General features: G+C 42.7%; 1 protein-coding gene across 1 annotated transcript; it reads right to left on the bottom strand.

The window, feature by feature from the left end:
• Positions 1 to 54,191: 54,191 nt before the first annotated feature.
• On the bottom strand, positions 54,192 to 129,461 carry RAB32 (RAB32, member RAS oncogene family). Its single transcript, XM_073627817.1, has 3 exons — positions 129,002 to 129,461; positions 70,409 to 70,689; positions 54,192 to 55,140 (listed from the first exon to the last, which is right to left on the bottom strand). The coding sequence occupies exons 1-3, from the start codon at positions 129,243 to 129,245 to the stop codon at positions 54,991 to 54,993; spliced, it is 675 nt and encodes a 224-aa protein (XP_073483918.1). The 5' UTR covers positions 129,246 to 129,461; the 3' UTR covers positions 54,192 to 54,990.
• Positions 129,462 to 144,179: the final 14,718 nt, after the last annotated feature.

Genomic DNA, 144,179 nt, shown 5'->3' with positions numbered 1-144,179 from the left:
GCCTCCATGGCTGCCACAAAACTGCAGGACATGCAGGAGGGCCAACACCTCATGTGTGAGGAAATAATTTATAAAACATTAAATAAGGGGTTGAGGGGCGAAATCACACCCAATACCCACCTGTGTGAGTTGCATCATCCTCCTCCTCCTCCTGCCACAACTCCTGCCACCACTTTTGTCTGGTCTGACAAAAGATGCAGGCTGTTGTATGACCACAGCCTGGGGACATACATGTCATCTGCTGCTGTTCATGATCTCTTGGACTTCTGGACCAGATTGTACTCCCTTAGATAAGGACTCCTCAGGCCACCAATTTTGCCTGAAAATAGTTGATGTGTGCCCTGGGGGCCAAAGGCTTCGCCAATTTCTGCTGTTTCTCCAGCGTTGCCTCCCTCTTTATTTGGTTAGGACCCCTTAATAAAGGTTTTTTTTGGGAACTACTTGCCTATCTGTGTTTTCCTTCCTTCCTGTTTGTGAGGAGGCAGGTACATTTCCAAAATACAATGTGAAAATAACAAGGGACACCAACACCAACCAATCTCCTTGAGATTAAAAAAGACAAGATAATAATGGTGATGTGATAACTTGACACACAAAATACACCCAAAACTATTCCAAAGATCACCAAAAAACAAAAAAAAAAAAAAAAACACGAGATCTGTATTTTAAAAAAATACAACAAATAATACCAAAAAATAACATTTTTCGGTAGATGTGACAAATCAAAATACTATATTCATGAAATCACGAGAAATAATAAAGAAAGAAGTTTGTGAGAACTCTTTGTGAATATGAGCAGCAAAACGACTTCATTCTTCTAGCATTATAAAGAAGAAGAGAGTGCGCTGCATTAAACAATTTAAAACATTGCAGCGTGACGAAACTGCTATATCCATTACGGACGCTAATTTTACCAGCTTGAGCAGTTCCTTCTCGGAATTTATTCTGAGCATGCGTGGCACTTTGTGCGTCGGAATTGGCCACACCCGGTCGGAATTTACGTGAACGGATTTTGTTGTCGGCAAATTTTATAGCCTGCTCTCAAACTTTGTGTGTTGGAAATTCCGATGGAAAAAGTCCGATGGAGCCCACACACGGTCGGAATTTCCAACAACAAGCTCCAATCACACATATTCCGTCGGTAAGTCCGACCGTGTGTACACGGCATTAGGGTTACATACGTGGACTTGGTTGGTATTAATGAAGGGTATGTCAAATAATAATCAGCTCTTTGCATACATGGTCAAAATGGTATAAATATATTCTGAAGGATAAACAATTTAGCACTTTCCTCTTTGTGGTTAAAGTACCACATATGTATGCACAGTAAACTTAGATTATATTTTCACTGCACAAGACAGTGGTTTATATTTTTCTACAACACTAATGTCCTGCTCTTTCAGTCCAGTAGGTGATAATCTGAAGCAGAGCTGCGTCCTTCAATGAATGAAAAATAAATAATGGTTATTACTACATTATAGATGTACAGGCAGTGAAGTTGTTGTGGTTCCAAAGTTCCTCTTTGTGGTTAAAGTACCACATATGTATGCACAGTAAACTTAGATTATATTTTCACTGCACAAGACAGTGGTTTATATTTTTCTACAAAAAAGAAAAGAAAGGAGGGCGCACCGACCTAGTGCATTACCACTGGTAACATTTATTAAAAAAGTAAAACAGCAAATGGATACTCACAAACTTCACAAACGAGCTTAAAATATCAGGCATAGACAGTAGCTGCAGGTGAGCAGAATCAAACATCAAAAAGCCCTGGACCGGACATCAGGTAGATGAGACAATGGCTGATGCGTTTCTGGGGAGAACCCCTTTCTTCAGAGCCTAGACGGGTAACCCGTCTAGGCTCTGAAGAAAGGGGTTCTCCCCAGAAACGCGTCAGCCATTGTCTCATCTACCTGATGTCCGGTCCAGGGCTTTTTGATGTTTGATTCTGCTCACCTGCAGCTACTGTCTATGCCTGATATTTTAAGCTCGTTTGTGAGTATCCATTTGCTGTTTTACTTTTTTAATAAATGTTACCAGTGGTAATGCACTAGGTCGGTGCGCCCTCCTTTCTTTTCTTTTTTGTAGTCTATGAATACCCAATATTCTGAGGAGAGCTGCAAGACGGCAATTACCACTGAGGCATTCAGTCATACCACACATTGAGGAACTCATTACCTGAGTGCAGGAGAGATTTTTGGTTATATTTTTCTACAACACTAGTGACCTGCTCTTGCAGTCCAGTAGGTGATAATCTAAAGCAGAGCTGCGTCCTTCAATGAATGAAAAATAAATAATGGTTATTACTACATTATAGATGTACAGGCAGTGAAATTGTTGTGGTTCCAAAGTTCTATTCAGGCCAGCAGTATATTTTGTACACAGGGCCAATGTGTTTCTGCAGCCTGCAGCATTACCATTGAAAGCAAACAAATACAGTTATATGGGTAGATGGAGAGACCACCTATAACAGATGGTCAAGACACGCTTTTTTTTTAAATCGTATTTTTATTGAAAAAAGATTCAAATGAACATACATACAGTATTTTGAACTGTCAATGAGGACAATAGGCAAATGAGAAAATAAAAATATAAAAACAGTGGTATTACACATATTGTAAACAAAAATAATAGGAAATAATATCAAAACTGACATATAAGAATCAGTATATGTTGATCATCGAACTGGAAGCGCTACTGTATAATGAGAGACTGTGATCATCTTTAGGAGGGTGAGAGATGTATAGGCGACAGGAGGTGGGGTCAAAGTGATCCAGTTAATCAAAAGCAGATCTAGGATGTCAAGAGTATTCTCATTGAGAAGTGCTGTTTATAGAGCGGTCCCAAGGACCCCATATCCTGTCAAAACTCTCAACAGTATCCTCCACCATGGCTGTCATATGCTCCATTCTGCGGATATCATTAATAGCTTGTATAAGCTGGGCCTGAATTGGAGGGGAGGTGGACAGCCAGCATGCAGGAATAGCTCTTTTTGCTGCTAATAAGACATATGAGGCCAATTTATTCAAAGCTTTTCCCAATCCAGGGATTGGGAGACCCAATAGGAGATGTACCGGATCTAGCGGGATGGGGGAATCAGAAATCTGCTGAAGCACAGACACGACCATGGACCAGAAGGGAGCTATCAATTCACATTGCCAGAAAATATGATGATGAGTACCTTTGAGTTTTTCACATCTCCAACAGAGAGGAGGGAGGGAAGAGTCATAACGGTGTAAAACCTCAGGGGTCCTGTACCAAAAAAACAACACTTTATATGCTGTCTCTCTATGCGCCACACATCGGAATATTTTGGAAGTTGAGGTCCAGATTTTAGCCCTTTGGAGGGGGAGATTTGTTGCTGTGTAAGAAGTGACCATTTACTCATGTATGAGTGGAGAACCAAGGATAATGGGAGATTCTCTTGCAGGAGTCGGTATATGTCAGATATCAATAGTGTTTGGTATGGTCCCTGAGAACATATAACTTCGAACTGTGTAGGCTTGGTTAAAGTAAGTGAGGGTGAGAGGGATGCTAAATAGTGGGTTATTTGGAGATATGAGAATAGCAAATGACTTGGGATTTGGCTCGTAGTTTGAAGGTCCTGAAAGGAAGGAAGTTTGCGGATAACAGGGTGCACAAAATGTTGAAGTTGGAACAGACCCGCCTTAGCCCAGGGAAACATCTGGGGGTGGGAAAGGCTATCAGGGAGCAAAGGATTAAAGAGTACATTAGAAGGGGGGGGGGGGCATGTGGATGCCAAGGAGAATTTGGTGTAACAAGAACGCCAAACCCTAAGTGAGAACAGCATAGGGCCCAAGCAGAGGTCATGGAGCTTGGGGTCCGTAATTAGTGCAGGAGACCAAACCAGGGAGCAAGGATGAGTCGGGAACAGTGAACCCATCTCTATCTCCATCCATCGATTTGGGGGTCGCATACTGGACCAAGATAGCACCGCACGGAGGTGGGAAGCCAGGTAATACTTGTGAATGTCCGGAGCACCCATACCTCTCTGACCTCTGGGGGAAAAGATAACCGAGCTGGCCACTATATGTGCCCCGTCTTTCCATATAAAATTAAGGAACCACCTTTTGAGGAGTTTCAATTGGGCCATCGGGATAGGGACAGGTAGCGTTTCGAAAAAATACAATAATTTTGGCATAACAGACATCTTCAACACATTAATCCTGCCTATCCAGGATATCGGGAGGGGATTCCATCTATTTAACATAGTTGGTTAAGTAAAGGGTGGTATATGACGGTGTAATTTGAACTCTTAAATATTTAAGAGAAGAGGTGCACCAACGGTAGGGATACAAGTTCTTAAGCGAGAGATCTGCAGGAGGGAGGTATAAGGGCAGTGCCTCTGTTTTGGACGTGTTAATTTTTGTACCCTGATAGGGAGCTAAACTGGGATAATAGAGCATGTAGAGATGGAAGAGAGACATGGAGATTAGTGAGAGTCAAAAGCAAATAGAGACAGTTTGAATTCCCTTTGTCCCATGGGGACCCCTCGTATATCTGGGTGAGATCTGATAGCCTCAGCTAAAGGCTCCAGGCAGAGGATGAAAAGGAGAGGAGAAAGGGGACATCCTTGTCTGGTACCATTTGACATGGGGAACAGCAGGATGTAAAGGAGGCCAGTTGGACCTGAGAGGGGGGGTTAGAATAGAGAGAGTGTAGAGCCGTAAGAAAAGGACCCCTTAGTCCAGATTTAGTGAGGGTCGCAAACATATAAGGCCAGCTTAATCTATCGAATGCTTTTTGGGCATTGAGGCTAAGGATCAGGGCAGGGCGGCGGACTCTGTCAGTATGTCAATGAGATCGATGGTTCGTCTGGTTTTGTCCCCTGAGTGCCTAGAAGGGACAAAACCTACTTGATCTCTATCTATCAGTTTCGTCAGAAATTGGGCGATTAGCCAGAATTTTAGTAAAAAGCTTATAGTCTGAATTTAAAAGTGCAATCGGCCTATAGCTGTTTGGAAGCGATGGGTCCTTATCTGGTTTGGGTATTACCGTAATATAGAAATGTAGAAATTGTTGGTGGGGGTGCTCACCCTGAAGAAGGGAATTATATAGGGATACCAAGTGTGTTGAGAGAGTCGGAAGAAAGGTCTTATAATAAGAGTATGGGAGGCCATCCGGACCTGGGGCTTTATGGGTTGGAAGGGATTTGACAGTGTGAGTAAGCTCCTCTTCAGTAACGGGGGGTGTTTAAAGTCTGCACATCAGCCTCAGTGAGCTTGGGGAGACGGAGATCGGCCATAAACGTCTCAAAAGCTGCCTGATCGAACAAAGGATGTTGGTCAGGGGAAAGGCAATTATAAAGTTTATCATAAAATTCCCCAAAGACTTGGGTCATTGTCTGCGGGCAGTAGGTGGGAGTCCCATCTATGCATTTTAAGTGATTCGGGTGGGCCTGGGATTAAGCCTGGAGACAAACATCCCATGGGGTTTATTTTAAAATTCGTAGAACTTTTGTTTAACCCAGAGTAGGGATTTGTCTATTTTTGACAGATCTAGGGACTTATGCAGTTACGTAGGGAGGTTACTGTGTGCAGCCCGCACATCGTGGGGGCATGTAGCAAAGAACGTTCGGCAGCCGCTAGTTCAGAAATTAAAGAGGACCTCAGAACGACTGAGTCCCTCTTTCTCTGAGATCCCACAGAGATACACTGTCCTCTAAAAAAAGCCTTATGAGCCTCCCAAAGGACAGATGGGCTGGACACAGAACCTGTATTTAATTGAAAGTATTCAGTTAGGGCAGTGCGAAGTTTATCCTTAGTTTCGGGGTGTTTTAGTAAAGATTCATTTAGCCTCCAGTGGCACCTCCTGGGAAATGCAGCTGAGAGGCAAAGATCCAGGGACAGAGGGGCATGGTCCGACCAGGTAATAGGGCCTAAGTCGGAGGCCACCATATGGGAAAGCAGTGGAGCCGATACCAGGAAGTAATCCAGTCTTGAAAACATCTTATGGGGGGAGAGTAAAATGAGTACTGCCTACCGATGGGGTGCTTAATCTGCCATGCATCAAACACAGGACACGCTTTCAATGTGATCAATGCTGGGGCATCATGAGATCTCCACGGAACCTTCCATATGCATATCTCTCAAAAAGGCATTCACCGAAAATCATAAATGGGTAGAAGAAACTCTCATAATGTAGTATGTATACCAATTTATTTCTAATGTGCATCTTGATACAAACATCCTATTCCTTTCTTTTGCCGTGCTGCAGCCCACTTCTGGGTCCGGGTCTGTGTGTGCGCACCACCAACAATGGCCCTACTGATGCGTTTCATCACAGTGGACATCATCAGGGGGAGTGTCCATGAGCCAGGGGTCCTAGCAGATGACAGACTCAGGGTCCTAGCAGATGACAGACAGACTTTGCTGCAAGCAAAGCCAACAGAAAATTGGAATGCATTAAAAAGGGGATTCACTCCATACATAAAACGATACTTCCCCCCATTACAAGACTCTGGCCTGGCCGCATTTTGATTATGCCATCCAGTTCTGGGCACCAGTCCTCAGGAAGGATGTGCTGGAACTGGAGAGAGTCCAGAGAAGGGCAACAAAGCTAATAAAGGGACTAGAGGATCTCAGCTGTGGGGAAACAAGCATTGAACTTATTCTCTCTGGAGAGGGGATGCTTGAGAGGGGATAGGATAGCGATGTACAAATACCGTACCGGTGACCCTAGCATAGGGAAAAAAACTTTTCAGTGAAAGGGAATTTAACTGGTTCCCGACCAGCCACCGTAGTTATACTGCGGCAGGTTAACTCCCCTGGGCAAGCTGTCGTAGCTGTAAATCAGTCGCTTTAAGAGCACAAGAGGGTGCGCCCAGCGATTGAGCCAATGCGCTGCCCAGCGGTCTCGATGTAAGCTGGGCACCCACGATCACTCCTGAGAGAGACAGAATGGAGGTCTGTCAATGTAATTAGACAGATCTCTGTTATGCCAGGGATGAGGAGACTGATCAGTTGTTCCTAATGCTTAGGAACAATAATAGGCCTCCTCCCCCCACAGTTAGAAACACTCCCTAGGTAACACATTAAACCCCTTGATCGCCCCCTAGTGTTAACCCCTTCCCTGCCAGTGACATTTATACAGTAATCAGTGGCTATTTTTAGCTCTGACCTCTGTATAAATGTCAATGGTCCCAAAAAAGTGTCCAAACTGTCCACCGCAGTGTCGCAGTCCCGATAAAAAATCGCAGATCGCCGCAATTACAAGTAAAAATGAAAATGCCATAAATATATCCCCTAATTTGTAGACGCTATAACTTTTGCGCAACCACTTATTGCGATTTTCTTTTACCAAAAATATGTAGAAGAATAAATATCGGCCTAAACTGAGGAAGAAAAAGCAAAAAGTTAAAAATATTGTGTTTTGTTCAAAATTGACGCTTTTTTTTGTTTATAGCACAAAAAATAAAAACCACAGAGGTGATCAAATACCACCAAAAGAAAGCTATTTGTAGGGAAAAAAGGACGTCAATTTTGTTTGGGTACAGCGTTGCACAATCACGCAATTGTCAGTTAAAGCAACGTAGTGCCGTATAGCAAAAAATGGCCTGGTCATTAAGGGTGCAAATCTTCGGGGGCTTAAGTGGTTAAAAAGGCACGCTGCCATTCACTGAAATTGGAAGAGAAGCGGTTTAACCTTAAACTGCATAGAGGGTTCTTTACTGTCAGAGCGGTGAGGATGTGGAATTCTCTTCCACAAACAGTTGTATCAGCAGGGAGCATCAATAGTTTAAAAAAACTGTTAGATGAGCACCTCAATGATCACAACATACAGGGATATACAATGTACTATTGACATAAACACAAGTGCACTCACACACCACAGGTTGAACTGGATGGACTGGTGTCTTTTTTCAACCTTACCAACTATGTAACTATGAGCCGGCGTCATGCACTGAGCTTTAAATAGTCACCGGGAATGAGGGAATATCCGTGCGCATGTTACCAATTACAGGTGGCATGGCAACACACCAGCATCAGCTACAGCTGATCCATAATAAGAGTACGCAAGAGAAAAACGGCAGAGCATTAACATCACCATGTTGTGTTTGGAAATGAAAAATAAATATAAAAGGCGGTGAGATATTATCAACGTTCAAAAATACGAATTACACTTTAAAAACGCAGTATAGGGAAAGAGGCAGCACGAGAAAAGAGACCAGTGTAAAAAGCGATACAAAAACTAAAAATATAGAGAAAAATGAAATTAAAGAAATAAAAAATTAAAGAAACAATAAAAATATATGAAAAATAAAAACAATGAAAAAAATATTATTGTCTCATTAAAAAATATAAAAGAGAAAAACATTTAAATTAAGACAGAAAATCAACCATTATTAATAAAACAGTTGACATCCCAGTCAATGTTTAAACCATGCAGTCTATAATGAGACAATAAATCCAACGTGTCTCAAGATTTAATATTTCCCTCCTATTGGAACTCCCTCCTTAATGTGTCAAGTACCTGTCAATAGCCATAAACAAGGTCCCCTCAGGATTTCTATAATGGCATTTAGCATAATGTCTTGACAGGTAATGGCCAGGGAATCCACGTCTAATATATGCCACATGCTCATTGAGGCGCACTTGTAACGCACATGCTTGTTGAGTGCGCCCCACGTATTGCATGCCACACGGACGCCATATGAGGTAGACAACATTTTTTGTGGAGCACGATAAAAAATGTGTGATACCAGGGTAAAAGCTCACAAGAGATCCAAAAAAAGAAGTGGGTCTCACTGGAGAGTCCAAGACAATAGGTGCAATCTTATCTCGTAAGGTGGGTAACCCCTTATAAATAACACTTAGACAATCGGGAAGCACTGTACTCAAAATTGGGTCATTCTTAAGTATGGACCAAAGTTTCCAGATAATATTCTCAACTGCATAATGCTGTATAGAATAATTGATCACCAAAGACCAGTTTGACTTCTCCCCTCCAACCATTTTGGGTCTTGTACCTAACCTTATCAGGGCCATAACCCCTTTCTAAAAATCGTCTTCTCAAAACTTGTACTTGTAGGAAATAGTCGTTAACCAGTTCCTGCCTGGCCTATGGGCAAATGACGCCTGGGCTGGCCTTTTGTCCATAGGGGAGGACGTCACCACAGCCAATGACTGATCACTGTACCGGCCCAATGCCGGTACCACATGAGCATTGTAACCAATCACAGCAGGTCACATGACAGTTGTAAACAATGAATGGCTTCCTTTTGTGTACATTTGTGTTGCTATCTGTGATTGGTCACAGTGATCACATGGTACAGACTGACTGGGCCAATCACGGCCTATGTGTGCCATGTGATCAGCTGTGGCCAATCACAGCTAATCACAACAAAACAAACCGAATGAATCAATTTCATTCAGTAAAATGCTTGCATATATCAATGAAATTCATTGCTATAAGCAAACATAATATGTAAAAGGAAAAAAATGATCATGTCCCCAAAGTAGTACAATGTTACTATGGTAACCTTATATTGCCCTGGTCAAAGTGTGTTAAAAAAAAGTCTTAAAAAAAAATTCTTCTTTTTTTTTTTTTTTTTTGGACTGTCACCAGTCAGTCAGTGTCCCTAATCACTGCCACACACATTGAATTGAGGACACTGTACTGCACTGGTGACAGTATTAAAATATATATATATATTTCTTCATTTTCCAAAATATTATGACAAAAAATTACAACTTCAAAAATCTCACCATGCCTCTTACTAATTACCTTGGACTGTCTACATTCCAAAAAGGGGTCATTTAGGGGATATCTGTACTGTCCTGATGTTTTTGGGCTTCAAAAAATGAGATAGGCTGTCAGTACATCAGGATTGATCAATTTTCAGATATATGCCATAGTGTGTGGACTGTATAACCTTCCTATAGATTAAGTAATATCCAATGATTTTTACATTATTTTCACCAAAGAAATGTAGCAGAATACATTTTGGCCTAAATTCATGAAAAAAATATTATTTGAAAAATTTTATAACAGAAACAAAGAAAAGTGTGTTTTTTCCACAATGAAAACCCCAGTGGTGATTAAATACCACCAAAAAAAAGCTCTGTGTAAATAAAATTGTGTAAACAAAATGACAAAAATTCAGTTTGGGCACAGTGTTGCATGACCGCGCCATTCAAAATGTGACAGTGCTGAAAGCTGAAAATTGGCCTGGGCAGGAAGGGGGGAAAATTATCCGATATTGAAGTGGTTAAGGTTATTAAAATTTCTTATTATTGATCAGCTGTGGCTGATGCTGGTGTTTTTTGACATGTTGCCACGGATATACCTTTGTGGCCTGTGACTATTTAAAGTGTTACTAAACCCAGTAATATGAAAATAGTTCATCTGCCCCCCGCAGTGCCCACAGCTTATGAAATCTTCTTTTTACATTAAAATACTGCCACTATATACCCTTTTGGCTGATCCATATACCACGGTTACATGATAAACTGCATGGTCCGCCCGAGTGCTGAGATTTCCACTACAGCCTGTGTCCTCATGCTGTTATGAGATCATCCAACAATCAAGATGTGACATCTGACACACTGTGTTCTTTTTTAGTTACTGGGCATGGAGAAGGAGAGAGGGACTAGGCTGTCATTTAGGATCTGTATACAAACCCAAATGTGTGATGTCAATGCCATGGTGTTGATTTACTAAAGGTAAGTCCACTCTGTACTACAAGTGCACTTGGAAGTGCAGTCGCTGTAGATCTGAGGTGAAGATCTGAAATTAGGGGGAACTCTGCTGATTTTATCATCCAATCAAGTGCAAGCAAAAATGCTGTTTTTTATTTTCCTTGCATGTCCCCCTCAGATCCACAGCGACTGCATTTCCAAGTGCACTTCCATGTGCACTTGCAGTGCACATGGAGGTGCACAGTGGATTTGCCTTTAGGAAATAACCCCTATGTCACCTGACTAGCTCAGCTCAACAAGGAAATATTCTCTACAGCAATAGAGACCAAACTGAGCATGTGCAGAGGGACCACTCTGACTGTGTCTTATCTGGCCTTGCTCAGAGAGACCTTACAAGAGGGGGGAGGATCTGTGCATACAGAATCAAAGAGCCTTTTTACACAATACAGAGGATTAACCCCTTAAGTTCCACAGTGAGTATAACAAGCATGCTATTCTGCATATACAGACAGATTTTACTGTTGTGGGTTTAGTAACACTTTAAGGCTCAGTGCATGAGGCCGCCTTGTGGCCATTCCCCCTAATGACGCCCTCTGTGATGAAAGGTGTCGGGCGGGGCCAAAGAAGGTGATGCGAACACGCAGCCTGGGATCCAGAAGTGGGCTGTAGCACAGCACGAGGAAGGAATTGAATGTATGTACCAAGATGCAAATTAGATTATACTGATTTTACCTTGTCATTTTGTGAGTATTTATAATCCTTTTAAATAGATTGGTATACATACTAACGACACCATGAGAGTTTCTTCTACCCATTTATGATCTTTGGTGGATGCCTTTTTAAATAATATGCATATGTAAGGGTCCGTGGAGATCTCATGATGCCCCAGCATTGACCACATTAAAAGCACGTCTTGACCATCCGCTATATGTGGTCTCTCCAACTGGTAAGGAGGATTTACATGCAATAAGTGTTTTTTGGGTGGAATGTTGCTTGTATTTCTTGGTGAATGGAAGAATCATTTAAAAGGACTTATCACGTTACTGGATTATTATCGTTATACACATTTGTTGTGATGAACTGTTTCATACACCCTTTTCCTGGAATCTTTTATATGTTCTTTTTCAGTTATGTTTTAACATGTATACGTTATTGTTTTTTTTTTAGCACAACACATATTTATGAAATTGCGATTTTTGTTCAGTTTTAAGACCTGTGGTGGTAGCTGCTAAATTGTCATATATTGTTTCACATATTATTTTTTTTATAGCGTTCACCTAAGCACAGAGTTTCTCCCCTTATATAAATGATATGGGTAGCGTGTGTCCGCAGTGCCCCTGCCTGCCACTTCACAGAACAACCGGGCTGTCACTGACAATGTCACACATGCTGCAGCTGCTCACACACAGTTAGTGCTGCAGCTATTCTCCCTTTCTTTGCCTGCCAGTGTGGAAAGGAGTAAAAGGGAGGACACGGGAGAATTGTAAGGTTGTGCTGCAGGGCTGTGTGCAGCCAGAGGTAAACCCCATCCACCACCCAGAAAAAAAAAAAAGGAAGCAGTAACACTGTAATGCCCCGTACACACGGTCGGATTTTCCGATGGAAAATGTCCGAACGGAGCGTGTTGTCGGAAATTCCGACCGTGTGTGGGCTCCATCGGACATTTTCCATCGGATTTTCCAACACACAAAGTTGGAGAGCAGGAGATAAAATTTTCCGACAACAAAATCCGTTGTTGGAAATTCCGATCGTGTGTACACAAATCCGACGGACAAAGTGCCACGCATGCTCAGAATAAATAAAGAGATGAAAGCTATTGGCCACTGCCCCGTTTATAGTCCCGACGTACATGTTTTACTTCACCGCGTTTAAAACGATCGGATTTTCCGACAACTTTGTGTGACCGTGTGTATGCAAGACAAGTTTGAGCCAACATCCGTCGGAAAAAATCCTAGGATTTTGTTGTCGGAATGTCCGAACAAAATCCGACCGTGTGTACAGGGCATTACTGTGCAGCCTAGGAAAGGACATGGCATGCTGTGAGGAACAAGGACTTTTGGAAGATGTAGTCTCCAGAGAGACTGTACCTGGTACTGCAGAGTCTTTTGGAACTACAAGTCCCAGCAGGAACAAGGATTTGCAGAGAAGGAAAAGACAGAGTTCCTGGGCTTTCAGCAGTCATTGGGAGAACTTGGTGGAACACACGGTGCAGTAGGCTGCAGATGGGACAATTTTCTGCAGAGTTGGGGATGCAGGTAAATCAGTGTCTGTGGGAACATCATTATCAAGCCTGGTGTTGCCATACAGTCTTGGGAAGGATACCATTGCAGCTGGCATCTCTGAGCCACAGATGGACAGCAGGAGGAGACAAGTCGTCATCCTGCGTGTCATGAGAGGCCGCTGGTCATACCCTTCTGCACCTTATTTGAAGGAACAGTGCTGTTCACTAGGGACACTGCTTGGTACCTATACCCAGGTTCAGTGGGACTTACGTTTGAGCACTCCAAGGGCCCAAATGCAATGGCCTGTTGAGGAGGGTTTGCCAGAGACTGTTGGACGATTATCCTCCCATAGTACAGGAACTAGGGATCAATAATTGGGCCACTTTTTATTTAAATATTATTTTATAACTGTTTCTGTATACTTGCTAAAATGTTTGCTATTGCTTTTCCATCTTTTGGCTGTTGATTGTGTGTTGTTACCATAAATATTCATCCTTCAGGCTTGGTGTGTCAGAGGATGTGGCAATGCCTGGGAGGTTCAATTAATGTATCATAAATTTGTGCCACAGATATGGGATTTAATTAGTTTGGATCAGCATCAGGTACCATATCACAATATATGTGAAAATACATGTCAATTTAATAAAGACAGCGCTGAAAAAAGCTCAATATGTGCAAAAAGTGTAAACAATGATTATGGAACCTTCAAATGTAAATAAAGTGACAATGCTGCCCAGAATCAATAAAATAAAATGAAATAAAATGAGTGATTATTTTAAAATGTGTGCAAAAAAATATATAACCCATAACATACATATCTGCTGCAATAACAAATGCTGAATGGACCTTCAATCATGAATAAAGTGTAAAATACAAAGTTCAAATAATGTCCAAATTTCAGTAAGTGCAATCCCCACAAGATGCAAATGTACAATTAAATAAAAAAAATTCCTTTTCTCACCTCCCAAAAAAACAGATACTAAGAAGTGGCTCAAAACATGTGCAGGCAAAGATTGTTGGAACCTCCTTTCCCTGGAATCTTTCAGCTGAAAAGTGCACACCTCCTCTCTTCAAATTAACATTGATAGAAATGTACCAAAATCTTCTTCATTTTAGATGATTCAGATGTGTATATAGGGAACACAAGCAATATAGTGTAAAAGCAAACTCAATTGTTTATTAAAAGGATTTGTATACACTTACATTGTTGTGTGTCATGCCTGATACAAGGGGGAAGCAGCATGGGTAAAGTACAGCGAACACCGCCAACTCCAGCAACATCCAAAGACTGCAAGCCTCCATGGGCTGATATGAATTGACGTCACTTCAAAAGATCCACCTTACGTTTTGACGTATAGCCATCATCAGAAGCCGTATCCAAAAAAATCTTCCCTGCTGCAGGGGTGTTGTAGCTGTAGTAATTTTGGTTAGCAAGGGGTTTCAGCTAAAGTTTACTTTTTTTTTTTTTTTTTTTAATTCAGCACAAGGGACTGTACAATCATTGAATGAGAAATGTTTATTGTGCTGGGGCCTGCTCTCTTCACTTCACTTCTACAGGCACAGTTTCAGATTAATGAGGGAGCGACTCCAAGTGGGTAAATGGTTGCCACATCGCAGTGGCTCTGCAGCTGGTGATGTACAGTCAGTGGCAGAACCACCCATCTGACATTGCCCTTGGAGTCCTGTCTGGCTGGTGAACGAAGCAAGCAAAGTGATGACCATGGCCTACATACCTTGGTTATACACTGCATAATGGTAATACATTTTCTGAGCTGCCTGCAACTGGACCATTTGATGTTTATTGGAATCCCTAAACTTACTTTACAATGGTGGGACAAATTGTTTTAACCTGTTTCCAAATGCAATCTGTAGCCGAACATTTTCAGGTATGGTCCCCAGAGGCAAGAGAATGCTCCTCTACATTTCTTTTTCAAACTAGTTCTGGTGGTCTCCCACTAACCAACATGAAGCACTCAGCTAGGTTCCTGATCATTTGTGATAACAGTGATTTACAGTGAATACATTGGGTTTGTTTACAAACAAACCTGCAGTTGTCGCTGTGGATTTTAATGTGTAAAAATCCTGAAAATGTATAAAAAAATATTGAGTGCAAAATAATCAAAAATACATTTTCTGCGTTACGGTATTGTCAAGTTAAAGCAGAAAAAAAGGGCTAACACAAGCAAAGTTTAAAGCTTTGCCTCCCCACTGCTGATAAACATACTGCAGACTGTTTGCAATAGTTAGCAGTGTAAATAGTTTTTTTCCCCACTTCTTTAGAGCGGTCACTTGATCACACAGCTCTGTCTGCTATGTGTCAGTGAGAGGCTTGCTGAGGCCGGTAGGAGGGAAGGCACTCTTCGACATTGACAACAGACATCATACTGGAAGCCAGCGGGTGACATCATGACTCAGCCCCATTGTTGAGCCTCTCACTGACACAGAGCAGACAGAGCTGTGCAATTAGGTAATTGCTCAGAGGAAGTGAAAAAAGGGGTTTACACTATGATTTATTCAAACAGTATGCAGCATGTTTATTAGCAGATAGAAGGCAAGTCTTCAAACTTTGTTTATTTTAGCATACTGATGCTGTTAAATTTGGTGGAGGCCTCTATGCTTCAACGACCTCTGGCACATTTCTTATTATCTTATGTCTGAAAATATTTCCCCTGTTAGTATGCCATATTCACGAGACAATACTAAACATTTTAACCCCATCACTATTTCCTTGTGACGTTTGTCTAAATCAATGTCTTTTAGAAATATTTCTATCAGTATTCATTTAGTCTATTTAGTGTCATAATCCGAGTTTTCCCCATCTCCTCTTCAGGTTTCAAACCTGTCCTGAATGTCAGGTCACCAGGGATCTCTTGTGTATACAGATGGTCCAGTTGCTGCATAATGCAAATCAAGGAGTGTCTAAAGCCATTTTTCTGGATCACCATTATCAAGATAGAAAGTGATGAAAAAATCCTGATATTCCCGATTTCACAAAACAGGGAGTTTATTTACTAAAGGCTGACAGACATTGCACTTTTGCAAGTGCAGTTGCTCCAGATCTTTGTAAATGAGGAAGCTAAATGAGCTAAATGGGAACTAGAGAGTAGGGATGAGCTTCGAGTTCGACTCGATCATCAAATTTTATGGGGCGTTTGCAGTAAATTCAAGCACCCCATAATGCACTGCAAGACCGCAGTGCATTGCTGTATGATGATTGGCCAAAGCATACACCTGACCTGCATGCTTTGTCCAATCACAGCACGCTCCTCAGCGAGAGCCATAATTGGCCAAAGGCAGCGCCCGTACAGCGCCCGTATAGCGTGAGATAGATGGAGATAGAGAGATTGAGCTAGATTAGGCAGGCAGGTTAGTTAGTTAGTGGCAGTGTAAAAAAAAAAAAAAAAAAAAGATATATCTATATATATATATATATATATATATATATATATATATATATATATATATATATATATACACATCATGTATACGATCGTGGTCACGGAGCTCCTGGCGGGCGCATGCGCACGAGCCGCCTCTTAAAGGGCAACGTACAGGTACGTTAATCTGCCTGTACTTGCCCTTCTGCCACAGTATATCTGCGTGAGGCGGTTGGGAAGCGGTCAAAGGAGTATTTCATTTTTATTGTTTTACTTTAAGCATTCTTAAAAATCACTGCTCCTGAAAAAACGGCGGCAGTATCTGGGTCCCCAAACACTTTTTATGGCAATAACTTGCATATAAGTCTTTAAAATTAGCACTTTTGATTTCCGTTTGTGTCCCGTAGACTAACGTTGCTCGCACAAATTTTTGGTCTGTATGCAAGTTCATAGAGCGAACTGAAGTGCAGGGGGGGGGGGTGTCTGGCTCATCCCTAATAGAGAGCAGGAGGTCTTGGGAGGAACGAGAAGGATGATTTGGTTGGTATTTTCAGATTAAGTTAGTGATGTAGGGAGCCAAGTTATGGATGGCTTTTTAAGTTATTGTTAGTATCTTGAATTGAATTTGTTGGGTGAGCGGAAGCCAGTGGAGGGATTGGCAAATTGGCAAGGAGGGGTAACAGACGCTGAGAGTTTTGTAAGGTGGATGAGCCTGGCAGTAGCATTCATGACAGGGCTGAAAGGGGTATAGCCTATTTAAAGGTAAGCCAATGAGGAGGAGGTTGCAGGAGTTGAGGCGAGAGATGACCAGCGAGTGAATTACAGTCAGGTCCATAAATATTGGGACATCGACACAATTCTAATCTTTTTGGCTCTATACACCACCACAATGGATGTGTAATGAAACGAACAAGATGTGCTTTAACTGCAGACTTTCAGCTTTAATTTGAGGGTATTTACATCCAAATCAGGTGAACGGTATAGGAATTATAACAGTTTGTATATGTGCCTCCCACTTTTTAAGGGACCAAAAGTAATGGGACAATTGGCTGCCCAGCTGTTCCATGGCCAGGTGTGTGTTATTCCCTCATTATCCCATTTACAAGGAGCAGATAAAAGGTCCAGAGTTCATTTCAAGTGTGTTATTTGCATTTAGAATCTGTTGCTGTCAACTCTTAATATAAGATCCAAAGAGCTGTCACTATCAGTGAAGCAAGCCATCATTAGGCTGAAAAAAAAAAAAAAAAACATCAGAGAGGTAGCAAAAACATTAGGTGTGGCCAAATAAACTGTTTGGAACATCCTTAAAAAGAAAGAATGCACCAGTGAGCTCAGCAACACCAAAAGACCTGGAAGACCATGGAAAACAACTGTGGTGGATGACCGAAGAATTCTTTCCCTGGAGAAGAAAACACCCTTCACAACAGTTGGCCAGATCAAGAACACTCTCCAGGAGGTAGGTGTATGTGTGTCAAAGTCAACAATCAAGAGAAGACTTCACCAGAGTGAATACAGAGGGTTCACCACAAGATGTAAACCATTGGTAAGCCTTAAAAACAGGAAGGCCAGATTAGAGTTTGCCAAACAACATCTAAAAAAGCCTTCACAGTTCTGGAACAACATCCTATGGACAGATGAGACCAAGATCAACTTGTGAAAGGAACTGCATATGATCTAAAGCATACCGCCTCATCAGTGAAGCATGGTGGTGGTAGTGTCATGGCGTGGGCATGTATGGCTGCCAATAGAACTGGTTTTCTTGTATTTATTGATGATGTGACTGCTGACAAAAGCAGCAGGATGAATTCTGAAGTGTTTCGGGCAATATTATCTGCTCATGTTCAGCAAAATGCAGTTAGTTGAGATAGTTGAGCCGTTGATTTTGACAGAGAAATCATGGGAAGAGGCACATGGGGGAGGAAATATTGGTTTTGGATAGATTGAGTTTGAGGAAGTGGTGTGACATCCATGTTGATATGTCTGTTGGTAAGTTGGTAATACTTGAGGAGACTGATGGAGTGAGCTGAGGGGTAGAGAGATAGATTTGGGTTTCATCGGCATAGAAGTGGTATTGAGCGCCATGGGAGGCAATCAATTGACTTAGAGAAGAGATGCAGATTGAGAATAGGAGAGGTCCAAGAACAAAACCTTGGGGGACCCCGACAGAGAAAACAAGAGAAGAGGAGGAAGTAGAATTGTAAGTGACACTGAAGGTGCGGTGGGATAGGTAGGATGAGAACCAGCTAGGAGTACAGGCACAGAGACCAAAGGAGTGGAGTTTTTTTTTTTGAGGAGGGGGTGGTCCACTGTGTCAAAGGTAGCAGAGAGGTCCAGGAGGAGTAGTACAGAATAGTGTCTGTAGTTTTTAGCCATTAGTAGGTCGTTTGTGGGTTTAAGGAGAGCAGTTTCCAAGGAGTGTTGAGGGCGAAATCTGGACTGAAGGAAATAAAAAAGTTTGTTCTCAGTCAGATGATTACTGAGTCGAATGTAGACCAGACGTTCAAGGAGTTTGGATGAAAAGGGGAGTAAGGAGATAGGGTGTAGGTTGTTAAGATTGGTGGGGTCCAGTGAGGGCTTTTTAACCACCCTGGCGATATGATTATGTCAGATTTTTGCGTCTCAAAGCGGTACATTGTTTTGCATAGAAATTTGGCGTTTTATATTGTACGCCTGTAATTCTTAGTAATAACACACCTAAATCTGTCCAAACAAGAGTCTAGTAGACATCCCGGGTATGATAAAGTTTGAAACACGAAATCATAAATTATAATATAATAACTATAAATAATTATAAAAAATAATTGATTGAAAATGGTAATCATTGTTGGATATTCCTTATTGCCTAGTCAGTGAACAGATCCCAACTTCTGGTTCATAATGACAACACCGTCATGTCGTCACCGAAAATAGCTAGATGTTGAAAACATGGCTTTGATGTTAGTTGCGGCGCTGAGTAGTACAACTCAATGAATCATAGTTCAGGATATAAGCATTAGAGTAGAATTCGTCAATTGTAAACTGCATAGGTTTTATCCATACATTACCACCCGATGTATGGGGGGGGGGCTGGTCCAGGTCCTTTCTTATTTAGCTGGCGGCGTAACCAAGATATGTCTGGTGGCAGTGAAGTCTCACAGCCAATTGTAGTAACGGCGTTGCATCACCATGGCCAGTATGTCTGACTCGTTGCTGAGATGATCCACCGCCGGCCTTGCAAATCTCGTAGATAGCTGTGGCTGTTTTCAGCACGCTATTGCAAGCGTCCTGTTTCTCCCATCTGTTCAGCACCCGTGGCGTCGTGGAGCGTGACAGCGCCGTTGATGACGTCAACACGTTTCGCTGGAGCTAGTAGCGTAGCTTCATCTTGGACGTCAAAGACTTCACTTTCCTTACCCGATATTCTTTATATCGAGTACTCCCCTTTTCCTTTCAAACTGTGGGTTCCCCACAATGGGGAACAATAGGGAGTCTATTGATGATAATTTGCCTCTAGCAATAAGCCCAAAACACACCCGTAAGATAGGTCCTATCAATGAGTATATCTTAATAATAGATGGGAGATCGCTAAAGCACCAAGGGGCTCATTGTAGTAGGGCACTACTCTGAGCCTGCTCTAGACCTGGCCATATTTTCACGTCCCATGTCGGCTCCAATCAGGCGGCTCAAAGGGGCCGCCTGATAGTATTTGCATAGATAAGGTACCGCCAATCCACCATATTGTTTAGGTAGGGACAACAAAGATCTTCTGATCCTTGGATGCCTGTGTGTCCATATAAATCCAGTAAGGAAATAATGTATCTGTTTAAAATAATATTTGGGTATAGCTATAGGTAGTGCCTGGAATAAGTACAAAAACTTTGGTAGAACATTCATTTTATTAAGATTGCACCTCCCAAACATAGCGGAGCAGAGCAAAAAAAAATCCCAAGAAATTCTTTAAGTATGTAAACAGTAAAAAAGGGAGGACACACAATATTGGCCCCATAAAGAATAAGGAAGGACATCTGGTTACAAAGGATGGGGAGATGGCGAAGGTATTGAATTTATTCTTCTCCTCAGTCTTCATGAGGGAATCGAGGGGCTTTAGTAACCAAAACTGCAGTGTTTATCCTCATGACACATCACAGGAAGCACCTCCATGGTTAACATAGGACAGAATTAAAATTAGACTTGGGAAACTTAACATTAATAAATCACCGGGACCAGATGGCTTGCACCTGAGGGTACTTAGGGAACTCAGTGAAGTAATTGCCAGACCATTGTTCCTAATTTTTACTGACAGTCTACTGACTGGAATGGTACCAGCTGATTGGAGAAAGGCCAATGTAGCACCAATATTTAAAAAGGGCCCAAAATACATCCCTGGGAATTACAGACCAGTTAGCCTAACGTCAATAGTATGTAAACTCTTGGAGGGGATGATAAGGGACTATATACAAGATTTTAGTAATGAAAACGGTATCATTAGCAGTAATCAGCACGGATTTGTGAAGAATCGTTCTTGCCAAACCAATCTATTAACCTTATATGAGGAGTTGAGTTGCCACCTAGATAAAGGAAGGCCCGTAGACGTGGCGTATCTGGATTTTGCAAAGGCATTTGACACAGTTCCCCATAAACGTTTACTGTACAAAATAAGGTCCATTGGCATGGACCATAGGGTGAGTACATGGATTGAAAACTGGCAACAAGTGAGGGTTCAGAGGGTGGTGATAAATGGGGAGTACTCGGAATAGTCAGGGGTGGGTAGTGGGTCCCCCAGGGTTCTGTGCTGGGACCAATCCTGTTTAATTTGTTCATAAACATCCTGGAGGATGGGGTAAACAGTTCAATCTCTGTATTTTGAGAACGATACTAAACTAAGCAGGGCAATAACTTCTCTGCAGGATGTGGAAACCTTAATTCCAGAGATAAAACGATAATGCTCCCGCTCTACAAGACTCTGGTCCGGCTGCACCTAGAGTATGCTGTCCAGTTCTGGGCACCAGTCCCCAGGAAGGATGTACTGGAAATGGAGCGAGTACAAAGAAGGGCAACAAAGCTACTAAAGGGTCTGGAGGATATTAGTTATAAGGAAAGGTTACAAGCACTGAACTTATTCTCTCTGGAGAAGAGATGCTTGAGAGGGGATATGATTTCAATATACAAATACCAAGCTGCTGCTAACAAAGCAAACAGAATATTGACATGCATTAAAAAGGGGATTAATTCCAGAGATAAAACGATAATTCTCCCGCTCCACAAGACTCTGGTCCGGCCGCACCTAGAGTATGCTGTCCAGTTCTGGGCACCAGTCCTCGGGAAGGATGTACTGGAAATGGAGTGAGTACAAAGAAGGGCAACAAAGCTAATAAAGGGTCTGGAGGATATTAGTTATGAGGAAAGGTTACGAGCACTAAACTTATTCTCTCTGGAGAAGAGACGCTTGAGAGGGGATATGATTTCAATATACAAATACCATACTGGTGACCCCACAATAGGGATAAAACTTTTTTCCGGAAGGGAATTTAACAAGACTTGTGGCCATTCATTAAAATTAGAAGAAAAGAGGTTTAACCTTAAACTATGTAGAGGGTTCTTTACTCTAACAGCGGCAAGGATGTGGAATTCCCTTCCACAGGCAGTGGTCTCAGCGGGGGGGGGCATCGATAGTTTCAAGAAACTATTAGATAAGCACCTGAACGACCGCAACATATAGGGATTTACAATGTAATACTGACATATAATCACACACATAGGTTGGACTTGTGTCTTTTTTCGACCTCACCTACTATGTAACTATGTAATGAAACCCCCTCTGCCATCTCTCCAAGAGAATCCGTGCTTTATCGAAAAATGGTGGGAAATTAAGCTTATATGTGTGTGAGATATCTGCCGGAATAAGAGTTCCCAAATACTTCAAAGCTTGGTCTGACCATTTAAACTTATAGTCTTCAGTGATCTCAATATGTCACTAGAAATTGAAACTCCCATAGCTTCCGATTTTGATAAATAAGCCATATGTCTCTATTTCTTGGAGCAAATTAGGAAGAGATATTATTGGGTATATCATCTGCATAAGCCTAGAGCTTATACTGCATTCCTACAACTGACAACCCCGCAACATTTTGGTTTGATCAAATTCTACAAAGTAAAGGTTCCAAAGACAAGGCAAATATGATTAGTGACAATGGGCAGCCCTGCCTAGTCCCATTGGTAATCTTAAAAAGAGGGGATAAAACTCCATTTACCTTGACCTGAGCGGTTGGCTGTGTATAAATACTTGAGAGCCATCGGAGCATGTCATTTCCCACCCCCGCATATCGTAAAACCGAAAACATAAATTGCCAATTAACCCGGTCAATTGATGAACTAGCAACATGAATTAAGTTCAAGGACCTTATCGTATTATCCTGTGCTTCTCGCATCTGAACAAACCCCACCTAATCCCGATTGATCGGGGAGTGTAATTGTTGTTGGAGGCGCATCGCAAGAATCTTAGAAAAAAGTTTCAGGTCTGTGATTAAAAGAGGAATCGATGTATAACTCCCACATTGTGATGGATCTTTACCTTCCTTAAGTAATACCGTAATTTGGGCTTTAAATGATTCTGTGTGAAAAGAGCTTGATTTGCGAAGTCCATTATACATCTATACAAGATAGGGTCCTAGAATAGGGAAAAGGAGTTTATAATATTGAGCAGTAATGCCGTCTGGGCCAGGTGCCTTACCCACTTTTGCCGAATTTACGCTTCCTGAACTTCATCTAGTGTAATCGGCATTTCCAATTCTTGCAGTATAGTAGAGGTAAGATCAGGCATTCCAGAGCATGCCAAATAATTATCCACTGCAGTCTGGTTCTGTTGATTTAAATGTAAATTATACAGAGATGAGTAAAAAACATGAAATCTCTGGGCTATTTCTTTGGGTAACATAAATTTTTTGCCTTCGGTTCCCATAATCATTGGGACATATGTCCTTGGTTGCTGTTCCCTCAGAGAGCTAGCTAGTTTGCCACATTTGTTTCTATATTCATAACTCTGTTCTCTTCCTACCTATATTTCCCTTTAAGCTTTATACAAAAGTAAGTCTGTGACCTGTCTATGGCAGTCAAAAGATCCCATTCCATAACTGGGGTGAGAGCCTGTTTATGCAAGGTCTCTAATCTCTGAATATCTGTTAATAAAGATATTAACTTTGCTTCTCTCTCTCTCGTTTAAGCCTAGCCCCATGTTTAGGACTCCCCGTATCACTGCTTTGTGGGCTTCCTAGATCACACCTGGATTACAGTCAGGTGTGTCATTTGCTTGGAAGTACCATGTCACCTCTCTAAGAGCATCTTCCAAGACAGCTGGGTCCTGTAGGAGGCTTTCATTGAGTTTCCACCTCACGGGTCCGGGGAGTCGGGTATCTAAAAGATTATATTTCAAGAAGATTGGCGCATGATCTGACCAGGTGATCATCCCGATAGTAGTTTTCTCTACTGAATGTAATTGGCTATGTGGGATAAAGAAATAATCAATACGAGAGTATGTCTTATGTGGGTGTGATTGAAAAGAGTAGCCTCTCTCCACAGAATGAAACAGATGCCATACATCCACCAATCTTGCTCCATGAAGCGACCAAGAGATCCATTTCCGGGTGCCTGGGGGTACAGCCGAAACCTCCGAAGAGGTATCTTCCTGGGGGATCAAGGGGATATTCAAATCCCCCCCCCCCCACCCCCGGATCAACAAACCCTCCAGGAATCCCGAAAGCTTATCCAAAAATTTCCTGCAAAAAACATCCTGCTTTGTATTAGGGGCGTAAAAAGAGGCCAAGGTTACCCCTACCCCCCAATCTTACCCTTCAGAAGTAGATATTGCCCCCGGGTGTCCAAAAGGAGATTCTGAACATGATCATGGAATCTTACTAGAAATCAGAATAGACACTCCCCTCATCTTAGCAACAGGGTTAGTAGCATGTTAAACCATTGGGAAGGTTCTATTCTCCCTGAAATGTGTTTCCAGAATAAATGCTATATCAACCCCTAACCGTTTCAGGTCTTGAAAGAGTATACGTTCCTTTTCGTGGGTATTTAATCCCTTAACTTTAAGGGACATTATTGAGAGGGAATACATTTCCTGTATCCCACTCTCTACACACAGGCAGTCAAGAAGAGGAGTAAATCTAGAGGTAGGGGAGGAGAGGACGATTAATAAAAAAAATCCCCAACTATTCAACTAACACCTCTTAGAGAGGATGCGATTCTGCAATCTCCCCAAGGGTAACAAAAGCAAATTAGCTTTAGGCACTCAACCTACTACCTCTGTCCTTATATGAGTGCAGGCCTAATGGTGGGAAGTAGTTGAGCATGATCCAGGAGAGAGAGCTCCCAGTTCTCTTCACCAGCTCCTCTAAACCATAAAGAAAATATAAAGCTAGAAGGCTTTCCTATACTGCCACTTAATGAATGAAAACAAAATCAGCACATGGTTATAACATGATTGCTATCTCAATAATAATACATATATATATATAGCTATAATTCATATTCAATCTCCTTGATCTCATTTTAGATATATTTATTCAAGATCAAGGCGATTGAATATGAATTATAGCTATAGATATATATTATTATTGAGATAGCAATCATGTTATAACCAAGTGCTGAGAGAAGAGAGAGCCATCATGTCAAATTAATCTTATTTATTTAATTAATATACTTTATACTGTCACATTTGTTTGTTCTCTTTTTTTTATTCTTTATTTAATCAAAATTTATTATACACAAAAAAGTAAAACATTTTCCCTACACAATAGGGATATTACATTAACAAATTTTGTTTTCAATCCTTTATCTACCCTTACCCTTCTCTCCCCCCCCCCATTCTCAGACCCTTCTTTCTCCTCTTCTCTAGTTATTCTTAATCTCACTGTATTTCTTTGTTAATTTAAACTTTTTCCACTTTTCCCCTCTCTTAATGAATCCCTCTCTACTATCCTCATGGCTCTGTCTTAGAAATTCCATGTTATATATCTCTTCTATTTTATCAAACCACTCTCTGATTTTTGGACTCTCTACTTCCTTCCATTTCCTCAGTATCAAGCTTTTTGCAGCGTTCATCATATGTTCAATCATTGAGTTTCTATATTCTTTTGTCAGGATATCTACCCCATGAAATAGACATGTCCATGGTTCCTCAGGTATAACTATATCAGAAATTTCCTTGATATAACTCAGTATTTCCTTCCAGTACGTTCTAATTTTAGGGCACCCCCACCATATATGAGCCATGGTTCCCATTTGTTTACAGCCCCGCCAACACTCCGTTGTTTGTCCTATTTGATATTTCCCTAGTATTTCTGGGGTTCTATACCATCGGGTTACGCACTTATAAGGCCATTCCACCACATGTGTTAACCACTTCAGCCCCGGAAGGATTTACCCCCTTCCTGACCAGAGCACTTTTTACAATTTGGCACTGCGTCGCTTTAACTGCTAATTGCGCGGTCATGCAATGGTGTACCCAAACGAAATTTGCGTCCTTTTCTTCCCACAAATAGAGCTTTCTTTTGATGGTATTTGATCACCTCTGCCATTTTTATTTTTTGCGCTATAAACGGAAAAAGACCGAAAATTTTGAAAAAAAATGATATTTTCTACTTTTTGTTATAAAAAAAATCCAATAAACTCAATTTTAGTCATACATTTAGGCCAAAATGTATTCGGCCACATGTCTTTGGTAAAAAAAAAGTCAATAAGCGTATATTTATTGGTTTGCGCAAAAGTTATAGCGCCTACAAACTAGGGTACATTTTCTGGAATTTACACAGCTTTTAGTTTATGACTGCCTATGTCATTTCTTGAGGTGCTAAAATGGCAGGGCAGTACAAAACCCCCCCAAATGACCCCATTTTGGAAAGTAGACACCCCAAGGAAATTGCTGAGAGGCATGTTGAACCCATTGAATATTTATTTTTTTTGTCCCAGGTGATTGAATAATGACAAAAAAAAAAAAAAAAAAAAATTTACAAAAAGTTGTCACTAAATGATATATTGCTCACACAGGCCATGGGCATATGTGGAATTGCACCCCAAAATACATTCAGCTGCTTCTCCTGAGTACGGGGATACCACATGTGTGGGACTTTTTGGGAGCCTAGCCGCGTATGGGGCCCCGAAAACCAAGCACCGCCTTCAGGATTTCTAAGGGCATAGATTTTTGATTACACTCCTCACTACCTATCACAGTTTTGAAGGCCATAAAATGCCAAGATGGCACAAAACACCCCCAAATGACCCCATTTTGGAAAGTAGACACCCCAAGCTATTTGCTGAGAGGTATGTTGAGTCCATGGAATATTTTATTTTTTGACACAAGTTGTGGGAATGTGACAATTTTTTTTTTTTTTTTGCACAAAGTTGTCACTAAATGATATATTGCTCACACAGGCCATGGGCATATGTGGAATTGCACCCCAAAATACATTTAGCTGCTTCTCCTGAGTACGGGGATACCACATGTGTGGGACTTTTTGGGAGCCTAGCTGCGTACGGGGCCCCGAAAACCCAGCACCGCCTTCAGGATTTCTAAGGGTGTAAAGTTGTAATTTCACTCCCCACTACCTATCACATTTTTGAAGGCCATAAAATGCCCAGATGGCACAAACCCCCCCCAATTGACCCCATTTTGGAAAGTAGACACCCCAAGCTATTTGCTGAGAGGCATGTTGAGTCCATGGAATATTTTATATTTTGACACAAGTTGCGGGAAAGTGACAATTTTTTTTTTTTTTTTTGCACAAAGTTGTCACTAAATGATATATTGTTCAAACATGCCATGGGCATATGTGGAATTACACCCCAAAATATATTCTGCTGCTTCTCCTGAGTACGGGGATACCACATGTGTGGGACTTTTTGGGAGCCTAGCCGCGTACGGGGCCCCGAAAACCAAGCACCGCCTTCAGGATTTCTAAGGGCATACATTTTTGATTTTACTCCTCACTACCTATCACACTTTTGAAGGCCATAAAATGCCAAGATGGCACAAAACCCCCCCAAATGACCCCATTTTGGAAAGTAGACACCCCAAGCTATTTGCTGAGAGGCATGGTGAGTATTTTGCAGCTCTCATTTGTTTTTGAAAATGAAGAAAGGCAAGAAAAACGTATTTTTTTTTTCTTTTTTCAATTTTCAAAACTTTGTGACAAAAAGTGAGGTCTGCAAAATACTCACTATACCTCTCAGCAAATAGCTTTGGGTGTCTATTTTCCAAAATGGGGTCATTTGGGGGGGGGGGTTGTGCCATCTGGGCATTCCATGGCCTCCGAAACTGTGATAGGCAGTGAAGAGTGAAATCAAAAATTTACGCCCTTAGAAAGCCTGAAGGCGGGGCTTGGTTTTCGGGGTCCCGTACGCGGCTAGGCTGCCAAAAAGTCTCACACATGTGGTATCCCCGTACTCAGGAGAAGCAACAGAATGTATTTTGGGGTGTAATTTCACATATTCCCATGGCATGTTTGAGCAATATATCATTTAGTGACAACTTTGTGCAAAAAAAAAAAAAAAAAAAAAAAAAATTAGTCTTTTTCCTGCAACTTGTGTCACAATATAAAATATTCAATGGACTCGACATGCCTCTCAGCAAATAGCTTGGGGTGTCTACTTTCCAAAATGGGGTCATTTGGGGGGGTTTTGAACTGTCCTGGCATTTTATGCACAACATTTAGAAGCTTATGTCACAAATCACCCACTCTTCTAACCACCTGAAGACAAAGCCCTTTCTGACACTTATTGTTTACATGAAAAAATTATTTTTTTTTGCAAAAAAATTACTTTGAACCCCCAGACATTATATATTTTTTTAAAGCAAATGCCCTACAGATTAAAATGGTGGGTGTTTCATTTTTTTTTTTCACACAGTATTTGCGCAGCGATTTTTCAAACGCATTTTTTGGGGAAAAAACACACTTTTTAAAATTTTAATACACTAAAACACACTATTTTGTCAAAATGTTTGATGAAATAAAAAAGATGATCTTAGGCCGAGTACATGGATACCAAACATGACATGCTTTAAAATTGCGCACAAACGTGCAGTGGCGACAAACTAAATACATTTTTAAAAGCCTTTAAAAGCCTTTACAGGTTACCACTTTAGATTTACAGAGGAGGTCTACTGCTAAAATTACTGCCCTCGATCTGACCTTTGCGGTGATACCTCACATGCATGGTGCAATTGCTGTTTACATTTGACGCCAGACCGACGCTTGCGTTCGCCTTTGTGCGAGAGCAGGGGGGGGGGGCAGGGGTGCTTTTTTTTTTTTTTTTTTTTTTATTATTTTTTTTGCTTTTTTGTCTTATTTTTAAACTGTTCCTTTCATTTTTATTTTTTTTTTATCATTTTTATTGTTATCTCAGGGAATGTAAATATCCCCCATGATAGCAATAGGTAGTGACAGGTACTCTTTTTAGAAAAAATTGGGGTCTATTAGACCCTAGATCTCTCCTCTGCCCTCAAAGCATCTGACCACACCAAGATCGGTGTGATAAAATGCTTTCCCAATTTCCCAATGGCGCTGTTTACATCCGGCGAAATCTAAGTCATGAAATGCTTGTAGCTTCCAGTTTCTTAGGCCATAGAGATGTTTGGAGCCATTCTGGTCTCTGATCAGCTCTATGGTCAGCTGGCTGAATCACCGGCTGCATTCTCAAGTTCCCTGTTGGGACAGGAGAGCCAGAGAAAAACATGGACGACGGTGTGGGGGGGGGGCATTCCCTCCCACTGCTTGTAAAAGCAGTCTAGAGGCTAATTAGCCGCTAGGATTGCTTTTACAAGAAAGCCGACCACTGGCTGAAAAGAATGATACCAAGATGATACCTAAACCTGCAGGCATCATTCTGGTATAACCACTCAAAGTCCAGCAACATACCAGTACGTTGCTGGTCCTTGTTGGGCATACATTGTAAACTTTTTTTTCATGCAGCCTGTGGGCTGAACGAAAAAAAGATATTGATCGGTGGGTATGCCCACCATTAGAATACCTCCCTTCATCCACCCACTTCTAATGATGGGCATACATGCACCGTATATATATGCCGAAGCATGGGGGCATCCTCCCGCAAAAGGCAGGAGCAAATCGCTCCTCCACCCACTGCTGCCCCCACGCTTCGGCATATATGCTGAAGTATGTAACTGTGGTGGTGAAATCACCTCCGACAGCGCTGGAGTCACGGCTTTATGTATCGTGGGAGCAAACGCTGTTGCTGTCAAGATAAATAAATCCGTGCTGCAACTGAATGGCGTACCTGCTAAGCAAATGATGGTTAACAAAAAAACAAAGTAACATTACAGTATAACAGTATTACTTACCATACCTGCAAAGCAAAATACAAAAAAAACATAGTAAAAAATAAAACATTTAACGCAACCTGTGCCTACCTAAAAATATATATATGCCGAAGCATGGGGGCATCCTCCCGCAAAAGGCAGGAGCAAATCGCTCCTCCACCCACTGCTGCCCCCACGCTTCGGCATATATGCTGAAGTATGTAACTGTGGTGGTGAAATCACCTCCGACAGCGCTGGAGTCACGGCTTTATATATCGTGGGAGCAAACGCTGTTGCTGTCAAGATAAATAAATCTGTGCTGCAACTGAATGGCGTACCTGCTAAGCAAATGATGGTTAACAAAAAAACAAAGTAACATTACAGTATAACAGTAATACTTACCATACCTGCAAAGCAAAATACAAAAAAAACATAGTAAAAAATAAAACATTTAACGCAACCTGTGCCTACCTAAAAAATATATATGCCGAAGCATGGGGGCATCCTCCCGCAAAAGGCAGGAGCAAATCGCTCCTCCACCCACTGCTGCCCCCACGCTTCGGCATATATGCTGAAGTATGTAACTGTGGTGGTGAAATCACCTCCGACAGCGCTGGAGTCGCGGCTTTTTGTATCGTGGGAGCAAACGCTGTTGCTGTCAAGATAAATAAATCCGCTCTGCAGCTGAATGGCGTACCTGAAAACACAAAGGTGGTTAACAATAAAAAAAACAAAGTATAAAAAAATTGCATACCTATAAAGCAAACATGATAAAAACATAACAATAAAACATTGCAGTATAGAATGCAGAACAATAGAGAGAGAATAGAGAGAGAACAATAAAACAACAACTATTTTTGGTTTTTTTATTTTATATTTTTTTTTGTGTTTTTTTCTTTTTTTTACTTTTTTTGTTTTTTTTACACTTTTTTTTGTAACTTTAACTTTTTTAACTGGTACCAGGTTTGGGTCTCTCAAAATGCGACAGCATCTTGGGAGACCCTGTGGAAGTGTGCCTAGTCTGTGCAGTGCTGTACCCTACGCTAATACTCCACTAGTGTGTGGTAGCGTTCAAAACATTCACCAATGCAAAGACCAGGATTGCCAGGACAGAGGGGACAACAATACCGGGTGTCACGCCTAAATCCGCGCTTGCTGCAGACACGACATCTTTTTTGGGGGGTTCGTTGGGTAGGGGTACTCGGGAGGGCATAAAGAAAATGCCTCTCATGCAGCCGGCTTACTGCATTTGGTTGGGGTTGGTGAGGTGGAGCACCGTCTGGATACAGAAGGGCTCTGACGATCTCTTCCTGGAATTTAAGGAAGGATCCAGTCCGTCCTGAAGCTCTGTATAGCACATAAGCATTCAGCAAAGCCAATTGAAATAAATAAACAGACACTTTTTTGTACCAGCGTCTGGCCTTACGGGCAATTAGGTACGGCGCCAACAACTGGTCGTTGAGGTCCACCCCTCCCATATTAAGGTTATATTCGTGGACACAGAGGGGTTTCTCCACAACACCAGTCGCCGTAGGAATTTGGACCATCGTGTCTGCATGAAGGGAGGTGAGAACGAAAACATTCTTCTTATCCCTCCACTTCATAGCGAGCAAATTATTATACTTCAAGCAGGCTCTCTCCCCCAGCCTAAGACGGGAATCTACAAGCCGCTGGGGAAAGCCCCGGCGATTAGGTCGCACGGTGCCACATGCTCCAATCTGCTGATCAAACAAGTGACTAAAAAGTGGCACGCTCGTATAATAATTGTCCACGTACAAGTGGTACCCCTTTCCGAATAAGGGTGACACCAAGTCCCACACTATCTTGCCAGCGCTTCCTATGTAGTCAGGGCAGTTTGTCGGCTCTACGTGACTATCTTTTCCCTCGTAAACCATAAATCTACATGTATAGCCTGTGGCCCTGTCACAGAGCTTATACATCTTGACCCCGTATCTGGCACGCTTGCTGGGAAGGTACTGTTTGAATGACAAGCGGCCAGAAAATTTAACCAGGGACTCATCAACGCAGACAACTTGATGGGGGGTAAACAAGTCTGCAAAACGTTGGTTGAAGTGGTTTACGAGGGGCCGAATTTTGTAGAGCCGATCGTATTCAGGGTCTCCACGAGGACGACAGAGTTCATTGTCGTTGAAGTGCATGAACCGCAAAATCTGCTCGTATCGTGCCCTGGCCATGGAAGCAGAGAACAAGGGTGAATGGTAAATTGGGTCAGTGGACCAATATGACCGCAACTCACTCTTTTTATTCAACCCCATGAGGAGGGAAAGGCCCAGAAAGATCTTAAATTCGGAGACCGTAATTGGTCTCCAATCTCTGGCAAGGGTGGACTGGGGCATAGTGGCGATGTATTGACCAGCGTATAAATTGCTTTGGTCCACAATAGATCTATAGAGATCTTCGGTGAAAAACAGCGAATAAAAATCCAGTGGCATAAAGTCAACTGTTTCCACCTGAATTCCGGGTTGGCCAGTGAAAGGGGGAAGTACGGGTGCTGCAGAAGTGGTGGGTACCCAATTCGGATTGGCCAATGCAGCAGGAAGGGCACTATGGGCACGACGGGCCTGTGTTCGTCTTCTTGGTGGCAGCGGGACACTACTAGTGCTTGCCACCTCGCCAGCTTGAACTGCACTTATGGGACTCGCCACGTCACCACGTGATACTGCAGTGCTGGATGTACGACCAGGGTGTACTAGGCCGCTGGTGCTTGCCAGTTCACCAGAAGGAGTAGCGGCACTAGTACTTCTCTGCTCCATACGAGAGCCCTGCGGTTCTTGCACTTCAAGGACAGCATAAGTTCGGGGTCTGGTACGCCTGACCTTAGCAGGGACCACAACTCCGTCGTCAGAGCTATCTGTCATGGAGCCGCTGTCCTCTACAGGATCATATTCTGAGCCTGAACTTGACAGATGAGTGACTTCCTCTTCACTATCTGCCATGCTCAGAATCCTGTAGGCCTCTTCACTAGTGTACCTTCGATTTGCCATTTTGGCCTCTAAATTTAGGGGTACACTAGTGAGACTCACAGGCAAAAAAGCTCCCGACTGTCAGCGACTGATTCAAAACGCTACCAAAAAACTGTTAGCGATCGCAGGGATCAGGCCTGACTCTGCGACCGCTGCAGTTATGTGTGCTTAGTGTTTTGTAAGTGTCAGTAATCGATCGATACTGCACTTGGGTGGGCTGGGCTGGGCTGGGCTGGGCCGAGGAGCAAAACGCAGGTGCTAGCAGGTATCTGGGCTGATCCCGCTAACACTGCGTTTCAGGGAACCCTAAACTGCTGGGGAGTATAGATCTGATCGGATCAGATATCGATCCGTTCAGATACTATAGCACTAAGGGAGGTGTATGCTGCGTGCGTGGGTTTTAGCGGTACTGGCGCTAACCTGACGCTGCCTGGGGCGACGCAGACCTTATCTGATCCTAAAAACTTAACTTCTATCACCGCCGGGCAATTAGGGGGTTAAACCTTTATAAGGTAATAAACGGCGGGTGCCCTAAAACTATAATAAACTGTAATAAACTATAATAAACTACAAAAAACAAACTATCTAACCAGCGTCACCCGTAACACTTATACGGTGATCGCTGGTGAAAGGGTTAACTAGGGGGCAATCAGGGGGTTAAAACCTTTAGCAGGTAGTATATGGGGGTCCCTGTCGCTATAAAACACTGACAGCGAACCTATATACTTACCTCCCTAAACTAGCGTCACCTGTGTCACTAATACAGCGATCAGAAAAACGATCGCTTAGCGACACTGGTGACGGGGGGTAATCAAGGGGTTAACTTTTATTAGGGGGGGTTAGGGGGTACCCTGGACCTAAGGGGGGGTACCCTAGACCTAAAGGGGGCTAACCTAACTGCCCTAACACTTATAACTGACAAACTGACACCAATGCAAAAAAAAAAAAAAACACTGCTATTGGTGTCAGAGTGACAGTGGGTACAGCGGGGTGATCGGGGGGTGACAGGGGGGTGAAAAGTGTGCCTGGCGTGTTCTACTGAGCGTGTGGTGTTGGTGCACTTACTTGGATGTCTTCTCTCCTCGGCGTCGGATCAAAAAGACCGGCTCCAGGAGAGATGACATCACTTCCTCTCCCTCTGTTTACATTACAGAGGGAGAGGAAGCATTTGATTCGTGGGAGCGATCGGGAGGGGGTGGCCATCAATGGATGGCCTCCCCCTGACCCCTAATCGCCCGCGAACAAGAGCCGACCGCTCAGGGCACCGGGGGGGGGGTCCGATCGGACCCCCCGCCCGCGGGAAGGCATCACGTACCAGGTACGTGATTTTGCCTGCCCGTGCCGACCTGCTCACGTATATATGCGTGAGGCGGTCGGCAAGTGGTTAACAAAACTGCCTCGTAATATTTTTGAAAGTCAGGTACATTTAATCCCCCCTGGCTTTTTACTTTCTTCAGAATTGCCAGATAAATTCTAGGTTTCTTATTGTGCCATATTAATTCAGTGATTAAAATTCTTAAAGTTCTAAAATATGCTGGGGGTATATATATGGGGAGCATCTGAAACTTGTACATGATCTTTGGACGTATTATCATCTTTAGGGCGTTAATCCGGCCCATCCATGATAGGGGGCATGCTGTTATCCTTTTTATCTCCTCTAATAATGGGATATAGTTTGCTTGATATATTTCCTCTAGCAATGCTGTTAATTTAATCCCAAGATATTTTATTTACATCCTCCTCCAAGTGCATGGAAACTCTTGTTGTAAACACTGTTCCTCTTTCAATTTCATATTTATATTTAATATTTCGGATTTACTCAGGTTGATCTTTAAATTAGATAGATCTCCATATTCCTTTAATGCGTTCATAAGATTGGGCATTGTAATTCGGGGGTTTGATATATAGAATAATATATCTGCAAATGCAGCCAATTTATGCTCCTCTTCTCCGACTTTGAAGCCCCCTATGTCTGCATCCCCCGCACTGTTGCCAGAAGAGGTTCCAGCGCCAGCACAAACAGGAGCGGAGACAGGGGACATCCCTATCTTATCCTGTTATTCATTCTAAAGGGGGATGACAATGTTCCATTTACTTTCACCATGGCTGTAGGACCTTTATATAATGCTTGTATCCACTGCATCATCCTTGGGCCTATCCCCGTGCTCTCTAGGGTGCTCATCATGAATCCCCCAGTCCCCAGTATATATCATGTTGGAATACTGCCCTGCGGCTCAGTCTCCAAAGGGAGGGGATCATGCTCTGCTTCAGTATGTCATAGAACATGTTGGCATTCATGGTTCCCTCAATGAACTGTAGCTCCCCAGTGCTGGTAGCACTGATGCAGCCCCAGACCATGACACTCCCACCACCATGCTTGACTGTAGGCAAGACACACTTGTCTTTGTACTCCTCACCTGGTTGCCGCCACACACGCTTGACATCATCTGAATCAAATAAGTTTATCTTGGTCTCATCATACCACAGGACATGGTTCTAGTAATCAATGTTCTTAGTCTGCTTGTCTTCAGCAAATTTATTTGCGGGCTTTCTTGTGCATCATCTAGAAGAGGCTTCCTTCTGGGACGACAGCCAATTTGATGCAGTGTGCGGCGGATGGTCTGAGCACTGACAGGCTGACCCCCCCCACCCCTTCAACCTCTGCAGCAATGCTGGCAGCACTCATACGTCTATTTCCCAAAGACAACGTCTGGATATGACGCTGGGCATGTGCACTCAACTCCTTTGGTCGACCATGGTGAGGCCTGTTCTGAGTGGAACCTATCCTGTTAAATCGCTGTATGGTCTTGGCCACCGTGCTGCAGCTCAGTTTCAATGTCTTGGCAATCTTCTTATAGCCTAGGCCAGTGATGGCGAACCTTGGCACCCCAGATGTTTTGAAACTACATTTCCCATGATGCTCAACTACACTGCAGAGTGCATGAGCATCATGGGAAATGTAGTTCCAAAACATCTGGGGTGCCAAGGTTCACCATCACTGGCCTAGGCTATCTTTATGTAGAGCAACAATTTTTTTTTTTTCAGATCCTCAGAGAGTTCTTTGCCATGAAGTGCCATGTTGAACTTCTAGTGACCAGTATGAGAGAGTGAGAGCAATAACACCAAATTTAACACACCTGCTCCCCATTCATACCTGAGACCTTGTAACACTAACGAGTCACATGATTCTGGGGATGGAAAATGGCTAATTGGGCACAATCAACCAGTGGTTTAGACATTAATGGCTGTGTGTTGAGTTATTTTGAGGGGACAGCAAATTTACACTGTTATACAAGCTGTACACTCACTACTTTACATTGTAGCAAAGTATAATTTCCTCAGTGCTGTCACATGAAAAGGTATAATAAAATATTTACAAAAATGTGAGGGATATACTCACTTTTGTTAGCTATTGTAATATCTATCTATCTAAACACAATAATTTATTTAAAGCAGAGTTCCACCCAAAAATGGAACTTCCGCTTTAAGTACTGGTGACCCCCTGACATGTCACATTTGGTATGTCATTTTTTTTTGGGGTGGAGAGGGTACCCAGTTTTAACAGGCACCCAGCTCCCACTTCCTCCCCTGGCGGGACGGCACTGGATGTTCACCCCCTCCCTCCGTGCAATCTTCTGGGACACGTCACAGGTCCCAGAAGATTGCCTGGCTAATCACAACATGTAGTGCGTGCTTGGCTTACAATGCCGGGACCGCAGAGAGAAGGGGGAGAGGAGCGAAGCTTTGTGCACCTGCATCGCTGGACCATGGGAAAGGTGAGTGTCTGTTTATTAAAATTCAGCAGCTACACTTTTTGTAGCTGCTGACTTTTAAAATGGGTGGAACTCCGCTTTAAACCATTTCTACATATGAGATATTTCTAATCAGGTTAATACATATTACCTACTAGATAATTATTGCGCCAACAGACAATATAATATGAGATATAGTCTTATATTCATACACTTTTAGACATATGCGGATATGGTATGATTCTCAGTAGAATATAATCCTAAACACAAACAAAAATTCCATCGTTCCCTTTTGGCTTCTTATGGACCATGGAGGTCGTACATCAATATTTGTGTCACTATTCCAGATATTTTAAAATAATGTCTGAGCTGTATGAAATTGTTACAAGAGAAAAAAAACTTTCTATGAGGGAGTTTTTGCTCTGTGTTTCTCAGAGACAATGGCTTGGTCATTGGATAACTAGCTTTGTTTATCCTTTCAGTCCAATGCATAAGGATATGGATATGCATAAGGCCTTGGAAAGTCAGTTACTGGGTACGGTTTATTAGGGTGTTATCACTGGTGCAACACAGGATGTTCTGTTTGAAGACTTATATGAGTGTCTTGAGTTTAACCTTTTTTTTCTGAGGCTTATTCAGTATTAAACCTCTATATGAAATTCATGAAAATATGTCTATTTCTTTATAATAGTTCTGACAGGGGTGACAAGTGCATGTTTTATAGAGTTGAGGAAGGTGCCAGAAGAGAGGGTGAGGTTGAAGATGTGTAGAAAAAAAACAGAGGGTATCAGATATTGGGCTGCATTTGAATATATGTATTGTTATGTAAATATATATACTTCTTTTCAGCGACAGCTGTATTTTGTGGCCACGTCTAGTCCATTCTTATTTTAGTAATTGGGCGTGACCTCCGGTACTTCGAGCCATCAGAGCAAACTGCCTCCGACCCACAGACTTCAGCCCCCAATGGACTGCTCGAGGAGGCCCTGCCCGCCCTGCTTTCCGCCTGCACCATGCACGACATCCGCTCCGAGTCGGAGCTCCAAATGCCCAACACGAGGCTCATCACCCTGGACCTGTCCAGGCCCTACTCCATCGGCACCTTCCGCTCCTTCATCCACAACTGGCTCTGTTTCCTGGTAAGTTAGGGCACTAGAAGGCCCAGCATTTCTCCTCACCAAGGCCTCCTTCACTACAACTGGGGACTACAGGTCCCATCATTCCTCCTTTGTGTCCTCATCAGGGCCTGCTACACTACAACTGGGGAGAGTACAAGGTTCAGTCTGCCCTACATTCTAATCAGGGCCTACTACTCTGCACCTAGGTCCCAGAATCCCTCTGTCCTCGCCAGGGCCTGCTGCACTACAACTGGGGGACTACAGGTCTCGGCATTCCTCCTCTCCTAACAAGGGCCTGCTGCACTGCAACTGGGGGGGACTACAAGGCCCAGCATTTCTGTCCTTATCAGGGCCTACTACACTGAAACTGGTTGACTACAGGTCCCCCCTGCAACTGGGGGGGGGGGACACTACCGGTCCCAGCATTCCTCTTCTGACAAGGACCTACTACACTGCAACTGGGTGGATTACGAGGCCCAGCATTCCTTTTCGATTCTTACCAGGGCCTGCCACACTGCAACTGGGGCTACAGGTCCCAGCACTCCCTCTGTCCTAACCAAGGCCTTCTACACTACAACTGGGGGGACTACAGGTCCTAGCAATTCTTTCCTAATTAGGGCCTACTACACACTGCAACTAGGGAGACTACAAGGCCCAGCATTCCTCCTCTGTCTGGACCAAGGCCTAACACACTGCAACGGTGGGGACTACACAGTCCAGCATTCACTCTGTCCTAACCAGGACCTGCTACACCACAGCTGAAGATTTGGGGGAGGGGGATGCAGCCTTTGATTCTGACTGCTTGAATTTTTTGAGGAAAACCATGAGCAGTAATCGTAATGCATCACAGAATCAAATCATTGACAGGATAATCATAAGCGAATCGTAAGACCAGTGAAGATGCGCACCTCTATTTACCATGATGTAATATTTCCTCTTCTTTTAACAACACTCTGTAAATGTCTGGGAACTAACATGACCAGTTACAGGCCTTTTTGGGAGAGGAATGTTGTACCATTCATGTCTGAGCATATGCTGCACTAAAACCTGGATATATCTTTCAGGATTGATGGTGCCTTTCCAGATGTGCAATCTGCCCATTCCAAGTGCACTAATGCACCCCTATACCATAAGAGATGCAGGCCTTTGAACTGAGCGCAGTGTCCGAATCTTCTGTAGGCAGCAGTATAACCCGACTGTTTAAAGTGCATCTTAATCCAAAAGCAAGAATGTAATATATTGCAGCTCACCAATCCTTAAATGTGGTGGCTGCATTCATTTTCTTTTCTTAACCTTTTCCCACCTGGCCCCTGAGTGTTATTTTAAACTTCCTTTAAAAGACCAGGCTGTCTAGCATAAGTGGCAGTTATATAAAATGTTTGTTTTGGGTTTAGATGCACCGTAAAATAATAATAATGCATTCAAAAGTATCTTTATGCGAAGAGAATTTTCAGAGGATGCCTGACAATTATATAGTATTCAACTAGCAGAATAGAGCCACCACCCCACTCCATTTATATGATTCAATAAATATGATCAACAGATAAAAGCATTCATATACCTTGGAGGCTGAAGCAATTACCGTAATGATCGTGCAAATTTGTTCAGAAAATTCAAGGTGAAGACAGGATTTAAAAATCCTCCATGTGTAATTCACCAACAATCCATCTTATAAACATGGTTTATAATCCTCCATTTATTTTTCAACCAGCAGCTCACTATAGCATTTGACAGCAATCATCACTAGTTGTGATTGATATACCGTATTTATCGGCATATAACACGCACCGGCATATAACACGCACCCAGATTTTAAGAGGGAAGTTTCAGAAAAAAAAAAAAAGTTTGCACAGCACACAGCATCCCCTGCACAGTACAAGCCTCCTGGGACAGCGCTGCCAGCATACCTTTAGGGGTTGAGAAGTTCCTCCTGTGTCATGCTCATTGTCGATGGGCGCTTCTGTGTGCCTCAATTGAAGCCGCTCTCTCATGGACCCGGTCATGTGACTCTCCACTGCTGTTTCATTGATGGTGACATGACCACTATCCTCCTCCAATCAAAAGCTACAATCGAGGAAGCAGAGCGGGAGGAGAGCGGTCATGTGACCATCAATGAGTAGAGGAGAGTCACATAACCGGGTACACAAGAGCTCAATTGAGGCATACAGAAGCCGCCTCCTCCAATCAAAATCTACAATCAAGGAGGTGGAGTGGGAGGAGAGCAGCCAGCCCAGAACGAGCGGCGTTGCTTAGGCTCTTGTTTACAGGTGCAGGCATTGGGGGTGATGCGGGGGGGGAGGATACGGTGTGGGATGGGGCTGGCAGTGTTTTTTTCTGAACCAGGGCCAGGATGGGCGGGGCGGCCGGCCTGACATCCTCTCAATGAGGCAGACCGCCCGATCCCCGCCCCCCCATTGGTAAAAAAATATATCGGCGTATAACACGCAGGCACGACTTACCCTCTGTTTTCAGGGTAAAAACCCTAGTTAGACTTACCGGTAACGGTATTTCTACGAGTCTTTCAGGACAACACCTGGAGTGAGCGCAGTTCCACCCACTTTTCCCAGGAAGCACTGCAGTCAGTTTTCTTTAAAGACCGGATGCTTCCACCATGGCCTCAGTTGTTCATAGAGTACCTCCAGCCATGCTGAAATTAGATAAGCAAAACATAGCAATAACACCACATTTTATAATACAATTAGGGCAGGTCATCGGCGCTGTCCTAAAAGACTCGTAGAAATACCGTTACCGGTAAGTCTAACTAGGGTTTTTCTCCCTTCGTCTTTCAGGACAGCACCTGGAGATGATAAGAGAGTACTTACTCTAGGGTGGGACCACCGCCTGCAGGACTTTCCTGTCGAACGATTGTTTTGATGCTGATAGCAAGTCCAACCTGTAGTGGCGGGTGAAAGTGGAGAAACTTGTCTACGTGGCCGCTTTACAGATCCGACCCGGAGAAGCCCCTGCTCTTTCCGCCCAGGACGTTGCTACTGCCCTTGTTGAGTGGACCACTAGCCCTGTAGGAGGATCTGCCCCTGAAGCTCTATAGGCTTCACTGATGGCCATTCTCAGCCATCTACCTATAGTGTTTTTGGAAGCACTATATCCTTTACGTGGTCCAGAGAATAGAATAAAGAGTGACTTTGACTTTCTGAACTCTCATGTGATTTGTAGATAGTGTAGTAAACACCTTCTCACGTTCAGGGTATGGAAAGACTTCTCTTTAGAGCTGGATGGTGTAGGGCAAAAGGTAGGTAGAATTATTTCTTGTGCCCTATGAAATGCTGTTGAAACTTTTGGCAGAAAACCCGGGTCAGTTTTTAGCACTACCCGGTCTGGAAATATATAACAGAAAGGTTCTATTATAGATAGAGCTTGCAACTCGCTTACCCTTCTAGCTGAGGTAACTGCTACTAAAAGAACTAGTTTGAGCGACCATAATTTGATTGTCGCTTCCTCTGGAGGTTCAAAAGGCCTTTTGATCAAACCTTGTAGAACCAATGATAAGTCCCATTTTGGAAAAAAATTAAAAGGTATTGGCCTAGCTCTGGCCAGTACCTTAAAAAATCTAATAATAAGCGGCTCCTGAGATAGCTGTCTCTCAAGAAAAACCGATAAAGCGGCCACTTGGACCTTCAGGGTACTAGCGGCCAACCCCATCTCCATTCCCTCATGGAGGAACTCTAAGGCTGAAAGCATTTCCTGTGGGGAGAATTTTTTAGTCGTGCACCAGGAATTAAACCGCTTCCACGTCTTAAAATAAATTGCTCTGGTTTTTGGCTACTTAAAAGGGTTGAGACCAGTTTATCTGAGAGGCCTTTTCTTTTAAGGATCTGCTCTTCAGTAACCACCCTGTCAGTCTGAGGTGCTCGACATTTGGATGCTGAAGGGGTCCCTGGGTTAGGAGATCTTTCCGAAGTGGAGGAACCCAGTGAGGTTCCACCGCCATCCTCTGGATAGTTGCAAACCAAGCCCTTTTGGGCAAAAAAGGGGCCACTAGAATCATACTTGTGGCCTCTTTTTGTAGTTTCTTTAATACCAAAGGGATAATTTGAAAGGGGGGAAAGGCGTAGCACAAGTGGAAATTCCATGGTTGTGCTAGTGCATCCAATCCTCTCGCTTGATCTTGCCTGTTTAGTGAAAAATAGGCCTTCACCTTTATATTTTTCTGGGATGCGAACAGATCTATTTGAGGAGCTCCCCATTTTTCTATTAAGTTCTGGAATACTTCTGTGTTCAGACTCCACTCTGCTTCTAGTATCCTTTCTCTGCTCAGAAAGTCTGCTACTAGATTCAGATCTCCCTTTAGGTGCACTGCTGTTAGGGACCTCAGGTTGTTTTCTGCCCAGGATAGAATCTGAAGGGACGAGGATAGAAAGACCTTGCTTCTCGTGCCTCCTTGTCTTGTTATATATGCCACAAAACTTGGACATGGTGACCCTGGACTAGTTTCTCGAAAGCCCATAGTCCTAGGAGAATAGCCCTTAATTCCCTCCAATTGGAGGATCTCCTGGCTTCCCTGTTTGTCCAATTCCCCTGAGCCATCTGTCCTTCCAGGTGGGCGCCCCAACCCCAAGAACTTGCATCCATTGGCAACCTCCTCTCCAAGGGAAAACACCAGAGCAGGCCCTTGTCCAGGTTTGAGTGGCTCCTCCACCACCAGAGCTTCCTCTGAACTTGAGGGGGCATTTTTAACAATCTTTCCAGGGACTCTCCATAGGACCAACGTCTCAGGATTGCCTGCTGGAGATCCCTTGCGTGGAAACGTGGCCATTGTTCTGCTGGTATTGATGCAGTGAGGAGCCCCAAGACAGACATAGCTGCCCTGATGGAAATTGGCAGGTTTGTCTGGGTCTTTTTTACCGCATTCTGAAGCTTTTCTATCTTTTCCTCAGGGAGAAAGATTCTCTCCTGTATGGAATCGATAGTATATCCCAGGAATTTTATTGTCTGCGATGGAATCATGTTTGATGTTTCCTTGTTCATTATCCAGCCGAGACTCTCCAAGTGTCTTTGTCCTTTCCAGATCCTTCCCTAATAGATCCCTTGTCTTGGCAAATATTAAAAGATCGTCTAAATATGGGACAATCAATATTCCCTCTACTCTGAGTGGGGCTAAGGCCTCTGCTAAGATCTTTGTGAATATCATCGGAGAGGATGACAGCCCGAAAAGAGCTCTGAACTGAAGATGTAGGATTGAGTCTCCCCTCTTGATCGCAAACCTTAGGTGCTTTTGGGATGCTGGTGCTATAGGCACATGGAGATACGCATCTCTCAGGTCTATGGATGCCATAAAACAGTTTGGGGTCAGGAGACCCTTTACTGAAAAGATTGTGTCCATTTTGAATTTCTTGTACCTGATAGATCTGTTGAGGATCTTCAGGTTCAGAATTAATCTGAATTTGCCTGAAGGCTTCTTTACAAGAAATATGTGCGAATAGCATCCGTTCTACTTCTTTGGGAGAAACATTTATGATCACCCTCTGTTGAAACAATTCCTGTAGGATTGATGTCATTGCTACAGATTTCTCTGGGTCTCGGGGAGCCTGGGTTACGTAAAAACGAACAGGTGGGGGTTGAGAGAATTCCAGTCTGTAACCCTCTATTATTGTTTTGAGTATAAACGGACTGTCTGTTACCATATTCCACTGTGAAAAGAAGGCTTGTAACCTTGCTCCCACAGTCAGACAGTCACTGTTTTTTTGTATTTGGGATAGGGGTGCGAAATAGTACTCCTGACTCCCTCTCTGAGACTTCCATGGTTTTTTATAACCTGTCTCTTTTGTGTCCGGGGTTTTCCGAAAAGCACGATAATTTTTATTGCCTTGAGGGAGCACGAAAATTTTTATTGCCTTGAGGGATCACCTTTTTCTTTATAGGGAAGGCCTTTTTCTTGTCAGCCGTTCTTTCAAGTATGGCTTCAAGACCCGGACCAAAAACCAAATCTCTCTCAAAGGGTAGACCGCATAGCTTGGTCTTTGAGGCTGTATCCCCGGTCCATGTCTTAACCCATAAAGCTCTACGAGTTGAGTTTATTAATGCTGAGGATTTGGCTGCCATTTTAACTGATTCAGCTGAAGCAACTGCTATGTATCCTACTGCTTTCAGTAGTACAGGCAGTATATCTAACAGATGCTTACGGGGAGTTCCTGCCTCGATATGGGCTTTCAGCTGTTCCAGCCAGTGCTCCAAGTTCCTAGCTACCACAGTTGAGGTCATGGCTGGCTTCAAATTTGCTAGGGTTGAATCCCATGGTTTCCTTAATAGGGAGTCTGCCCTTTTGTCCGTGGTATCCTTTAGGATAGCCATATCCTCAAAACGCAAGGTCAGTGTTCCTTGACACTTGAGAAAAAGCTGCGTCAAGCCTTGGTTTTTTGTTCCAGACTTAGGAGCTATCCTCTTCAAAGGGAAACCTGCGTTGGAGGGATCTAGAAAAGAAAGGGGCCCTCTCTGGGTCCTTCCATTCCCTTTTTATAGTTTCCAATAGAAACTTATGCACTGGAAATACCCTGTGCTACCTCACCCATGCCTTGAAACATTTTATCATGTAATGACAATAGGGTTTTATCCTCTGTGATGTTTAGAGTTATGTGGATAGTCTTCAAAAGGTCATCCACCTCCTCTAGGGATAATTTGTAGCGAGAAGTAGAAGAAGATTCTTTCTCTTCATCCGCTTCTTCCTCAGAGTCTGTAACAACGCTACGTTCTTCATCTTCTGATTCACTGCCCCCTCTGGATGCACAAACAGATGAATGAGAACAAGGTACTGTGCTGCTACCTGCAGCTGGGCATTTATCAAGATAAGACCTGAATGTCTCAAATGTATCCGCCAATTCTTTTCTGAAGGAGTTCAATAATTCTCCTTGCTGAGACGCAGGTGTAGTAGGAGTGGTTTCCTCCTTAAGTCTGCAATGCAGGCCCCGCATAATACTTTTGTCCAGGACTCTTAGTACATTTTTACATGATGGACATTTCCTTTTAGCAGGAGGGGAGGAATGTTTGGTCTTTTCTTTAACTTTCTGAAATATACCAAAATAACCATTTGCTTTTAACATTTATTTTAATATGGAAACACAAAACCATAGCATGCTGAAAAAAATAGAGGAGCTAACACTTTAACCCCTCTTTTTGATACCAGCCAGTGAATCCCCCCCACAGATTCACTTTACAATAAATGAACACACATACTTCCTGATATCAACATACAGGAAGAGTGTTGCAGACTCCTAAATTCTCCAGAACTTAAAAGAGGGGAAATAACACATGCCCATAGAGTAAGATACAGAGACCGTTGTCCCCACTTACCTGGGCCTGGCTGACTTGCGTGGCTCCTGCCACCGCCGTTTGTTCCTCCTCCATGCTGCCAGGATTCACAATGGCGTTTGGTGCTCTTATTTCAAATTTCCCAGTCCGCTCACCGCTGCGAGGGCCGGAAATGATGTCAGCCCAAAGAGGCCGTCCCCTTCTCCTGCGTTCCAGTTCCCGGAACCGGAAGCCACGTCGCTAGAAGTGCCGCCCCCAAGGTCGCACTCGCCCTTGGAACCCGGAAGGCTGAGGCTTTGGGGAAGAAGGAGACGCCGTTTCTCCTTAGCCTAGCCACCGGTCTAAAGGAGCGGGGACCTCCAGCAGCATGACCCTCGCCAAGTATGAAGAGAAGAGGACACTGGAGCATCCACCTCATGTAAGTGAGGAAGCTGGGCTGGCCTGCAGAAAAAATAAAACAACCGGTATGCCCCATACTCTCCCCACCGGGAGAAAGCGTAGCACACCCCTGACTCCCTGCAGCGCTTCCACCATGGCGGAGGAAACACTACAACTGAGGCCATGGTGGAAGTGTCTGGTCTTTAAAGAAAACTGACTGCAGTGTTTCCTGGGAAAAGTGGGTGGAGCTGCGCTCTCTCCAGGTGCTGTCCTGAAAGACGAAGGGAGAAAAAGTGCGTGTTATACGCCGATAAATACGGTATTCATATCATATAGGAGCTGGCTAAAAGTTCACACAGACTATCCAAGAAACATCCACTTGCTAATCTAGTTTATAACTGGAGGACAAAAAGGATTTGTACGTCCCCTGACCTGGAGAATATGGCAAGTCCATCTTAAAAGGAACAGTTCACACTGCGTCACAGACAAGGCCTTTGGGCTCCTTCTCACATCTAACAGATTAAAACATTTCTAGGCCACAGAAGGCATGAAATTCTTGCAGGATTTACAAGATATGACTTTCCCACCACTCCCCCTTTCACAAACAAAACAATTTAAACACTTTCTTGGAAAATTCTTAAGTGGCCCACCCCCATTGCTACAGCCCTCCTGCTTTGAACAAATTTGTCTTGCAGGCACTTACCTTGCATGTGGCCTATCCAAGGCATATTACATCCTTAAAAACCCTCCTAATCTCCTGGTATCCCTGTATCTCCTGAAATGAGAGAAAGACCTTACAACTGCAATGAGAATAGAGAGCAAACGATCATCCGATTTTCCTCGCTGTTTCAAAGCAAATTGAACCGGAGGATGAAATAATGTACGAAAATTCTCATACGACAAAGGCTTTTTTTTTTTGTTTGTTGTTTATGGTTTCTGATGATTACGTGCAGTCTTTCGTATCTGATTTTTCTTCAGATACGAAATGCCTCGTACAGAATTTTTTCTTCCAATTTTCTCAGTGTGTACTCAGTGTTAGACAAATATCTCACCTGCTTAGGGAGCACATATTCTCTTCTTTGCTCATAAGACCTCGTTTTCCAGTGCTACCCAGAAAACAGTATATAAGATCACCACAAGAGGGCATCATGTGCCTTTGAGGCTTCAAAAAAACGTTCCTCCCATGCTTCCTCATTTGTTGGAGATGTGGTCACCATGAAGGGACAATGCCCCACATTTTCAGGAGCTGTCCACAGCTTTAAGGCTTCTGTAACTCAGTTCAAATAATTGTTTTAACTTACTTATTTACACCTAGGAGATAACCCAGCAGCGTTTCTCCTCCATCTCTTCATCTCATGAATGTGGTCCAGTACACCTGAGTTACAGAAGCCTTAAAGCTTCTGAGTTACAGAAGCTTTAAGGCTTCTGTAACTCAGTTCAAATAATTGTTTTAACTTACTTATTTACACCTAGGAGATAACCCAGCAGCGTTTCTCCTCCATCTCTTCATCTCATGAATGTGGTCCAGTACACCAGTAAGCTGACCCACGTCCGGTTAAGTAATGGTTTACAAAGATTACCCTCTCACCAACTACAGAACGCATGTGCAGGGTCAAGAAGGGTGGGCCTACAATCACACATAGGTTGAGGTTTCTATGCTGAGAGTGCTCAGCACACCTTTATTTAAATTAGTCATTTTTCACCGGATGACTTAGTTGTGAGGTACCATATATCCAGCTATTCTGGGTCATAAAGTAAGGTCGGCTTTAACCACTTCCATACCGGGCCTATTCTGGCACTTCTCTTCTACATGTAAAAATTATCATTTTTTGCTAGAAAATTACTCAGAACCCCCAAACATTATATATGTTTTTTTAGCAGACACCCTAGGGCAGTGATGGCGAACCTTGGCACCCCATATGTTTTGGAACTACATTTCCCATGATGCTCAACTACACTGCTGAGTGCATGAGCATCATGGGAAGTGTCGTTCCAAAACATCTGGGGTGCCAAGGTTCGCCATCACTGCCCTAGGGAATAAAATGGCGGTCATTGCAACTTTTTATCTGGCACGGTATTTGCGCAATAATTTTTCAAACGCCCTTTTTTTGAAAAAAAAAAAAAAACAGTTTCATGAACTAATAAATAACAAAACAGTAGAGTTAGCTCAATTTTTTTGTATAATGTGAAAGATGATGTTACGCCGAGTAAATAGATACCTAACATGTCGCTTTAAAATTGCGCACACTCATGGAATGGCGCCAAACTTCGGTACTTAAAAAATCTCCATAGGCGACACTTTGAAAATGTTTACAGGTTACCAGTTTAGATTTACAGAGGGGGTCTAGTGCTCTAACGAACGTGGTGATACCTCACATGTGTGGTTTGAATGGCGTTAACATATGTCGGCGGGGCTTACATGTGCGTTCGCTCCTGAACGCAAGCTACCGGGGACAGGGGCGTTTTAATTTTTAAAAAAAAAATTTTATTTTTACATTTACATTTTTTTTTTATCACTTTTATTCCTATTACAAGGAATGTAAACATCTCTTGTAATAGGAATCTATTGTGACAGGTCCTTTTTATGGAGAGATGCGGGGTCAATAAGACCCCACATCTCTCCTCCAGGTTGGAAAGCATGAGATCGGAAAACAAAAAAAAAAATCACTGATCTCATGCTGACAGCCGCCGGCTTTGTTCATTTCCGGAAACCCGGGCGTGACGTCATAACGTTGCGCCCGGGCCTCTGACGGTCATAGAGATGACTGGTGACCATCTGGTCACCGGAAATCTCTATGGTCATCATCCGGCAGCAGCCGATTCTTTCTCCCTGGGCCCCCGATGGCACGGGAGAGTCTGGAGAAGCACTGGATGGCGGCGGGAGGGGGGGGCGTCCCCTACCATTGCCTATAAGAATGATTAAGCGGCGGAACTGCCACTATGATTGTACTTATCATTCTCTCCAGCCGGCGATTCTGTGCACGATATCTGGATGATGCCTGTGGCTACAGGCATCATTCAGATATCCCCTAACAAAGTAAAGGACATCATATGACGCCCTTGGTATTGAAGTGGTTAACAAAAGGTGAATTCCTCAACAGAAAGGATTTAAAAGAGATTTGAGGTGACAGGAATATGCAAACTGCCACTGCTGACCCAGCCTTCTGAAAAGGTTTTGTGGCCAATTCTTCTACTGATCCAATATCTTCAGTACTGTCCCAGAGATTGACAAAGGACAAGTATAAATAGCACGCTACATACTTGTCTGGGTCAGCAGCTTCAAGAGTATTGAAGCCAGAGACAGCAATGTTTAAAAGCAGGTCAGCAAAGGCAGAAAACAAAGGTTGCTGTGTTAATGCTAGTGTTGGACTGCAACATGTGTCATTTTGATTTTTATCTATAGGTATAGTTTCACTTTAATGCGCTAGAAGCCGCTGAAAATTTAAAGTACCAAGCTTGAGACATCTGATCCATTCTGCACGAAATGTAAAATACCATTGGGATGGTTTTTAACCACTTAAGGACCAGCCTCGTTTTGGATTTTAGGTGTTTACATGTTTAAAACAGTTTTTTTTGCTAGAAAATTACTTAGAACCCCCAAACATATATATTTTTTAGAAAAAGAATTAAAACTGCGCTATAACCAAGTGAACAATAAATAATCAAAAAGCTGCACTTCTGACAATAAACATCAATTGTAAAAAGAAATATATAAAAAAAGGGGGAAGTTGCGCTAGTGCATGTGTAATCATAAATATGTAACCAAAAAATAAACAAAGTATAATAATACGTGCAGACACAAGTGAAAACAAATAACAGTTCTCCAGGGGGGGGGCACCCTGGAAGACGTGATGATGTCACGAAACGCGTAGGGCGGAGCCAGACGACGCGCTGACGTCACCCCCAAGCAGTGTTGCTTCCTAAGAGGACGGGTTTGTCCGCGCTCCTGTGGCCAAGGAACCGGACTTTAGGCTATTTATTTCTGCACGTTTGTAAGTGTCCATTTATGTATCTTATTTTAAAATAAACCTTACAGTTTTACACTATGTGAGCTCCCCTTTTGTATTCTATGATATATCCCCGCTATGAGTTCTGCTGGTGTGGCTGGCGCTGTGACGACCTCTAGTGGATGTCGATAGGAGCTCCCTTTGTCTGTTTAAAGTTTTTCTGCTAGCTGTGATCCTCTGTGGTGGGGGGTCATGGCCATTTGGTAAGCATTAACCCCTTCCATTTTTCGGTGGTGGATCCTCCTTTGTAGTCACGGAATAAGTACCAATCATCACCTGGACTTTTTCTACACTATCTGTGGGTTATCTGGAGCCATTACCATTTACATTGAACTTTTTATTTTTATGGGACATTTTGGTGGATCACATTCAACTGTTATTTGTTTTCACTTGTGTCTGCACGTATTATTATACTTTGTTTATTTTTTGGTTACATATTTATGATTACACATGCACTAGCGCAACTTCCCCCTTTTTTTATATATATTTTTTTCCTAACACCCTAGAGAATAAAATGGCGGTCATTGCAATACTTTTTTTTGCACTGTATTTGCGCAGCGGTCTTATAAGCGCACTTTTTTGGAAAAAATTCACTTTTTTGAATAAAAAAATAAGACAACAGTAAAGTTAGCCCAATTTTTTTTTTTATATTGTGAAATATAATGTTACGCCAAGTAAATTGATACCAAACATGTCACGCTTCAAAATTGCGCCTGCTCGTGGAATGGCGTCAAACTTTTACCCTTAAAAATCTCCATAGGCGACGTTTAAAAAATTCTACAGGTTGCATGTTTTGCGTTACAGAGGAGGTCTAGGGCTAGAATTATTGCTGTCTACCGGTCGTGGTGACACCTCACATGTGTGGTTTGACCACCGTTTTCATATGCGGGCGCTACTCATGTATGCGTTCACTTCTGCGCGCAAGCTCGTCGGGACAGGGCGCTTTAAAAATTTTTTTTTTTATTTATGTTACTTTATTTTATTTATTTTTTCATGGTTTAAAAAAAAAAAAAAAAATTTGGATCACTTTTATTCCTATTACAAGGAATGTAAACATCCCTTGTAATAGAAAAAAGCATGACAGGTCCTCTTAAATATGAGATCTGGGGTCAAAAAGTCCACAGATCTCATATTTAGACTAAAATGCAGACAAAAAAATTGTGCCTTTAAGACAAATGGGCGGAGCTGACATAATGACGTCGCTTCCGCCGTCCTACGGTATGGAGACGGGTGGGGGCCATCTTAGCCTCACTCGTCTCCATACTGAGGAAGTGAAAGGACGCGATCGCCTCCGGCGGGAGGGGGGGTGGCACCTCTCCCGCTGCCGATAACGGTGATCTCGTGGCGAACCCGCCGCAGAGACCACCATTATCTTGTACAGAACCGCCGACCCTAAAGATGGATACCTCGGTTGTGGCAGCAGCTGCTGCCGTTACCGAGATATCCATCTTCAAAGTAATGACGTATATATACAGTGGCCGGTCAGTAAGTGGCTAGAATTTGATTAAAAAATAAATAAAAAACAAAACATGAGAATTGACATGGTTAAAAACAGATGCACCTCCCAAGTAGTCTACATTTCTAATGAGGCGAAACACCTCCCACTGTTAAGAACTTTGTGAATGTCCTCTTTAGGTTATCAAGAATGGTATAATAGAACAATGCTGTGGTATTTCTAATGATCCATTCAGGGCTGCCAAGGGGTATGAAACTGGAGAAATATCTGTAATACCCAGATGAAGAGTACAAGTATCCCACAGTAGTGATAAGGAAGAACATGGTGTAAAAGGAGGTTTAACCCCAAGAAGATCCATAAACGTGCTTAGTTGTCAGAGTTGGATGTGGAAATTAGGCCACTTTTTTGATCTGATGAGAGGGACTTTTAGTGTTCTATGATAATGCAAAATGGTTTTAATTCATTCTCAGCCTGCTACCATACCAAATAAAAAGATTGGTTATAAAAATCTGCAACACAATATTTGGAGAACTCTTAAGTAGGGATGAGTGGAAGAGCAGAATATGCGAACAGGCAAAAAATTTGTTCGAACACGTGAACACCGTTAAAGTCTGTGGGACACGAACGTGAAAAATCAAAAGTGCTCATTTTAAAGGCTTATATGCAAGTTATTCCCGAAAAAAAGAGTTTGGGGTACTGACCCAGGGTACATTTTTCAAAACTTTTTTGCATTGATAACTTGATTTTTTTTTTTGGGATCAGTGATTTTAATAATGCTTAAAGTGAAACAAAAATTAAATATTCCTTTAAATATCGTACCTGGGGGGTGTCCTTAGTATGCCTGTAAAGTAGCGCATCTTTCCCATGTTTATAACAGTGCCACAGCAAAATGACATTTCTAAAGGAAAAAAATATCATTTAAAACTGCTCGCGGCTGTAATGTATTGTCAGATCCTGGCAATATGGATAAAAATACCCCAAAAAATTGGCGTGGATGTCCCCCCAAAAACCATACCAGACCTGAGGTATGGACATTAAGGGGAAGCCCGCACCCAAATTTTTTTTAAAAAGGTGTGGGGGTCCCCCAGGCACTATATACTCTTAACAGCAGTATAGATACTATACAGCCTGCCCTATATACTCCGCAGAAACTTGGGCCTTAGGTGTTGGTGGTGCCACAACACTAACCCCTCACAGATACTTGTGTTGGGCACTGGAACGGGCCCTGCTGTGAAACATGACTGCCAGTTTATTGTCCTTCTGTGGCACCCCCTGCCTATCTAGGCTCACGTCATCCCCGTTCTCAACCTGGGAACCAACATCGGAGCCTTCAAATCACTGCGCATCCTACAGCAGCATATAACCGACACTGTGGTCGAATAATTCTGGGGACTCCTCCGTGCATGATGGTGGGGCTACAGAAGGAGTGACTGGACAAGGAGCTGGTGGAATAGGCCGCTTTGGCAGCTGCGTTGGAAGGCAAACTACTCTGAGCCTGGGTGACAGAGGATGAGGACAGGTTTGTTATCCACTCCACCAACTCTTCTGCATATTGTGGCTCAATAACACAGCCAGAAGCAGCAAAAAAGGACAAGCGTGCTCCACGGCCACCTGCACAGGATATACCATGTCCACAACCACCACTGTTGACTGTAGACACAGAGGCTGCTTGCCCTCTTTTAGTGGCCTGCGAGTGTCTGCCTCTCCTTGGTGGCTTTCCAGGTTTTCGTTTTGCAACACTACACTGTATTAGATACTGTGTACACCGCCTGAAGTGTATTAGAAACAGTACACCACAGAATGCCCTTTAGATATAGGCTACATTGGATACAGGATACAGAGTGTATATAATATATATATATATATACACACACACACACTCTAGTTAGTGTGTGTGTGTGTGTGTGTGTGTGTGTGTGTGTGTATATATATATATATATATATATATATATATATTCTGAGTTTAGCATAGACTATATATTCAGTGTTTACTCGATAGTCAGTGTATTAAGAAAATAAATACATATACATGTGTGTGTGTTAGATAGAGAGATCTATCTCGAACACACATTTCTATCACACACACACACATATATATGTATTTATTTTCTTAATACACTGACTATCGAGTAAACACTGAATATATAGTCTATGCTAAACACAGAATATATTATATATACACACACACTAGACTGAGTGTGTGTGTGTGTGTGTGTGTGTGTGTATATATATATATATACACACACACATATACACACACACACATCCATATACATACACACACACACCCTGTATCCAATGTAGCTTATAGCTACAGTGCATTCTGTGGTGTACTATTTCTAATACACTTCAGACAGTGTATTAATATATACAGGCTTGTGTGTATATATACTCTCTGCATTCAGTGTAGCCTATATCTAAAGTGCATTCTGTGGTGTACTGTTTCTAATACACTTCAGGCGGTGTACATAGTATCTAATGCAGTGTAGTGCTGCAAAACAAAAATCCGGAAAGCCACCAAGGAGAGGCAGATATATATATATATATATATATATATATATATATATATATATATATATATATATATATATATATATATATATATATATATATATATTTTTTTTTATTTATTTATTTTTTTCTGCGTTTAGCATAGACTATATTTTCAGTTTACTCAATAGTGTATTAAGAAAATAAATACATAAATGTGTGCGTGTATTGTTTGAAAGGCACCCTGCCCATTGGCCAATTATGGTTCTCTCAGCAGAGCGCATTGTGATTGGCCAAAGCATGCAGGTCAGGTGCATGCTTTGGCCAATCATCATACAGCAATGCACTGTGATCTCGCAGTGCATTATGGGGCGTTCCGCAGTGCTCAAATTTTCCTTGAACGCCCCATATGTTCGGTTAGTTTTAGAACAAACGAACACCCGAACTTACGTTTGACTTGAACTGTGGGCTCATTCCTACTGACTTAATAAAAAAAAAAAAAAAAGAAGTGGGGATTAATAGTCATTCAAACCATGTATATTCTTCACATCCAAGAAACTGGGGTGGAGTGTCTGACTCTTGAGCTCACCCAAGGCTCGGTTCACATTATCTTGCACAATGGCTGTCATTTTTTTTTTGGCGCTACTTTCGTAGGGCAGGCACTGACATGAATGATAAACAGGCCAAAATGAACATGTAGTTTTTGAACACTGAGCTTTGCATTTTTACGCATGGAAAAAAACTTGCATCTGCTTGCAGCATTTGGGGGGCCCATTAACAAATGGCACCACACGTGCGACATGCATTTTACAAATCCACACAAATCTGAACTTGTTCACAAAATGCTACCTGAGAAGAGGGGTAAGATGTCTGTTGTGAGTTTTTTTTATAAATTTTGAAATGGGGAGGAGGAAGGAGAGGAGGAGGAAGGAGAGGAGGAGGAAGGAGAGGAGGAGGAAGGAGAGAAGGAGGAAGGAGAGAAGGAGGAAGGAGAGGAGGAGGAAGGAGAGGAGGAGGAAGGAGAGGAGGAGGAAAGAGGGAGGAGGGAGCTGGTGAAAGCCACAAGGACATAAGGGGAAACATGGCCTGAGCTTGTGCTATAGTACTGTACACATATGTAAGGAATAGCCAAGAAGATGCCATTAAAATTTGAACTAATCAATTTAAAACATGACACTTGACAAAAGAATGACAGGTGGAGAAAATGTTTAATTCATTTTGGCACATTCTTGGACCAAAGAAAATGGAAGCACATTTTTAAAAAAAATGTGTTTAACTGCTTGAAGTTCTGTTAGTAAGCCACAATGGTAATTTAACATAAAAAGGAGGAGGATACTTTTTGGCATAAAACAGATTAGACACAACTGCATATTTCCAAAATTCTGACAAGGTGGCAATATGCTCAGTTACAGGCATGAATGGACAACTGTATACATGTGGTTCAACTGCTCACATGCTACTTGAGCTATTATGGATCTTCAAAAACCCAGCTGTTATGACAGCAGTTTCTTAAAATGTTCTACAAGTCACCAAATGGTGAAAAGACCAGAGTCAAAGAGGCGTGCCAAGACTCCACAAAAAAGTTCCAATACGTTACACAAACCTGTGAGAGCCATATAACAAGGCTTCCAAATCTAGCTGCACAAATGTAGTCCATCCAGAAGTTTAAGATCAAACAGAACCAAACAAAATGTAGTAGTACAATTAAGAGCGCAAACATGCATACATATGGTCCCTTATACCATGGAGCATGTAACAGAGTAACATGCATGTTTTTACAAACATCAATTGTTCTATTCAAGACCGTTTACTATTTACAATATATAAACACTGAAAACTGATTTTTTTTTTTTTTTTTTTTTTACAAATAGTAGGCTAATGCTGTAAACTCAGTTAACGCTGTACAGGTTGTACATGAGGTGATGTAAAGACATCTGTAGAAGCAGCTTTTTCAGCAGTCTGTTTATCTCCTTGTGGTATTTTAAGGGTTAGCAGCATAATGATTTACTTTCGGCTGTCAAAGGCTCATTTTCAAGCTGTACAGTGCTGTCGTCATCCTCCTCTACGTGGAAGTTCTTGAAATTTTGAAGAATATTTTCAACCAAGCATCGAGCAGCGTCATCAATGTTAACATTGTCCTGCAATATAGTGGATTATAAGTTTCAAAAGAAAATAAACACAAGTGGTCAAAAACAAACATTCAACACATTATTAGGCGGTCAATTAATGGTGTTAAAAACAGGGATTATATATCTATAAAAAGGCAAAAAACATTTTTTCTCATTTTGGATGAAGCAGGGAAAGGTTAAAACTGTCTTAAGTTTATTATTTATTTTTTTTTTGCCATCCGTCTTATTGGTGAGATTTTCCTTCACTTCCTGTCATGGGAATAAATGTCCCTTAGAAAACCCTTCTATTCCTGTACTGATGGCATCTAAACATTTTGGACTTACTCTCACTTCCTGCCACCACCGGGGAACAGAACATTTCCAAAAAGATGAAAAAAAAAAAAAAAAAAAAAAAAAGAAGGTGGGGATGGTTGCCTTTAGCTATATTTTAATGCTTTTACAAATACACCAACACCCTTTCCTCCAAAGGATATCCAAGTACATCCCCATACCCCCCTTCTGCAGACTACAGAACTCACCATCAATCTTTATCAGCATGACTTAACTTACTACAACAACCTTTTTTCTTGCTATAAAAATGGGAAAAAAAAAAAAATCACACACACACACACACACACACACACACACACACACACACACACACTAACTACAACTAGTATGATTGTGCTTTTTTGCAAATCAAAACCTTTAATTGAATTGCAGTTATCCCAACAATGCAATGTCATTCTACAAATCAAGTTGATTTCTTAAATTTTAGGCTCAACAACACAGAAAATCCTATCTAAATTGTATTTGTTAAAGTATATAAACCCCACAGTTAAAAAAACAAACCTCAAGTCAATTTATTAACCACTTCAGCCCCGGAGCATTTGGCTGGCCAAAGACCAGAGCACTTTTTGCGATTCGGCACTGTGTTGTTAAACTGACAATTGCGCGGTCGTGCGACTTGGGTCCCAAACAAAAACATTTTTTTCCCCCACAAATAGAGCTTTCTTTTGGTGGTATTTGATCACCTCTGCGGTTTTTATTTTTTGCGCTATAAACACAAAAAGAGCGACAATTTTGAAAAAAAAAAAAAAAAAAAAAATTTTTTTTACTTTTTGCTATAATATATATCCCCCCAAAAAATATGAAAAAAAAAAAAACATTTTTCTTCCTCAGTTTAGGCCCATACATATTTTTCTAGATTTTTTTTTTTCAAAAAATATCGCAAAAAAGTGTATATTGATTTGTTTGCGCAAGTTATAGCGTTTACAAAATAGGGGATAGATTTATGGAACTTTTAGTAATAATTTTTTTTTTTACTAGTAATGGCGGTGATCATTTTTATCGTGGTGGTGGAAAATGTAGCGCTAACTGTTGTACACAAATATTGTGATAAATGTGCTAGAAAGAATAAATGATCAAAAAAACTCAAAAGCCCATATAAAGTAATTGTCCATCAACAAAAACATTGATAAACAGAAAAAACGTATGACATAAAATGGTGAAAAAAAATGTCCCACTGTGTGAGCAAAATAATCAAACACCAGATAGTGTAAATCCAAGAGCGGTGGAAATGGGAATACAACTCTGTACGTGGAGACAACAACAAAGGGGAATCATCAACAACTGAATGACAAATAGATGCTCTTACCAGAACGGGTGGACTCAAACTTCAGCGACCTAGAGTCATCAAGGCAGTATGCCACACAGGTCCTTGGATTGGCGGTCGATTTGGAGGTCACTCCTGTTTCCCCCTGGATTCCATCCTAGAGGTTCGAACCATGATGTTGTCTCCATGGAGGGAGTTGTATTCACATTTCCACCGCTCTTGGATTTACACTATCTGGTGTTTGATTATTTTGCTCACACAGTGGGACATTCACTTTTTTCACCATTTTAGGTTATACGTTTTTTCTGTTAATCACGGTTTTTGTTGATGGACAATTACTTTATATGGACTTTTGAGTTTTTTTGATTATTCTTTCTGGCACATTTATCACAATACTTGTGTATAACAGTTAGCGCTACATTTTCCACCACCCCATTATTCCTGTGTTTGGCACATTATATGTAGCTGCTCATTTTTCACTTTTTTTGGGGTTAACGCAGTGTTTCCCTTTACATTTTCATAATTTTTATCATGACTGCGACATTATGACGGATAATGTCTCTCTCTCCGTGAGACGTTCGTGGGTATCCCCGTGGACATAGAGTCCGCGGGACCCACGGTCGGACTCACGGAGCTCGCAGCGGGTATGCGTGCGCTGGTTATCCAGGCCTCGCGAGATCACATACAATAAAGTGATTTTGTGCAGCGGAGCCAACCTGCCGCAGTAAAACTGCGGCGGCTGGTCCGCAAGCGGTTAATTTAAATTTATAATTTACATCTTTTGACTGCTCAGGAATTTCTTTGTGATGCAAACATCCTTGTGGCATTAGAACTGGTGGAAAGAACTCCGTTATATAAATAATCAATTTACGGCAGGACTTGCTGCACTTGTATACAAACCGCTACATTTCATTATTTGTCGGGTAGTTTTGTATAGCACTTTGATTACAGATGAGAAGGGTGTTGGGAGAAGTAGAGTGGAAAAATGGTTACCTACCCTCTCCCTCTATTAAATTTGTGCCCATTTGTTGAGAGGCTATAACCATAAAGGCTGTGGTCTTATTTGAGATCCTCAGTTCGGTTTATTCCGGAGGGATGATCACATGTCAGACCACTTTACTAAAACTTTTTTTTGTTTATGTTTTTTGTTGTTTTGTTGCAACTTTACTTCTTGGGTGCCAGTTGTTACGCAGATATGATTTTTATTTTATTATATTTACTAAATGCTGGATCCTAAAGTAATAACTTACAATGTCAGGGGTATATGTTCTCTCTCTAAATGCAATAGGATCTGGTGGGAATTACACATTTATAAACCCCAGTACTTATGCTTGAAGAGACATTTTATCCAGAGGTCTGTTCCCGGACTGCCAAATCATGTTATTGAAAGATGGTTTTTAAGTACTTCTATTAAATGAGACAAAGGAGTGGCAATAGCTATACATAAAATGATGTACTTTTATCCCGCTGGATCACCTTGCAGACCTGGATGATAGATATGTGATGGTTAAAAGCACACTGCATGGGTCTTTCATTAGGTTTGCCAACATATATGCCCCAACTCAGGACATGCTGTCTTTATAGATGGTGTATTGCACAAGTTAAGTAAATTTTCCTCCAGATGTTGGTAGTAGGACGTGGTTTTAATGTGCGTTTGGATCCTTTATTAGATACTACATCTGGAAAGGCAACTTTGTTGAGGGCTTCAAGGAAACCGCTTTGTAAATCTTAACAATTGATATTGGTTGATGGCCCTAAATGCTAATAAAAAAAAAAAAAATGATAATTACTTTTCAACTGTACATCAATCATAACTATGAATAGATCTTTTAGTGATTGATCAGGGTTATTTAGATATTTAAAATCCTAACTGATAACTCTCTAATCACTAGGGTCTCAGATTATGCTCCAGTAGAGCTTATTCTAATTTCTTTGATAAAAGAAAAAACAAACAAACAGTCTTGGACATGGCGTCTTACTGAATATCTTTAGGATGACCCAGCTGTCACTGAGAAAATTAGTTCTGTTCCTAACCTTTACTTTATTGAACAATTGTTACATCAAATTACCATCTTGGAACATCATCATAAAACAGGGGGCAGCATCCAAGATAGGAAAAGCTTGATGGATTTCAGGCTGCAGCTGAAACAGATGCTTGATTCACAGGTTCAGCGTAGGTTTAGATTGCTAGTCCTCTGGTTTTATAAGCAGAAAAATAAATGCAGCCACTTGCTAGCCAGAGCCCTTAACCACTTCAGCCCAGAAGATTTTACCCCCTTCCTGACCAGAGCACTTTTTGCGATTCAGCACTGCGACGCTTTAACTGACAATTGTGCGACGTTACACCAAAACAAAAATTGACATCGTTCCCCCCCACAAATAAAGCTTTCTTTTGGTGGTATTTGATCACCTCTGTGGTTTTTATTTTTTGCGCTATAAACCAAAAAAAAAAGCGTCAGTTTTGAAAAAAAAAGCTATATTTTTTACTTTTTGCTATAATAAATATCCCCAAAATATAATATATATATATATATATATATATATATATATATATATATATATATATATATATATACACACACACACACAAATTTTCTCCTCAGTTTAGGCCGATATGTATTCTTCTACACATTTTTTTTTTCCAAAAATCGCAAGCGCATATTGATTAGTTTGCACAAAAGTTATAGTGTCTACAAAATATGGGATAGATTTATGGCATTTTTTTTATTATTTTTTTTTTTTAATTAGTAATGGTGGCGATCTGTGATTTTTATCATGACTGCGACATTGCGGCGGACACATTGGACACTTTTGACACCATTATGGGCGGCACAGTGGTGTAGTGGATAGCACTTTCTCCTAGCAGTAAGAAGGGTCGCTGGTTCGAATCCCAACCACGACACTACCTGCCTGGAGTTTGCATGTTCTCCCTGTGCCTGCGTGGGTTTCCTCCGGGTACTCCGGTTTCCTCCCACACTCCAAAGACATGCTGGTAGGTTAATTGGATCCTGTCTAAATTGTCCCTAGTATGTATGAATGTGAGTTAGGGACCTTAGATTGTAAGCTCCTTGAGGGTAGGGACTGAAGTGAATCTACAATGTATATGTAAAGCACTGCGTAAATTGACGGCGCTATACAAGTACCTGAAATAAATAAAAAAAAAAAAAAATTTTGGGACCATTGTCATTTATACAGCGGTCAGTGCTATAAAAATGCACTGATTACTGTGTAAATGACACTGGCAGGGAAGAAGTTAAACACTATGGGGCAATTAAGGGGGTTAAGTGTGTCCTAGGCAGTGATTCTAACTGGGGGGGGGGGGTTTCAATACAACAGGACATCGATCACTGCTTCCGACGACAGGGAGCAGTAGATCTCATTCATATTGCTAGGCAGAACAGGGAAATGCCTTGTTTACATAGACTGGTGGACATAGCGAGTCCGCGGGACCCGTGGGCACGGTCACACAGTATACGCAGCGGTCACAGTCACGTAGTATACACGCGCGCAAGCCCACTGGTCCTGCAAATTAAAGGGGACGTACAGGTACGCCCATTTGCTCACCACTGCCATTGTGCCGACGTATATCGGCGTGCGGCGGTCGGCAAGTGGTTAAGCATAAAATTTAAGAGAGCCCCCGTTTTTTTTTTTTTTTTTTTTCTTTTTTATAAATTCTCAAAACTGGTGAGAAACTATATAAGCCCATGCAAAATCTGCAAAAACTTCCTGGAGTTTTATTATTCCATGTATAATGTAAAATTAGGGAAATCAGAAACAGAAAAAAATTAAAAGGCATTGTTGGATAAACTGATATCGCAAATAAACTATCCCCAATTACTGGGTCAGGCTATAGAGGAATTTCTAACAGGTTATCTCACCTAGTGAAATTTTGGGAACTCTTAATTACTCTATCAATTAAGAGTCCTGGCCCAGAGAGTTTTACCAAGGTGTATTTTCTAAAATATTTTGATGTCCTCTTACTTATATGACTTCATATTTTAATTCTTTGATAGGGAAGGGCAGAGATGGCAGCCCATGTGGTAGTCTTGTCCAAAGAAGAGAAATATCCTATACAGTATGGTGTTAGAGTTGCAGGCCAATTTCTTTGCTAAATTGGGACATTAAGATACTTGCAAAGATTTTGGTGGATAGAAGTAAAACCTATTTAGCCACAATAATACACAAAGACCAAGTAGGTTTTGTCGAAGGAAGAGGAAGGAAGAGGACCACATGTACATACACTATATTACCAAAAGTATAGGGACGCCTGCCTTTAAAAACACACATGAATTAAGGTGCACTAACAAGGACCATAAAGACATGAATGAGCGAGTTTGGGGTGGAAGAATTTGACTGGCCTGCACAAAGTTTTGGCCTACACCCGATAGAACACCTTTGGGATGAATTAGAGCGGAGACTGAGTCGGGCTTTCCTGTCCACATCAGTGCCTGACCTCACAAATGTGCCTCTGGAAGAATGGTCAAACATTCCCATAGACATACTCCTAAACCTAGTGGACAGCCTTCCTAGAAAAGTTGAAGCGGTTATAGCTGAAAAGGGTCTGCCAACTCAATATTTAACTCTATGGACTAAGGCGGAAATGCAATTAAAGTTCATATGCGTGTAAAGACAAGTGTCCTAATACTTTTTGTAATATAGTGTAAGTATTTACAGCCTTTGTTCAATACTTTGTTGAAGCACCTTTGGCACCAATTACAGACGCAAGTCTTTTTGAGTATGATGTTACAAGCTTAACACACCTATTTTTGGGTAGTTTCTCCCACTGTTCTTTGCAGAACCTCTCAAGCGCAATCGGGTTGGATGGGGAGTGTCAGTGCACAGCCATTTTTAAATCTCCCCAGAGATGTTCAATCGGGTTCAAGTCTGGGCCACTCAAGGACATTTACAGAGTTGTCCCATAGCCACTCCTTTGTTATTTTGGCTGTGTGCTTGGAGTCATTGTCCTGTTGGAAGATGAACCTTCGCCCCAGTCTCAGGTCTAGAGCGCTCTGGAGCAGGTTTTCCTCAAGAATTTCTCTGTACATTGCTGCATTCATCTTTCCCTCAATCCTGACTAGTCTTTCAGTTCCTGCCGCTGAAAAACAGTCACAGCATGATGCTGCCACCACCATGCTTCACTGTAGGGATGATATTGGCCAGGTGATGAGCGGTGCCTGGTTTCCTCCAGACATGACGGTTGCCATTCAGGCCAAAGAGTGCAATCTTTGTTTCATCAGACCAGAGAATTGTGTTTCTCATGGTCTGAGAGACCTTCAGGTGCCTTTTGGCAAACTCCAAGTGGGCTGTTATGTGCCTTTTACTGAGAAGTGGCTTTCACCTGGCCACTCTACCATGCAGGCCTGATTGGTGGAGTGTTGCAGAGATGGTTGTTCTTTTGAAAGGTTCTCCTCTCTCCACAGAGAAATACTGGAGCTCTGTCAGCGTGACCATCGGGTTCTTTGTCACCTCCCTGACTAAGGCCATTCTCCCCCGATCGCTCAGTTTGGCCGGGTGGACCGCTCTATGAAGAGTCCTGGTGGTTCCAAACATCTTGCATTTATGGATGAAGGCCACTGTGCTCATTGGGACCACTGCAGAAATATTTCTGTACCCTTCCACAGATCTGTGCCTCGATACAATTTTGTCTCGGTCTACAGACAATTTCTTTGACTTAATGGCTTGGCTTATGTTCCGACGTGCACTGTTAACTGTGGAACCTTAAATAGACAGGTGTGCCTTTCCAAATAATATCCAATCAACTGAATTTACCACATGTGGACTCCAATCAAGTTGTAGAAACATCTCAAGGATGATCAGTGGAAACAGGATGCACCTGAGCTCAATTTTAAGCGTCATGGAAAAAGGCTGTGAATACTTATGTACATGTGATTTTTTTTTAATTTTTAATAAACTTGCAAAGATTTTGAAAAAACTTCTTTCATGTTGTCATAATGGGGTATAGTTGGTAGAATTTTGAGGAAAATAATGGCGGGAAGCCAGTGAGTATTGGTAGCAGCCACTAGCAATAACTAAGAAAATCCGTCAGGTCGGTTATACCCAAGTTGATCAACTTGGTACATTGAGCCTGCCCATTAATGGTTTAAATCTCGGCCGGTTCCTGCTGAATCAGCCAAGATTTGAACCGTGTATGGCCGGCCTTAGGTACATAACTGGCGGTAATAGCACCACAATCTCAACACCTTCATTCTTTAATTATCGAGTGTGCTTTTGTTGAATTTGTAAATCATTTTGGTTTTGTTTTTTGTAAGTGTAGGTTGGATATACTATTTATATGGAATTAGGATTGTATTTGTGATAGTCTATGTATGATTTGTATATAAGGAAATAATTAAAAAAAAAATTTATGTAAAATCATGTAGCCATTGCATGTTTCCGATGAAACATTTTATTAACAGCCTACATCAATGAAAATTGAATTTGCCCCATTAAAGTAATCTGTAAGCTTAGGGGCCGACATTTGGATCCCAACCACTACATACATGCAGCCAGTGAAGTCTAATCTCAAGCCCTGCATATTTCTTCCCATTTAGTGTCTTACTTGGTGGTGAGTTCAGAATCACAATGAAAGCAATAGCGGCACCATTTTTTTTCCAACCCTCACAGGTTCCCAGGAAGTTTTATCAACTATGCTCAGATATAGCATAGCCTCCATTTTACAGCCTGGACATTCTAACAATTCTGCATTTTTATAGCTACTAAAAAGTAGTGTGCTGTATGTAATTTATGCTTTTGGGGCTCTGTCCCGTTGGAGCTAGGCTAGTGGTTCTTTATTTTAATTTTCTTCTATTTTTGTATTCTTAACTGCTATTTTTCCTTGAGTAACTGATGTTGCTTTATGCTGACTGGCGTGCAAGTCATGCTCATGAAAGAGGAACAAGGCAACAGAGAAATGACACTCAGAGCTTTGGAGAGAGACAAGTACACAGTATAGAAGGATGTACTTTAACATGCCTTACATTTTTGGTTAATTATTTTACTGCCGTGTTTCTTCTTTTTTTGTAAACACCACAACTCAGATTCTGTACCTGCTAAAAATTCTATTAGCCTGAAAAATGAAAATGAATGCAGCCGCCACATCGAAGCACTACGCTGCAATATAAACATTTTCTGTTCTCTGGTTTAGATATGCTTTAGCAACTTCATTGGGGATGAACACAGTAAACATATGAATGGGGCCATTTATGATTACCCGTGGGAGGCTTAGCAGTGGTCCCTACAATTAAGCTTGTGTGAAAAAAATTGGGAGCCTGAAAACGTCCTCAGCTATTCACTGCCTTTTAATCGGTGATCATTCATTCAGCGATTACCTGCAGATGATTGGCTTTGAACACAGACGGTCTAAGCCTCCCAAAAGGTAAAACCGCAAAAAGGCCTTGTTCACAAGTGTGAACGGGGCCGAACACAGTGCCTTGAAAAAGTATTCATACCCCTTGAAAATTTTTCACATTTTGTCATGTTACAACCAAAAACGTAAATGCATTTATTTGGGATTTTATGTGTTAGCCCAACACAAAGTGGCACATAATTGTAAAGGAAGAAAAATTATAAATGGTTTTCAATTTTTTTTACAAATAAATGTGTGAAAAGTGTGGTGTGCATTTGTATTCAGCACCACTGAGTCAATACTTTGTAGAGCCACCTTTCTCTGCAGTTAGAACTGCAAGTCTTTTTTGGGCATGTCTCTACCAGCTTTGCACATATAGGAGAGTGACATTTTTGCCCATTCTTTTGAAAAATAGCTTAAGCTCTGTCAAATTGGAGGGAGAATGTCAGTGAGCAGCAATTTTCAAGTCCTGCCACAGATTCTCAATTGGATTTAGGTCTGGACCATTCTCTAAACCATTCCATTATCGTTTATGGTTGTTGTTGGTCTCAACTGAACAGAGCGCCTTCTTCCACATGTTTGCCATGATTCCCCACATGGCTTCTCGCAAATTGCAAATGGGACTTCTTATGGCTTTCAATAATGGCTTTCTTCTTGACACTTTTCCCATAATGGCCAGATTTGTGGAATGCACGACTAATAGTTGTCCTGTGGACAGATTCTCCAACCTGAGCTGTGGATCTCTGCAGCTCCTTCAGAGTTACCATGGGCCTCTTGGCTGCTTCTATGATTAATGCTCTCCTTGCCCGGCCTGTCAGTTTAGGTGGACAGCCATGTCTTGGTAGATTTGCAGTCATGCCATACTCTCTCCATTTTTGAGAGATGGATTTAACAGTGCCCTGTGAGATGTTCAAAGCTTGGGATATTTTTTTTATGACCTCACCCTGCTTTAAACTTCTCCACAACTTTATCCCTGACCTGTCTGGTGTGCTCCATGGCCTTCATGATGCAGTTTGTTCACTAAGGTTCTCTAACAAACCTCCGAGGGCTCCACAGAACAGCTGTATTTATACTGAGATTAAATTACACACAGGTGGACTCTATTTACTAATTAGATGCCTTCTGAAGGCAATTGGTTCCACTAGATTTTAGTTAGGGGTATCAGAGTAAAGGGGTCTGAATACAAATGCATGCCACACACTTAAATTATTTTCAAAATAATTTTGTTTCCACTTCAAAATTATGTGCCACTTTGTGTTCACATAAAATCCCAATAAAATACACTTGTGCTTTTGATTGTAACATGACAAAATGTGAAACATTTCAAGGAGTATGAATACTTTTTCATGGCACTGTAGGCTGAATAGCTTCTTGAAGAAAATACTGTTGCCAGCTGTATTGCTGGCCACAGGTATGAAATCACCTAGTCACCTGATCTCTGCTGATGGAAATAATAAGCCATCTGATACTACTCTTTCATAGGGGTCCACTTAAAAAAAAGTGAGGACAGTGCTGGATCCCTGGCCTGGTTGTCGAAAGTAATTTTTTTAGACAAAAAGTGACTAAAAGAACCTCTTTACCTTCCATGAATTATTTGATGTGTTTCACCTATTCAGAATGCTTGCTTTAATTATATTATAGCATTCTTTTGAATAATCCACCCACCAGGCTGCAAAAGGTTTAGCATTCAATACAATTATATTCTATAAATCTTTCAGTAGCAGAAATTTTCAGTCTTTATTCGTACACAAATATTTATGCAATGTCTCAGTTAGTATTTACATTCCCCGAAACTGTAAACACCACTCCCATGGGTCTACTTTTTCCGGCCAATTTCTGTAATGCTAAATTTGTGGTTGTCAGCAACCTGCCAATATTCAGAATTCAAGCAATAGACATTTTCACAATACAAATAAAAAAAAAAAAAAAAAAAAAAAAAAAAAAACAGAACATGTTCATTTGGATACATACTTTCAAAACACTACACATTATTTACTTTATAAGCTATACGACGGAGGACCAAACATTATGTGAAAAGCACTTTCAGGGGAGAAGAAAAAAAAAAAAAAATTATTATATATATATATATATATATATATATATATATATATATATATATATATATATATATATATATATATATATAAATCTCCAGTAATAGTGTAGACTTCTCTCTCCGGGATAAGCGTGAGTATGCTGTTATCTAGCTTTATCTCCCTGGAGCAGAAATGTAAACCCAGTGTCAGATAAAAGGCCCCATTAACGCAGTCCAGACTTTTGGTGGAGCTCCTCATGGATCGTAACAGACATACCTAACTTCACAGGTTTTGTATGACAGCAACAACTTTTTTTACTTCTGTTTTAGGGTGACAATCACTCACTGCCATTTGTACAAAGCATTCCATTGGACCTCTCTAGTTTTTCTCCTTTGTGTATATGTTGTTCAGTCACGAATTGCTTGTCACTAGCCTGAAAACTGTATTATACTCACTATGAGTTGTAGGTAGTGCTTTTTTTATGGTTTATGAAACCTTTAAGTTTTGGATAGAGTGGAGAAGGGTTATGCTGTCCATACACTATATGGAAAATCAGCTGAAATTTGGTCATTTTGACAGTTTGTTTTTTCGGCCAGTTAATGGGCACATAATTGATAATCGTTGGGACGTTTTCAAGCTGAAAAAACGAAGGACAAGTTTGGAAATTTTCTGCCAAACGATTCATTCATGTCCACTGAACGATTTATCAGTCATTACATGATGGCACTATCGTTTGCTCACACGGCTGAATGTTTGTTTTTCAAAAATGGGTTCGGACAATTTTTGTATAGTGTATGGCCAGCATTAGTCTGTTAAGTTTATATTAACCACTTCAATACTGGGCACTTTCATCCCCTTCCCGCCCAGGTCAAATTTTCAGCTTTCAGTGCTGTCGCACTTTGAATGATAATTGCGTGGTCATGCACCGATGCATCCATATGAAATTCTTATTTTTTTGAGACATATAGAGCTTTCTTTTGGTGGCATTTTATTAAAAAATTTTTTTGCAAATAAGTAATTTTTCTTCTGCACTGATGGGGCCACACTTATAATCAGGACACTGATGATCAGTGCCCCAATTATCCATGTAAGTAAATGGGGAAACCTGAACTCCTGCATATGCCGTCATCATGTGCCGCCAATAAAGATGACCGCTGCCCAGCCCTCGAAAGAAGTGGGGTGGAAAATGCTAGCGAGAGACTTTGGACTGTTAAACTGGTTGTAAACACACCACTTCTCTCTACAAGTAAGCCTATAATAAGGCTTACCTGTAGGTATTAGGAATACCTCCTAAACCTGCACGGTTTATGGGATATTTACCATGTATGCTTGCACCAACGTCATTGGTGCATGCGCACTGAAGAAAGGGCACGGTCGCATGCGCGGGAGTGACGTCACACAACACTGGCCAGTCACAGAGCCAGAGTCCATGGCCCCGGAAGGAAAAGGGGTGAAGATGGACGTGGCCACCAGTGGGGAATATCTGGGACATTACGGTCTTCGTTTCCAGGTAAAAGGGGGAAGGGTTTGCTTCCTCTTTAACCACTTAACAACCAGCACATAGCCGAATGACGGCTACAGGGCGGTTTCTTAACTCTGGGAGGGCATACAGTGACGTCCTCCCAGAATTCCACCCTGGGGCGCACACCCGAGAACATCCGTGACCTCTGTACCCGGCGCATCACGGATGTTTACCATGTGATCACTCCGTCAAACGACAGAGCGATCACATGTAAACAAACCGGGGTCATGTCATGACGCCGGTTCCTCTCTCCCCTCTCTGTACCGATCGGTACAGAGAGGGAGGGATCGGATCGCAGCAGCGCTGTGGGCTGGATGTGTAGTGCCCACAGCGCTGCTCTGTGACATGTGCAGTCACATCCAGCCATCCATCTATCCATGCTCAGCCATCCCTCCATGCTCTGCAATCCCCTGTGCAATGCAGAGTATTGCATTTTTGGTATGTACATGCTAGGTGCTAGAAATATTGTATAAATGGACAACTTTGTGTAAAAAAAAAAAAAAAAAAAAAAAAAAAAAAAAAAAAAAAAGGCGTTTTAACCACTTCCCGCCCGCTGTTATATGTTATAATTTGACTTTGTGCGGGGATATCTGAATGATGCCTGCAGCTACAGGCATCATTCAGATATCAGCTTTTTTAGACGGCGATTCCCTACACCATAGGAATGATCATAGCGGCTGTTCCGCTGCTTGATCGTTCTTACGGGAGGCGAGAGGGGACATCCCCCCCTCCTGCCACCCTCCGGTGCTTCTAACGACTCACCACTACGATCGAAGCCAGGATAGTTTTTTTTTTTTATTATTATTTCAGGCTTCCCAGCCTAGAGGTGAGATGTGGGGTCTTATTGACCCCATATTTCACTGTAAAGAGGACCTGTCATGCCATATTCCTATTACAAGGGATGTTTACATTCCTTGTAATAGGAATAAAAGTGATCAAAAAATAAATTTTTTGGAAAAAAGTGTCAAACAAAAATAAAGTAAAACGAACAATTAAAAAAAAAAAAAAATAATTTTTAAAGCGCCTCTGTCTGTGTGCTCGCATGCAGAAGTGAACGCAAACGCAAGTCCCGCCCACATATGAAAACGGTGTTCAAACCACACGTGAGGTATCGCTGCGATCGGTAGAGCGAAAGCAATAATTTTGGCCCTAGACCCCCTCTAACTTATAACAAGTAACCAGTAAAAAATTTTTAAAGCGACGCCTATGGGGATTTTTAAGTAGCGAAGTTTGGCGCCATTCCACGAGCGTGTGCAATTTTGAAGGGTGACATGTTAGGTATCTATTTACTCAGCATAACTTCATCTTTCACATTATGCAAAAACATTGGGCTAACTTCACTGTTTTTTTTTTTTTAGAGCACAAAACTTAAAAAAAAAAAAAAAAAAAAAAAAATGCGTTCGAAAAATTGCTGCACAAATACTGTGCGAGATAAAAAGTTGCAATGACCACCATTGTATTCTCTAGGATCTTTACTAAAAAAACATATATAATGTTTTCGGGTTCCATGTAATTTTCTAGCAAATAAATGATGATTTTTACATGTAGGAGAGAAATGTCAGAATTGGCCTGGGTGCTCCAGAACGCCTGAAGGTGCTCCCTGCATGTTTGGCCTCTGTATGTGGCCACACTGTGTAAAAGTCTCACACATGTGGAATCGCCATACTCGGAAGAAAAAGCAGAATGTGTTTTGGGGTGTAATTTGTGGTATACATATGCGGTGTGTGAGAAATAACCTGCTAATAGGACAATTTTGTGAAAAAAAAAAAAAAAATCTTGATTTTGCAAAGAATTGTGGGAAAAAAAATGACAACTTCAAAAAAACTCATCATGCGTCTTTCTAAATACCTTGGAATGTCTTCTTTCTAAAAAGGGGTCATTTGGGGGGTATTTGTACTTTTCTGGCATGTTAGGGTCTCAAAAAATTAGATAGGCCGTCAGTAATTCAGGTGTGATCAATTTTGAAATATTGGCACCATAGCTTTTGGACTCTATAACTTTCACAAAGACCAAATAATATACACCAATTAGTACTTATTTTTACCAAAGATATGTAGCAGTATAAATTTTGGCCAAAATTTATGAAGAAAAATTACTAATTTGCTAAATTTTATAACCGAAACAAAGAAAAATTCTTTTTTTTACCAAATTTTCAGTCTCTTTTCTTTTATAGCGCAAAAAATAAAAAACCCAGTGGTGATTAAATACCACCAAAAGAAAGCTCTATTTGTGTGAAAAAAAAGGACAAAAATGTCATATAGGTACAGTGTTGCATGACCAATTGCCATTCAAAATGTGAGAGCACTGAAAGCTGAAAATTGGTCTGGTTATTAAGGGGGTTTAAGTGCCCAGTGGTTAAAGGAAAGGTAGGTATAGGGATTTGAGTACCAATTTAAGTTTTTAAATTCAGTAGGGAAAAGTTAGAACAGATTTTTAACAGTCTTGGTATGCCCACTGATCAGGTTTCTTCTCACTTTCTGTACTGGCCCCTGGCAAAGGATGTAAATGAAATTGTTGCAAAATTTTACAGATTTTTCTGACACTACTCCCCAAAAAACTAGAAACATTTTTATAGTGCCGTTCCTGTTAAAGACACTACCCCCTACCCAATGACCAATATTATTGGGACAGGAAGCGATGGTAAATCTCCCCAGCAGGAACTGAAAAAAAAAAAAAAACTATAAAACCTGACAGGTGTTCTAATCCTTTCCCATACTATTAAAAAAAATTCACTGCATTCTACAGATATATACAAAAAGTTTACTGATGTGTGATATTACCTTTGCAGACGTTTCATACCATGCAACAAAGCCATTTTCTTTACAGAAGTGATCAAGCTGGGAATGGCTTGGCATACTGTTCTCCTTCCTTTGATCACACTTGTTGGCAAGAAGAATAGCAGGTATGGGTCCACCACTTGGAAGATAAACTTTGCTATCCAGGTCAGATTTCCACTTCGTAATGGCTTCAAAGGTGGATACTCTGGTAACATCAAACACCACAAAGGCACCCACAGCCTCTTTATAGTATACTCTAGTCATATTTCCAAACCGCTCTTGACCTAAAAGAAAAAATATATTTTTTTTAATTCTGATTGAAAAAAAGAAAAAAAAAATCCAGGCAAAGAGTTTGTGTATACGCATAGAAAATGTCTTTTTTTACTGGGTAGGTCAAAACATTTGGGAGGGGTAAGCACAGAACAGGTTGCAGAAGTGAGGGTACTGGTAACTTTTTAATAGGCGGGGGACTCTTAAGAGAACCCAGATCCATAAAAACAGCTGATACAGGCCGCTCCATGTCCAAACTGCATTAGTAAGAACCAAAATGAGCACTGAGCCTCCTCATGTACCAATTCGTCTAATAAGGAAAGTGTACATGCCTCCTCACCCTCAGCTGGCAGAAGCAGATGCAGCCACAAAGAATCAGGATATGGACTTTGGAGTGTGTGAGATCCTGTTTACCACCCATGCATTCTAAGCCAGCTTTCCCCATAAACTTAGACCTAGTTACTGAGAACTCCTCCCTGCACAATACTGAGGGGGGAAGCTACACTCGAAGGATTGAGAGGAGTGTTTTGACTCTAGCATCAAGCAGAGGGCAATGGTTCAGACTATAGGATTCAGGTCCCTTAGGAGGGTCACAGAAAGCCACCCTGGAACTTAGTGGATCGTCAAAACCTGCAGGACAGCTGCCCTTGCACCTATGATTTCCTCATACTAAAAGATGCAAAAATATTTTATTACTACAGGTACCTCTACAGCACCATCAATTCATCCATACACATTCTAGGGCCAATTTTAGACAGGAGTCAATTTACCAGCATGTCTTTGGAATCTGGGAGAATACCAGAGTACCCGAAGGAAACCCACGCAGGCACAGGGAGAACATGCAAACTCCAGGCAGGTAGTGCAGTGGCTGGGATTCAAACCGACGACTCTAGTGCTGACAGGCAGAAGTGCTAACCACTTAGCCACTGCTCTGCCCATTATTGGTATCCACAAACCACTGCTGGAGATGAAAGGGATAATGCAGTCTGTGACCTCGCCACTGTAAGGCAGCAGGATGCCTGTGGGTGAACGTTTTTGAGATCAAGGAGGTGATGCCGCTGTATATTGTATGTTACACTTAAGCAGGCCATACATGGTCTACATGGTTAGTTTTTTTTAAAAATTTCCAACATTTCAGATTCCTCAAATTTGATTGCCGCACGAAAATCGTCCGTTGTTGCAGACCACTAATGGAGCGAAATTTGTACGAAAATTCTTTCATGCGATTTTCAAAAGAAAATTCTTTCGAAATTTGAACCGTGTATGGCCCGCATTAGTCTTGCAGAATGCTTTGATCTATAAACTAGAAGCAGCAGGTGATCTAGCCTAACAGGCATAGTGCTTTGTAACCATTTCTCATGGTTCAGGGATCTTGTGAACTTCACTGTCACTTTGAAACTCTTTATATGGGTCCTACCACATCTCATGCTGCTATTTAAACGGGCGATAGTTCGCAAGTTAAGTTTGGCTCCCACCCTTTTGCCCATCTTTCTGTTCCCCTTGGACACAAGGCTGGTGTGAAACAGCAGGATTGCCAGGGTGTCATATTTATGAATGTAAAATAGCACAGATCTTTGAATTAAAAATTAAGATAAAAGTCACACTGCGTTTTGAAGTGTATCTTTTATGATAAGAATAATCATCTTAGCTTATTCACTAAAGCTTTCCTGTAGTTACAAACCCTGCTTATCCCATTTCACACATTCCCATTGGGTAGTGAGACAGCCTGCTGTACTGACGGGCAAACAGGATTGTGGGTGGGAGGAAAGGGGAAAGCTCTGACACTACCTGTAAGGGTTACATGTACAGTACAACATACATGGCATATAAGGACCCAAAACATAGGGGGGGGGAGCAAAAAATAAGTTCTGGGGGAATTTGGTTAGTAGCATTTATTCCATATTCCCCAATTTAAACTATCTTTTCAGTTCACATGGCCTTTTATTTTGAAACTTTGTGGTGGATGCAGAGGCACTTGAGGCCAGGCACCTAGCTCGCTGCACACCAGAAAAGCGTGCTGTTCTTTTTCTAACCTAAAATAATTGCACTGTTGAAGATCCCAAAGAACAGCACTATTTGCAGAGAACTAACAGTTTCTATAGTATGGAGACAGACACATGTTGCTTCCCTTTACTAAAAATTAGCAGAAAACCACTGCAGCAAAATTGCCAAACAGATGGGTCATTTAAGATGGGCCATTTGCTATGAAAAGCCTTTAACAAGACAAGAGTAATTTTCTTCCTCAAAAAACAAATTAAATGCATTAAAAAGGTTAGGGAAGAAGGTTCTTTTGACAAATAAGTGTTGGATTATAGAGAAAAGGCTCTAAAAAAATGTGTAAATGGTTAATGGTTAAAAGTCTTAGGAAATACATACATGCTTGAGTCATGCTCCCCCATCTCGAACACAAGTTAAAACTATTAGGGATATACCCCATTTACAGTTTGATCATTTCAATTGATGCTCTCATTTTTTATGATAGAAATACAGTACATTCCTCAGCACCCTATAGAAACACCAAACAATTGCTATTAATGTATGCCCCAAAAAACATAGGATATTTCCCTACAAAAAAACCCCACACTCAAACAAAAAGAGACAATCTGGGTAGAAGTAGGTTGTGTGCAAAAGGGAATTCCTTGTGCGTTTGGAAAAAGTATGCAAATTCCTTTTGCATACAACAACATGTCTTGCACCCGCTTGGAAATCCCAGAGAGGATGGGAACACCCGAGGATTAGAAAGCGACCACTCTTTCCTCTGGGGAAAAGGGTTTTCTCCACCCACTAACTCAGAAGGTTGTGCGGTTTCCCTTTTTTTTGGGTGACAGCAGCCTCAAAAGCTTTAAGTTATTTGTCTCCTTTCTGTTCCTTCTACTATGGAATTTTTTTTTTTTTTTCTTAGTGAAACGGTTTTCTAAACTATAGGACTCCCCTGTCCTCCTTCCCTTTCTTTTTCAAGCTGACACTCCGAGCCACATTTGAGATCTCTAGCCAGCTCTTTTGGACCTCACCTTTTGGGCCTTGCTCGACCATTGGACCACAACCTATAATTTGGGTAGAAGCTAGTTAAGCTTCCACTAAGTTTTTGGATTGTGAGAAGAAACCCGCAGAAAACAAGAAGAGAACATATACATCCAAGCCAGTGGTTCTCGACTCCTGTCCTCAGGACCCCCCCCCCAACAGGCCAGGTCTACAAGATAACTGAAATACAGCACAGGTGGTATAATTTGCTGCTCAGTGATTGCAGTATTCTAGTCTACATCTTCCCAAGGGAATAATTAAAATCTGGCCTGTTAGTGGGTCCTGAGGACAAGAGTTGAGAACCACTGGTCTAAGCAAATCTGGTAGAGAGAGTAACAAACTGTAAAAGATATAAAATCGTCTTGTAAAATGGGCTAAAACCTCAATGTTATTAAACCACAATGAGTGTAATCAGGAACAGAATCCAATCTTGGCATATTACAGTGCATCAGCTTTAACAGCTGGTGTTCCTTAACCCTTTCATGACATTTGGTGACTAGATACTCTCATCAAAATTTAGTAGCGCAGGTATCCATCAGTTAACATATCATTGACTGCTAATTAATCATTAGTTAAGGTGTAATTAGGAGGCTTTTTTTTTTATAGTTTTGAACAGAGTGTTGTGGGTTAACAACACCTGACAGTTTTGCTGGGATGTACTAAGCTACATATTGGGATGATTGGATTATTGGCTGCAATACTGAGAACTCTCACTAGATGTCGGTGTAGTTTATACACATATATATGGTAATGACTCTGTTTCTCATAATATGTTATTGTTTCCGACAGTGCTTGATCCAATGTTGCAAGAAGCAGTTTCCAATGTTTAACTGTTCACTTGCTGATATAGCTGATATATATGCAGCTGTACAACAGGATCATAGTAAATTATACAGAAGTAATGTAAAAATTACATTTAACCTGTTTTTGATGGGAATATGGGTAGAATAATTATTTATCATGGGGTTTATGGGAGGAATATCATGTTAACTCCTGACAATGAACATGTTTAACCCATTACTGATAATAATATGCATATAATTATTTTTCTACATGGGGATTATGGGTGGAATATTGTTTATAAATATACATAGCAACATATTAAACCTATTTCTGAGATAGATATAGATATATATCTATAGATATATATATCTATATATATATATATATATATATATATATATATATATATATATATATATATAGATATATATATATATATATATATATATATATATATATATATATATATATATAGAGATATATATACAGATATATAGATATATCTATATATACACACACACACACATACATACACACACACACAGCGATGGGCTATCCAGTTATAACAACAGATGCGGCTAAAAGCTGGTCGGCTGTTATACCGGAGGAGCGGGAGGGGACTCCCCCCTCCCGCCGCTCTTACCGGGCCTCCCGTTCCATCTGGAGGCCTGATGACCAATCGGCCGCCTCAGGCGGCTGGGGACGGACTGGAACGAAGCCGTGAGCGGCTTCATTCCAGCCTCCTAGTAGTAAACAGGGAACCAAGTCATGACGTCACTCCCCGTTTACTCGGCTGCCGATGGCGCCGGTTTAAAAAAAAATACACAGTATTCAGAAATCGCCGTTTTCAGCGATCTGAATACTTTGAAGTGCAAAGGAGGGATCGGGGGTCTAGACCCCCGATCTCTCCATAAAGAGTACCTGTCACCACTTATTACTGTCACAAGGGATGTGACAGCAATAAAAGTGATCAATTTTTTTTTTTTTTTTTTTAAACACAATTAATAAATATAAAAATAAATAAGAAAATTTTTTTTTTTAAAGAACCCCCGTCCCCACGAGCTCGTGCAGCAAAGAAAACTTTAGTTTTCGGAAGTCGCACCCGCGTATGTAAACGTTGTTCAAATCACACATGTGAGTTATCACCGCGATCGTCAGAGCGAGAGCAATAATTCTAGCCCTAGACCTCCTCTGTAACTCTAACCTGGTAACCGTAAAAAAAAATTTAAAGCGTCGCCTTTGGAGATTTTTAGGTACCGTAGTTTGTCGCCATTCCACGAGTGCGTGCAATTATAAAGCGTGACATGTTTGGTATCTATTTACTCGGCGTAACATCATCTTTCACATTATACAAAAAAAATTGGGGTAACTTTACTGTTTGTTTTTTTTTTTAAATAGAGTGAGCACTTAGGAATGGATGGGATGCTGCATTGCAGTTGTTTACCCTCCACAGAGGGGCGGGTATGAGTCTGATGGTTCCCGTGGTGATGGTGCTGCGGGAACCCGCCTCCCATGCTATTTAATCGTAGAGTCGTGTTGCATGGCCACCCCCTCTGAAGACGGAATTACGAAATGCGTCAGAGCGTGACCACGCGACCTACCAGCTGGAGACAGGCAGCGTCATCCCGGGACTCATCGTAGTGGGCAGGCCGCTTGGAGCTCCGACCAGCGGTGAGCCGATGCTGATTATGTCAGGCTGTTTTTAAACTTCTATTGTGTAAGCGCTTTCATTTTAGGGGGGTTTCTTGTGGGTTCTTTGCAATAAACAAGTTTACACTATCTTCTATTTTTTTTTTTTTTATTATCTTCTATTTTTCTACATGTGTTTACCATGACATTGCAATATCTTGACTGAGGAGGACTGAGGGATTCTGGTGGTGGAGGAGCTGATCTGAAAGAGAAAGGAGATAACAGGCTTGTCTTTTTCTTACCTCTGGTAAGCTCACATCCATAGGGGATATGCACACGGTGATGTGGTGATGGTTTAGTTACCCATGGATATGAGCACTCCAGAAGAATTACAGTCCCCTATTTTGATTATGGTCCGCTGTATGCAATGTTTATACGAAATCTTGGAATTTATGCAGTATATACACAGGTGGTGTTCACATACTACCGCTGGTATATTATATGCTATCGCTGGTATTTTGTGAAACGATCGATTTGGGACTATTCGCTCTCATGCTACTGCATTGGACTTTTTATTTTATGATTATTTTATGTTTATATTTACTCTCATTCATTTGAGGGTTTAGTGCTATTGTATTTACTAGCCTTAGACCATTTGAGAACTCTATTAGCGCTGTTAATACTATCTTCCCATAAGAGAGTATATTTTGTTTTGTCTGCTTTTTCTTTATAACAGCAGCTTGCAATTTGTTTTATATCCTATTTATTGTTCAAGTGGAATCATTTCCACTTTTTCTTTGTAATCCTGTGAGTGCTTGGACCAGTGTTGTTTACCAACCCTGGTATCGGTTTTATTTAGGTTCCTATGTATATTTATAAACAATATTCCACCCATAATCCCCATGTAGAAAAATATATACAGTATATGCATATTCTTATCAGAAATAGCAACATATTAAACCTATGTATGTTTAACTACAATATTCCACCCATAATCCCCATGTTGAAAATAATTATATGCATACTATTATCAGTAATGGGTTAAATATGTTCATTGTCAGGAGTTAACATGATATTCCTCCCATAAACCCCATGAGAAATAATTATTCTACCCATATTCCTATCAAAAACAGGTCAAATGTAATTTTTACATTACTTCTGTATAATTTACTATGATCCTGTTGTACAGCTGCATATATATCAGCAAATGAACAGTTAAACATTAGCAACTGCTTCTTGCAACATTGTATCAAGCACTGTAGGAAAGAACAACATACCGTATATACTCGAGTATAAGTCGAGTTTTTCAGCACTTTTTTTGTGCTGAAAGTTCCCCCCTCGACTTATACTCGAGTCAAGCACTATTCTGCAGCAAAAATTTTCATTTTCCGAACCAAATTTGGGGCCCCGTATCTCAGGGCCACTTGGTGCTAGGAACCCCAAATTTGGTGTGCCAACCCAGTGGATCTGGTACCATGAAGTATCCAAAGCTGGAGTTCCTAGCACTAAGTGGCCCTGAGATACGGGGCCCCAAAATTGGTTTGGAAAATGTCATTCTCTGCTGCAGAAAAGTGCTTGACATTTTCTGAACCGACTTTGGGGCCCCGTATCTCAGGGCCACTTGGTGCTAAGAACCCCACATTTGGTGTGTAAACCCAGTGGAACTGGTACCATAACATATCCAAAGCTGGGGTTTCTAGCACCAAGTTCCCCCGAGATACGGGGCCCCAAAGCTGGTTCGGAAAATGTCATTCTCTGCTGCCCCAAAGCCGGTTCGGAAAATGTAATTCTCTGCTGCAGAAAAGTGCTTGACATTTTCTGAACCGATTTTTGGGGCCCTGTATCTCGGGGACACTTGGTGCTACAAACCCCAGCTTTGGATATTTTATGGTGCTAGTTCCACTGGGTTTGCACACCAAATTTGGGGTTCCTACCACTAAGTGGCCCCGAGATACGGGGCCCCAAAATCGGTCAATTGTGTCCATCTGCAGCAATGTCATTTCAGGACCCTTTGGGTTCAGAGACCCCAAATTTTGGCTGCAGCTAGGGGGCATCTAGGAACCCTTAACTACCAAGTTTGAAGTTCGGGGGGACCTATGGCTGCAAATGGGCACAATGAGGCTGCAAATGGGCACTGTTGACCCTCTTTTCCACTTACAGTAGCTGTGCATTTCTCACCCTCGTCTTATTCTCGGGTCAATAAGTTTTTCCCATTTTTTTGTGGTAAATTAGGGCCTCGACTTATACTCGAGTATATACGGTAACATATTTTGAGAAACAGAGTCATTACCATATATATGTGTATAAAAGTACACCGACATCTAGTGAGAGTTCTCAGTATTGCAGCCAATAATCCTATCATCCCATCATCCCATCATCCCAATATGCAGTTTTTGCTGTCTGCACACCAGTTAGGGAGATTCACCTTCTCTATTTGTCCTGTTTTACTGTTATCAAAAGTGAAAGTAAAATCCCAAATTTTGGGTTGACATCAGGAAAGTAAGAAAGGAAATCTAATGGTTCTGGTGACACCTTTGAATTCCCTAACTTTGGAGGGAATTCCTCTTACTTCCGGTTTGGCTATGGGACAAGAAGTGAATGGAAATCTCGTTTATGGGACATAAATGGCAAAAAAAGCCAAACAATGGCAGAGGTTTTAACCCTACCTTACGCTATCTAAAATGAAAAAAACACACACAAAAAAACAAAACTGCTTTTATAGCCATTTGAGCTTTTATTTCTCTGCTTAAAAGGTTGAAGAAGCTTGTGCTTTTTTTATTGAGCTCTTTTTTTTTTTTACACAAATCCTCCCCTCAACTAACCGTGCCTTTTTTGTGCATTTTCAAGCTTTAAGGTTTTTGCACTTTTTTTGGGCACTTAGGCGTCTTTTCTGCTTGAAAGCTCCCCTCTAATCGAGAGTTTGGTGGGGCTTTTTTTCTTGCCTGTAAGAGCATATGCCTGTGAAAGCCTAAATAAGCCATAGCATACATGGACACATTGGCTAACAGAGAGGCGTTTCCAGGCAGAAAAAAAAAAAAAATTAGAGCTAAAAAAAAAAAAAAAAAAAAAAAAAAAAAAAAAAAAGCTCAAAAGCCTGTAGGAGCAGCTTCTTTGAGATGCAGTGTGTACGAGCCAATCGGCTGCCAGTGACGGCATGGTCTCAGAATCAGCAATGCACACAGATATGCAAACCTAGTACTGCAATGAAACAATTAACACTTTCTCAGCACAGAGCACTATGCCAGAAAATTTTAAGCTACAGATTATGGTCAGGAATAGGTAAAAGTAGGTCTAAAACCAAAAATATATAAAAAAAAAAAAAAAAAATATACATAATATCTGGACTTACGGTAAAGTTTTACTTCAAGTCAGGGGACACAAGAAAGCCTTCAGGAGATTTGTACACTGGCAAACAATAAGCTCTTAAGCTAACCCCCATATAACCCAGCCTCTAACCATCATGTTTCAATTTTGTGAGCAAGCAGTACATAAGGCCAATACCACATAAGGATGGGACCCATGTCCCTCAATGAACTTCAGGAAAAGGGTTTTTACAGTATGTGTAAACATTTTCTTTCCTCTATTGCCCATTGATGGACATAGGAATATAGTAGCATTGGATATATGTGTGTGTGTCCAAAAGTAATCCAACTCAAAGTGGTTGTAAAGGCTGAAGGTTTTTTACCTTCATGCATTCTTTGCAAGAAGGTAAAAAACCTGTGTACTGCTCCACCCACAGCCCCCAAATACTCACCCCCCTCTCGATCCAGTGATGTGCCCCAGAGACTCGGCTGTCTTGGGACTCCCTCTCTTCACTGGCTGAGACAGAACTGGGCACCATTGGCTCCCACTACCAGCCACAGCCAGAGAGCAATGAAGAGTGGGGGTGGGGCCAATCTGCGGATCTACGTGTCTTATGGACGCATATAGCTGCGTTCAGGAGCAAGCACGCTCCAGAGCCCCCATCAGCAAGTGGTTTGCTATTGGGGGAACTGGTCAAGGGGGAGGAGCCAGGAGCACTGGCAGGGGACCTGAGAAGGAGGATCAAGTATAACATGTTATAAAAATACAAATCTAAACCTTTAATGTCACTTTAAGGGTGGGCAAATCTTAATTCAGATTTAAATGGATGGGAACATCTTACAAAATTAACAAGTATCAATGCCTGAACAAAGCTAGATGATAAAAGGGGAACCAATATGGAAAAATGCTACCTATAAGTAGTACCACTAAGGGGAGGCTACTATTCTGAATTAATAATGGACTTCAACAATGTGGAACCCATGCAACCACCATAAGTAAAACAGTTGGGAGAAAAACTTAAACCAACAAAAGTGATCACCAAAACAAGAATGTTTGTAAGCTAAAAAAGCCAAAACCTAATATATCTAATTCTTGACCTCAGGGGAAGAAAAATGTTGGACATATGGTCCAAGGCCCAACTAGTGAACAGCAGGGAGTGAAGTAGAATACACTTTGAAGGCAAATTTAGCTTAACTACATCCATTTTAGAATAATCAGTTTCCATTTTGTGTTGTATCCTGTACTCTATTTTACAAACAGCTGTGTGCATATACGGTTCATTGTTCTTGTTATCCTTTCTCTAGTTTCGTTTCTCATATGATACTTCCAAATTCTCGTAAAGCACGTGATTTTCCAGAAATGACGTTGTACGCGTTTCGGCTTTGTCATAAAATGTCTTTGTATTTGATGTGTAATGACATTCAGGGGGCTGTACTTTCTCACAATACCCACTTTATATTCAGAGACAGAATAAAGATTTAGATTGACTGTCTTTTTTTTATCATTGTCTCAATGGGCTAATCTCACAGGCCTGTGAGGGTTGGAAGGTACACCTTATGCAGAGGTATCGAGGGTCTAAAAATACCCCTAGACAATCTACATTCCTAACACCCTTGACTTCAGGGAAAGATCCACAATGTAGCAGCTTTCTGAATATAATCTAAAAGGAAGAGGAGAGGGAAGGAAAAAAAACAAACAAAAAAAAAAAAAAAAAAAAAAAACACTTTGAAGCGAAACAAAGTTACAATACCAAGTCCCTTTTAAGAAAGGGGTGGAAATAGCCACATACCTACACAAAAAGGGAAGCCTAACTGCCGGTTCACAACACAGGGGCAACACGACTTGCAGGCCGACTCACCGAGGCGACCTGCACACGACTTCAGCAGCGACTTGCAAAACGACTTCTGTATAGAAGTCAATGCAAGTCACCCCAAAAATAGTACAGGAACCTTTTTCAAAGTCGGAGCGACTTGCGTCGCTCCTATAAGAACAGTTCCGTAGTACAGATGGGGACGCAACTTGTCAGGCGGCTAAGTCGCCTGACAAGTCACCCCTGTGTGAACCGGGGCTTAGTGAGAATATATTGTAATGCAATAGACATACAGGGACCTGAGAATGAAGATTATGAGAAGGAGAGGTTTCAACTCACACCAGGGGATACAGAGGTGTGATAGTAAGAATACAACATGTCTGATTTTATATATACGCATTACCAGTCTGATACAGAGGTTAAAAGGGATCATTCCAACAATAAATAGTTCCCATAATGATATCACGACTTAGTTTTCCAAAGGGAGCTCTGAAGTCAGGTAGCAGAGTGCTGTTTCTACTGATCTTTCAAGGAAGTACAGGAGTAGTAAGATGACTATTTCCTTGTGAAGAAGGAAAAGTGCTTTGGTGAACAGAGCCCTCACAGTATAAGGAGGGAAAAAAAAAATTAGATGTGGGAATCCAAGAAACAAGGCTGTGTTGTGCATGGAAACAGTGTGGAAATCCTGAGACCACCAACCCTGTGCAGCTTAAGGAGGCATATATCTGTATTTATAAATGGAGTATTCAATTTCCTCAAAAAAGATTATTGCACACATGATTAAAAAGGTAAAAGTAGGAGTCAGCTATAAAAAAAAAAAAAAAAAAATTATAATGGACTCGAATGCAGTAGATTCCTTTAAGACTTGGGAAGCCCACGGTTCCACAGAAACAGATCCTAAAGTTGGAAAAATTGATAAGTTGTTCAAGGTCAATATAGCGCAACCCCAGACTCTCAATGAATACCCCCAAGAACATTAATTTTAATTTAAATTGTAATTTTAATTTTAACTTCTAATACAAAGGGTATCCAGGATCACATACCAAAAAATCCAATACTCGCATACTACATAGGATCGGATGTTGATTTTTTTCCCATTACTACTTTATATTGGGGATCCCGACTATTAAACTTATGAATAGCCCGCAGGATATATATTAATAGGTCTTTTCCCTAAAAATAAAGTTTTTTAGTACTAATTTGGTTTTTACGCAACGCCTATGGCATGACCTACAAACACCAGCTCCCAATACATACCAACAATATCAATGGATTTGAGGCACATTAATCTCCTTGTTCTCATTCATGAGTATCTGGGACCTTCTACCACCTTCAATTTTAATATTTTAATTAATATTTCATATTTTAATTTCATTATAAATCTTTATTTTTAATTTTTTTTCTCAGATCGTCAATATTTTTATATATTATGTAATTTATGTGTCAAACTGTATTTGCATCGTTTAAGGAGTGTGGCCGGTACATGCATAGACATTGAAAAAATCTCCAGACACTATGGGCATTGCTCCGGGCATGTCACTGACCCGGATGTCAGTCTAAATTGCGGCAGGAAATAAAGGATGAATTAACATAGCTGAGCGCCGCTAATTAATGTTCCCTGTTAGCGGCTCGGGCTTCGTTTTCCATCACCACCACAAATATGGCCGTTAATATACTAATGCGCAGGCGCGCGGCTTAGGCTTCGGTCTTCAATACCCTCACAAAAATGGCCGCCAATATACCAGTATGTAATCGCACTAGGCTCCGGTCTCCAATGTCCCCAAGAAAATGGCCGCCAAAATATTAGCATGCAACCGCACTAAGCACACGGCGCACTACTTAAACTGATGAGGTGCAGCAAGATGGACGCCCCAGTAGAAGTCTGATGATGAAACGCGCGTAGGGCGGGACTCACGGATGTCTTGCAGCACCTCCAGCCAAGTTGTTCATGACGCTTTCTTGCATGCTCGTTTTTTTCCTTGTAAATGTGAGTACAACATTTTACCAGTTATAATAAAGTTTCCTATACGGTTTTACACTATGGGCATCCCTCCTTTCTTTCATATGTAAGAACGGTTAAACAACATGTAAAAGTACAGACCGGGGACATCCATGAGTGCTACACAGTGGCAAATACTGTGACTGCCTGCACCCCTGTAGGGGGAAGAAAATCCGGTGAGTGCAAGCAGAATCAGAGCACGCTGTTGAGGCACTATTAAAGAGCCAGGACCTGGACAAGAAGTTTTCCCATATCAATTTGTTTCCTAGAGAACCACTCCAAAAGAACTTTTTTGTAACTAATGGAACTTTTCTTATCCAATAATACTGGTTCTAAGCACACAAGTCACTTTTGTGTATGATTTTTTGTATGATTTAGCACTAGTCACTTTACAGTAATATCAGCACCTTGTTTTCTTTGCACCATTGCACTTTGTTATTTTGCATATAGTTAATGAAATATAAAATTGTGGCACTTTATTCTGAAATTTCACCCATATTACCATGAGGTAGAAACTAACAACCTTGCATCAATCACAGGTGTGACCCAAATCATTCACGTAGCTAAAGAAATCATTACCTACACATTCTCGGCACACACAGGAATTCGAACCTATCAAATTTTATTTATGGTTTTTATTATTTATAGACAGCACCTAAGATTCACAGAAATTAAATATACCAAGTAATAAGTAGAGTAACTGCTCACCATTGAAATAAATTCTCTTGACTCCATTAGGGCAGCGCCATACTTACTCCTGTTTTCCACGCAACTCAATATTGGATACTTGAAGACTTAACGAGTGGGTTGCACTAGCTCTGAAAATGGGATAACGCTCTGCGGCTGACAGTCCACACAAATCTAGAAAAAGCCAGAATGTGCCTAGAGCCTGAAGGTCAAGGTCACATTCTAATTTTTGCCTAGTCCACAAGCCTACTTCCAGAGTTAGTCTTTAGAGACTGAGGTTGTTCCACGGCTCTGGATCGGGTGATCGCTTTGTGGGTAACAGTGGGGTCTAGATATTGATGAGGGAACCCCGATCCGGATAGCTGATGTGTAGACACAAAGTCAAAACAGTGTAGTAAACACTATTCAATTTGAAGATTGAAGAGTGAAAACACCCATGAAGTACGTACGGAGAGTATTGAAAAGTAATAATAAATATATATATATATATATATATATATATATATATATATATATATATATATGAAAATTTTCCAAAAGGGGCACTAGTCTAGTGAAAACGTTCTAATATGGAAGGAAGGAAGGGATTGTCTTCTGACAAGCACTGTTTAACCAACTCTAGATGCAATAGTTTGCAGCTTATTTAACTTTTAAAAGTTCCAATCTTTCAAATTAATCTTATTACTATATAAATGAGAATGCATAGGTTCAACCAGTTTCAGCAAGAGAAATTACAGAAACAGCTTAAAAAGGTGGGGCACTCTCGCTTTTAAAACACAGTGTACAGGTTTCATGGGGTGTGACAGGACTTATGCAATATATATATTGTTTTACTAATGTGTTTATCCACTGTAAATTCATGTGGTAATATTTTCACCAGGGTGTTTATGATCACATGAGCTATTTGAAAAGGTCTGTGTACATACAAAAGATAAAGACAACAATATACATCAGAAACGCTTATTTACTGCAAATGCTTCAATGAAGCAAAAAGGAAGCAGAACAGCCTTTACAAAGACGATTTAACAACAGTACCAGGCCAAAACGAGAAAGCTTCTTTCCATCTGATGGGCACACTATAGCTTACAGGTAGGGTTGTCCCGATACCGATACTAGTATCGGTATCGGCACCGATACCGAGCATTTGCCCGAGTACTTGCTTCCGATGCTTCCCCCGATACCTAGAGGACAGCTGTGATCGGCGGTGGGGGAGTTACAAGATTCTCCCCCAGCGGCTTTCACCAGCTTTAGTGACATACAGCGGTGATCGCTCACAGCTGACTGTCACTGCATCCTCCTCCATGCCCCCTCCTTTCCTCTGTCCCTCTCAGCTGTCCCCTCCGTTCTGCTCTTATCTGTCCCCTTCGTTCTCCCCCTCAGTTCCTCCGTCCTCCCCCTCCTCCTTCCTTTGTGTATGGATAGAGTCAGCTGACTCTGTCCATTCACATAACTGAAACATTGTAATCTCCTGTGATTACGATGTGTCAGTTTATGAATGGAGAGAAGCTGCGGTCTTCTCTCCATTCATTGTCAGTGCAGCTGACGCTGCAGAGAAAGGGACTGGGGATTCTCTATCCTCTGTCTCTTTCTCTGTCTCAAGGGGGAGATATCAGAGGTCTGTTAAGACCCCTGATATCTCACCAAAGCCCCCCAAAAGGGCTGATTAAAAAAAAAAAAAACAATAAAGAATAAAAGAAATATTATTGTAAAAAATAAAAATTGTAAAAAAAAAAAAATAACACACACATACAACGTTCACCCCCCCCCCCCCCCCCAAAAAAAAAGCAAGCACTGTTAAAAAAAAATGAAAAAAAAAAACACTGTCACGTGACATTAAAAAAAAAGTATCGGTAATCGGTATCGGCGAGTACTTGAAAAAAAGTATCGGTACTTGTACTCGGTCCTAAAAAAGTGGTATCGGGACAACCCTACTTACAGGGATCTTCAAACTACGGCCCTCCAGCTGCTGCAGAACTACACATCCCATGAGGCATTGTAAAAGTCTGACATTTACAGACATGACTAGGCATAATGGGAATTGTAGTTTCTTTTTTTTTCTTCAATATATTTTATTGTTTTAAATCCAACGTTTTGTGAGAGTTTCAGAACGTAACAAAAAGCAGAGCAAAACCCAATTACCTCTAAAAACCCTCCAACACCTCCACCTCACCCCCCTTCCCATTCCGCGCTCTGGATCCAGGTTCTTCTTTTCCCAACCCATCGTATGTCTACTCCTGGTCTAGTCAAGCCCCAAGCATTTCTGCCAACTTTATAGTATGCTTAAATTTGTGCCAATCATTCAATTTTTCCTTGAATCCTGCCCATCCCTCCTCTCCACTAAACCTCAAGTACTCCAGGTTATATATGGCATCTACTTTATCGCTCCTCATTGCGCCTCATTGTGGGGCTCTCTGGGTCATGCCAGTGTTTAGGGATTAGACTTTTGGCTGCATTCAGGAGTGAGGGGATCAGGGTCTTCGTGTATTGTTTAACTGTTTTTTTTGTCCGGTGGAACATACACTCCCACGGATCTTCTTGGACATCGATTTTTGTTATCTCTTTTATTTTCGTAATTACTTCTTTCCAGAATTGTTTAATTTTTGGACACATCCACCAGATATGTGACATGGTACCCAGTTTCCTGTACACCCTCCAGCAGCACTGTGTAGTCTCTGTCTGATACTTGTGGGCCTTATCTGGAGTTATGTACCACTGTGCTAGACATTTAAAACTACTCAAACCAAACTTATAATTTTCCTCATCTCCCTCTCATTTACTTGTAACCCTAATTCCTCTTCCCATTTCCTGATATATGGCGGTTTTCCCATCCCATTCCGTCAAGATTTTGTATATAACTGATATTCCCCCCTTTTCTACACCCTCTGTAAATAGTTTCTCCATCGGTAGCAAGTTATCCGCCAATCTCACTGGTTGAGGGAGGGAGTCAAAAAGTGTTTTAGATGGGAATAGCGCCATTCAATCATAAGTAAATCATTTTTTTGTTTTAACTCTTGTAGTGTACATAACCTACCCTTCACCATTATATCCTTCAGTTGTGCGTTCTGTCTTTTAATCCAATTTTAAAAACAAATTACTTTTCCCCAATGGGAAATACTCTGTGTCCTTCTCCTATATTCCCCAAAGGTGTAGGTACCCAGATCATTTTCCCCAGCTCTGTTTTACTGATTGCGTTCTTCATTTCCACCCAACTTTTATTTTTATTATTTCTTTCCCAGTCCATAACCCGAGAGAGAAGAACAGCTTTGTAATAGCTTTTTAAATCTGGAACTCCTAAGCCCCCCTGTTTTGTCTCTAGTTAATATTTGTAGACTTATTCTTGTTTTTTTCCCCTTCCAAATATACCTGAGGAGCAATGTTTTCCATGTTTTAAAATAAGCTTGTGGGAGAGGGATCGGCAGCATCTGAAATTGGTACATAATCTTTGGTAAAAGACTCATTTTAAAAATATTAATTCTCCCCAGCCTTGACGCTATCTTGATTAAATCCTTTTTAACTTCATTTAGTAATAGCAGGAAGTTTGCTTGATAAAGCATATCTATTTGCGTTGTGATTTTAACCCCTAAATACTTTAACTCCTTCTCTTTCCAAGTAAATGGGAACTCCTCGTGATATACAGGTGCCTCCTCTAGGGGAACCCCTATATTCAGTATCTCAGACTTTCCCGGATTTATTTTGAAATTCGAGCATTCCCCGTACTGTTTTAATTCTTTCAAGTTAGGCAGGGTTATCCTCGGATAGGACACAAAGAAGAGAATATCATCGGCGTATGCAGCCATCTTATGTTCCACTTCTCCTAGCCTGAGCCCCCTAATGCTCGCATCCTGACGGATTTTCGCTAGCAGCTAATGACAGTATGAACAGTAGGGGGGACAGGGGGCACCCTTGCCTAGTACCGTTAAACATTTCAAAGGGGTCCAACACCGAACCATTTACTTTCACCCTTGCAGTGGGGGATTTGTAAAGTGTCCCTATCCATTGTGTGCATCTCTCCCCTATCCTCATCACAGCAAGGGTCTCTCCCATGAACCCCCACTCTACCCTGTCAAACGCTTTTTCAGCATCGATAGACAGGAGTAGACCGGGGATCCCACACGCCTTTATTTCATGCATTACTAGCAGTGTCCTAATCCCATTGTCTCGGCACTCTCTTCCGGGTACAAACCCTGCCTGGTCAGTGTGTATTAGCTCACTCATTAATGGTTTCAACCTTCCTGCCATTACCTTTGCAAACAGCTTGATATCGTCATTCAGCAATAAAATAGGCCTATAACTCGAGCAGAGTGGCGTCTTTTCCCTCTTTTGGTATTATGGTTATAGCCGCCTCTAAAGCCTCTTTTCTTATTGCCCATTTTGTTCCTATCCCGTTGATATATGAGCACAATTTGGGAACCAGAATATCTCCAAACTTTTTATAACAGGGGTCTTCAAACTCCGGCCCTCCAGTTGTTCAGGAACTACAATTCCCATCATGCCTTGTCATGTCTGTGAATGTCATTGTTTTACAATGCCTCATGGGATGTGTAGTTTCACAACAGCTGGGGGGCCGTAGTTTGAAGATCCCCGTTTTATAATATAGCGCTGTTAGGCCATCCATCTTCTGTTACCGGTTCTTCCAGCCCTTTCCCTTGCTCCTCTGAGATTCTACATAAAACTGTCCCTTCCAAGAAAGCTCTCGTTTTATCCCTTCTTTTGTTTTTTTTCTCAGTTGTTTCATTCTTATTAAAAAGGTATATAATTTTGCGTAGTACTCTTGAAAAACTTTTGCTATCCCAGATGGATTATAAACCATTTTCCCATTGCCATCTTGTATTTTTTCTATATAGTTTGCAATTATTTTCTTTTTTAACATCCTTGCCAGGGGTTTACCAACTTTATTTCCCCATAAATACCTTTCTTTTTTTATTTTATTATAAGACACACGTGTATCCTGCTCAGCTAAGTCTTTCAGTTCTTCTTTCCTACCTGTGAGAGTTGCCCATACTTCTGTGTTTTCTGCTTTTTTGTGTTGCTGTTCTATTTCTGTAACGTCTTTTACCAAAGTATTTTTTCTAATTATTCCTGCCTTTTTTCTTTCTGTTCCCAATTGTATCAATATGCCTCTAATACATACCTTATGGGCCTCCCATAGTGTGGCTTCTGATATTTCTTCCGTATTGTTGGTTTCAGTGTACCACTCTAGTTCCCGCCTAATCCTCTCTTCTGCTGCTTTATCCTGTAGTAGCTCTTCATTCAATCTCCAGGGCGCTTTTCTATATGACTTTCCCTCCTTTATTCCCATCATTACCGGCGCATGGTCAGAAAAGGTGGCTATTTTAATCTCCGTTTTATCTACTTTTTCGAGTAGTCTATGGTCAACCAGGAAAAAATCTATTCTTGTGTACGTCCCGTGCACAGAGGAGTGGAAAGTGTAATCTTTGCGTTTTACATTTTGCGTTTGCCACACTTCTATCAATTGATTTTGAAATAAAGTCTTTTTTAAGACTTTCCTCATCACGTTCCTATTCCTCTGTGCACTTGACGTACTGTCTATCCCTGGAGACATACAAAAATTAAAATCCCCTCCCATAATAGTATGTCCTTTCTTAAAGTCCATAAGTTTTTTAATGACACTAATTGTGTATTTTATTGGATTTCTGTTAGGGCAATAGACATTTGCCAGGGTGTATTCTTCCTCATTGATTTTACCCTTCAGGAACAAATATCGCCCATCCGGGGCTGTCATTCTGTCCTCTAGGACAAATCTTACGCCCCTGGCGAATCCTATGGCAATCCCTTTGGCCCTTTTTATTGGGGAATCCCCATAATACCAAACTGGGTAATCTCTAGATACTATTTTCAAATTACAGTACTGTGATATATGTGTGTCTCTTGCAAAAGGACTATATCCGCTTTATAGTATGTAATCTCTCCTATCATGTTATTTCTTTTAATAGGAGAGTTTAAACCTCTTATGTTATAGGTCATGAAGTTAAGGGTGGTCATCTCTGCACACCGCGCTCCGACTCGTCTCCTCCCTCCTCCTTCGCTTACATCCCCTCTCTTCCTGGGAGCGCCGTGGGCAGAGATCCACCCCTCCCCTCCTTCCTATCTTGGTCCTTCCAGAGCAGTTCCCAGGGAATATCACCCTCCCTCTCCCCCCTCCACCACTTCCTTTGGGGTACTTGGCCTATGGATCCAAGGCCTATGGATGGCCTATGGATCCAAGGCCCTTCAACTCCTCCCGGCCCTTTGGTTCCCCAAGAGGTTTGACTCAGAGTAGGGGCCCGTCAGACTCTCCGCACCTGCTACACCCAACAATGAGGATGGCCCATCACCCGACCCCCCTCCCCTGACATGTTTTTCTCATACTTTACTATGATCCTTCCCGCTCTCTCCCATCCCGCCCCCTCCCCCCCATCCCCCCACCAGACCCCCAGTTCTTTCTTTCTCATTTCTTCTGCTTTGTTGATACCCATTTTTTCCTTATAATCGGTTGCCATCTCTGTTCTTCACTGGTCGGGGTATCTTCTTGTGCTTCCCACCATCCTGGTATTTCACTGGAATGTCCAATCTATCACAGAAGGTGGCTGTATCTTCTGGGTATTTCAGGGTTGCAGACCGTCCCTCTCTTCTCCCAATTAAACATGCTGGGAAACCCCAGGAATATTGTATATTGTTGCATTTCAGATGTTCCAATAAAGGTTTCAATGTTCTTCTTCGGGCTAGTGTTTTTCCTTCGATTCCGATTTTCCTGGTCCTCCAATCGATACATCAGATCTCTCTACTCTCTCTGCAATTCTACCATCTGTTCCTTCAGATCCATTATTTCTATTGCTTGTAAATTTAGTTGTTCTTCTTTACTTTTTACTCTTATTATATGATTTAGTTACTGATGTAAAAATGGCCATCTCCTCCTTGATAAATAGTCCTAATTTTGCAAACATTTCTGCCATCTCTCCTTTAGTTGGCAGATTTTTTTTGGTTTAGGTTTGGCTTCCAGGTCTTCCTCTGTATCCTCCCCATTACCAGCTGGTGTTTGAGTTATTATACAGGATTTATATAGCGCCGACAGTTTACGCAGCACTTTACAACATTAGGGCAGACAGTACAAGTACAATACACTTCAATACAGGAGGAATCAGAGGGCCCTGCTTGTTAGAGCTTACAATCTAGGAGGGAGGGTCAAGTTGTTAGATGGAGGCAAGATAGGCTTCTCTGAAGAGGAAAGTTTTCAGGGATCGCCTAAAAGTGGATAAATTTGGAGACAGTCTGACAGATTGGGGTAGGGAATTCTAGAGGATAGGCAAGGCTCGGGAGAAGTCCTGGAGGCGGATATGGGAGGAGGTGATGAGGGAGCTAGAGAGCAGGAGGTCTTGGGAGGAACAGAGATGGCGATTAGGTTGGTATTTTGAGACTAGGTTAGTGATGTAGCTGGGGGCAGAGTTGTGGATGGCTTTGTAACTTGTTAGTATTTTGAATTTAATTTGTTGGGCGAGTGGTAGCCAATGGAGGGATTGGCAGAGAGGGGTAGCAGACACTGAGCGGTTTGTAAGGTGGATGAGTCTGGCAGCAGCATTCATGATGGACTGAAGGGGAGATAGTCTATTTAGAGGTAAGCCAATGAGGAGTGAGTTGCAGTAGTCAAGGCGAGAGATAACCAGGGAGTGAATCAGGAGCTTTGTGGTTTCACTGGTTAGAAAGGGACCTAGTTTAGAGATGTTGCGGAGGTTGAGGCGGCAAGCTTTGGAAAGTGATTGGATGTGGGGCCGAAAGGAGAGTTCAGAATCCAGGATAACACCTAGCACCCTGACATGTGGGGATGGGTGGATGGTTTTGCCATTGCTCTTGACAGAAAAGTCAGGGGAAGAGGCACGTAGGGGAGGAAATATTATAAGCTCGGTTTTGGACAAGTTGAGTTTGAGGAAGTGGTGTGACATCCATACAGATATGTCGGTTAGTAAGTGAGTGATGCGTGAGGAGACTGATGGAGTGAGTTGAGGGGTGGAGAGATAGATTTGTGTGTCATCAGCATAGAAATGATATTGAAAGTCGTGAGAGGCTATCAACTGACCCAGGGAAGAGGTGTAGATTGAAAATAAAAGAGGTCCAAGAACAGAACCTTGGGGGACCCCGACAGAGAAGGGAAGAGGAGTGGAGGAAGTAGAATTGTAAGTGATACTGAAGGTGTGTTGGGATAGGTAGGATGAGAGCCACTGAAGAGCACAGTCACGGAGAATGAGGGAGTAAAGTTTTTTGAGGAGGAGGGGGTGGTCAACTGTGTCAAAGGCAGCTGAAAGATCCAGAAGTAGGAGTACAGAATAGTGTCCGTTGGTTTTTGCAGTTAGTAGGTCATTTGTGAGTTTTAAAAGAGCAGTTTCTGTGGAGTGTTGAGGGCAAAATCCAGATTGAAGGGGATCAAGAAGGTTGTTTTTAATGAGGTGGTCACTCGGTTGTAAACCAGGCGTTCAAGGAGTTTAGAGGAAAAGGGGAGCAAGGAGATAGGGCATAGGTTGTTAAGATTGGTAGGGTCCAAGGACGGCTTTTTGAGTATGGGGGTGACCAGTGCATGTTTTAGAGCATCGGGGAAGATGCCAGAGGTAAGGGAGAGATTGAATATGTGGGTTAGAGAGTGTAGGATGGGGTCAGAGGGTGACCGTAGCATTTGAGAGGGAATATGGTCCAGGGGACAGGTGGTTAGGTGGGCGATAGAAAGGAGTTTTAGCAGCTTCGTCTGTAGTAGCAGATTTGAATAGGGGGAGTGTCAGTTGTACCTGTTGACATAGGGTCTTAGCTGGGGGAGATACCTGTAGAATGGAGATTTCATCACGGATTGTATCAATCTTGTTTTTGAAGTGATTAGCAATTTCCTGGGCAGTGAGTAAGTCAGTGGGTGGAGGCGGTTGAGGACAAAGTAGAGAGTTGAAGGTAGAGAAGAGTTTACGGGGATTGGATGAGAAGGTGTTAATAAGAGTTGTAAAATAGGTTTGCTTGGCAGTGTGGAGGAAAGAATAGTATTTTTGTAGGGCAGATTTGTATTGGTTGAAGTCTTTGAGAGACCTAGTCTTGTGCCACAGACGCTCAAGAGCGCGACTACGTTTTTTGAGAATTTTAGTGTCAGCTGTTTGCCAGGGTTGTAGGGGTCGAGGCCTGATTCTGCGTGTAGTGAGGGGAGCGAGCTTGTCTAGGGTGGAGGACAGAGATTTATTGTAGATGGACGTGGCTTGGTTGGGGCGGGACAGGGGAGAGATTTTGTCATAGAGGTGGTCAGTAGCAGAATAGAGGAGAGAGGAGTTGAAGTTGCGAAAGTTTCTACGGGTGATGGTTAGGCGATTGGAGGGAAAGGTGGTGGAAGACAGGGGGAGAGAGAAACTAATAAGGTGGTGGTCGGAGGATTGTTTGAGAAATTGCATGGAGTGCATAGGTAGAATACAAGGTCAAGCGTGTTGCCATCAGAGTGAGTAGAAGCCTGTACCCATTGCTTCAGGTCAAATGAAGAGGTTAGACTAAGAAGTTTAGAAGTAGCAGGAGTGTTTGTATTAGCAGGGATGTTGAAATCACCAAGAAGGATTGTGGAAATATCCGAAGAGAGAAAGTAGGGTAGCCAGGCAGAAAACTCATCAAGGAAAGTCGATAATGGTCCAGGGGGCCAGTAGATCACAGCAATTCTTAGGGAAGTAGGAGAGAATAGACGTATACAGTGGGCTTCGAATGATGAGAGGGAAAAAGAGGGAGGAGGGTGAATAACCTGGAAGGTGCTCTGGGGAGGAATCCCACTCCACCTCCCTTGCGTCCATTAGGCCTAGGGGAGCGAGTCCAGTGAAGGCCACCCTGGGAGAGGGAAGCAGGAGCAAGTAGATTAAAGGAATTAGTGACAAAGAGGTCATGAACAGCAGTGAGTTTGTTGCAGACAGAGCGGGCGTTCCAGAGGGCGCAGGAGAGAGGGAGGCTGGTGTTGGGAAGAAGAGGAATGGAGACTAAATTGTGTAGATTGCGACTACTGCCAGAGGGTGTAGGGTGATGGGTGTGTTGGGCACAGTTAAATAAGGGGGGCCCAGGGTTTGGGGAAATATCTCCAGCGATTAGGAGAAGCAGAAGAGTGAGGGAGGTAATATGAGAATGTGATTAGTTTGAGGGGACATGCTTCAGTATCCGGGGGGGTTTGTTAGCAAGTGGGCTTAGAGTTAGAAAGAGGTGATGAGTGCAGTAATAGGGGGAGGGGAGAAGTGAGGGTGATATGTACAGATTGTGGGGTGGAGCAGAGGGATGAAGAAAAGAGAGTTTGAGGAGAGAGGCAGCAATTGTGAAAAGGAGGAGAGGTAAAGAGTGCATGTTTCAGAGAGGAAGATGATAAAATTTGGAAATGGGGTCACCTGCAGTCTGTTATAGTTAGCTTTGTGCAAATCGCTGAAGTGCAAGAGCAGAAGTGCCACTTATTTAAAGAACCTCCTGTATGTGCTCCCCCGTAAGGAAGGCCTTGTTTTTATACTGTGTGTTGGGTGTGGGTTGAATCTGGCAATTAATCAATTAGGAGGGGATATTAGGAACACAGCTAGCAGGGCATAACTTTCACACCACAATCAAACTGCAAGGGGACTAAAAGGCCAAAATTGTAAAGATAAGGGAACCCATAATTTAGGTAAGACTTAATGGCTAAATAAACATTGAACTAATGTGAACATGGCTACAGATGGAGTTGAAACAGTGGTGACAAACAGATTTACCAAATATGCATTTGTGCAGTCAGTCAATATTCAGTGGAGGTATAAACGCAGGTTTACCAAATATGCATTTGAGTTTGGTCTGGATCCTTAGATTGTTTTCTCTGTCCATTTCTGGACAGAGAAAATCCTCTCTGAGGATTTTTTACTACTAGCCCCTGTCTGTTTCCCTGGGGTCTCTGTCCCCCCTTCCTGTGTCATATTTTTTTTATAGAGCTTGGGCTCGCGCTCATTCTGGGTGGAGGGTTCCCGCATGCTCCCTTTATAGGTTCCCCCCTCATCTTGTACTCTGTTCCCTGTCTCTTTGCGTTGTTGTTTTTTTGGGGGGGGTCGCTTTATTCCTCCGCCCCTCTGGCGTCCGATCAGCCCTGTTTCTTCAGGGGTGAGTGACTGCTTTGTTACTGCTTAAATGATTGTGATATTATGTGTCCATGTTTGTATTCCACTTTTCCCATAGATTTTAATATTTAATACCAACTTTTATCAATAAGTGTATGATGGTTCCAAAGAGCTAACTCGTTTAATGTTCTTGTGAACTCAGGCTGCAATTTCCTGGTACTTTCTCATACTGGTCGTATTGGTCACGAATACCAAGAAACATTAATTAAAGCTGTAAATACTGATACTGGGTTACAGGGAGGGTTTCACCATCCCTTCTCTTCCCACACTCTCCCAGCACCAAGTCTGTTAGTCTGTGCCTCCGTTACACCTCCATCTTCCTCCTCCTTATTTCCTTTAGAAGACTTTAATGCTCTGTTCCACACCACTATGCAGATAAATAACTGAAATATTCACATAACCTCCAGATACATTGTCCATTCAGCACACTACCAGTTGCCGGTAAGTTACTTAACCGGGATACCGCTCTGTGTGTCAGCAGCTTTCCAGTCCATCCAGGATTAATGCAATGAATGCAGGATCAATGCAATGAGCATACAGTGAATATACTATGGGAAAAACCGGTCACTCACCCCATCTGCAGCTTTATTCCGGTCATTCCGTTGTGTGCCTTAGCGCTGCCCGCGAGGTCGAGTAAGGGTGTGGGGGGGGCACGGGGAGACAATCCAGCCCGCCCTCGCTTCAGTCAAAACATGTCCACTCGTCTGTTCCGGGTGAAGGCGGCATTATCTGTAGGCGCTCTTGTTCCACGCTTTCCTCCACCGTGCATTCTGGGCGGTGTGATGGATAGACTCTCTGCACTTGTTCAGAGGGGGCGGCCATTAACTTTCCGCTGGCGACGCTGCTGGAGTTTTTTGGCTCTCTTAGGGTGCCTCGATATGCCCATTGTCCCCGCTCACGGCTCCTCTCCTGATCCTCTGCTAAAAGAAGGTCTGGTCTGGCTTGTGGGGGAGGCGGAGGTGGAACGGGCGCTGGGAGAGAGAGAGTCCTCACCACTCATTCATGTCAGGGGAGATTGGCGGGCTTCTGCCATCAGCAGCAACTGCGGCTGACAAGCTCCCTCATCAGGTCCACCCTCCGCTTGGTAATTGTAGTTTCTGAACAACTGGAGGGCCATAGTTTGAAGACCCATGAGCATGGATACTCAATCTGTGGCCCTCTAGATGTTGTGGAACTACAAGTACCATGATGCCTTGCAAGCCACTGACCATTACAAACATGACTCCCAAAGGCAGAGGCATGTTGGGACTTGTAGTGCCACAACAGGAGGAAACAGCAGGTATTGGAGGAAACAGCAGTCTTAACAAAATGAGGGGGGCAAAGACATGCAACAGAATGAAGAGGGCAAATCATTGCAAACCATAAGATTACAAGGTGAGTTATCACACAGGCACCTGCAGAATCTTATAGATAAAGCTAGTATACAGTACAGCCACCCATAAAATTTTGTAACGGTGTGGATGGAGGAAGGCTTTGTAAAACTTAAATTGAAGTGACCGGAACGGGGGTTCACAATGTTTTAGGGAATAAGCCCAAAATATAATCTAGCACAGTTGTCTCCAAACTGCGGCCTGGGGGGCCAGATGTGGTCCTTTGCTTGTCTTTATCTGGCCCATGAGGTACTATTCCATCTACTGACAACAATGATGGGGCACCATTCCCTTTTCAATGATAACGGGGTGCTATTCTTCCCATTAAAAAACAATGATGTGGCACTGATGCCAGGGCATTTTCTACTCCCACTAGCCACAGTTCAGCCCCGCTAAGGCCTGAAGAACAGTAAACTAGCCTTTTACGTAGAAAGACCCCTGATCTAGCAAATGCAGCTAAATTCTGTACTCAGCATACCTCGTGACCTTGCTGCAAAGTCCAAATATTTACTAGTGGATAATGGCATTGTGCAACATTTTGAGAAAGACTTGACACCTTTAGGCATTCACATTAGGTATTTGCACTAGAAGCTACCACATATTTTTGGAGTTCATTTAAAATGATGAACAGGGAATGGGGTCTTTCTCAAGGAAGGCAGCAAAAGTAAACGGACTACCTGAAGCACATTAAAAAAAAAAAAAAAAAAAAAAAAAAAAAAGGAAGGCTAAATTTCCTTAAGATAGACAGGAAAATTTATGCAAGCACAAGATCTTTATTAATGGAACTTTACCCTTTACCAGGAAGTGGAAAAACAGTATCAATAAATAAAAGCAACAGAATGTTTATTGGATGTAGAAAGTTTCCATATAAGCATGACGAGTTTGTGTAGATTTGAACCTAAATCGGAGTTCCACTCGTTTGCAAGTCAGCAGCTACAAAAACACACTCACCTGTCCCATGGTGCAGCGATGTGGCTGCCCGAAGCCTCCGTTCTCTCCCCTGCCTCTCTGCAGCACTGGCATCGCAAGTGTGGGCAGCTGGCTGTGATAGCTTGTGGCTTCACGGCTGGGTGCGCACTGCGCTCTCTTAGTGGCCAGGCAATCTTCTGGGACCTGTGACGTGTCCCAGAAGATTGCAGAGAAGGAGGGGGAGAGGAGTTGCCGAGGGGGAGAGGTTACAAGAACAAAAACTAGGTACTCAATCCCCCTCAAAAAAATAAAATAAAATTACATGCCAAATGTGGCATGTAAGGGGGCAAGGAGTGCTTAAAGCAGAAGTTCCACTTTTAGGTGGAGCTCCACTTTAAGTGAAAAGGAAGGAAAGGTCCACTTTAACATGAAATGAGGACATAGCTTTAGGCAATCAAGTAGACCCAGTTCTCTGGACTGGCTCATACCAGTGAAGAATGAGGAAGGTTCCATGAAGGACAAGGCTGCCAGCTTAAAACCCTTCTATCTGGGATGAGGTCATTAAGGGAATCTCCCAAACGGGTTTAAAAAGGTGGATTCTGGTGAATAAAATGACCAATTTTAGGTACCATGGACCAAAATAAGGCCTCTCATGGGGTGCAATGCAAGTAACCCCTTGAATAAAGATACAACTCAATGAGCAGTAAGCCAGAGGCCACTGGAACACAGTTGCCAACACTGCTATTTGATCTTACTGTATGCAAATGTTAAACTTCACTGAACTAAGGCGACTAAGGACCCAACAACAAGTGGTAATCCCTATAAGATGGTTTATAAGCCTGAACCACTGTAAAAATCCCTGCCTCAGAGAGACCCCTTTTCCCTTCACACCTGGGCTTTAATATCCATGCCAATAAATCCAACAACCGAAAACCAGAATGCAGGATCCAGTTCTGGGATAGAAGGTTCAGTCAATGTGATAGTTTCTGTAGGGCATTTGTAACCAGGTTGACCTGATCCATGTACTAAGCCCCCCCTTGATCATTTTGTAGTCATCAGCATAGCAGGAATGCCTTCCAGCTTAATCCTTCAAAGAATTCAGAGAAGAAGTTTCTAAAAGGCATTATGCATACAGAGATTACTGCACCTAGGGCGCCATTAAAGTGTGTGCCACCTCTGCCAATAGATCTCCGAATCTGGTTATGGACCAGTCTACCTTGCATGGAGACATTAGCCCATCAGGTCCATGTTTGGTGTTCCCCAACACTGCAAAGACCAAAGCCATCACAATAAAAATGCCCTGATCTGACGTCAGAGACAAATCTCCTTGCCGTACATGCTCTACCTCTGCAGGGTCCTAGTTAAGATAAATAAATACATTGTAACTAGAGTCAGAAATGGTCTTTTCCCATGGGGGGGAAAAAAAATACTCCAGGAGCAGAGTCAGTGTTACTGCTCCTCCAACCTTAGTAAATACTTTGAAAATGTGGTCAGTCCAAAGGAAAAGGCCACAAACTACAAATAATGTATGCCAACTGCAAACAGCAGAAACAGCTGGTGGTCAGGAAAAACAGGGACATGAAGGTAGGCATCTTGAATGTCTATGCAAGACAGAAAGTCTCCTTGGTGAAAAACGGACACCACCAATTGAAATGATTCCAAAACACACACACACACACACACCTAAAGGAGAACTGGTATTCTTATAAGTGATATCATCCTGCCATTCATATTCTGACCCTAAAGTGGAATTCCTGTCCAACACCAGCAATTCTTAAAAAGTCCCCTCCCCCTCTCCTGCTACTTATCCTTATATAAAAGATGTATATACTTACCATTTATAGGTCTGGTCATGTAATCCTGCAGCTCCGTCTCCCATGTGTCAGTGAACTGTAGGTTAGAAGAGGGAGTGCCAACAGCAGTCATAGGAGCATATGGGTGATGTCACCGCTCTGGGAATACCCAATCACTGTCATGCACTCCCTGACACTGGGGAGCCAGAGTTGCAGGACCATGTGACTGAAACAGAGCAGACTGAAAAAAGGTAAGTACACACAACTTTTTTTTTTTTTTACATAGGGCAGGCAGACCACAATGTTCACCATTGGTGCCGCAGACCGCAATTGCATAAAAAAAAAAAAATCTGACAGGCTGGTTGTGCTAAAGATTGATGAATCGACTTCAGTACAACCAGCCTGTACATAAATGGATCGGACCTTGGCTGGTCCCTGCTGAACCAGCCAAGATTTGATCCCTCTATGGCCGGCTTTAGGCAGGAATTCCACTTTAACTAAAGAAATAAAACCTGAAAATCTAATAATTAAGCAAAAAAAAAAAAAAAAAAAAAAAAAAAAAGGCTCCTCTATTTATGAGCTCATATGCACTTTGGCAGTGGAACGTATATTTAGCTTGAAATAGAACTTTGGACGAATACTGGATTACTAAAATATCTGCAGTCTTTATTACACACTGTAGATACTGATTATATGCATTTTATTAGTGCTAAAAGTACTCCCTTAAGCTCATTAAAAACCATACCCTTTACGAAGCACTGCAATATAAAACCAGTGAAATCTTTCTCAGATTCTCTAAACATGATAGGATTCTGCACATATGACATGAATCTACTCATCACTCTAGAAATATATATTATGTAGAGCTATTGATTTAACCACTTCAATACCAGGCACTTAGACACCTTCCCGCCCAGGCCAATTTTCAGCTTTCAGCTGTCGCAATTTGAATGACAATTGCGCGGTCATGCTACACTGTACCCAAACTAATTTTTTATAATTTTGTTCCCACAAATAGAGCTTTCTTTTGGTGGTATTTTATCACTTCTGCGATTTTAATATTTTTGCACAACAAATAAAAGAAAGACCGAAAATGTTGAAAAAAAAACATGTTTTTCTTTGCTTCTGTTAAATTTTTTTGTAAATAAGTATGTTTTCTTCTTCAATGACGGGCACTGACATGGCTGCACTGACGGGCACTGACATGGCTGCACTGACGGGCACTGACATGGCTGCACTGACGGGCACTGACATGGCTGCACTGACGGGCACTGACATGGCTGCACTGACGGGCACTGACATGGCTGCACTGACGGGCACTGACATGGCTGCACTGACATGGCTGCACTGACATGGCTGCACTGACATGGCTGCACTGACATGGCTGCACTGACATGGCTGCACTGACATGGCTGCACTGACATGGCTGCACTGACATGGCTGCACTGACATGGCTGCACTGACATGGCTGCACTGACATGGCTGCACTGACATGGCTGCACTGACGGGCATTACTCAATTCATCTATTACGATATGGTGCCAGTCAGTGCCCATTTGTCCAGCGGAAGCTAATCTATTCCGATTGTGTGTGCCTCATTGGACTTTTTTTTTTTTTTTTTTTTCTGACGGACCTAGAAATAGAACATGTTCTAAATATTTCCGGCGGAACCAATTCCGAACGGGAAAACCGCTCGTCTGTATGCTGTACCGACGGACCAAAAACGACGCATGCTCTGAAGTACGAGACGGAAGCTATTGGCTACTGGCTATTGAACTTCCTTTTTCTAGACCCGTCGTACGTGCTGTACGTCACCGCGTTCTGCATGGTCGGACTTTGGTTTGACCGTGTGTAGGCAAGACCGCTTGAATGGAATTCCGTCAGAGAAACCTGTCGACGGCAAAACAGGTCGAGTATACGCGGCATAAGAGAACCTAGTATTTTAATGGATTTTCTGCTATATTCAATTATCTTTTTCATGTCTCTGCATTTATTAACGTTTGCTGTGGCATGGCAGGTTTTTGTTTGTATTTATATAATTTACATATTTATCTTTTGTACTTTATTGCAATTTATGTTCAAAACAAAAATGGCAATTTAAAATTCAATTTTGGCAAGACACCATTTGTATGCAGTTCATTTTTTCATTTGTTCTCGTTTTTATACAAGAGTTTTCTTCATTATGTTTCAGTCTATCAGTGCTGCTTGCATTTTGCTATTTTGGAGAATGTGCTGGCTCTTTTCTTTGCTTTTACCAACAAGTTTCTGCAATATCATGGGGAGAGCCTATTATGCAGCCACATCTTGGATAGGTGTAGATCCTAACCCTGGACATGTAGAGTCATATAGGGCCCAGTCACACCACTCTGATCCCTTGCAGGGCTTTAGGTGGGGTTCATATATGTGCAAATTGGATGCGGGTTTCCCCACACCCAATTCACATGACATGTGAGTGTGACCAGCTCTCAGTGGATTCAGTTCACACGGTCCGGGGAGGCTGCAAAAGGATCCGATGCGTGTTTGGGTCCGGTTCAGGTGCAAATTCAAGCAAAAATAAATTCAGACTTGAATCGCACCTGAACTGGTGAACAGACACACACCGGACCCTAGCATGAACCCGCAGCGGCACATATGTGAACCTGGCCTTAAGGGGTTCATTTAAAAGATCTGCCTAATGCTCCCCAAAAGACCAAAAATCGTGATTACAGCATTTTGGGCAATACTTTTTTAGAGCAGGAGTAGGCAACCTTTGAGAGGTGGAGATCTACTTGAACAACATAAAAGATCAAAAGATCACCGGGTTCAGCGTTTTTTTTTCTTTTTTAAGACATTAACTTGCAAGGCCTAAATAAATAGTAAGGAAAACTTAAAATAAAAATATGATAAAATAATCGTCACTGTATCTTAAAAAAATGTCAGTGTCCGCCAGTGAACAGTGTCAGTAGGGCATAGGATGGTGTCAGCCAGTAGAGCAGTGGATGGTGTCAGTTTTTTAATTTTTATTATTTAGAGTATTTAACAACATTTTATTATTTTTTTTTTTAATTTAGGAGCTCCGTTAGGTGGCTTTGGTGAAATATGCAGCCTCTTTGCAGCCACAGCTTTAATGGATAGTGAATGAATGGGAAGTGATCTGTGCTGAGTGGTCTCCTGTTCATTCAAAAATTGAAGCACACAGTTTACTATGCTCCATTTATAAATGAACAGTGAGTGATCGGTACCAAAATGTAATTTACCCGCCCCTTCGCCTGCTCTCCATCCTGAAACATCCCCGCAGCAGCTGGCGGGAGAGGAGGGAAGGGAAGCCAGCAGCGAAGGGAGCAGAAAGTGGGCCGAGCACCGGAAGGAGGAGCCAGGAGAGGAATTTAGTGGAACGGACCAGCTGTATTTGCCCCCCTGCAGCAGCTGGATTTCCGGTGGAGAGAGAAAAGAAGCAGGCATTCAGCTGCAGCAGGGAGGAAAATACAGTTAGTCGGTTCCACTAAATGCCCCACCACCCCTCCTTTCCAGGTGTTGGGGTCAGCAACCAGGGGATGCGATCTACCCGTCACCCGCATGTGATAGTCGGGTTGCCAATTCTGGCTATGATGCAACTCACTTCACTGAACTGCATGTCAAACAATTATGTTCAGCCATGTGACTGCTATTTTCAGCTTATACTGGCTTTCATTGCTTAAAAAATATAAAGAAAAAAAAAGAAAAGCAAAATCGTTATGGCTTACTAACTTGAGACTTTAAAGTCGGTTTTGCTGTGTTACCGTTATCTCAAAGTTAACTCTCACAAATAGATTTCACATTATCCGTTTTCATTAAATATACATACTGTATGTTCAAGAGATGCTGAGATCCACTAGAAAAACAGTACAGGGTACAATTTAATCAAACCTAACCACAAAAAAGCCAAGTCTCTACTGGTGGCATTATGGGAGTCAAAAGGGAAATGGTGAAAAATTGCAAAATTGTCAACACAGCAGGCAGTGGTTAGAACAACTACCAGTTTTTACTTTTGCTGAGTCCTGTTAGGGAGATTCTCTTTATTTTCTGTTTCGGGGATAAACAGAAATGAGAGTAAAAATTCTCCAAAGTGAAGGGAGAGTCCCTTTAAGTGTCCCACTGGAAGGTTTCACCTCACCCCCTCTCCTCTGTTCCACTAACAACTGCAAATTTGGCTTCCACTGGCTCTGATGGAGAGGATGCCCTCAAAACATCATTGTTTTGCGATTTGCCCATTGTTAAACATCAGAGCCACTTGGGGCATGCAAAAGGCTGTTGTGGTTCCCCTGGTTTATATGATGTGCTTTTTACTTATGCAGGTTTGTAAGCATAACCCATTCTCCTTCCAATAAAATAAATGTTACTTTGGATCATTCACTAGGCTGGTGCACCCCGTCTTTTTTGTATGCAGGGTTCTGGATTTCTCCTGTCTGAGTAGGAAGGCAAGGCATAGCGAGCATTGGACATCCTGGACAACCACCAGAGATTAGGAATATGAAAGTTTACATGTCTACTACAAAGAAAAAAACACACATACACAAAAGGCTAGTGTGAAACTCAGCGCTAAAAAACAAAAAAACAAACAATGGTTGCAAGAGTGGTCAAGGACCAACACATGCTTGAGTCTAGTTAGATATAAAAAAAGAACACCTAGAAAATAAGATGTGAATAAAAATGCAAGGGAGTAATGTTGATAAAAAGTTCTTGGGGGAGAAAGAAAGAAAGAAAGAAAGAAAGAAAGAAAGAAAGAAAGAAAGAAAGAAAGAAAGAAAGAAAGAAAGAAAGAAAGAAAGAAAGAAAGAAAGAAAGAAAGAAAGAAAGAAAGAAAGAAAGAAAGAAAGAAAGAAAGAAAGAAAGAAAGAAAGAAAGAAAGAAAGAAAGAAACCTAGTGCAGCATTACATGGTTTTATTGAAAAGCAAAAGTTGAAACAATATGAAATGCACTCATAGTGCTCAGTAGGTGGGGGCTTGACCTGTCCAGCATGGGAACAGAACTACCACCGAATCCCTGGGATGTAGAAGCCGCAAGCGCTTTGTATCAGCAGGGAGCTGTAACCTCGAGGGACCTCAGGAGGACACCAGCTGGGTAACGAGGCGTGAAGGTGACCTGGAGCTGTAACGCCGGGGAGCCGCCTACCACAGCGTTTGGCCAATCAGAACGCGTTTTGGAAGCCAAGCCACACCTCCATCAGCCCTGAGCCCTCAGCTGATGGAGGCATGGCTTAGCTTCCGAAACACGTTCCGATTGGCCAAACACAGCGGTAGGCAGCTCCCCAGCGTGAACGCTCCGGATCACCTCCACGCAGAGTTACCTAGCCGGCATCCTCCCTAGGTCCCTTGAGACTTTAGCTCCCAACTGATACAAGGCAGTTGTGGCTTCTACATTCCAGAAATACGGCGGTGGTTCTGTTCTCATGCTGGAAGGGGGTCAAGCCCCCACCTACTGAGCACTATGTGACTGCATTTCATATTGTTTCAACTTTTCTTTTCAACAAAACCAAATAATGCCACACTAGGATTGCCCTGGCGTCTTTCCTTCTATCTTTCTTTATCCTACATGTCTACTACATCTCCCTAACTTTAGTGGTGTAGAGTAGGAGTAGGCAACCTTAAAGAGGTGGAGATCTACCTGAACAACATGGGAGAAGTCAAAGATCACCAGGCACAGTGTGGACCAGTGTCGCCATCCTCTCACCCGATTTAAACCTCTAATGCCGTACTACCCTATCGCAACTGCGTACATTGCACGGCAATTATGGGTTTAAATCAGATGAAGAGGCAACATATCGCCTCCTCACCACCTTCAAATGCACTCAGATCACTTTTCAGAGGAGCAGCAGTGCTTGCTTCACTTGTGAACGAGCCCTTCAATTCAGCAGCAGCACCCTTAGGGCTCATTCACACGTAAAGTTGGGGGGTGGTAAAACCCTGCAGGAGTCGCTTTTTGTGAGCTCTCAGAAAGTGCACCAAATCCGCAAGATAAATTAGAAGCCTATGGCTAAGCACATCAAACCCGCAGGAAAGCTGGAGGTACACTTCACTGCAGTGTGGGTAAACCGCAGCACATCAATGTGAAAGCTGCCTTATACTATTACACCCAGCGTATTGCTTCACACTGACCTGAAGATCTCTTTTCTGCTGCTGGCACCATTCTGGAGTCCGCTAGCTGAGATAAGAGGTGGAGTGCAGTTGGTATCATTCTGCATGGAGCAGGAGCCAGCACTACAGAGGAGACATCGGCTTATGGGGCTCTTGCTCTCTACTACAGCTCCAACTTTACAAGTAATCCCTCTGCATTGCACTCTGATGCTCTGGAATGTGCCACTTTACAAACTGGTTCAGAGCATCTCCTAGAGCAGCGATGGCGAACCTTGGCACCCCAGATGTTTTGGAACTACATTTCCCATGATGCTCAACAACACTGCAGAGTGCATGAGCATCATGGGAAATGTAGTTCCAAAACATCTGGGGTGCCAAGGTTCGCCATCACTATCCTAGAGGCATGTTATTTTAGGAATTTTACATTTTTTAGTGTTGCGCTTTGTGCATTATTAAAATCACCGCTTCTCATTAATAGGATCTTTTCTTTGTTTGGTATACGTTTCCCAGTCCCCATGTCATTTGTTTAGGCATCCCAATACTATATTTAACCTGCACTTTTAGTGTTTGCATTTAAAAATATAAACTGCTAAATACCCTTTCTCATCAGTAGTATAGAGCAGTCTTGTGACCTCTATAAGTGTCTGGCTGAGAACTGGTTAAAACTTGTAGAAGTTTTCATTCTCCTCTGACTGTCCTATGAGGCTGCAGGACTCCTGACTCTGTCTGGACAGTGCTGACTGGCCCTGTGCTAATCACATGCATCCTCCCAAGAAAAAAACAAAAACAAAAAAAACAAAAAAAAAAAAACTCTAGCAATACACAAATCTTAGCACATGCAGCTTGCCCTCAAGGCTCTGTTCTATCAGGAGATAGCGGTGGGGACTGTGGAAAAGGTGGAGGGTCAAAACAGCCTTTTTACACAATGAAGAGGATTAACCGCTTAGGTTCAACGGTGAGTATAACAAGCATGCTTTACTGCATATACAGAATAACTGGAGCCATAATTTACTGAGAAATACAAACAGGAAACATAAACCCAACCTGTGAATCTGGTTGAAGAAGAGGAATAGAAATTGCAGAACCGTTTGCCAACTTCCATGTTCTCTTCTACACTGGACTTAACTTAAAGTATCAAGCATACCACCAACAGTAAAGTGGTTCTAAAGCCTTAAAAGTGCTTGTAAAGGCAGAAGTTTTTTTATCCTAATGCATTCTATGCATTAAGATAAAAAGCCTTCTGTGTGCAGCAGCAGCGCACACACACACACACACACACCATACACACCATACACACAGTGGCAAGAAAAATGTATGTGAACACCTTGGTATTAAACTGATTTCTGACGAAATTTGCCATTAAATGTGATCTGATCCTCATCTAAGTCACAATAGACAAATACAATTATTAATTTGAGGACAACCAATTGAGAAATGGCTGACAGGGCCACCCACTAAGCGTATTTCGCCCATCAGGAACTACCTGAAATTTGTACAGTGTATGGTCAAATAAATACACAGGTGCTATGTGTGTCCAATTAAAGCATCAAAGCCAAAAGCGTCTGCATTCAACCGCTGTTCAGGTATTTTGACAGCTGGCGGAGATGGCTGTCAAAAGACAATAGCCGATGTGGGAGATTAGTCCATCAGCCCTGCACAGGATGGATAAAAATCAAAATTTTTATTTATTTTTTTTTAAACCCAAAAATCTGATTTTTTTGATTATCAAATTTTAATAAAATGCTTTTTGGAGTAAAAATCAGGCTGAATTAGGCCCCTTTCACACTTATTATACGATTTGTCCTGCAACTTTAGACAAGTCGCACCCCATGATTTCCAATGAGTACCATTCATATCTGTGCAACGTCAAGTCCCTGCACTACTTTGGTCTGACTTTGATGCAAATTGAGGTCCATAGACCTCAAGATTACACAGACATTGCTTCAAGTCATGGCAAAATCGCACGACTTTCAGGTCGCACAAGTGTGACAGGAGCCTTAAAAAAAAAAAAAAGATCTAAGTGTATGGCCAGTCCAAGCAGTTTGGGTTCTCTCATTTAATCACAAGCAAGTTTCCGACTTCTTGTCTGTTCTGCTTTTTGTCTGAAAATAGGAAACTTCTTAAACACGGTTATACTTGGAATCTGTAGGGCTCGGGCAGCTGATCCTGGTGAATAGGCAGAGAGAAAATGTTCCCTACAATCAGAATCACCTTATAACTACTATTTGAGATGTGATTATTAGGCATTTAGGTCAATAATCATACTGCATACAATATCAAAGCAAACTAGCACTTGGTACTCATCCTTGGATAACCAGCAATAAAACAGATTGGTTTGGGTCACAGCCAATCTGAATATGTTTGCCATAACCTTTGTGCTCATTCACAGTTGACAAAAACCACTTTCACTTCAAACAAGTCATAGTAAATCCTAGCTTATCTGCAGAACTCCATACTACAATGGCTTCTATCAACACATTGGTATTTTTCCAAGCTGTTCTTTACTATAAGTATAATGAAACAATATGGTGTCAGTTGAGGTTACAGGATCTCTAGGTTTATTATAATAAGGAACCATGACAGACTCCGCTACCCAGGTTTACTAAAAAGGAATAAAATAGGATTTTTATAACAGCTTACCTGTAAAAATCCTTTTCTTGGAGTACATCATGGGACACAGAGCCTTAAGTAATAACTTAATGGGTTATAGGCCACCTTCAGGTGATGGACACTGGTATACCCAAGGAAGTTCACTCCCTATATAACCCCTCCTCCTTCCAGGAAAACATCCAGTTTTTGTAGCAAAACAATATACTTAAATCCCAAAAAGAGGGGAGGGACCTCTGTGTCCCATGATGTACTCCAAAAAAAGGATTTTACAGGTAAGCTGATATAAAAATCCTATTTTCTTTATCATACATCATGGGACACAGAGCCTTAGGTAATAACTTAATGGGACGTCCCATAGCAATGCTACTTGAGGGGAGGGAGACACAACCAGGAGGGTACCCCCAAACTTGAGGACCTATACTGCTGCCTGCAGCAAACTGCGCCCGAAGGAGATATCCTCATACCTCCTTACATCCACCTGATAAAATTTTGTGAATGTATGAGCTGAAGACCAAATTGCGGCCTACCAGATCTGAGCCATGGAGGCTTGATGACACATTGCCCAAGGAGCACTAACCGCCATGGTAGAGTGCGTCTTAACTTGAAAAGAGGGAATCTTACCCCTTAAATTATAATTTGAATTATAACTTGCCGAATCTACTTAGGGACATTGGATTTCAACGCTGCCTGTGCTTTCTTTAGGACCCTCTGGCAGAATAAATAAGACATCAGTCTTGCGAATCTGAGCAGTTCCCTCTAAATAGATTTTCACTGCTCTCACCACATAAAGACAATGTAGTGACTTTTCTTCCCTGGAACATGGTTTTGGAAGAACCGATGAAAGGACAATATCTTGGTTCAGGTGAAAACCTGAAACCACTTTTCGCAAAAAGTTTGGACGAGGGCTTAACACCACTCTGTCCTCATGAAAAATCAAATATGGCTCTTTGCAGGAAAGAGCAGCCAATTCCAAAACCCTCCTTGCTGAGGATATAGCAACCAAAAATACCAACTTCCTTGTCAGAAGGACTAGGGGAATATGTAGTATCAGTTCAAATGGCTGTTTTTGTAACTCAGACAAAACTAAGTTCAAGTCCCAAGGGTTCAAGGTAGGTTTGACTGGTGGATTAAGCTGCATCCACCCCTTGCATAAAACCCCGGACTAAAGAATGTTTAGCAAGTGGTCTATGAAATAAGACTGATAAAGCTGAGACTTGGCCTTTAATAATACTTAAGGCCAATTTCATTTCTACCCCTAATTATAGAAAGGCAAGAATTCTGCCTATGATATATCTCCGAGGGTGCCAACCCTTGGATTCACACCAGGAAACATAAACCCTCCAATATATAGTTCTGGAAGCTGACTTCCTTGCATTAATCAGGGTAGAGATAACAGTCCTGGAAAGCCTACGTTTATTCAGAAAGTGGGTTTCAATGGCCAAGCCGTTAAATTTAGAGACCGTAAGGTAGGATGGAACATCGGCCCATGTGAGAGCAGATCTGGCCATAGTGGGAGGGACCATGGGCCCTCCACTGCCATCTTTACGATTTCTGCATACCATGACCTTCTGGGCCATACTGATGCTACCAGAATTACCGGCTTTCTTTTCAGCTTGATCCTGCAAAGAAATCAAGGCAGCAACTGAATAGGGGGGAATGCATTGGTCAGTGAGAACTGATCCCACGGGGTCACCAACGCATCCGTTCTGCATGCGAGTGGATCTCTTGTTCTGGCCACAAAGTTGACTTCATGTTGATCCTGGATGCTAGAAGATCTACGTCCAGAGTCTCCCATCTTTGGCAAACAGCCCGAAATATGTTGGGTGAAGAGACCATTCCGCTGGGAATAACTGCTGGTGACTGAAGTAGTCCGCCTGCCAATTCTCTACTCCCGGAATGAAGCCTGCCGATAGGCACAGGACATTCCTTTCTGCCCAAGTTAGAATATGGTTCACCTCTCTCTCTGCGCTGAGAGACTCTTGGTGCCTCTTTGGTGATTGATATAGGCCACAGCTGTGGCATTTTTGGATTGGATCCCGACAGGACAATCCTGTAACCTGAAAGTCTAGGCCTTTAGAGCCAGACGCACTGCCCGAATCTCTAGGATATTGATGGGCAAGGTTCTTTCAGCTTTTGACCACTGTCCCTGGACAGTTGTCTTTTCTAGTACTGCTCCCCAGCCTGAAATGCTGGCATCTGTCGTTTCCACTTTCCAGGTAACTGGTCTGAAGGATTTTCCTTTCAGCAGATTCTGAGTTAGTAATCACAAACTGAGGCTTTGTGACATCCTTGGGGACAGCCGCATTGGCAAGTCTAAAGCTTGAATCGTTTTGTTCCAAGCGGACAGGATACTGTTTTGCAACAGTCTTGAATGGAACGGGGCATAGGGAACTGCTTCGAATGCAGCCACCATGGTTTCTAGCAACCTCATGCAAAAGGCGAATGGAGGGATCGTCTTTTGACCTGACCATCCGCACCAGCTCTCTTATCGAGTTGATCTTTGCCTGAGGCAAGAACAACTTTTCCTGGGCTGTGTCTATGATCAGACCCAAGTACTCCAGCCTTTTTAGCGGTATTAAGGAAAATTTCTCTAGGTTGAGAATCCAACCCAAACTTTCCAGATAACTGGTTGTAATGCGTACGCTTTGCTCCAAACGAGCCACTGACTGGTCTATTAGCAATAGATCATCTAGGTACGCTACGACTGTTATGCTCTGCGCCCTTAACCTGGCTAGAAGTGGGGCCAGCACTTTTGTGAACACCCGGGGTGCTGTGGCTAGCCCAAAGGGCAGGGCTGCAAACTGGAAATGCTGCTGTTCTAATTCGAACCACAGAAACTTTTGGTGAGCGGGAAATATAGGAACATGCAGATATGCATCCCCGATGTCGATAGATGCCAGAAGTTCTCCTCCTAGAAGGATAGAAACTACTGACCTGATCGTCTCCATGTGAAAGGAGTGGATCTTCAGGAACCGATTTAGATTTTTTTAGATCTAGAATGAGTCTGACATCTCCATTTGGTTTTGGTACCATAAAACAATTTGAATAAAACCCCAAACCTTGCTCATTTGTGGGGATCTGTATGATCACCCCTTGAGATATTAATCGGTCTAGTGCCTGAAACAGTCTTTTCTCTGGATCTTTGGGAACGCTTGACCTCAGGAAACGAAAACGGTGGAAAGTCCCGAAATTCCAGCTTGTACCCCAACGTTACCGTGGAGATGACCCATATGTCCTGAATTTCCTCTTGCCAGACTTCTGAAAACTGCAGAAGTCTTCCCCCCCACCTTGGTGAGGGGGTTTGCCTCATGATGAGGCTTTAGGATTCTGCTTTGCAGGTTTCCAACCCCAGGAAGTCTTTTGAGCCTGAGTCTGACCCTGAGGTTTTCCTCTAGAGTTTGACTGCGGAGGCCGTCGCCGCTGCCTAGAGGTGGAAGTCCCTGGCGCAGGGGAAAGATCCCATTTAAATGAAGGGCGTTTATACTTTCTTTTGACTGGCAAGAGAGTACTTTTCTCACTAAAAATTGTTTGGATATATTTGTCCAATCCTTCTCCAAATAGCCGCTCCCCATGAAAAGGGAACCCAGTTAGGAGGTTTTTACATGGTGCTTCGGCTGACCAATTTTTTTAACCACAGGATTCTATGCATATGTACAAGCATAAGCATAAGGCGGGACGCCTGGTGAATAGAATCTTTAATGGCATCTATGGCAAAGCATAATGGTTTTGGTAGTTCAGTCAATTCCCGGGCTTGTTGTACAGGATCCTCTTTAAGGGCCTGTCTAAATTGGTCCTATAGGGATTGACAGACACCTATTGCAGCGACTGCATCCCATTCAGTAAAAATAAGCGGTTTTAGTAATGCATGGACAGGAAAAGCATGCAAAAGGCTGAGAAGGTTTTAAGGAACCCAAGGAAGAAACCAAACTTTCAGGAGACTCCGTTAGGGGTAGCATGAAAGTAGAACGAACCATCTCCGTAAGAGATTGTATCAGCAATTTCTCAGATTGTGAGGCCGAAAAAGGTTCATCTACCGTTGTTTTCTCTGCAGAGGAATCATCGTTTGTTTTTCCTCCTGATCGACTGAGGGTAACACCTCATCCTGAGCCCAATGTTCCCCTTCCAAAGGGTCTGAAGTGGGGGAGGGGATCTAGCACGCTTCCTATCCATTTGAATGGAGGATGCGATTAAAGCTGCTAATCTTCCTTACAGACCCTGCAGGGTGGAGGAAAGGACATCTTCAGTCACGTATACAGGGGCTGAGATGTGAGAAGCAGTTGCACCATCAATTTGTTCCAATGGCTCACCCTGGCTTGCCATAATTAGTAATTCAGGCGAGGGTGACAGAGTGGAAATGCGATTCGAGATCCTAGCGCCTGGGGGTGAAACCTTTAGTACCTTTTTGGTCTTTGTGGTGTCTTTTTTGGCAGGCATAGTCCTAAGTAAAAAAACAAACAGAGGCACTATACAATTGCACTTAATCGCTGAATATAGTCATGACAGTAAAGTCGCTATAAAAGTTCAACCTAGTTGTGGGAAAAAAAAAAAGTGTCCTTCCTGTATCAGGAATGCCAGGTTGCAACCCTCACGTGCCCCACAGCTCCTGTGTCCCCGTGTGCAGACCGCTTGCTTCCTCCTCGTCAGCTGAGGAGAGACTGTCTCAGCAGTGTTTTTATTAACATTGCCTGCCATGCGTGTGGACGTTGCACGGCTCTGTGTCTAGGCCCTGCCCCCTCTGTAAACCCGCCCCCGTTTCATTTTTTTAAATGATCCCGCGCTCGTGCGTGGCGGCTTTTGGGTCTACAGACCCAACACGGGGGGGGTTGGGGTGGGGAGCCCAGTTACCAGCAGGCAAAAACAACAGTACAATATATAGCAGTAGCAATAACACGGGACCTCCACACCCCGAGGCGCAGGGGGGGGTTAATGTAAGGGGGGTGCACCGCTGATGTTCCCCTAACCCTTCGCTCTCTTCAGGGGGGAGAAAAGGAAAGCATTTTGGCATTTCTTTACCTGAGAAGAAATCCCCCTGCACACGCTGCTGTGGCCACACAGACTGACTGAGCTTTACAGTGAAGACAACAGATTAAGGTATGTGCACAGACTCCCTCTAGTGGAGAATTAAGGCATGACAACAATTTTTCCCTTGAAGAATACATAGGTGTTTTTAGTTCCTAAGTTTCTTCCCATACCTTATCCCCACCGCAGGATTTGCTGAATTAACAAACAATCCAACCTTCACTCATCACAGTGGGCTGCGTTTAGCAAATCTTCAAGGACCGGGTCCCTTGATAACGGGGTTCCACTACCTTGGACCTGTAAAAGCACCCCACCAGGAAAGCTTTAGGTAATGTAGCGAGACCTAAGCCCTGGGTCCCGGGGTCCAGCCCTACAAAGAGGCGTTACAGGCAAAACCCCATTCTTCAGATACGAGGCCCCAGGTACCATCCACTTTGGCCTCAGTGGCACTTTGGATGGATCTGGTCTATGGAGGCTATTTAAATCCAGCATGACTCCCTCCTGGAGCTCCTCAGAGCACATCTTCACTCGTGACCAGCACCTCAGACACTGGCAAAAAAACTGATGTGCTCCTGGGAGAAAGGGTTATATAGGGAGGGAACTTCCTGGATTGGGTATACCAGTGTCCATCACCTGAAGGTGGCCTATAACCCACTAAGTTATTACTTAAGGCTCTGTGTCCCATGATGTACGATAAAGAAAGAAATTTTACCTTTCAAAGTGAATTTTCACTTATTTTCGTGAACAAGGTAAAACAAAGGTGTTTTATTTATTTTACATGCACATGACTGGATATTCCTTGAAAAGAAAAAGGTTTATTTTGTTTCAAATTATTTACCAAGATCAGTGCAAATTCACTTTCAAAGTAAACATGGTTCACCACATTAGTAAATTAACTCTACGGATTCAACAGAAATACATTTACCAAGCCAATCCAATGGGGTGCTTTCTACTGTAAGCACTGTATTTAAGCCTAGGTTTGCATCTCTTGCGTGCGTTTCCGACCCACAGAGAAATGCGCTGCACTTTAGCAGACTCACGGGCGTTTCATTATTTCTTAAAGGGGTTGTAAAGTCTAAACGTTTTTTACCTTAAGGCCTAAAGTACACGGGATGCTGAGGCAACCTCTTCTGAGCTATTTGTTTAACAGCTTGAAACCGGCGTTTAAAAACGCCCGTTTATCCGCTTTTGCATGCCACGTTTCCGTCTAGGAACGTTTATTTAAGATAACATCATAAGACCCTCCCAAAGCACAAAAAACAGTATTTAACTATTTCAGCCATTCTGTGAGACTAGAGTGAGTAGCAGCAGCTGAGAGAGCAGCAGTGTATTTGTATCAACCTCAATTTCGTGCTTTTACTATGGATCCCATAATGAGCATATGTAAGGAAATTAAAAAAGCCAGATATTAAATTTCATGCAACTATGTTTGGTCAAGTCGGGGGTCAAGCTCAACGATGGGGTCATCTGGTTCAAACATAACATATAGGTCAAATTCCAATTCTACTTTGGCTAACAGCAAGTGGTGTATTGGATCATGGGCTCATTAGGGGTATATAAATGGTCTATGAAGCATTGCAAGCAATTACAAGTTTAAAAAAAAATTTTTTGTGGTTTTTCATCATTTGCTATCATTATTAAGTTTTGTAATGTAAAAAAAATAGGGCACCTTTAAAAACGCTTCTAAACGAAAACGTGGCTAAATGCCGGTACCGCGTCTGAACTCATTTTTTTTTTTGCCTTCAAAGAAAAGCCTCTAAACTCAACTGCCTAAAAATGAAATGAAATGAACATGTACACATGATAATATTGGAGGAGTTCAGGGGCAGCTGAAAAAAGCATCCAACTCCCTCTGAACATCCGTTTACCAGCAGCAGTGTACATGAGGCCTAATGCATTTCTTGCGTTAAGGTAAAAAAATGTTTAGGTGTCATCATCGCCCCCTCAGACCCCCCCTTTACTTACCTGAGCCCTCATTCGATACAGCGATGTGCACGACTGCAGATCTTCTCTCCCCCTCACTTCTGGGTCTCGACTTCTTTCTCTGCATTTTTGCAGGTAAGGCAGCTCATTGAGATGAATGAGCTAGCAAACACGTGTGCACAGATCTGAACTGAGCCAAACTTAAAAATTATCCCGCACATTATAGCGCCCTTGGACAACTTAAAAATCCTTAAAGTGTTAACATATTCTTGAAACTGCACTGAGGTCCGATGCCTCTTTACTTTACCTACATCCTCCCATTGAAGCGTTTCACTGCCTACTGGGGATCTATGATTACGCCCCAGTAGCTGGCAAAATTTTCATGAAATATGTTTGCACAGCTGTTTATACAAAAAATATTCAAAAATGGATTTAGTGCAATTTTTGGCAAAAGATGAGGCCGTGTCAAGTAAATAGATACCAAACATGTCAATACAAAATTGCATGCACCAGAGAAATGGTGACAAACTACTCTACTGAAAAGGTTTCATAGGCAAGGCTTTAAAAAAAACCTCTACAGTTCAACAGTGTAGAGCTATGTGTGGTGCAATCGATTACATGCGGGAGGCTCTCTTTGACCTGTAAAAGTGATTGGGCTGCTGTGGAGCCACCTGTATCACTTTTACAAGCCAGCCATTTGCCAGCTTTAAAAAATGGCTGTAGCAGTAGCCATAACCTTGTTGTAATAACCACTTGCTGACAGGAAGTTATAATATTGTGTTGCAAATCTATGTACACTACAAACTGTATGATTGAATCAGTTCTGATATTGCCATTTTATAAACCTGACAGCTTATTATTCTAAATAGGAAACCTTCATTTTGTTTGCAAATATTAAAGATTCTAACTACCAGCAAGAATAAGTCCTTACATTTAAAGAGCACCTGTCATTTTAGATCCATCAAGGCAGTGCCTGTTAGCGGGCATCCACTCACCTGCTGCTGCCACGTCCCTCACCTTGTGTCACTGCTGCATCATCAGCTGTTCCATTAAAGTGAATGGGACTGTCGGTCGGTAAGTCAACAGCAGGTCAGAGATGACAGTTGCTCTTTAAAAATTATGATTTAAATCAAGCCTTTTTACTAGAGATTTAAATCAAATCCACCCTCCTGCCTCTCAAAGTCAAGCTACTTTACCGCAACAGTATTTTTATGTCAGAAGGCATACTGAAAAAAAAAAAAAAAAAAAAGGGAAGAGAACAGATGCAACACATACAAAACGAGGATGTGTATCAACAATGGGGCTTTTAACTTTAAAATACAACACATACCAAGAGAAGTTCAGAGACGGGGCCTGGCAAAAGTAAATTCCTGTTTCACCATTCAGAGATTTCTCAACTGATATTAGAATAAGTGCTTGTTTTCAACAAATCATTAAACATTTCGGTATGGTTTAATCACTGAAACTTGCCATTTTGTAAGCCTCAGTAAGCGGTTTAGAGTAAAAAGATGTGACTTTACCACACCCCATACAAAGCAATGCAGCTGTAAAATCACATGCATGTCATCCGAGCAGTCACATTCCTCATTCTCAAGCATGATCAGTTACTGCTCTTATAATAGTACAAGTTGCGTCATGCATATAATCATTTAAGGAAGTTATTTTAGAGGGTTCTATGTCCAAAAGAAGCTCCTGGTATAATCCAGTCCTTATAGCCTATGTTTAGTTAAAAATAAATAAGCACAAGGGACAATACTTACAATCAGTGTGAAGTGACACTTGTGTTACCATCTCCTCGTTTTGCTGAAATCTTCCTCCTCGGATGCCCCATCAAGAGTGCCCAACTATGCCCCCATATGCTTTCAGATGGAGAGCTGGATGAAAGGTCTTGATTATGAGTGCGGTGATTAGTGCACTTGTGTTCCACTGAAAACTAGAAATACATCTGTCACAGTGCCAGATGTGACATGTAGTTCATCCACTCACAGATCTCTGTGAATGAAGGATGTGGCTGTCCAGGCAAAGCCTCACCCAGCCGTGCAGCTTTCTAAAGGGACAGCAGCCACAGGGGAAAAAACCCCTGCACATTGTCACAGAGGGGTGCAATTGGGGGGGGGGGGGGAGGGGAGGTTGCCCAATTTGTTCCACGTTACACTCTAAATATGGACAGAACATAGTGTGGCGTTAGCCTTTAATTTCTCCAATTGTATTGATCACCAATATCAGTGAGAATGAAAGTGAGGGCAAATCCACAATTCTGAGTTGCTACCAGAACAGGACTAGAGGGGAAATCATCCAATGGAGACACTTGTTCCCAAGAAAAAATTGTCTAAGAAGGTTGTGTCTGCAGGACAGGAAGGAAATCTCCCCAACAACACACAGCAGCTATTTTAACTCTCTCTGATACAAAATTAAACAAGTTTGAGCTTGCTATACTTTAAAAATCTGATTAAACTACACAGCAGAGGGCATCGCTCTATAAAGGCTGTAGGGATGAGGAAACATCCGTTGCCATCAGTGGTATACAGCTCAGCTGTTTTATGCTGCCCGACTCAGTCTGAATTTAAAAGACGTGGCCCCACAGGAAAAAGTTTAAATTTTCACGTATTTTAATATTTGATTGTCTTTACGTATGCAGCTAGTATCTGAATATGTTCATATTCAATACACTATATGCCTGTTTTGTTAGTATTTAGGACGCTACAAAAATTAACTCTGAGGCTGGATTCACACCAATGCAAGTTGTACATCTATTTTGAGGGGCATCCAATTTATAATGGGTCTCCAAATGCATGCCAATGCAGTAAACACCACACCTGACTGACTATTTAAAAGCTCAACGGATAGACATCAACACACATGCATTGTGGTGTGTCACATTGGCATAATTTAAGTTAGCTACGTTGACAGGTTAAAGCTTGTTAAAAAGATTCTGTCACCACCCCATGCATATAATTAAGATGGTATTATGATGTGTAGATTTTATTGGCTAGATACCTGTTTTTGGTACTGTCAGTGTATTTCAGTACAGTGGCTCTAATCTTCTCCTGTTACAATTTCAGTATTGTCGGTCTACATGTGCCAACCTGCCACTGCGGCTTACTCCCCCTGGCCCTGAAGTCAACCGTTCTTATAAAACTACCTGGGGAAATAACCAGCATTTCTAAACATGAGGCTCAGTTCATACTTAATTCAGATGTGGCTCACAGCAGGGGTCTGGTGCGTCCCCTTACTCCATTTTAAGGACGAATCAGGCCCAAATTTTTTCCTGAATTCGGACCTGAAACAGAGCCACAGATACACAGGACCCTTGTGCAATCCGCTCTGCAGCCGCCCTGCAGACATGTGAACCGGCTCCATTGAAAGCCGGTCACACTCTCCTGTCATGTAAATTGGAATGCGGGGAAACCCACATCCAATTCGTATACGTGTGAACTTAGCCTGAAAGCACATGTTGCACGTAGAGATTTTTCAACCTTACCCACCACCAGCTCTAAGCACATAAAACGGGATACTCTTATCACTACATTGACACGGCTCTCCTACTAGTAAGCTAGCCATACACGGAGCGACGTTCCTGAGTAACCAGACGAAATTTGTTCTGTGGCCCCATCCGCCCAACTTTTGATTGAAAAGATCAAAGTAGCTGGTTAGAATATTTTCAGCCAATCAGTGACTATATCCAATCAGACACAGGCACTCTTTTGGTATTTAGAACACAATAGCCATAGCAGGAGAGGAGAGATTCATCCACCTGCGCCGTTCTGCATGGATGGTGGAATCAGAGATATTTTTTGGTTTAGCCCATAGGCCAGTGATGGCGAACCCTGGCACCCCAGATGTTTTGGAACTACATTTCCCATGATGCTCATGCACTCTTCAGTGTAGTGTGCCAAGGTTCGCCATCACTGCACTAGGCTATACAAAAAAAATAAATAAATCTATGCATGTATGGTCAAGTCTTATGGCCCATACCCGCAATCAGAAAATTGTACAAAAAAAAAAAAAAATACCATTTTCGAAGCGATCGTACAATAATCTGATCGTTCATACACAGCTTCCATCTGAAATTATCCGAAGACCAAGAAAAAATACCTCCTAGATGGGACTTTGAAAGACCACCAACTCAATGTATGTATAAAAGTTTATTTGCATAAATATTAAAATTACAAACAAATGACTAATTGTAAAAAGACGTATGGCGTCTACAAATGCATACAAACAAACATAAAAAAACAAAAAGAAATATACAATGACACTGATAATCTCCGATGGGTGAATACCCTAGTACCCTAATACCCGACGCGTTTCCGTTTTTTTAAACCTTAATCAGGGGTACAGGATGGAGAATGGTCACTTATATTAACACCATTGGAGCGATTCCATATCAGGAGCTTGAAAAATTATATGTCAAGATAGGCACAGGGCGCTGTTCAGAGTACATGGTTGGCTTGAAAAAACAGTTCCCACATCGGTGGAATAACAGGTAAGTGACGGTGATCAAATATCGGCCATACACCAGTCAGTGCTTGCAGAGGACAAAAAAAGGGGCAGACCAGAGCCTCAAAGAGAGCTACTGGGTTAGCAAATGCTAGCCATAGGTCCCAGCCTCCCTACGCCCTTGTAGCACTATGATAAATATATACAGCGTCGCCCCTGTGTGACTGTGCCTGCTATTATCCGAAGGGACGAACATGTATCTTGTACGATACCAGAGCATACGATTTTCATTCAATTAGTACAGTTCTCGGACGAAAATACAATAAATTACTTCCAAATTTTTATTCTGTCGTACAGAAATTTTTGTAGTTTAGTAACCTATTAATTTTTGATATGGAGACTAGCATGCAAACAAAAAAAAAAAAAAAAGGGAAGAAGGAAGGACGCGATCATTTGCCCAATAATCTCATTGTGTGTACCAGGCTTTAGCCCAATTCTCTAGCACGAAAGAGAAGACTTTAGCCTTCTAAGATGTCTTTAGCCTTGGGTCTAGGCCCCAAAGGGGTGGGCAAAAACAGGGAGGGTTTTGGCTGCAGACTGTAAACATTGTGGACGACAATGGCCATCATACAGTGCTGTGAAAAAGTATTTGCCCCCTTCCTAATTTTTTTGCATATTTGTCCCCACTTAAATTATTCAGATCAAACAAGTTTTAATATTACACAAACAAACTGAGAAAAATCAAAAATTCAGTTTTTAAATGATTTAAATTTATTAATGCAGAGTTTCACCCACTTTTACAAGGTGGTCTTAAAACTAAAGACCACCCCCTCGTTTTTGGATGTCCATTTTTTTTTTTTTCTTACCTACCTCTTTAGAAATAATAAATTCACTACTGTCCTAGCCCGGCCGCGGCGCAGTAGGTCACGTCCGTTTCTGCGGTGAGCCCTCCCCCTTCTCCCCCGCTTTCTATGAGCTGGCCATTCACAAAGAGTCGTACAACTCGCGCATGCGCAGTAGGAAACCAGCTGTGAAGCCTGAGGGCTCCACTGCCGATTTCCCTTAGTTGGATTGGCGGCGCCTGCACGCAAGCTGGTGGCCAAATCGGCCAGGACAGGCAAGTGTCCTTATTAAAAGTCATCAGCTACAGTACTTGTAGCTGCTGATTTGGAAAAAAAAAAAAAAAAAAAAAAAAAAAAAACACTGTAGCTGCTGACTTTTCATAAACAGCCACTCACCTGTCCTAAGATCCAGCGCTGTGCTCACCCAAGCCGTGTTCACACCCTTTCGGCTGTCCCCAGCATGGTAACTGTGGGCACCTGGCTGTGACAGCTTGCGGCTTCATAACCAGGTGCCCAGTGCACATGTGCGTGACGCGTTGCATGTTGTGAATGGCCCTGTAGTCTTTTGGGACCTGTCATGTATCCCAGAAGACTGCAAGGAGGGGGGGGGGGTGACTTCTGCTTCCGTTCACCTAGGAGTTGGGAGTGGAAGTGGGAACCTGCTCTCTCCTCCCCAAAAGCTCCACTTCAAAAACAGGAGTGGGGGAGGTGGCCTTAAAGCAGAACTTCCCTTTTGGGTGGAGCTCCGCTTTAAATAGTTTGTTTGGACCAGGCAGGACCAAACTACTACCTTCAATAACAGTTGCAGTGGCTGGGAGCACTGTGTAAACTCTGTGTAGCCTCAGCTACAGTATACAGTGCTGTGTTTTTCCAGTGGGCTGGGAACTTCCCATCTCCCTCCTAGGACAAAATCAAGTCCGGCTAAGCAGCTTTCAGTCTTTCACCGTGAGCTTTCTTTCTATAAGTGAATACAAAACTTCCTCGCATTGAGTTGGAGATCATGATGTCATCCATCCACCGCTGTGCCTCAGTCAATCAGAGAAAGCTTTGTATTTATTTATAGAATGCAAAGTTCCTTAACTCAATTTTGTTTTGGGAGTGGACAGGAAGATCACACAGCACTGTATAAATGTATGCAGCCGAGGTTCTCACAGCCTCTGAAACTGTTTGTGAAGGTAGCAGTTCATTTGGACCAGCTTGATCACAGGAAATGTAATCCTCGCTAAAAGATTTAGGTCAGCAGCTATGTCACTGACATATAAAATGAATCTGTATTAAAAAAAATTGCCCCATGAAGGGCAATCACTCTTTTGGTGCCTTTACCTTCTCTGCATTCTAAACCATGAACAGATCCCATACATACGCTGACTATACCCTAAAGTCAGTAATTATATGCTGCTAGACCACACTATTCCCCACCTCAAGGATCCTATAGGCCACATGTATCAATCACAAGGCCGTGGGCAGAATCCAGCCCTCCAGGCCATTTCTGCAGCAACCCCCTGGTCTCTCCGCCCCTACCTTTGTCTCAGCAGACAACAGCAGAGAGGACGACATAATTCCTCCGCTTCTCTTTGCAGCCTCGGAGATAAGCTAGGCTCTGCCCCCAAATCCGCTTCCCCATTTCAGCAATTGGCAGCAATAAGGAGTACAGAACTCTTTCTACAGATCCTGCGCCTCTCCATGCAACAGAGCATCCCCTTGTCTCTGCCTCTACCTGGTCTCAGCATTCAGACTCCAGCCCTCCTCTGGTCCTCCTCCAGAGCCTGAAGTGGAGCTTTTGGGAAGGAAGGAGCAGGTACCAGGATTTTGATAGATACCCGCTCCCACTTCTGCTCCGAACTCTGTGCAGTCTTCTGGGACAACTGACAGAAGACTTCAGGACCATTCACAACACGCAGCGCATGTGCAGTGGGCACCCGGCTCTGAAGTCTGAAGCAGCAAGCGGTCACAGCCAGGTGCCCAAAGTTAAGATGCTGTTGCCAGGTATAGACACAAGGGTGTGAACACGGCTTGGGTGAGCACAGCGCTGAATCGTAAAACAGGTGAGTGGCTGTGGGCGACTCTGAACTTCTGATGTAAAGGGGAGTGGGGTGCTCTGGATATCTAGTCTTACAGATACAATTGGCACTTTGAGGGCAACCATAATGCTGATGCAGCACAACTGGCACTTTGAGGGCAACCATAAAGCTGATGTGGCCCATAATGAAATGGAGTTTGACACCTCTGCTATAGAGCATGGTTGACTCTCTCTTAGAAAACAGTAGTCTTCAGACAAGGGATGCCTTCTTAAAACAAGGTGGTTAATACTGCAAGGATAAAGACCCATAGAGAATGAAGTCATACTTGCTCAAAAAATTGTAGCCTTCACCTCAAGAGAAACAAATATATGTAGTATGGAGAATACTTTCTCAGAAAAGCGTAGCTCAATAATAAAGACCCATAGGCCATAGTGGAAAACTGTCCCATAAGATTGCAGCCTTCACCTCAAGCATAAAGACTTATACAATAAATGCTCAAGGATGATGGTCTATATTAGCATTGGGGCTACTTTCTCAGATAATGCTAGTCTTCACCTCAAGGATAAAACTAAGGGCTCATGTACACTAGCAGTTGGGGGGGCACAGTAAAAACGCACCACTGAACCACATTCTTACTACTCCCTCATTAGCTGCAAAGGCGACAGTCAGGAGTGTACACCTGCTGTAGCCATGATCCTTTGTTTCGCAACCTGAGGCAGGAATAATTCCCCCATTGCATTCAGCGGGTACTACCACCCACTGAATGTGACCCATTCAAGTGAACAGGGCCATGCTGTAACGGAAAAGGGCTGGGGGTGTACACCTGCTTAGTTCTTTGCCTGCATCAGGAATTATACCCCGCTCAGCGGGTACTATTGCTTGCCGCATACCACCCATTCAAGTGAATAGGGCTTCCACTGCAACTACCCCCCAGCTACTCCCCCTTTGGCTGCAAAGGCAGCAACACGAGCTGTGGCCACAATGCTTTGATTCATGGCTCACATCAGGAACTATACCCCATTTCTTTCAGTAGGTACTACCGCTCGCAAAACACCACCCATTAAAGTCAATAGGGCCGCACTGCAGCTACTTCTCCTTTGGCTGTAAAGGCAGCAGTTGGGGGTGTACACCTACCACAGCTGCAATGCTTTGGTTCATGGCTTGCAGCAGGAATTCTATCCTCTTGTCATGTTCAGCATTCAGGGAATTAAAAGCAGCATGAGGAGGTCAAAAAAGCCCTTATACAGCATGAGGGGAACACTTTCTCAGAAATTAGTAGTCTTCACCTTTAAAGGTTATGGAGCAAAGCAATAAATACTTTATAATACAGCGTGCATAAGCAGAGGTGAATTCAGTGTACATTGGGCCCCAAGGTGTTTACAGTTCATAGGTCCACACTGATATAACTGGACCACGAATAAGGGTCAGTATACACAAGCAATTGTGTTTAGATTCTGACACAGGCTTGTGAAACATTTGTGCAGTATTTCTAAGGCAGTGTTCAAACTGGATCTTATGCAGCATTATATTTACTGCAACTTAGTCATACGATGGTGGCAGATAACATGGCAATGATACTTCTATGTACAGGAAGTGTGTTTGATTGTTTGATAATCTCAACATTGAAGGAAAGCCTACACAATAACATACCTGTTAAACGTTTACTTTTTAAGGTTTTTTTATGGGGTCATGTGACTACAAGGCTCCAGCTCATTCCGCTCTCTCTGTAGCTGGCAGGCATGAACTGTGTCCCTCCCGACAACAGCTGAGATCTATGGACACTGGTAGGAGGAGATCTCAGCAATAACGGCGGTGTGGGCTCAGGACTAGCCAGAGCTTTGCGTTGAAGTGACTGCATAGAAAACCTTCAAAAAATACAAGTATTCAGAAAGTGATTTATGAGAAAATGTATGCAAAGAGGACGAAATATTTTAAAGCCCTTTCACACAGACTGTCTCCTCCATTCAGGAGGGAATCCATGAATGAGAGCAGAATGTGACGCAAGGCATTTTTGTGACATGTGCCCATTTAGGCGTTATTTGCATTTTGGTCAGCATGGTCCTGTGGCTGTGCTGACTAATAACCAATTGACACATTATGATGGATGCTCACTCCAGGGCTGTGTATTGTGGCGTACAGCATACAGACCGCTACACCGGCAGCATGGGACATCAGGACAGCTAAGTGCAGCAGGGTGGCCAGGATATTTATAGCTAGTTCACCTTTTTATGTATTAACCACTTACCAACCAGGCCAATTCTGACATTTCTCTCCTACATGTAAAAATCATAATTTCTTTGCTAGAAAATTACATAGAACCCCCAAACATTATATATGTTTTTTAGCAGAGACCCTAGAGAATACAATGGCGGCCATTCCAACTCTTTATCTCACACGTTATTTGCGCAGCAATTTTTCAAACGTGTTTTTCTTGGAAAAACAACAGTTTCCCGCTTAAAAGAAAAAAAAAAAAAAAAACCCAGTAAAGTTAGCCCAATTTTTTGTATAATGTGAAAGATGAAGTTATGCCGAGTAAAAAGTTACCTAACATGTCAAAATTCAAAATTGCACACGCTCGTGGAATGGTGCCAAACTCCGGTACTTAAAAATCCCCACATGTGACGCTTTAACATTTTTTACTGGTTGCATATTTTGAGTTACAGAGGAGGTCTCAGCTAGAATTATTGCTCTCGCTCTGACATTCCCGGCAACACCTCACATGTGTGGTTTGAACACCGTTTTCCTATGTAGGAGGGCCTTGCGTATGCGTTCACTTCTGTGTGCGAGCACACGGGGACAGTGGCACTTTAAAAAAAATAAAAATTTTTAAAAAATTTGATCACTTTTATTCCTATTACAAAGAATATAAACATCCCTTGTAATAGGAATATGGCATGACAGGTCCTCTTTACAGTGAGATATGGGGTCAGTAAGACCCCACATCTCACCACTAGGCTGGGAAGCCTGAAATAAAAAAAATAAATAAATAAAACGATCTTGGCTTCCCAGCCAAGAGGGCGCCGTTTGTTTGAATGCAGAGGCCGGGCGTAACGTCATAACATCGCGCCCAGCCTCCAATGATCATAGAGACTACGGCGACCATCTGGTCCGCCGGAAATCTCTAGGGTAAACATCTGGGGCCGGCGGATCCGTTCTCAGACTCACCGATCGCAGCGGTGAGTCGGTAGAAGCACCAGAGGGTGGCAGGGGGAACGACAAACTAACAAAAAACCTTTTTAATAGTTTGTTATAAAATGTTGCAAATAGATATTTTTTCTCCTTCGCTGATGTACGCTGATGAGGAGGCACTGATGGGACTGCACCGATAATCAGGACACTGATAATCTGTGCCCTGATTATCAGTGTAGATATCCCTTTCACATATGCCAGTTATCGGCTCTCCTCACCCCTTTGTGTTTACATCATGATGACACGGCTGATCATGTGGTAAAGGGCCAATGTGATTGGCGATTTCAAAAGATAGAGGATGAGAGAGGTGAGTGACGCTACCTGTGTTCCAAATAGTTACATGGTTACATAGTTAGTAAGGTTGAATAAAGACACCAGTCCATCCAGTTCAACCTGAGTGAATGTGCGTGTCTACAATTATCCCTATCCCTGTACATTGCATCTCATTAAGATGCTCATCCATTATATTATTATTTATTTAAAGGTATTCATACAGCACCGTCAATTTACACATACATTGCACACTCACATCAGTCCCTATCCTCAAGGAGCCCACAATCCAAAGTCCCCCAACTCACATTCATATACTAGGGCCAATTTTGGACAGAAGCCAATTAACCTACCAGCATGTCTTTGGAGTGTAGGAGGAAACCAGAGTACACAGAGGAAACCCACGCAGGCACAGGGAGAACATGCAAACTCCAGGCAGGTAGTGTCATGGTTGGGACAAAGTAGTTAAAAGACACAGTGATATTGTGATAATAATTACAGTGAAACAATTAACAGAAAAGTGGTAGTGTGATAATTATGATAGCTCACCTACACCAGTAGGTAAATGCTAAAGCCCTCTGAGTGTGGGCTCCAATCCTACACAGGAAAACTTACCAAAAATGTAATTAACCTTTATAAAATTAGTGGATCCCATGATACTGTGTACAAATGATAATGAATCCTCTCCTTATAATCAATGCATATAAAATCCAAAACATAAGTTACACGACAGTACATGACTGCTTATAACAGTACATATAGTGTCCAAACCCTAAATTCAAGATGTATGTAGACCCAGGAAACAAACCAAAAAATACAAAAATCGCACCGCTTCAATACAGGGCATTTTCACCCCCTTCCTTCCCAGGCCAATTTTTAGTTTTCAGCGCTGTCGCACTTTAAATGACAATTGCGCGGTCGTGCGACGTTGTACCCCTAAAAAATTGACGTTTTTTTTTTCCCCACAAATAGAGCTTTCTTTTGGTGGTATTTGATCACCTCTGCGGTTTTTATTTTTTGCGCTATAAACAAAAGAAGAGCGACAATTTTGAAAAAGAAACACAATATTTTTTACTTTTTGCTATAATAAATATCCCAATTTTTTTCCTCAGTTTTGGCCGATACGTATTCTTCTACATATTTTTGGTCAAAAAAAAAAAAAAAATCGCAATAAGCGTATATTGATTGGTTTGCGCAAAAGTTATAGCGTCTACAAAATACGGGATAGATTTATGGCATTAAAAAAAAAAAAAAAAAAATTATTTATTTTTTTTACTAGTAATAGCGGCGATCGCGATTTTTTTTCGTGACTGTGACATTATGGCGGACACATCGAACACTTTTGACACATTTTTGGGACCATTCACATTTATACAGCGATCAATGCTATAAAATTGCATTGATTACTGTGTAAATGTGACAGGCACTGAAGGGGTTAACCACTAGGGGAACACAAGGGGTTAAATATGTTTCCTAGGGAACGATTCTAACTGTGGGGGGGGGGAGGTACAAGGGGAAGAGACCGATCAGTGTTCCGCTGTACTGGGAACACAGATCGGTCTCCTCTCAACTGACAGGACGTGGATCTGTGTGTTTACACACACAGATCTACGGTCCGGCCCGGGTAACGGGCAATCGCGGGTGCCCGGCGGACATCGCTGCCGCCGGGCACACGCACCGAGTCCCTCCTAGGCGGCCGGGAAGCCCAGGTTGTCATATGACGTCCACCCAGGATGGGAGATCCCATCTGTGGACGTCATTTGACAATGGCCGGGTAGGGAAGTGGTTAAAAGATCCAAAATGCAATTTAACGCACCGTATACAAAAAACACATTTGCATTCATATAGTGTCCAAACCCTGAATTCAAGATGTATGTAAACCCCAAAAAAAAAAAAAAAAAAAAAAAAAAAAAAAAAAAATCGCACCAAAATGCAATTTATCGCACCATATGTAAAAAAAAGCATGAGTGCATTCATCCCAGTGAAAGTGACTGTTCATGCTTAGAAGAATTGTAGCAGGTGACTTTAGTGCTCACAAAATCTTGACAGGTGATGCCCTGGACGGGACAATTTACTGGAGGAAGGGGGGCGTAGTAGAGGCCACGCTACAGACAGCTTTGATCTGTGGCTGCAGCGCTCCCCTCCCACCTCCTCCTGTTTGACACACAGCGCCGGGAGCGCTGTGTGTCACACAGCTGGGTCTGTGTTCGGCGGGCCCGTAAAAAGGACACGCCCCCTAGACTGGCTCATGAGGTAGCAGATTGAACCAGTGTTCCGCCTATCACACAAGCCAGTCTAGGGGGGCAGGACCTTGTTATGCCGCCGAACACACACACAGTGCTGCAGGAGATGTCGGCTGTGTGATGCATCCAGGGCAGGCTATGGTGAGTCTGCATTCATAGGCAAAGTGAGGCTGCAATTAGGGGCACAGAGAGAGAGGCTGCAATTAGGGGCACAGAGAGAGAGGCTGAAACTATGGGCACAGAGAGAGAGGCTGAAACTATGGGCACAGAGAGAGAGGCTGAAACTATGGGCACAGAGGCTGCGATTATGGGCACAAAGAGAGAGGCTGAAACTATGGGCACAGAGGCTGTGATTATGGGTACAGAGAGGCTGCGATTATGAGTACATTAGGGCTGCAATTATGGGCATAGTGAGGCGGCATTAATGGGCACAGCGGTAGGCTGCATTTGATGGGCACTGGTGAGACTGCATTGATCTCTTGTATCATGTCTGCAGTCTCTGAAGGGAGTTTGCTTAATTAGCACTGGTATTGGTAATATGCAGCAGGAAGGGGGTTAATGCCTGTCACTGATGTATTCGTATAGATCCTATCGTCTGTAGGCGCTGTAGCTTTTCACAGGGGGGGGCGCAGTTTTTCATCTTCGCCCTGGGCACCGGATGTCCTTGTCCCGGTGTTCTGCCGAGAAAGTTCCGCTCGACGGCTAAGTTCCCCCCTCTACTGCGCAGGCACTGCGCCTGCGCAGTAGGATCCGGCGGAAATAGCCGAAGTGGAATAGCTGAAAATCAGCTGTACACGGCGCCTGTAAGAGGGCCGCTCGCCACGCTTAGGGCGCGGCCTCGCTTCGCTCGGCTCTTTTAGATTCCCCCTCTAGGTCCACTTGGATGGTGGGGAAGGAACCTGGGCCTAGGGCGCAGGCGCCGTGTACAGCTGATTGAAGCGTTTGAGCTTCGGCTATCTCCGGCGGCTGACAGTAGTCCGTACTGCGCAAGCGCAGTACAGGGGGGGGGGGGGGGAACTTATCCGCCGAGGGAACATTCTCGGCAAGACACCGGCAGTGTGTGTGTGTGTATATATATATATATATACACACACACACAAAATTATATATATATATATATATATATATATATATATATATATATATATATATAGCACACCTATGGTTGTATGGCCAGGTGTACAAAGCTGAAGCCACGAAGCCCCATATGATTAGATGATATGATTGTAATACATGTCCTCATCTCGGCCACTTACCTGCGATGTCCCATAGCTGCAGCCTGACCAGAGTCTTGCCATCCCAGTTGATGACTTTCAGGGCGAAGTCCACTCCTATGGTGGCCCTGTAGTGCTGGGAGAAGAGTTGGTGGACATAGCGTTTGATGATGCTGGTCTTCCCCACCCCCAGCTCCCCGATCACCAGCACCTTGAACAGGTACTCCCTGCGCTCAGGGACCCCGGCAGACGTTCCCAGCTCCCCGCTGCCCGCCTCCCCTGCCATGAGTGTATGTCTATAGAGGAAGGTTCAGCGCTGCGCACACCGTCTACTGTCCGCTACAACACACCATGGACACTCCTCCGCTCCGTACATCAATAACATGCCCAACTATTATGGCAACAAAAAGTTCCTCAACACTTTCCCCAAACCTTCTACAAGCCCCTCCCAGCCAGTCACACAGCCAACCACCTGACAGCGGGTCACATGACAGGAAGCGGGGAGGAGGGAGGCGGAGACTTCTCTGATTTTACTCTCTCTGCATCCCTGCTTCCCTGTAGACGTGCAGGCTCCATGTTTGTGTCTCTGGGGATGTCAGCTGTCAAAGAATAGAAGCCATGTCCTTTATTCTCATCAAAACCCACATATACTGCACCTCTGTAAAAGCTGCTGCCTTGGTTGGCTTTCAGGAACTATATTAGCTGTAAATGGCAGTCATAGCTGTTCCTAGTGTCTGCTGCAATGTAGATAAACACTCATACACTCTTTCAATCTGTGACTGTGGGAGAATTTAGCTTTGCTACAGGTGCGACCAATCACGGGGGGCGTTCCTAAGTGTCGCATGCAGGGCAGCCCATTTATTTGCTAGCCCTTGGCTCACGTCTTATGTGTGTTGGGAACACACAAAATCGAGAGATTTCCTGAAACCCACAGCAGACAAGCAGCGGTGCAATTCATTGTTTATTGCACCCACACACATATGCAATGTCCCTCCCTCCCTCTTTCCTTCTCATTTGTCCCTCATTTTGGTCTGATCTATATAGATGTATATAAAATGCACTTTTTATCTATCAAAAAAGGTTTCCAAGAGCTAAATCTTTCATCTGCTTTCTAAATTGCTGCATTTGTAAATTCCAAAAGCCAAAATAAAGGATTAATAATGGTTAAAAAAAGCACTTGTGGGTTTAACCAATCTTTTTTTTTTGTACAATTCTCCTTTAAGGGGGCGTGGCAGGGGGTGTGTCCCATGCCCGCATACTTTTGCTGGTAGGTGTCCTTCATTTCATTAATGCAGGCCAATCTGCGTGGTGCAGCGACAGTTCGGTGTTGTGCGTTTTTGGAAAAGAGCTTCTTTTCTGCGTTTCTCTGTATAGGGCAGCCTATTGAACGCCCCGTTCACACTGGTACAATTTGTCATGTCAAAATTCCAAATTGCATGACAAGTCACACCCCATTGTCAGCAATGGAACCGTTCAAATTGTTTGACTCATGTCGCAGCGACTTTGACAAAGGTTCCTGAACTACTCTTTGACGATTTCATTGCAACTTACATAGACTTCTGTTGTATGAACCTGTAGCAAAATCGGCAGTGCAGATCGCACTAATGTGCAGCTTTGAAATTGCACTGTAGCAAACACACATATATCACTATGACAGTCATGATTTCAAAGCCGCACCAGTGTGAACCAGGGCTAAAAGAATAGGATCCCCAACACACGATGCGCGGGAACGCGGCCAAACCTAACTTTTTTTTTACAAAATTGCTCTAAACAGGAACCGCATGGTGCTGTGGTACCACGGGGCTTGGCATGCACAAAAACGCATGCATTTGCAAATGTGTGGGAGTGCCATTAACACTTAACAGGTTAAAGGCAGTGCACTTCTGTGCGTGTTGGAAAAGCATGCGATTTTGCATGTGTTCCTAACACACATAGATGTGAACCTAGGGTCAGGGACTTCTTTTCTCATGCATAAGGCAGCCCATTGAAATGCATGGGCTAACTTACATGGAATGCATGGAAATGAGCCTGCACTTGGTCGCAACTGTAGGTAAAACAAACCCGTAAGGCTTCATTTAGATGTGCGGTTGGGGGTGGCAAAAATGCACGGTTGAGTCATGTTTTTACCGCCCCCTTAAGCTGCAATAAGCAACAAATGGGGGTGTATACGAGCCATGGGCTGGATGCTTCACAAAGTTTACCTGACATGTAGAAATCAGTAGGCAGCCCACCAAACACTACACGTTCAAGTAAATAGAAGTGCTGCAAAAGCCTTAAACCGCACACTGATGCACACTGTTGTGGCGCGTTTGTCAGCAAAAGTGAGGTTTAGCCCTGGTTCACACTAGAGCGTTTTGACATGCAATCTGACATGTCAAATCACATGTCAAATCGGCGGGAATTGCCATCAATGGCACTGTCCTAATCAGTGCGACGCCGCATCTGCGGCGCTGCACCAATTTCACAAAGTAGTTTCTGTACTACTTTTTGAGATTTTGGGCTGTGATTTACAATGACATCTGTGCAGAAACCTGCACAGATGTCTCTGAGATTGCAGCCGAAATCGGGACTGACATGCGGGAGTGACGCACGGCTTTAATCCCGCAGCTCAGTGTGAACCTGGGCTAAAACAGGCATTGAGGAGGCATCACATCTCTTCTTCATTGCCTGTCAGTAGGGATGAGCCGAACACCCCCCGGTTCGATTCGCACCAGAACCTGCGAACGGACCGAAAATCCGCACAAACATTAGAACCCCATTGACGTCTATGGGACTCGAACGTTCAAAATCAAAAGTGCTAATTTTAAAGGCTAATTTGCATGGTATTGTCCTAAAAAGGGTTTTGGGACCCGGGTCCTGCCCCAGGGGACATGTATCAATACAAAAAAAAAGTTTTAAAAACGGACGTTTTTTCGGGAGCAGTGATTTTAATGATGCTTAAAGTGAAAAAAAAAAAGTGAAATATTCCTTTAAATATCGTACCTGGGGGGTGTCTATAGTATGCCTGTAAAGTGGCGCATATTTCCCGTGCGTAGAACAGTCCCTGCACAAAATGACATTTTTAAAGGAATAAAAGTAATTTAAAACTGCTTGCGGCTTTAATGTAATGTCGGGTCCTGGCAATATGGATGAAAATCAGTGAGACAAATGGCATGGGTACCCCCCAGTAAATTACCAGGCCCTTTGGGTCTTGTATGGATATTAAGGGGAACCCCGCACCCAAATTAAAAAAAGGAAAGGCGTGGAGCCACCAGGCCCTATATACTCTGAACAGCAGTATGCAGGCGGTGCAAACAAGACAGGGACTGTAGGTTTGTTGTTAAGTAGAATCTGTTTGTAATTTTGAACTGGTACATTTTTTAACGTATTTAGCTCCAGCCAAAAAATCTATTTTAAGCTTTTTAGAAAACATAGGGAAGGGTTATCACCCCTGTGACATTTGTTTTGCTGTCTGTGCTCCTCTTCAGAAGATTTCACCTCACTTTCTGTCCCAATGACAAATGTTTCTAGAAAATTTGGGGGTTTTAGTGAAACAAGGATTGGTGATAAAGCATCAGTGGAAAGGAGAAACGTTTTTCCCATATTAACTCTTACAGGAGAGAATTTCCCTTCCTAGGGGTAGATTTCATCTCACTTCCTGTTGTCTCCTTCCGTTTGCAAGTAGGAGTCGTTTGTAAGTTGTATGTTTGAAAGTAGGGGCCTGCCCTATGTACTCTGCAGAAATTGGGGCCTTAGGTGTTGGTGTTGCCACAACACTGTAAGCCCTCACAGGGCCCTGCTGTGAAATATTAGATCAAGAATTGTAATTACATGCACCTGTTGAAGAGGGGCAGAAAAATTGGGCCTTTGGTGGTGGGGGTGCTGGTGCCACAACACTGTAAGTCCTCACAGTTACTCTTGGTGGGCGCTGGAACGGGCCCTGCTGTGAAATATTAGATCAAGAATTGTAATTACATGTCCCTGTTGAACAGGGGCAGAAAAATTGGGCCTTAGGCACTGGTGCTGGTACCACAACACTGCAACCCCTCACAGATACTCTAGTTGGAGCGCAGGAACGAGCCCTGCTGCAAAGTATTGCATCAAAAATTGTAATTACACGCCCCTGTTAAACAGGGGCTGAAAATGTGGGACTTAGGCTCTGGTGCTGGTGCCACAACACAGCAACCCCTCACAGATACTCTAGTTGGAGTGCAGGAACGAGCCCTGCTGCAAAGTATTGCATCAAAAACTGTAATTACACGCCCCTGTTAAACAGGGGCTGAAAAATTGGGCCTTAGGCACTGGTGCTGGTGCCACAACACTGCAACCCCTCACAGAAGCTCTAGTTGGAGCGCAGGGATGAGCCCTGCTGCAAAGTATTGCATCAAAAATTGTAATTACACGCCCCTGTTAAACAGGGGCAGAAAAATTGGGCCTTAGGCACTGGTGTTGGTGCCACAACACTGCAACCCCTGACAGATACCCTAGTTGGAGCACAGGAACGAGCCCTGCTGCAAAGTATTGCATCAAAAACTGTAATTACACGCCCCTGTTAAACAGGGGCTGAAAATTTTGGCCTTAGGCACTGGTGCTGGTGCCACAACACTGCAACCCCTCACAGATACTCTAGTTGAGCGCAGCAACGAACCCTCCTGCAAAATATTGCATCAAAAATTGTAATTACACGTCCCTGTTAAACAGGGGCTGAAAAATTGGGCCTTAGCCACTGGTGGCGGCGCCCAGAACCAAAAATGTTCTTACAAGCTATCAGCATGAATATTGATGAGGAAGAGGATAATCACTCAGCATAACAGGATAGTCACCCAGCATCAGCATAGGCAGTCTTGAAGGGATCTGACATTTCAAAAAAAATTATTCGGTTACATCAGCATTAGGTGCTTGGTAGCTGGTGGTGATCCAAGACTAATTCATTTTTATGAAGGTCAGTCAATCGACCGAGTCGGTGGACAGATGCACCCTGTGATCGGTTACAAAGCCTCCAGCAGCACTGAATGTGCGTTCTGAAAGAACGCTGGATGCAGGACAGGCCAGTAGCTCAATTGCATACTGTGCAAGCTCTGGCCAGTGATCCATCCTCAAGACCCAGTAACCCAGAGGATTTTCGGTGAGAAAGGTGTCCAAGTCAGATCTTGCCCCTAGGTATTCCTGCACCATGTAAAACAGACGCTGGCGATGGTTGCTGGAATCATACCTTGGGGTTGTGGACAAAAAAATTGTCTGAACGCATTGGTCAGACAGCCACCTTCTCCACCGCTCCTTCTTTGACTGACCGAAGCCTCAGCAACACGTTCTCCAGGAACAGGAGTTTGTAACCTCCCAATCTTTGGGAACGCGTTGCACAGACCTTTCTGCAAGGCCTCCCGAAGATATTTCATCCTCTGCTCCCTCTGTGACGGCAAGATAAGGTCTGAAACCTTACCCTTGTAACGTGGATCAAGGAGGGTTGCCAGCCAGTAATAATCCCTCTCCTTAATACCACGAATACGAGGATCCTTCCGCAGGCTTTGCAGGATCAGGGAGGCCATGCAGCATAGGTTTGCTGAGGCATTCGGTCCGGAGTCCTCTGGGTCACAAAGGATGACATGATCCGCAGCCACCTCCTCCCAGCCACATACAAGTCCATGGGTTTCTTGGGACTGTAAATGATCCCTTAAAGACTGATGCTGAGCAGCAGGCTCCACCTCCATGCTGACACAATCCTCCTCCTCCTGCTCGTCCTCTTCCTGTGTGATCGGCGGGCACGCAGGAACACTGTCTGGATAAAGGGGGCCTTGAGAGCTAAGGAAGTCCTCCTCTTCCTGCCTCTGTTCTGCCTCAAGTGCCCTGTCCATTATTCCACGCAGCGTGTGCTCCAACAGGTGGACAAGGGGGACAGTGTCACTGATGTATGCACTGTCACTGCTCACCATCCTCGTGGCCTCTTAAAATGGTGACAAGACAGTGCATGCATCCCTGATCATGGCCCACTGGCGTGGGGAAAAAAAACAAGCTCCCCTGACCCTGTCCTGGTGCCATAGTTGCACAGGTACTCATTGATGGCCCTTTTCTGTGTGTGCAGCCGCTGCAGCATGGTCAACGTTGAGTTCCACCTGGTGGGCATGTCACAGATTAGGCGGTTCTTGATTAAATTCCTTTTGGAGGTCTGCCAGCCGAGCACTGCCATTATATGACCGGCGGAAATGCACACAGACTTTCCTGGCCTTCCTCAGGACATCCTGTAAGCCCGGGTACCTGCCCAAGAACCGCTGCCCCACCAAGTTAAGGACGTGAGCCAAACAGGGAACATGGGTCAGTTGTCCCTGTTGGAGGGCGGAGAGGAGGTTGGTGCCATTGTCGCAAACCACCATTCCTGCCTTAAGTTGGCGTGGCATCAACCACCTCTGAACCTGCCCCTGCAGAGCTGACAGAATCTCTGCCCCAGTGTGGCTCCTGTCCTCCAAGCACACCAGCTCAAGCACCGCATGGCATCTTTTGGCCTGCATACTTGCGTAGCCCCTTGAACGCCTACGGAGCACTGCTGGTTCCGAGGACAAAGCACAGGAAGAGGCCATGGAGGAGGAAGAAGAGGAGGGGGTGGAGGAGAGAGATGAGTCAGAATCACCAGTACTGGCATTTTGGAGGCGTGTTGGCGGAACAACCTCCAGCACTACTGTAGCTTGTCCTGCATCCTTCCCAGCTGCCAGCAGAGTCACCCAATGCGCCGTGAAACTTAGGTAACGTCCCTGTCCATGCCTGCTGGACCATGAGTCAGCAGTAATATGCACCTTACGGCTGACTGCCCTGTCCAGCGAGGCAAAGACATTGCCTTCCACATGTCGGTAGAGAGCCAGAATCGCCTTCCGTGAAAAAAAGTGGCGTTTGGGAACCTGCCACTGAGGAACCGCACATTCCACAAACTCACGGAAGGGGGCAGAGTTTACCAACTGAAAAGGTAGCAATTGAAGTGCTAGCAGTTTTGCCAAGCTAGCATGCAACCGCTGGGCATGTGGATGACTGGGAGAGAACTTCTTTCTGCGGTGCAGCAGCTGGGGCAGGAAAATTTGTCTGGTACAATCTGACGTCGGTGTACCGATAGTAGATTGCCCACAAGTACTTGGCTGTGACACACCTAATTCTACACCTTCATTCCTCTCAGTGCAGGTCTCAGAGAGGACTGAAGGTATAGTGGGGTTGGAGATCCCAGCTGATGAGGAGCAAGGAGAGGTCCTCTTTGTTCTTTGGTGTGGGTCTTTTAGGTACGCTTGCCAACTAACTGCATGGCAGGTCAACATAGGTCTGGTCAAGCATGTGGTGCCCAAGCAGGAGATGTTTTGGCCACGAGAGATATGATTGAGACATATGTTGCAAATAGCAGCGGTGGGAACTGATGCACTCATCTCAAAAAAGGCCCACACCAAAGAACTTTTGGAGTTTGTGAGAGATGACATCACTGAGGGAGCTAGGGAGGAGGTGGAATCCTTATGGGTAGAGCTCCAAAGGGATGAAGCTAAGGGGAAAATAATACTGGGAGTATGCTATAGGCCCCCTAACCTGAGGGAGGAAGTGGAGACAGATCTCCTATCACAATTTGGATTAGCAGCAAGGATGGGAAGTGTTATCATAATGGGGGATTTTAATTATCCAGACATAGACTGGGCGGAGGGAACCGCGCATTCATTTAAGGCTCGCCAGTTCCTCAATGTCTTGCAGGACAATTTTATGGGTCAGATGGTAGACGCACCAAATAGAAATAAAACATTACTGGATCTATGGATTACCAACAATACAGACCTGATCACGGATGTGAAAATACAGGGCAATTTAAGTAACAGGTCAATTAGTTTCAGTATAAATCACACAAATAGGAAACATAAAGGGAATACAAAGACACTGAATTTCAAAAGAGCCAACTTCCCTAAACTACAAACCTTGCTAAAAGGCATAAATTGGGATAAAATATTAGGAACAAAGAATACGGAGATGGGTTTGCTTTAAGAGCATATTAAATAAGGGCATTAGCCAATGTATCCCATTGGGTAATAAATTTAAAAGTCCTGGATGGCTTAACTCCAATGTAAAAATGCATATAAAAGCAAAGGAGAAGGCCTTCAAAAATACTAGGTTGAGGGATCATCCTCAGCATTCAGTCTTTATAAAGAATGCAACAAGAAATGTAAGGGTGCAATTAGGACGGCTAAGATAGAACGACACATAGCGGAGGAGAGCAAAAAACATCCCAAGAAATTCTTTAAGTATGTAAACAGTAAAAAAGGGAGGACAGACCGTATTGGCCCTATAAAGAATGAGGAAGAACATCTGGTTACAAAGGATGGGGAGATGGTGAAGGTATTGAATTTATTCTTCTCCTCAGTCTTCACGAGTGAATCGGGGGGCTTCAGTAACCAAAACTGCAGTGTTTATCCTCATGACACAACACAGGAAGCACCTCCATGGTTAACAGAGGACAGAATCAAAATTAGACTTTGAGAAACTTAACATTAATAAATCACCGGGACCAGATGGCTTGCATCTGAGGGTACTTAGGGAACTCAGTCAAGTGATTGCCAGACCGTTGTTCCTAATTTTTACTGACAGTCTACTGACTGGAATGGTACCAGCTGATTGGAAAAAAGCCAATGTAGCACCAATATTTAAAAAGGGCCCAAAATACATCCCTGGGAATTACAGACTAGTTAGCCTAACATCAATAGTATGTAAACTCTTGGAGGGGATGATAAGGGACTATATACAAGATTTTAGTAATGAGAACAGTATCATTAGCAGTAATCAGCATGGATTCATGAAGAATCGTTCTTGCCAAACAAATCTACTAACCTTCTATGAGGAGGTGAGTTGCCATCTAGATAAAGGAAGGCCCGTAGATGTGGTGTATCTGGATTTTGCTAAAGCATTTGACACAGTTCCCCATATACGTTTACTGTACAAATTAAGGTCCGTTGGCATGGACCATAGGGTGAGTACATGGATTGAAAACTGGCTACAAGGGTGAGTTCAGAGGGTGGTGATAAATGGGGAGTACTCGGAATAGTCAGGGGTGGGTAGTGGGGTCCCCCAGGGTTCTGTGCTGGGACCAATCCTATTTAATTTGTTCATAAACGACCTGGAGGATGGGATAAACAGTTCAATCTCTGTATTTGCAGATAATACTAAGCTAAGCAGGGCAATAACTTCTCCGCAGGATGTGGAAACCTTGCAAGAAGATCTGAACAAATTAATGGGGTGGGCAACTACATGGCAAATGAGGTTCAATGTAGAAAAATGTAAAATAATGCATTTGGGTGGCAAAAATATGAATGCAATCTATACACTGTGGGGGGGGGGACCTCTGGGGGAATCTAGGATGGAAAAGGGCCTGGGGGTCCTAGTAGATGATAGGCTCAGCAATGGCATGCAATGCCAAGCTGCTGCTAACAAAGCAAAGAGAATATTGGCATGCATTAAAAAGGGTATCAACTCCAGAGATAAAACGATAATTCTCCCACTCTACAAGACTCTGGTCCGGCTGCACCTAGAGTATGCTGTCCAGTTCTGGGCACCAGTCCTCAGGAAGGATGTACTGGAAATGGAGCGAGTACAAAGAAGGGCAACAAAGTTAATAAAGGGTCTGGAGGATATTAGTTATGAGGAAAGGTTGCGAGTACTGAACTTATTCTTTCTGGAGAAGAGGCGCTTGAGAAGGGATATGATTTCAATTTACAAATACCATACTGGTGACCCTACAATAGGGATAAAACTTTTTCGCGGAAGGGAGTTTAACAAGACACGTGGCCACTCATTAAAATTAGAAGAAAAGAGGTTGAACCTTAAACTACGTAGAGGGTTCTTTACTGTAAGAGCGGCAAGGATGTGGAATTCCCTTCCACAGGCAGTGGTCTCAGCGGGGAGCATCAATAGCTTCAAGAAACTATTAGATAACCACAACATACAGGGATATACAATGTAATACTGACACATAATCACACATAGGTTGGACTTGATGGACTTGTGTCTTTTTTCAACCTCACCTACTATGTAATAACGTGCAGAGACAGCAGCGCCCTGCACATACGGAGCTCTGCGGTGTGATGCAGTCAGTGTGCTGCCCTTAGGCTGGCCCCTGGAGGGCATCCTGCCTTGTTGGTGATGTGCCTCCTCCTCCTCCTCTCTCCTATCAGGCACCCATGTGGAGTCAGTGACCTCATCACCCCCTCCCTCCTCATCACTGGAGCAAACCTGGCAGTATGCTGCAGCAGGGGGAACATGACTGTCAGATTGCTGTCTTTCTTGGCTGTCTGGGCTCACGTTACTGCCTTCCTCTAGCTAAGTACCATCATCAGAGCCTTCAAAACGCTGGGCATCCTCCTGGAGCATGTACCAACACTGTGGTCAAACAGTTTGAGGGACTCATCAGGAGGATTTGGTGGGGCTAGGGAAGGAGTCAATGATGCCATTGAGCCGAGGGAAGAGGCCGCGTTGGCAGCTGCTTTGCCAGACAAAGTACCCTGAGTCTGGGTGAGAGAGGTTGAGGACGATGAGGACGGCTTGGTCATCCACTCGACCAAGTCTTCCCCATGTTGCGGCTCAACACGCCCAGCTGCCGAAAAAAAGGCCAAGCGTGTCCCACGGCCACGTGCTGATGAGGATGCACTGTGTCCACGACCAGCACTGTTGCCTCTAGACACAGAGCCTGCTTGCCCTCTTTTATTGGCTTGCGGCTGTCTGCCTCTCCTTGTTGGCCTTCCAGACATACTATTGGCCTGCAGTGAGCTGCACAAAACTGGGATGTATATATATATATATATATATATATATATATATATATACCGATTACACTGCAGCTAGCAGAATCAACTGCCTGCCTGTAGTATTATAGTATTATTAGTATGATAACACCTGCACTTGTCTTCAGGTAGCTATACTGTAGGTGCAACTGTGCAGGGTACACAGTACAGTAACTGGAAATACTTCAAAGAGCCTACACAAGCACCTGGCTGCAGGTAGCTATACTGTAGGTGAAACTGTGCGGGGTACACAGTACAGTAACTGGAAATACTTCAGAGAGCCTACACAAGCACCTGGCTGCAGGTAGCTATACTGTAGGTGCAACTGTGCGGGGTACACAGTACAGTAACTGGAAATACTTCAAAGAACCTACACAAGCGCCTGGCTGCAGGTAGCTATACTGTAGGTGTAACTGTGCAGGGTGCACAGTACAGTAACTGGAAATACTTCAAAGAGCCTACACAAGCACCTGGCTGCAGATAGCTATACTGTAGGTGCAACTGTGCGGGGTACACAGTACAGTAACTGGAAATACTTCAAAGAGCCTACACAAGCACCTGGCTGCAGGTAGCTCTACTGTAGGTGCAATTGTGCGGGGTACACAGTACAGTAACTGGAAATACTTCAAAGAGCCTACACAAGCACCTGGCTGCAGGTAGCTATACTGTAGGTGCAACTGTGCGGGGTACACAGTACAGTAACTGGAAATACTTCAAAGAGCCTACACAAGCACCTGGCTGCAGGTAGCTATACTGTAGGTGCAACTGTGCAGGGTACACAGTACAGTAACTGGAAATACTTCAAGAGCATACACAAGCACCTGGCTGCAGGTAGCTCTACTGTAGGTGAAACTGTGCGGGGTACACAGTACAGTAACTGGAAATACTTTAAAGAGCCTACACAAGCACCTGGCTGCAGGTAGCTCTACTGTAGGTGCAACTGTGCAGGGTACACAGTACAGTAACTGGAAATACTTTAAAGAGCCTACACAAGCACCTGGCTGCAGGTAGCTCTACTGTAGGTGCAACTGTGTGGGGTACACAGTACAGTAACTGGAAATACTTTAAAGAGCCTACACAAGTACCTGGCTGCAGGTAGCTATACTGTAGGTGCAACTGTGCGGGGTACACAGTACAGTAACTGGAAATACTTCAAAGAGCCTACACAAGCACCTGACTGCAGGTAGCTATACTGTAGGTGCAACTGTGCAGGGAACACAGTACAGTAACTGGAAATACAACAAAGAGCCTACACAAGCACCTAGCTGCAGGTAGCTATACTGTAGGTGCAACTGTGCGGGGTAAACAGTACAGTAACTGGAAATACTTCAAGAGCCTACACAAGCACCTGGCTGCAGGTAGCTATACTGTAGGTGCAACTGTGCGGGGTACACAATACAGTAACTGGAAATACTTCAAAGAGCCTACACAAGCACCTGGCTGCAGGTAGCTATACTGTAGGTGCAACTGTGCAGGGTACACAGTACAGTAACTGGAAATACTGTAAAAACACCTGCCTGCCTGTCAGTATATTAGGAAGAGAAGAACAGGATCTAGCTAAACTGAATACAGTATATATATATATATATATATATATATATATATATATATATATATATATATATATATATATATATATACAACACCTGGGATGCATATATATATATATATATATACACAATACACTGTAAGTGCAGCTAACTGACTCGACCTGCCTACTCCATCTAACTTAAATCAAATGACACTGTCTCTCTGTCTATCTATCTCTCTCTCAAGCCGGAACACACTACACAGGGCCGACGTGCAGGCGACCTTATATAGTGTGGGGCGTGTACTAAACCCCCTGAGCCAGGCTTTTTTCAGTTACCTACAAATACGCCATTATGCACAATCGCTGAGGTCGAATTTAAGATTCTCTCCCCTGACAGACTTCGAAAAACTATGTTTAGAGGGCTCGTCTCCTAAAGGCATGATTTCACGTTCCTACCAAATACTGGTCACTGATTTCTCACCAGATGGGCCACGACACCCATATATGGCTAAGTGGGAGCAGGCTTTGGGCTCAGATCTATCCCTTAAGACCTGGCAATCTATATGGAACCAGGCTACTAAAAGCTCCATATGTACGCTTTATAAAGAAAATCAATACAAAATACTATTCCATTGGTATCAGACCCCTGACCTGCTCCACTCTATATATCCCACAGCCGACTCTCGCTGTTGGAGATGCTATAAAGATAGGGGAACACTATTTCATGTCTATTGGACCTGCCCTCTAATCAGCCCTTACTGGAGTATGGTACAATCCCTACTCCAGTCTATCTTTGATACTGGAGTGCCTCTAGATCCGAAGATCTTTCTCTTAGGCCTTCTGCCTACCACCTTCTCAAAAACCTCCAAAAAACTTTTAGCCCATGTGCTTACTGCAGCACGCTGCCTGGTGGCTCTAAAATGGAAAAAAAGAGAGACTCCTTCACTGACTGAGCTGCACTCCAGGATTAGAGATGTTAAAAGAATGGAATATCTTACGGCCTCATTAAATGACACTCTTGAGAAACATAACCGTATTTGGGAACCCTGGGTTCTGTTTGAGACCCCTGTGACTTAATGATATAGGTCATTCATGTACCTATAACCCGTCCCCCACAGGCGTGTCCCGGGTTCGGTGATGGGTGGCGACCTTCCCCCCCCCCCCCCTCTTCTCTCCCCCTTCTACCTACTCTCTTTTTTCTCTCTTTTTTACTGTTTTAAATTTTTTTTTTTTTTTTTTTTTTCTTTCCTTTTTTTTGAAACTATATACATATGTAAAGGGTACTAATGGATACAAAGTATGAAACGTTTAACTGTCTAGTTAATCTACTCCGTTTCATTACTAACTGTTTATACTACCAGGCTTAACCGTCCAATGTTTGGATGACTATGTGCCAAATTGAAATGTGACACTATGACTTCTTTTTAATCCTGTACCCAACACTATAGTGCTGTAATTGTTAATTTTTCTTCTGTTGAAAAATAATAAAAATTGTCAATTGTAAAAAAAAACCCCCTGAGCCATAATTGGCCAAAGCCTCCTTGGCTTTGGCCAATTACGAATCTCTGTACACACAGCGCTGTGATTGGCCAAGCATGCGGGACATAGTGCATGCTTGGCCAATCATCAGCCAGCAATGCACTGCGATGCCGCAGTGAATTACGGGCCGTGACGCGCCACTCGAATTTGTTGCGAGCGGCCCATATCGTTCGTAATTCGGCAAACGACTGAACACACAATGTTCGAGTTGAACATGGGTTCGACTCGAACACGAAGCTCATCCCTACCTGTCAGTAACCTCTAGAGTGTGATCCTAAGGCCCCTTTCACACTTGTACGACTTGTCCCACGATTTGGGACTGCAAAGTAGCATGACAATTCATTCCCCATGATTTCCAATGACAACCATTCATATTAGTACGACTTCAAGTCCTGCCTACTTCAAAGTAGTCCCTGGACTACTTTGGTCCAACTTTGATGCGAGTTACACAGGCATTCCCTGAAATCGCGGCCAGGAAATTGCGGTAAAATTGCGCGACTTTGAAGTCGCAGTAGTGTAAAAGGGGTCTTAGGGAACCAAACTTAAATTCCTCTGACAACCACAGATTTAAACACTGTATCAAAGTTTGTTAACATTTTAGCAAACACTAGGAACATTTGTGATTGCCATTTAGGCTCCATTCACATTTGGTGTTTTGGGATCTCAGGCAGAATTGCTGCAATTCTGCCCACAATCTCAAATCACACTGCAATCACAAAATGCATGGTCGGATGCCATTCATTTTCAATGGCCCCTAAACATGGTGAGGTTTAGCTGTGATTATCGCACGGCTATCACGGCAAACCGTAACACGCAAAGCTGGTCACCCAAAAGAAGCTCCTGCTCCTTTTTTGGGCAAGAAGCTTCACGCGTTGAGGTTTGCCATGATTGCTGTGCAATTTATGATGCGATAATTGCAGCAAAACTGCACTGGGTTTTAGGTGCCATTGAAAATGAATGGCACCCAAGCATGTGTTTTGCGATTGCAGTGCAATTTAAGATTGCGGGCGGAACGAGATTCCAAAAAATAAAACGTGAATGGAGCTTTATAGCTAAAGCATAATGCAATAGGTCTGATGCAATAGGTCTGAGCTCAGTGCTTGAGAGCTTCCCCCTGTGATGACGAAGGTGAACAGTAAAAGCTTAGCTATGTCCTTATCAACGTCCTAGAAGTTTTTCACACAGGCTTTATGAGGTATGTAAATGCCTACACTTGTAGCAAGGGCATTATTCAACTTTGTAGCGTTTTTATCTACAGATGCCCCTAACCTGCATAGGTAGTTTACTTTTTTTGGTAAAGGTAAACTAACCCTCTAGGTAAAAGAGCGTTGTCTTCTGCTTAGTATCTAATACGTCTGATCCCCCCCAAAAATGGGGGGCTATATTACTG

The sequence above is a fragment of the Aquarana catesbeiana genome, linkage group LG04 (genome assembly GCF_042186555.1).
Source record: "Aquarana catesbeiana isolate 2022-GZ linkage group LG04, ASM4218655v1, whole genome shotgun sequence".
In the NCBI taxonomy this organism is placed as follows: domain Eukaryota; kingdom Metazoa; phylum Chordata; class Amphibia; order Anura; family Ranidae; genus Aquarana; species Aquarana catesbeiana.
This window is presented reverse-complemented; position numbering and strand designations above follow the sequence as displayed.

What these genes read in the sequence shown, in the direction of transcription:
- RAB32 (XM_073627817.1), bottom strand. Translation starts at nt 129,245, where the DNA reads ATGGCAGGGGAGGCGGGCAGCGGGGAGCTGGGAACGTCTGCCGGGGTC. An exon ending in GCAGCTATGGGACATCGCAG is followed by an intron (nt 70,690 to 129,001) that starts GTAAGTGGCCGA and finishes TTTTTCTTTTAG; the next exon opens with GTCAAGAGCGGTTTGGAAAT. An exon ending in GGTATGAAACGTCTGCAAAG is followed by an intron (nt 55,141 to 70,408) that starts GTAATATCACAC and finishes ACTATATTGCAG; the next exon opens with GACAATGTTAACATTGATGA.